Source organism: Scyliorhinus torazame, chromosome 8, assembly GCF_047496885.1.
Source record: "Scyliorhinus torazame isolate Kashiwa2021f chromosome 8, sScyTor2.1, whole genome shotgun sequence".
NCBI classification, from domain to species: Eukaryota; Metazoa; Chordata; class Chondrichthyes; order Carcharhiniformes; family Scyliorhinidae; genus Scyliorhinus; species Scyliorhinus torazame.
The window spans coordinates 271,814,626-271,958,804 of NC_092714.1; the positions used below are offsets into that span (position 1 = coordinate 271,814,626).

Consider the following 144,179-nt stretch of genomic DNA (forward strand, 5'->3'; position numbering starts at 1 on the left):
TGAGGGAGTGCTGCACTGTCAGAGGAGCAGTACTGAGGGAGTGCCGCACTGTCAGAGGGTCAGTACTGAGGGAGTGCTGCACTGTCAGAGGGTCAGTACTGAGGGAGTGCCGCACTGTCAGAGGGTCAGTACTGAGGGAGTGCCGCACTGTCAGAGGGTCAGTACTGAGGGAGCGCCGCACTGTCTGAGGGTCGGTACTGAGGGAGTGCTGCACTGTCAGAGGGTCAGTACTGAGGGAGTGCTGCACTGTCAGAGGGTCAGTACTGAGGGAGTGCCGCACTGTCAGAGGGTCAGTACTGAGGGAGTGCTGCACTGTCAGAGGAGCAGTACTGAGGGAGTGCCGCACTGTCAGAGAGTCAGTACTGAGGGAGTGCTGCACTGTCAGAGGGTCAGTACTGAGGGAGTGCTGCACTGTCAGAGGGTCAGTACTGAGGGAGTGCCGCACTGTCAGAGGGTCAGTACTGAGGGAGCGCTGCACTGTCGGAGGGTTAGTACTGAGGGAGTGCTGCACTGTCAGAGGGTCAGTACTGAGGGAGTGCTGCACTGTCGGAGGGTTAGTACTGAGGGAGTGCTGCACTGTCAGAGGGTCAGTACTGAGGGAGTGCTGCACTGTCAGAGGGTCAGTACTGAGGGAGTGCTGCACTGTCAGAGGGTCAGTACTGAGGGAGTGCTGCACTGTCAGAGGGTCAGTACTGAGGGAGTGCTGCACTGTCACAGCGTCAGTACTGAGGGAGTGCTGCACTGTCAGAGGGTCAGTACTGAGGGAGTGCCACACTGTCAGAGGGTCAGTACTGAGGGAGTGCCGCACTGTCAGAGGGTCAGTACTGAGGGAGTGCCGCACTGTCAGAGGGTCAGTACTGAGGGAGTGCTGCACTGTCACAGCGTCAGTACTGAGGGAGTGCTGCACTGTCAGAGGGTCAGTACTGAGGGAGTGCTGCACTGTCAGAGGGTCAGTACTGAGGGAGTGCCGCCCTGTCAGAGGGTCAGTACTGAGGGAGTGCCGCCCTGTCAGAGGGTCAGTACTGAGGGAGTGCTGCACTGTCAGAGGGTCAGTACTGAGGGAGTGCCGCACTGTCAGAGGGTCAGTACTGAGGGAGTGCCGCACTGTCAGAGGGTCAGTACTGAGGGAGTGCCGCACTGTCAGAGGGTCAGTACTGAGGGAGTGCTGCACTGTCAGAGGGTCAGTACTGAGGGAGTGCCGCACTGTCAGAGGTCAGTACTGAGGGAGTGCTGCATTGTCAGAGGGTCAGTACTGAGGGGAGTGCTGCACTGTCAGAGGGTCAGTACTGAGGGAGTGCTGCACTGTCAGAGGGTCAGTACTGAGGGAGTGCCGCACTGTCGGAGGGTCAGTACTGAGGGAGCGCTGCACTGTCGGAGGGTTAGTACTGAGGGAGTGCTGCACTGTCAGAGGGTCAGTAATGAGGGAGTGCTGCACTGTCAGAGGGTCAGTACTGAGGGAGCGCTGCACTGTCGGAGGGTTAGTACTGAGGGAGTGCTGCACTGTCAGAGGGTCAGTACTGAGGGAGTGCTGCACTGTCAGAGGGTCAGTACTGAGGGAGTGCTGCACTGTCAGAGGGTCAGTACTGAGGGAGTGCCGCACTGTCAGAGGGTCAGTACTGAGGGAGTGCCGCACTGTCAGAGGGTCAGTACTGAGGGAGTGCTGCACTGTCAGAGGGTCAGTACTGAGGGAGTGCTGCACTGTCACAGCGTCAGTACTGAGGGAGTGCTGCACTGTCACAGCGTCAGTACTGAGGGAGTGCTGCACTGTCACAGCGTCAGTACTGAGGGAGTGCTGCACTGTCAGAGGGTCAGTACTGAGGGAGTGCTGCACTGTCAGAGGGTCAGTACTGAGGGAGTGCCGCACTGTCAGAGGGTCAGTACTGAGGGAGCGCCGCACTGTCAGAGGGTTAGTACTGAGGGAGTGCTGCACTGTCAGAGGGTCAGTACTGAGGGAGTGCTGCACTGTCAGAGGGTCAGTACTGAGGGAGCGCCGCACTGTCAGAGGGTCAGTACTGAGGGAGTGCTGCACTGTCAGAGGGTCAGTACTGAGGGAGCGCTGCACTGTCGGAGGGTTAGTACTGAGGGAGTGCTGCACTGTCAGAGGGTCAGTACTGAGGGAGTGCTGCACTGTCAGAGGGGTCAGTACTGAGGGAGTGCTGCACTGTCAGAGGGTCAGTACTGAGGGGAGTGCCGCACTGTCAGAGGGTCAGTACTGAGGGAGTGCCGCACTGTCAGAGGGTCAGTACTGAGGGAGTGCTGCACTGTCAGAGGGTCAGTACTGAGGGAGTGCTGCACTGTCACAGCGTCAGTACTGAGGGAGTGCTGCACTGTCACAGCGTCAGTACTGAGGGAGTGCTGCACTGTCACAGCGTCAGTACTGAGGGAGTGCTGCACTGTCAGAGGGGTCAGTACTGAGGGAGTGCTGCACTGTCAGAGGGTCAGTACTGAGGGAGTGCCGCACTGTCAGAGGGTCAGTACTGAGGGAGCGCCGCACTGTCAGAGGGTTAGTACTGAGGGAGTGCTGCACTGTCAGAGGGTCAGTACTGAGGGAGTGCTGCACTGTCAGAGGGTCAGTACTGAGGGAGCGCCGCACTGTCAGAGGGTCAGTACTGAGGGAGTGCTGCACTGTCAGAGTGTCAGTGCTGAGGGAGTGCCACACTGTCAGAGGGTCAGTACTGAGGAAGTGCCGCACTGTCAGAGGGTCACTACTGAGGGAGTGCTGCACTGTCAAGGTGTCAGTGCTGAGGGAGTGCTGCACTGTCAGAGAGTCAGTACTGAGGGTGAGCTGCACTGTTAGAGGGTCAGTACCGAGGGAGTGCTGCACTGTCAGAGGGTCAGTACTGAGGAAGAGGACCTATTATGCTATTTTGTAGAGGAGCAGTGACATTAGCACCATGTACTGGCCTCTATCTAGCCCTCAGTCAACATTATTGAAACAGGTTGACATCACACAGTGTAATTAGGGTGAATTGTGGAGGAGATTTCTGCTCTATTTCCTGGCCTCATGTGTGGAAATGATTCCTTCAGCCTTACAGTGAAACTAGTGGAGGCCCACTTTTATTCATGTCTCCTGACCTCCCACCCTAGCAACCACCTCTGCCCAACGTAACCTACTGAACCACGAGAATGCAACATGGTGCAGAATCGGAACTGGAGGAGGTGATTTAATCCCTGCTGCCTGTTCCACTCTTACAGTCTGTTCACGGTTTATTCCTGATCTCAGTCCATATACTTACCTTTGCACCGTATCCCTAAATGCATTCCATTCCCCAAAAATTATAAATCTGAGATTTAAAGGAAACAATTTGTCTTCCGTTTGTGGAAGAGAGTTCCACACTTCTCCTGCCATTTTGAGTGTAGAAATGTATTCAAATTGCACTCTGGAAAGATTTTGATTCAGTACTGAGGAAGTGCTGCACTGTCAGAGGGTCAGTACTGAGGGAGTGCCGCACTGTCAGAGGGTCAGTACTGTGGGAGTGCTGCACTGTCAAAGGGTCAGAGGGTCAGTACTGAGGAATGCTACACTGTCAAAGGGTCAGTACTGAGGGAGTGCTGCACTGTCAGAGGGTCAGTACTGAGGGAGTGCTGCACTGTCAGAGGGTCAGTAATGAGGGAGTGCTGCACTGTCAGAGGGTCAGTACTGAGGGTGTACTGGACTGTCAGAGGGTCAGTACTGAGGAATGCTGCACTGTCAGAGGGTCAGTACGGAGGGAGTGTGGCACTGTCAGAGGGTCAGTACTGAGGGAGTGCCGCACTGTCAGAGGGTCAGTACGGAGGGAGTGCTGCACTGTCAGAGGGTCAGTACTGAGGGAGTGCCGCACTGTCAGAGGGTCAGTACGGAGGGAGTGTGGCACTGTCAGAGGGAGTCTGAAAACCTTGACCACACCTCCGTTTGTCTTTATAAATTCCAGGGAATACAAAATCATTTGTGTATTATCCTAAGATGTTTGACCAGAGTACAATCAAAATGGTGATAATTAGGTCAGGCTTGGTTGATGATATCGATTTTTGTGACTGAGGTTGTGTGACTGGTGTTGACGTCCGGTGGTTCCTGGTGAACCAGTGTCTTGAGTTTAAAATTTTCAGCCTAGTTTTTAATCCCTCTTTGGCCTGTCCCGCCTTGCTTCTGTAATCTTCACCAGCCCCACGCCCTTCTAGGATGTCTGTGGGCATTTAATCCTGACTCCTCAGGCATCCCCAACTTTAATCCCACCACCATTTGTGGCCGTCTCTTCAATTCCGTCTGAGCTCTGGGATTTTCTTCCTACACCTCTTTGAATCTCTATCTCGCTTTCCCCCTCTAAGACACTCTTTCAAAGCTACCATTTTGATCAAGTTTCTGGTCATTTGTTCGAATATGTACATGTGTGACTCAGCATCATACTATGTTTTATAATGCTCCTAAAGCTCCTTGGGATGTTTTATTATGTTAAAGTTCTATAATAATCTTTATTATTGTCACAACTAGGCTCATATTAACACTGCAATGAAGTTACTGTGAAAATCCTCTAGTCACTGTTCGGGTACACTGAGGGAGAATTCAGAATGTCCAATTCACGTAACATGCTCAGCTTTCGGGACTTGTGGGAGGAAACCGGAGCACCCGGAGGAAACCCATGCAGACACGGGGAGAACATGCAGACTCCGCACAGACAGTGACCCAAGCCGGGAATCGAACCTGGGACCCTGGCGCTGTGAAGCAACAATGCTAACCCCTGTGCTACCGCGCATTATAAAAGCGGCATAGAAAATACCGGAAACACTCACGATTGTGAATGGGAAAAGCAGAACCATCTCTTGCTCTTAGCATTACTGGCAGGCAGTGGGGTAGCGGACGAGGGCTGTGTTGTCAAGTGGACACTGTGACTGTAGATGAACCCGATGGTCTTGTCTCATCCTTGCTTTGATATTGATATAAATTGATATTGTTAAAGGAGGAGAGGGAGGTGGAGAGGTTTAGGTAGGCAATTCCAGACCTTAGGGCCCAGGCAGCTGATGGAATGGTCACTCATAAGAAGCTTGCGATGCTGAAGAGGCCAGAATTGCAGGAGCACAAAGATGTCAGCTGGTTCTGAATATGTTACACCCTTTCCTGCATTCGGGGAAGTGTCTGGGATCTTGTGTCCTTTTATATCCTGCTGCCTTGTTTGATGCTTCTATATTTAATCCTCAACTTATTATCGCAGCACAGTATGAAAGCGTAAAGCATATATTGGTTACTTTGGAAAGTTAAAGTGCAGAGGCGTTCGGCTTCAACCTGATGTAGTTCTGAGTTTTCAGCAACGCAAGTGAGGCCCAACCTTCAGGAGGGTGTGAATTTCATGTTCATACAAGTCAGAAATGAAGGGAATGCGGGATTGTCTTTCACAGTGAGTGAGAACACGGCTTTTTGAATTGGCGGATTTGAAAATTAAACCCCATTGCAAATGAGGTGTAGCCTCGTGTCTCTGCAAATTTTAAAAAGGCTTGTATTTACATTGCGTCTTTTGCGACTTCAAAGACCCAAAGTGTTTTAGCGCCAATGAAGGACTTTTTGTTCAGTGTGTAAAGTCGTCATAGTCCCTTTCGGACTTTCGGCCCCTTTGAGGGGGGAGAGCTGACTGGTGGTGATTTAACCCGAGGGTCACCACATCTCAGGCGAGGGGCAAGGTTAAGAAGGTGAGCCCTTCATGGGAAACCTCAGCCAGTACAGGAGTTCAACTCCCGCTGCTGGCCTCACTCTGCATCACCGAACCAGCGGTCTAGCCAACTGAGCTAAACTGGTCCCTTGTTTGGAGGGGAGTGGGGGTGGGGGGGGGGAGGGTGTGGGGGTGGGGTGTGTGTGGAGGGGTGGGGGGTGTGTGTGGAGGGGTGGGGGGTGTGTGGAGGGGGGGGGGGGCGCGATGTTTGAAGGGCTTGGACGGGGGCCACCATGCTAGCTGGGTGGCGGGCTGGTTAACGGGAGTGTAGTGGGGGGTTGTCAGGAGGTAGGGGAGGGGGGTGGGGAGGTTGTTTGGGAGGGGGGGGGGGAAGGGTTGCTGACAAGGGTGTGGTTGATGTGGCGCAGCTGGAAAGGGAGTGATGATGATGGACATCGGAGGTTGGGCCGGGAGGGTCGCGTGACACGGGCCAGGGGCTGGCCCAAAAAGGGATATGGTTAATCGGCACGGGAGGGCGGCGTTTATTTATTTTTTTTAGAAATGTAGAGTAGCCAATTCTTATTTTTTTCAAATTAAAGGGGCAATTTAGCGTGGCCAATCCACCTAACCTGCACATCTTTGGGTTGTGGGGGTGAAACCCACGCAGAGACGGGGAGAATGTGCAAACTCCACACGGACAGTGACCCAGGGCTGGGATTGAACCCGGGTCCTCAGCGGCGTGAGGCAGCAGTGCTAACCAGTGCACCACTCTACCACCCCAACAAGAGATGCATTTAAAGATGGGGATCAGACAAGGTTGAGGAAAGGATGGGTAGGGCAGGTGTTCCACTCAGCACTGGACACGAAGACGGGGGAGGTGCTGGTGCTGGTGAATAAGCGGTTGGCATTCGAGGTGGGGAGCATTGTGGCAGATCCGATGGGGAAGTTTGTGATGGTGAGTGGGCAGCTGGAGGGGATGTCTGTGATCCTGGTTTATGCCCCAAATTGGGATGCTGTAGATTTCATGAAGCGGGTGCTGTGGGGGGGGGGCAGCACCTGCAGTGGGGTTGCTGGCGGATGAGGAGGTGTGTGAGCGGGTAAGGGCCGCCATCCAGGATATGTGGAGCTCAATGACACGGGGGAGGTCACGGCTGCTACGCTGTGGGAGGCACTCAAGGTGGTCGTCAGGGGGGAGTTTATTTCGATTCGGGCGCAGAATGAGAAGGTGGAACGGGCAGAGATGGCAAGGCTGGTGGAAGAGATTCTGAGGGTAGACAGGAGGTATTCGGAGGCCCCTGAGGCGGGGCTGCTGAAGGGGTGGCAGAGGCTCCAGATGGAGTTTGGATTAGTGTCCACCGGGAAGGGGGTGGGGCAGCTGCGAAGGGCGAGGGGGGCAGTGTAGGAGTATGGTGAGAAGGCGAGCAGGATGCTGGCCCACCTGTTGAGGAAATAGGAGGAGGCGAGGGAGATTGACAGAGTAAAGGACGAGATGGGAAGGGTGGTGTTGGACCCGATGGGTGTGAATGGGGCGGTGAAGGTGTTTTGCAGGAGGTTGTAATAATCGGAGCCCCTGGCCGGCGGCAGTGGGATTGGGGGGGGGGGGGGGGGGGTGGAATTCAACGGTTCCTGGATGGCATTTCTGGAGTGGAGGGAGGTGGGGCTTATGCTGCCGAATATAATGAACTACCACTGGGCGGCGAACATCGGGATGGTTCGGAAATGGGTAGTGGGGGAGGGGTAGGCATGGGGGTGATTGGAGACGGCTTCTTGTAGGGGAACGAGCTTACGGGGCATTGTTAACAGCGCCTCTGCCGTTCCCGACAGCCAGGTACTCAGTGAGCCCAGTGGCGGTGTCGGCCTTGAGGGTGGTGGGGGCAATGGAGGCAGCATTTGGGACTGGAGGGTGCCTTGGTGCGGTCATCGATCTGGGATAATGATAGGTTTGCACCGGGATGGCTGGATGCCTGGTTTCAGGGATGGCAGCAGGCAGGGATTGAGGGGCTCGGAAAATTGTTTGTTGGGGGCAGTTTCGCGAAATTGGAGGACCTGGAGGAAGAGTATGAGCTGCCCAGGGGGAATGGTTCCAGGTACCTGCAGGTCCGGGATTTCGTTAAGAGAACGGTGCCGTCCTTTCCCAGGTTACCGCCCTGGGGGTTGCAGACAAGGTGCTGTCGAAGGGGGAGATAGGGAAGGTGTCCGAGGTCTACAAGGAGCTGATGGATTGGGAGGAGGTCCTGGTGGGGGATATAACGTGTAAGTGGGAGGAGGAGCTGGGAGGGGAGGAGGAGGCCGGGACCTGGGCAGAGGCCCTGCGGAGGGTGAATGCGTCCTCGTGTGTGAGGTTAAGTCACATTCAGTTTAAAGCACTTCACAGGACTCACATGACGGTAGCGTGGATGAGTATGTTTTTTGAGGGGGCAGAGGATAGGTGTGAGCAGTGGGTGGGGGAGGGCCTGCGAATCACGTCGACATGTTCTGGGCCTGTCTGAAGCTAAAGGGGTTCTGGCACAGGATTGCTGACGTGATGTCTGAGGTGTTGGGGGTAAAGGCGGCCCCGAGTCCAGAGGTGGCGATATTCGGGGTCTTGGAAGACCCGGGAGTCCAGAGGGCGAGAGAGGCCGACGTTTTATCCTTTGCCTCCCTGATAACCCGGAGACTGATCTTACTCGGGTGGAGGGACTCGGAGCTGCCGAAAGCGGGGGTGTGAATGAGCGACCTGGAGGAATTCCTGAGGCTGGAGAAGGTCAAGTCCATCTTGAGGGGGTCGGTGGATGGGTTCGCTGGGAGGTGGAAGCGGTTCTTTAACTTCTTTAAGGAGGATTAAGGTGTCAGCAAAAGGGGAGGGGGGTTAAGGGGGTTAAAATGGGGAAGCCAGGACGGGGGGAGGGGGCGAGAGTACAGAGCGGGGGGCGGGGGGGGGGGGGGGGGGGGGGCGAGTGGGTGTTGGTTATTTATAATGTTGTACAATTTTGCTTCTGCTTTGGTTTGTTGTGGAAATGCCTGAATAATTAAAAATAAATAACTAAACACCTTGTTTACTCATCTGACTCCCCTCCCCTTTATTCAAGACCCATTCAGCCCCTTGTGAGGCAACCATATCGCACTGAGTTTGAGGAAACAAAACTGGAGAGTTGGAGTGGCAGAGAGTTGATTAAAAACATTGCAGAAAACATAATCGTCTACCCCCAATAATTCACAGCCTGCTAAAAATTGAAATGATCAGATAATGTAAATTAAGGGATGAGCCATGACTCTGGGTCAGGAGTTTTTCGGATATGCTCCCACTCCAGAGACTCGAGTACAAAATCCATGCTGACGTTCCCAGTGCAGTGCTGGGGGAGTGCTGCCCTGTGGGAGGTGCTGTCTTTTGGGTGGGACCGAAACTCCCATCAGCCATCTGGAGATTGACATTAATGTTCACAGGTCCGTATTTTGCAGAAGGGCAGTGGGGAGCTCTCTCTGGTGTCCTGTTCAATAAGTAACACCCCCACAGTCTACATCACAAAACAGGCTACCTTGTCATAATCATCTTCCTGTTTGCGAGATCTTGCTGTATGTGGATTGACTGCTGTGTTTCCTGCATCATAACAGCCATTACATTCCAAAAACCCTTCGCTGATTTTAAAGCCCTTTGGGATGTCCTGATGTTATGAAGGGCGCTATAGAAATGTAAGATTTTAATTTGATTTTGCAGGTACAAAGGGGCACTTCAGTGCCCAATTTAATGAGCAAGTTATTTGCAAATGGGAATAAACGGGCCTACACAAAATGCTGTTGCTGCTTTTATTTTTGGATTAGGTCCTATTCTCACAACTTCCTTCAGAGTCTTAATTTCCCCTTGATTTTGGCCACAGATCACCCAACTTCAACACATGTACCTGAGAATGGAATCTGAAGGAAAAACCCCTGACCAACTTCCACTTAATACATGGAATACCTCACCAACCTTTGACCCAACACTGATTGCCATATCATGCCTGCTCGAGAAACCGGTTTTGAGGTGGGGATTCCGTACCTTGTAAGACAAGAGTTACGAGAGAAATCAGCTACATCCCTTCCATCGCTTTGTGACAATGCCCATATTTTTATTAGCTTTCCTGCTCTTTTTTTTGCCATTTTTAAAGAAATTTAGAGTACCCAATTGTTATTTTCCAATTCCCAAACCGGAAGTAGGAAAAGGTGATTGTTGAAAATAGGGGCCAGTGAAGACACGGAAAGGAGCTTAAATAATAATAACAATCGTTATTGTCGCAAGTAGGCTTACATTAACGCTGCAATGAAGTTACTGTGAAAAGCCCCGAGTCGCCACATTTCGGCGCCTATTCAGGTATACGGAGGGAGAATTTGTCTATCCCAGTGGTGGTCCCCTCTCTTCGAATTTGGAAACAGTTTAGACAGTATTGGTACGGTAGCGCAGTGGTTAGCACTGTTGCTTCACAGCACCAGGGCCCCAGGTTCGATTCCCAGCTTGGGTCATAGTCTGTGCGGAGTCTGCACGTTCTCCCCGTGCCTGCGTGGGTTTACTCCGGGTGCTCTGGTTTCCTCCCACAAGTCCCGAAAGACGTGCTTGTTAGGTGAATTGGACATTCTGAATTCTCCCTCTGTACCCGAACAGGCGCCGGAGTGTGGCGACTAGGGGCTTTTCACAGTAACTTCATTGCAGTGTTAATGTAAGCCTGCTTGTGACACTAATAAAGATTATTATAGGGCAGCATGGTGGCGCAGTGGATTAGCCCTGCTGCCTCACGGCGCCGAGGTCCCAGGTTCGATCCCGGCTCTGGGTCACTGTCCGTGTGGAGTTTGCACATTCTCCCCGTGTTTGCGTGGGTTTCGCCCCTACAACCCAAAGATGTGCAGGCTAGGTGGATTGGCCATGCTAAATTGCCCCTTAATTGGAAAAAATGAATTGGGTACTCAATCTTTATTTTTTAAAATAAATTTAATTATTATTAAAGAACCTCAAATCTAAACAAAGGCAACAAGAACACAACCCCAACAAGAACAAGAATAGACAAGTAATACAAACAACACAACATGCCCATTGACAGAGCCATAAATCAAATTACACAGCGCACAACTGGGGCCTTTTAAGAGTCAGCACCTCCTGGCTTGTAAAAAAAAAAGTATTTTTCCTGAAATGTGATTCTAAGGTGATCTGGTTACACCATCCCGAACCTGACATCATTCTTGAATAGGACAACCTTCACTCCATTAAACGCGGCTCTTGTTTTACTAACTCCACACTCATGTCCTGATACAGTCTAATGGAGTGACCTTCCCACTTGAAATTGCAGTGCTCCGTTCCCCATCGCAGAACCCTCTCTTTTTCTTTAAAACTGTGGAATCTCACAATCACCGCACGTGATGGCTTCGGCCTAAGTGAGCGATGGGCCCGGTCTAATTCAAGCAGGAATGAGAATCCACTCTCACCCACCATTTTGAGGAACATGTACGAGAATATTCCGTGGGGGGTATGGCCCTCCAGCAACCCGGATGTTCTGCCTCTTGGACCTGTTTTCCTGCTCATTCAGCTTGGCTCTTAATGACTTATTCGTTTCAGCCACCAAAGTCAGATCGGACTCCAGCGTGGCAATCCGATCACTGTGGTCCGATAAAGCCGCCTCCATTTTAAAAAAAACGTATTTGAGTACAAACATGTATCAAAGCAGGATACAGCAAATAAACACCCCCGGGAAACATACTTCCCAACAATCAACTATACAGTCTGCACAGACTTTTCCTATTTTTCACCCCCCTCCCCCCCATCACCCACCCCCCACCTCCCTGCGACGAACAGCTCCTCAAACACGTTCACAAACATCCTCCATCTTTTCTCTAACTCCCCTGTAGAGCCCCTTAACTCATACTTTATCTTCTCAAACCGCAGGAAGTCATACAGGTCACCCAGCCATGCTGCTACCCCCGGTGGCGATACCAACCGCCACTCCAGCAAAATCCGCCGCCGTGCAATCAGAGAGGCGAAGGCCACGGCATCGGCCTTCCTCCTCTCCATGAGCTCCGGCTTCTCTGAAACCCCAAATATCGCCACCAAAGGGTCCGGGCCCACCTCCTCCTCCACTATCCTGGCTAAGACCGCCAACACTCCCGCCCAGAATCTTCCCAATTTTTCGCAACCCCAAAACATGTGCGCATGATTTGCTGGCCCCTGTCCACACCTCTCGCACTCATCTGCTACCCCCTGAAAGAACCCACTCATTCTCGCCCGAGTCATATGCACCCTGTGCACCACCTTAAACTGTATCAGGCTCACCCTTGCAAAAGAGGAGGTCCCGATTATCCTTCGCAGTGCCCCACTCCCCAATTGATCTCCATTCCCAACTCAGCTCCCCATTTCTCCTTGATCTTCACCACCCGCCCGCCTCCCTGCTCCCCAGTCACTTATAAATAAAGCCACTCCATACTCTTAATCGGGACTCCGTGAACTTTGACGACGTTACTAGTTTTTTCCAAAGCCACTCGAATGGGGGCCCAGACCTCTTCAATTGATCTTTTGAGATCCTCCAATATGATTTGTCGGTGTTTCTTTTGGATTTGGATTTATTTATTGTCACGTGTACCGAGGTACAGTGAAAAGTATTTTTCTGCGATCAGCTCAACAGATCATTTAGTACATGAAAATAAAAGAAAAGAAAAAGAAAAGAAAATACATAAAAGGGCAACACAAGGTCCACAATGTAAATACATAGAGAAGAGAAATGTTAGTGATAATGTTCTTGTTATAATTAAATTTTAAAAGATTAGTCCGATTATAGTCCCGTACCAGCCTCCCCGAACAGGCGCCGGAATGTGGTGACTAGGGGCTTTTCACAGTAACTTCATTTGAAGCCTACTTGTGACAATAAGCGATTTTCATTTCATTCATGTAAAAAGAGGTCGCCACGCTCCGGTGCCATCTTGAATTCTTTCACCAGAATACTAGTGAGCGGAGTGGATGGCGAGGAAGAAACCAACTCCGCCATCTTACTTCCCATTGAGCCCTGAGAGGCTTCAGACTCCGCTGACAAGTTGCAGCTCGAAACCTTCTCTGCTTTGTTTTTCTTGTGCTTCTCAGCAAAGAGAGAACTCTACCCCGATAACTGTCATGAGTTTCCAAGGAATAAATGACCTGCGGCGCCACGATAACAGGCAAAAAAGATCAATTCTCCAGTGGGAGCCATCTCGTGCGCGTCTTCCCCTTACATCGCCCCACCGAAGTCCACATCGTCAGCAGTCCTTGATTGCCTTTCCCACACCAACCATTCACGTTGCTTAACTTTCAATGATCGAACAATGAGTGGCATCATGGGGAAGCTCCCTGCTGTTCTTTGATCCTAACCTTTGCCCTCCTTTTTTTAAGACAGCAACTATTGATAATGATTCCGCTGATACCATTCACACCTCCTCTAGGCCCATCTTTTGCTTCTTTACTTGTCCCATTACCATCTTACTTTGCCTTGCACCATCATCCCTGATCTCTCTGGCTTTCCACTCTTATCACAACCTTCCCCTTCTCTGCCTCTATAATTACTTAAAAACCTGATACATCTCTTTGTTTATGTAAACATGCGGGCTGAGGTTTGGGGGCTGGTGGGAGGATGGGAGCGTTGTTACTGTTATGGGGATTGACATATCTGTGGCTGATTATTGTTTATTGTCGATGGGTGTAAATGCAGGAGAAAATGTGAAAAAGGAGAATAAAGATATTTTTTAAAAACAAAAAACTGATACATCTCTCACTTTCCCTGCACTGATACGATCCAAACACGAAATCATAAAATGATTGCAGTACAGAAGGTGACCATTCGATCCATCATGATAGCTCTCTGCAAGAACAACTCCTGCTGCCCCATTCCCCCGACCCGGTCTCTCCGGCCCTGCTAATGTGTTCTCTTTAGGTTATTTTGCCACTCACCATACATCAGTGACGTTTGACTTTCAACCCTTCTGCCAATGGAAACAATTCTCCCTCTTGTCTCTGCCCAGATCCCTCATGATATCGAAGATCTCTATCAAATCTCCTCTCAACCTGCTCTGCTCCAAGGAAAACAGCCGCAGCTCCTGCAATCTACCCACTTAACTGAAGTCCCTCATTCCTGGAACCATTCTCATAAACCTTTTCTGCATCCTCTCCAATGCCTTTACATCTTTCCGAGATGTAAATTTTCGAAATCAAAAGTTAATTTAAACTGTGTTGACTTCAGATTAGGTGGGGCTGGAATTCGATGCGCACCAGCCCAGAGTGTCGTACAACATAGAACATAGAACATAGAAAATACAGCACAGAACAGGCCCTTCGGCCCACGATGTTGTGCCGAACCTTTGTCCTAGATTAATCATAGATTATCATTGAATTTACAGTGCAGAAGGAGGCCATTCGGCCCCCTGAGTCTGCACCGGCTCTTGGAAAGAGCACCCTACCCAAACTCAACACCTCCACCCAACAACAAGGGCAATTTTGGACACTAAGGACAATTTATCATGGCCAATCCACCTACCCTGCACATCTTTGGACTGTGGGAGGAAACCGGAGCACCCGGAGGAAACCCACGCAGACACGGGGAGGACGTGCAGACTCCGCACAGACAGTGACCCAAGCTGGAATCGAACCTGGGACCCTGGAGCTGTGAAGCAATTGTGCTATCCACAATGCTACCGTGCTGCCCTTAAGAACAAATAAATCTACACTATATCATTTTACCGTAATCCATGTACCTATCCAATAGCTGCTTGAAGGTCCCTAATGCTTCCGACTCAACTACTTCCACAGGCAGTGCATTCCATGCCCCCACTACTCTCTGGGTAAAGAACCTACTTCTGATATCCCTCCTATATCTTCCACCTTTCACCTTAAATTTATGTCCCCTTGTAATGGTTTGTTCCACCCGGGGAAAAAGTCTCTGACTGTCTATCTATTCCCCTGATCATCTAATAAACCTCGATCAAGTCGCCCCTCATCCTTCTCCGTTCTAATGAGAAAAGGCCTAGCACCCTCAACCTTTCCTCGTAAGACCTACTCTCCATTCCAGGTAACATCCTGGTAAATCTTCTTTGCACCTTTTCCAAAGCTTCCACATCGTTCCTAAAATGAGGTGACCAGAACTGTACACAGTACTCCAAATGTGGCCGTACCAAAGTTTTGTACAGCTGCATCATCACCTCACGGCTCTTAAATTCAATCCCTCTGTTAATGAACGCGAGCACACCATAGGCCTTCTTCACAGCTCTATCCACTTGAGTGGCAACTTTCAAAGATGTATGAACATAGACCCCAAGATCTCTCTGCTCCGCCACATTGCCAAGAACTCTACCGTTAACCCTGTATTCCGCATTCATATTTGTCCTTCCAAAATGGACAACCTCACACTTTTCAGGGTTAAACTCCATCTGCCACTTCTCAGCCCAGCTCTGCATCCTATCTATGTCTCTTTGCAGCCGACAACAGCCCTCCTTACTATCCACAACTCCACCAATCTTCGTATCGTCTGCAAATTTACTGACCCACCCTTCAACTCCCTCATCCAAGTCATTAATGAAAATCACAAACAGCAGAGGACCCAGAACTGATCCCTGCGGTACGCCACTGGTAACTGGGATCCAGGCTGAATATTTGCCATCCACCACCACTCTCTGACTTCTATCGGTTAGCCAGTTTGTTATCCAACTGGCCAAATTTCCCACTATCCCATGCCTCCTTACTTTCTGCAGGTGCCTACCATGGGGAACCTTATCAAATGCCTTACTAAAATCCATGTACACTACATCCACTGCTTTACCTTCGTCCACATGCTTGGTCACTTCCTCAAAGAATTCAATAAGATTTGTAAGGCAAGACCTACCCCTCACAAATCCGTGCTGACTATCCCTAATCAAGCAGTGTCTTTCCAGATGCTCAGAAATCCTATCCTTCAGTACCCTTTCCATTACTTTACCTACCACCGAAGTAAGACTAACTGGCCTGTAATTCCCAGGGTTATCCCTAGTCCCTTTTTTGAACAGGGGCACGACATTCGCCACTCTCCAATCCCCTGGTACCACCCCTGTTGACAGTGAGGACGAAAAGATCATTGCCAACGGCTCTGCAATTTCATCTCTTGCTTCCCATAGAATCCTTGGATATATGCCGTCAGGCCCGGGGGACTTGTCTATTCTCAAGTTTTTCAAAATGCCCCAACACATCTTCCTTCCTAACAAGTATTTCCTCGAGCTTACCAGTCTGTTTCACACTGTCCTCTCCAACAATATCGCCCCTCTCATTTGTAAATACAGAAGAAAAGTACTCGTTCAAGACCTCTCCTATCTCTTCAGACTCAATACACAATCTCCCGCTACTGTCCTTGATCGGACCTACCCTCGCCCTAGTCATTCTCATATTTCTCACATATGTGTAAAAGGCCTTGGGGTTTTCCTTGATCCTACCCGCCAAAGATTGTTCATGCCCTCTCTTAGCTCTCCTAATCCCTTTCTTCAGTTCCCTCCTGGCTATCTTGTATCCCTCCAATGCCCTGTCTGAACCTTGTTTCCTCAGCCTTACATAAGTCTCCTTTTTCCTCTTAACAAGACATTCAACCTCTCTTGTCAACCATGGTTCCCTCACTCGACCATCTCTTCCCTGCCTGACAGGGACATACATATCAAGGACATGTAGTACCTGTTCCTTGAACAAGTTCCACATTTCACTTGTGTCCTGCCCTGACAGCCTATGTTCCCAACTTATGCACTTCAATTGTTGTCTGACAACATCGTATTTACCCTTCCACCAATTGTAAACCTTGCCCTGTTGCACGCACCTATCCCTCTCCATTACTAAAGTGAAAGTCACAGAATTGTGGTCACTATCTCCAAAATGCTCCCCCACTAACAAATCTATCACTTGCCCTGGTTCATTACCAAGCACTAAATCCAATATTGCCCCTCCTCTGGTCGGACAATCTACATACTGTGTTAGAAAAGCTTCCTGGACTCACTGCACAAACGCCACCCCATCCAAACTATTTGATCTAAAGAGTTTCCACTCAATATTTGGGAAGTTAAAGTCACCCATGACTACTACCCTGTGACTTCTGCACCTTTCCAAAATCTGTTTCCCAATCTGTTCCTCCACATCTCTGCTACTATTGGGGGGCCTATAGAAAACTCCTAACAAGGTGACTGCTCCTTTCCTATTTCTGACTTCAACCCATACTACCTCATTAGGGTGATACTCCTCGAACTGCCTTTCTGCAGCTGTTATACTATCTCTAATTAACAATGCCACCCCCCACCTCTTTTACCACCCTCCCTAATCTTATTGAAACATCTATAACCAGGGACCTCCAACAACCATTTCTGCCCCTCTTCTATCCAAGTTTCCGTGATGGCCACCACATCGTAGTCCCAAGTACCGATCCATGCCTTGAATTCACCCACCTTATTCCTGATGCTTCTTGCGTTGAAGTATACACACTTCAACCCATCTCCGTGCCTGCAAGTACTCTCCTTTGTCAGTGTTCCCTTCCCCACTGCCTCATTACACGCTTTGGCGTCCTGAATATCGGCTACCTTAGTTGCTGGACTACAAATCCGGTTCCCATTCCCCTGCCAAATTAGTTTAAAACCTCCCGAAGAGTACTAGAAAACCTCCCTCCCAGGATATTGGTGCCCCTCTGGTTCTGCAACCCGTCCTGCTTGTACAGGTCCCACCTTCCCCAGAATGCGCTCCAATTATCCAAATACCTGAAGCCCTCCCTCCTACACCATTCCTGCAGCCACGTGTTCAGCTGCACTCTCTCCCTATTCCTAGCCTCGCAATCACGTGGCACTGGCAACAAACCAGAGATGACAACTCTGTCTGTCCTGGCTTTTAACTTCCAGCCTAACTCCCTAAACTTGTTTATTACCTCCACACCCCTTTTCCTACCTATGTCGTTGGTACCAATGTGCTCCCCCTCCCCCTTAAGGATCCTGAAGACACGATCCGAGACATCCCTGACCCTGGCACCCGGGAGGCAACATACCTTCCGGGAGTCTCGTTCGCGACCACAGAATCTCCTATCTGTTCCCCTAACCATTGAATCTCCCAGAACTATTGCTTTTCTATTCTCCCCCCTTCCCTTCTGAGCCCCAGAGCCAGACTCAGTGCCAGAGACCTGGCCGCTAGGGCCTTCCCCCGGTAGGTCATCCCCCCCAACAGCATCCAAAACGGTATACTTGTTTTGAAGGGGAACGGCCACGAGGGATCCCTGCACTGTCTGCCTGTTTTTTTTTTCCCCCCTGACTGTAATCCAGCTATTCTTGTCCTGTACCTTGGGTGTGGTTACCTCCCTGTAACTCTTCTCAATCACCCCCTCTGCCTCCCGGATGATCCGAAGTTCATCCATCTTCAGCTCCAGTTCCCTAACACGGTCTTTGAGGAGCTGAAGTTGGGTGCACTTCCCGCAGGTATAGTCAGCGGGGACACCGGTGGTATCCCTCACCACCCACATCCTACAGGAGGAGCATGCAACTGGCCTAGCCTCCATCCCCTCTTACCTGAACGAATATAGCTGCCCTGTGGACTAACTAGATCTCCGCCCTCCGACTCTGCTCCCAGTCAGCTACACTTTCTGTAAACTCCTGGCTCTCTTCTCACTCTTTGCGGAAATGTCGGAAACAAAATGAAAGGAGCACCTTACTCCCTCCTCACCTAACTCCCTCGGTCACCAAACTCTTACTATAGCACTCAAAATGCACTCCCTGAAAACTGGCCTAATCCAATTAACTAATTCACAAGCTCCAGCTGCAAGTGCCTACAAGTAGAAGCTTGTTCAAAGCTGATTGAAAATTCACCTTCTTCTAAACCAAACAGCAACTTTTAAGTTAATTAACTAAATAAAAGACTAAACTTCAGATAAAAATGAATCCTTATACTCCCTCGGTCACCAAACTCTTACTATTGCACTCAAAATGCACCAAATTCAGCACTCCCTCGGTCACCAAACTCTCGCTATAGCACTCAAAATGCACCAAATTCGAGACTTCCGGGTGCGGCGATGACCAGCTGAGTCGCACGTTTCGGCAGCTCCCGGTGGAACGGACTTTTGGGCTCTTGATAGGAGCCCCAACGGCAATTTTAACGGCTAAAAACACCGTGCGGTAAACCAGAAGGGTGTTCCCCCTGGACACGGATGGAAAAAGGAGAGGAAAGTGGCCGGATTGCAGCGGATCCTTTGGAACAACGGCAAGGAAGGCAAGCAGAAACCAAGATGGCGTCGGAAGGTGGCAGTTTCATATGGGGCCCTGAACAACAAGAGTTCTTGAAACGCTGCGTGGAGGAGATAAAAAAGGAAATGAAGAAAGAGTTGTTGACCCCGATATTACAGGCGATTGAAGGGCTGAAAGAGGAACAAAAGACCCAGGAGCAGGAGCTTCGGGTCGTGAAGGCGAAAGCAGCAGAGAATGAGAACGATATACAGGGCCTGGTGGTGAAGTCGGAGATACAGGAGGCACACCAGAAACGATCTGTGGAGAGGTTGGAGGCACTGGAAAACAACGCAAGGAGGAACAACTTGAGGATTCTTGGCCTTCCTGAAGGTGTGGAGGGGGCGGACGTCGGGGCATATGTGAGCACGATGCTGCACTCGTTAATGGGAGCGGAGGCCCCGACGGGTCCGTTGGAGGTGGAGGGAGCATACCGAGTTATGGTGCGAGGATCGAGAGCAGGAGAAACTCCCAGAACCATAGTGGTGAGATTCCTCCGTTTTAAGGATAGAGAAATGGTCCTTAGATGGGCGAAGAAAACTCGGTGTAGTAAATGGGAGAACGCGGTGATCCGCGTTTATCAAGATTGGAGTGCGGAGGTGGCGAGAAGGAGGGCGAGCTTTAATCGGGCCAAAGCGGTACTTCACAAAAAGAAGATAAAATTTGGAATGCTGCAACCGGCAAGACTGTGGGTCACATATCAAGGGAGGCACCACTACTTTGAAACGGCGGATGAAGCGTGGACTTTTATTGTAGAAGAAAAATTGGAATGATTGGATTATGAAAATGAACGTTTGGACAAAGTGGTGGGGCGAATGGGGGGGGGCGAAGAGGGGTTTTATGTTTTAATCCTGCGGTATGGTAACTTTTCTTTCTCCCACAGGTGGTGATGGGGGGAGGTGGGGAGGGAGAGGAGATGGGGCGTTGGCCATGGGAGGCGGGGCCGAGGGAGAGGCGCGGGCTTGGTTCCCGCGCTATGATAATTATGGCGGGAATAGAGAAGCAGGAAGGAGGGGGCGTCGCACGGTGCGAGCCGTGATCACGGGGGGAAGCCGAGGTCAGCCAGAGTTTGCTGACTTCTGGGAGCAACATGGGGGGAGTAATTACGCTAGCGGGGGGTCTAGCAGGGGGGGGGAGGGGGGAATTACTGGGTTGCTGCTGCTGGGGAAAGGGGGGAGTGGGTACGGGAAAGGATGGGCGGGGGGGGCACCGTCTGGGAGAGATACAGCTGCGTGGGAACTGGGTGAGAAGCTGGAAAAAGATGATGGCTAACCGGCAAGGGGGGGGGGGTGGGAAGCCCCCCAACTCGGCTGATCACGTGGAACGTGAGGGGGCTTAACGGGCCGATAAAGAGGGCACGAGTACTCGCACACCTTAAGAAACTTAAAGCAGATGTGGTTATGCTACAGGAAACGCACCTGAAACTGATAGACCAGGTTAGGTTGCGCAAAGGATGGGTGGGGCAGGTGTTCCATTCGGGGCTGGATGCGAAAAACAGGGGGGTGGCTATATTAGTGGGGAAGCGGGTAATGTTCGAGGCGAAGACTATAGTGGCGGATAACGGGGGCAGATACGTGATGGTGAGTGGCAAATTACAGGGAGAGATGGTGGTTTTGGTAAACGTGTATGCCCCGAACTGGGACGATGCCAACTTTATGAGGCGAATGCTAGGACGCATCCCAGACCTAGAGACCGGAAAGCTGATAATGGGGGGAGACTTTAACACGGTGTTGGAACCAAGGCTGGATAGGTCGAAGTCCAGGACTGGTAGGAGGCCGGCAGCAGCCAAGGTGCTTAAGGATTTTATGGAGCAGATGGGAGGGGTGGACCCGTGGAGATTCAGTAGACCTAGGAGTAAGGAGTTCTCATTTTTCTCCTATGTCCATAAAGTCTATTCACGCATAGACTTTTTTGTGTTGGGTAGGGCATTGATCCCGAGGGTGAGGGGAACGGAATATACGGCTATAGCCATTTCGGATCATGCCCCACACTGGGTAGACTTGGAGATAGGGGAGGAAACAAGAGGGCGCCCACCCTGGAGAATGGACATGGGACTAATGGCGGATGAGGGGGTGTGCCTAAGGGTGAGGGGATGCATTGAAAAGTACTTGGAACTCAATGACAATGGGGAGGTTCAGGTGGAAGTGGTCTGGGAGGCGTTGAAGGCGGTGGTTAGGGGGGAGCTGATATCAATAAGGACACATAAAGGGAAGCAGGAGAGTAAGGAACGGGAGCGGTTGCTGCAAGAACTTTTGAGGGTGGATAGACAATATGCGGAAGCACCGGAGGAGGGACTGTACAGGGAAAGGCAAAGGCTGCATGTGGAATTTGACTTGCTGACTACAGGCACTGCAGAGGCACAATGGAGGAAGGCGCAGGGTGTACAGTATGAATATGGAGAGAAGGCGAGCAGATTGCTGGCACACCAATTGAGGAAAAGGGGAGCAGCGAGGGAAATAGGGGGGGTGAGGGACGAGGAAGGAGAGACGGAGCGGGGAGCGGAGAGAGTGAACGAAGTGTTCAAGACATTTTATAAAAAATTGTATGAAGCTCAACCCCCGGATGGGAGGGAGAGAATGATGGATTTTTTGGATCGGCTGGAAATTCCCAAGGTGGAAGAGCAGGAAAGGGTGGGACTGGGAGCACAGATCACGGTAGAAGAAGTGGTGAAAGGAATTAGGAACATGCAGACGGGAAAGGCCCCGGGACCGGACGGATTCCCAGTTGAATTTTACAGAAAATATTTGGACTTGCTCGCCCCGCTACTGACGAGGACCTTTAACGAGGCAAAGGAAAGGGGACAACTGCCCCCGACTATGTCAGAAGCAACGATATCGCTTCTCTTAAAGAAGGAAAAGGGTCCGCTACAATGCGGGTCCTACAGACCAATTTCCCTCCTCAATGTGGATGCCAAGGTCCTGGCCAAGGTAATGGCAATGAGAATAGAGGAATGTGTCCCGGGGGTGGTTCATGAGGACCAAACTGGGTTTGTGAAGGGGAGACAGCTGAACACGAATATACGGAGGCTGTTAGGGGTAATGATGATGGCCCCACCAGAGGGTGAAACGGAGATAGTAGTGGCGATGGATGCCGAGAAAGCATTTGATAGAGTGGAATGGGATTATCTGTGGGAGGTGTTGAGGAGATTTGGGTTTGGAGAGGGGTATGTTAGATGGGTGCAGCTGTTGTATAGGGCCCCAGTGGCGAGTGTGGTCACGAATGGACGGGGATCGGCATATTTTCGGCTCCATAGAGGGACAAGGCAGGGATGTCCTCTGTCCCCATTACTGTTTGCACTGGCGATTGAGCCCCTGGCGATAGCGCTGAGAGGTTCCAAGAGATGGAGGGGAATACTTAGGGGAGGCGAAGAACACCGGGTATCTTTATATGCGGATGATCTGCTACTATATGTGGCGGATCCAGCGGAGGGGATGCCAGAAATAATGCGGATACTTGGGGAGTTTGGGGATTTTTCAGGGTATAAATTGAACATGGGGAAGAGTGAGCTGTTTGTGGTGCATCCAGGGGAGCAGAGTAGAGAAATAGAAGACCTACCGTTGAGGAAGGTAACAAGAGACTTTCGTTACCTGGGGATCCAGATAGCTAAGAATTGGGGCACATTGCACAGGCTAAATTTGACGCGGTTGGTGGAACAGATGGAGGAAGATTTCAAGAGATGGGATATGGTAGCATTGTCAATGGCAGGGAGGGTGCAGGCGGTTAAGATGGTGGTCCTCCCGAGATTCCTCTTTGTGTTTCAGTGCCTCCCGGTGGTGATCACGAAGGCTTTTTTCAAAAGGATAGAAAAGAGTATCATGGGTTTTGTTTGGGCCGGGAAGACTCCGAGAGTGAGGAAGGGATTCTTACAGCGTAGTAGGGATAGGGGGGGGCTGGCACTACCGAGCCTAAGTGAGTATTATTGGGCCGCTAATATTTCAATGGTGAGTAAGTGGATGGGAGAGGAGGAAGGAGCGGCGTGGAAGAGATTAGAGAGGGCGTCCTGTAGGGGGACCAGCCTGCAGGCTATGGTGACAGCCCCATTGCCGTTCTCACCAAGGAACTATACCACGAGTCCGGTGGTGGTAGCTACACTGAAGATTTGGGGACAGTGGAGACGACATAGGGGAAAGACCGGAGCATTGGGGGGGTCCCCGATAAGAAACAACCATAGGTTTGCCCCGGGGGGAATGGATGGGGGATATGGAATGTGGCAAAGAGCAGGTATAACGCAATTGAAAGATCTATTTGTGGATGGGAAGTTCGCGAGTCTGGGAGCGCTGACTGAGAAATATGGGTTGCCCCAAGGGAATGCATTCAGGTACATGCAATTGAGGGCTTTTGCAAGGCAACAGGTGAGGGAATTCCCGCAGCTCCCGACACAAGAGGTGCAGGACAGAGTCATCTCGAAGAAATGGGTGGGGGACGGTAAGGTGTCGGATATATATAGGGAAATGAGGGATGAAGGGGAGACTATGGTGGACGAACTAAAAGGGAAATGGGAAGAAGAGCTAGGGGAGGAGATCGAGGAGGGGCTGTGGGCAGATGCCCTAAACAGGGTAAACTCGTCGTCCTCGTGCGCCAGGCTAAGCCTGATTCAGTTTAAGGTATTACACAGGGCACATATGACTGGAACACGGCTCAGTAAATTTTTCGGGGTGGAGGATAGGTGTGCGAGGTGCTCGAGAAGCCCAGCGAATCATACCCATATGTTTTGGTCATGCCCGGCACTACAGGGGTTTTGGATGGGGGTGACAAAGGTGCTTTCGAAAGTAGTAGGAGTCCGGGTCGAACCAAGCTGGGGGTTGGCTATATTTGGGGTTGCACAAGAGCCGGGAGTGCAGGAGGCGAGAGAGGCCGATGTTTTGGCCTTTGCGTCCCTAGTAGCCCGGCGCAGAATATTGCTAATGTGGAAAGAAGCCAAGCCCCCGGGGGTGGAGACCTGGATAAATGATATGGCGGGGTTCATAAAGTTAGAGCGGATTAAGTTCGTCCTAAGGGGGTCGGCTCAAGGGTTTACCAGGCGGTGGCAACCGTTCGTCGAATATCTTGCGGAAAGATAGATGGGGGAAAAAAGAAGGCAGCAGCAGCAGCCCAGGACTTGGGGGGGGGGGGTGGGGGGGGGGGTGGCCTGAGACAAGGCAGTTGCCAATTAGGGCTAGTTTTTATTTTTGTTATTTAATATTTATTTATTTGTTGTTGTTTTCTTTTGTTCTTGTTTAAATAAAAAAGGTCATTATTATCTGTATTGTTATAATGTTGTGTAAAGGATGCACAATGTACTGTGTTGGTTGACCAAAAATTTTCAATAAAATATTATTTAAAAAAAAAAAATGCACCAAATTCAGCACTCCCTCAGTCACCAAACTCTCGCTATAGCACTCAAAATGCACCAAATTCAGCACTCAGTGCAAACAAAGTCTGCACTGTCGGGGATCACTTTTATACTGTGAATCTAGCCTCTGAAAACTGGCCTAATCCAATTAACTAATTAACAAGCTCCAGCTGCAAGTGCCTACAAGTAGAAGCTTGTTTAAAGCTGATTGAAAATTCACCTTCTTCTAAACCAAACAGCAACTTTTAAGTTAATTAACTAAATAAAAGAAAGACTAAACTTTAGATAAAAATGAAGCCTTATACTCCCTCGGTCACCAAACTCTTACTATAGCACTCAAAATGCACCAAATTCAGCACTCAGTGCAAACAAAGTCTGCACTGTAGGGGATCACTTTTATACTGTGAATCTAGCCTCTGAAAACTGGCCTAATCCAATTAACTAATTAACAAGCTCCAGCTGCAAGTGCCTACAAGTAGAAGCTTGTTTAAAGCTGATTGAAAATTCTCCTTCTTCTAAACCAAACAGCAACTTTTAAGTTAATTAACTAAATAAAAGACCAAACTTTAGATAAAAATGAAGCCTTATACTCCCTCGGTCACCAAACTCTTGCTATAGCACTCAAAATGCACCAAATTCAGCACTCAGTGCAAACATAGGCTGTTAATTTCGATCAAGGAAAGCATCGCTCCTTATACTATTGACTGGGGAACCCGACTTTGTACCCTTTTGTTTAGAATCCCTACAGTGCAGGAGGAGGCCATTCGGCCCATCGAGTCTGCACCGACTCTCTGAAACAGCACCCTGCCTAGGACCTCTACGACACCCTATCCCCGTAACCCCACCTAACCTGCACATCTTTGGTTTTTGGGAGGAAACCGGAGCACCCGGAGGAAACCCACGCAGAGACAGGGGGAGAACGTGCAAACTCCGCACGGACAGTCACCCTAGGTCGGAATTGAACCTGGGTCCCTGGCGCTTTGAGGCGGCAGCGCTAACCACTGTGCCTGCTGTGTATGAAGCAGCCATTCACCACTACTCTCAGTTTCTTTTCAGATAACTTTGTAACCGTACCATCAACCTGGGACATTGGGGGAGCGCGGGGGGGGGGGGGGGGGGGGGGGGAATTTACTATCGGCGGAACGTTTGAGTTCCTCACTTCCTTTGCTCGACTTAAAGATATGTCTCCATTAAAGATCCGTGTATCAAAAATGAAAGCGACAAAATAAAACCCGTGACGGGGGTTCCCTGTCAGAGGGGCCAGAAGATCCAAAGGGCAAGAGTGGCCAGAAATTCCCCCCATTCCCTCTGTTTTCCTCTTTGCAGATGCTGTCAGTCCTGCTCCGGACGTCCACCAGTTTCGGTTTGTACTGCAGATTTCCAGAATCTGCAGTGTGTGGATATTTCTGGGGGGATATTTTACACTTACCTGAAGGAGCAGGTGGGGCTGCAGTCTAACAGAATCTCCAACAGTGCGGCAGTCCCTCAGCACTGCACCGAAAGGCCAGCCTCAATTATCTGCTCAACTCTCTGGAGCAGGGCTTGAATGTCAATCCTTCTAATTCGGAGGCGAGAGATACTGAGCCCAGGGCTGGCGCTGTCGGGTGAGAAGGTGCGGACCGTCACTTAATAGGCCTTTTGGTCTTTGCCTGTTGCTGGATTAAGAAAATTATTTTTTCCCCCCAAAAACAATCGGAGAGAACATGTCGTGTTTCCTGGCGTAATGGTCGGTTGACAGCACATCCCAAGGGGTAACTAACAATGGGCAAGGATTTCCAGCATTGCCCACATTCCCCCCCGCCAAAAAAAAAACACTTTGCGGAAAAAAAAAAGAAGTGTCTGGTTAGGTAATATGCACAGTTTTAATTTTACTCTGACAAAGGCAAATAGACATTATTATCCCTTTGTGACATTTAAGGGGAACACTGACTACAAGTTAAGTGCAGAAACAGCTTGAGAACAAACATATCAAACATGTGACAAACATATTGGAAAAAAATTGCAAATTAAGTATAAATGACTACTGTTGAACTCTAAACAAGTTGATCAATCCCCTTCATACCCCGAGGTTTTAAACCCACGGTCAAACAGATCGACTAGAAACTCTGCAATGGGAGAAACATTTTATTCTCAAGGAAATTGGATGAACAAATTAAGTCATCTTACCCAGGACTACTTCTGGACTGGACCACCTTCCAGAATATTCTTCATAGAATAATTACGACACAGGAAGAGACCATTTGGCCCATTGAGTCCAGGCTGGCTCTCTGAGAAGCAATCCAAGTCTAATTTCCCTGCTCTCTCCCGAACACGGTCAGCTTATTTCCCTCAAGTGTCCATTCAATTTTCTCTTGGGGCTGGTTTAGCACAGGGCTAAATCGCTGGCTTTGAAAGCAGACCGAGGCAGGCCAGCAGCACGGTTTGATTCCCGTAACAGCCTCCCTGAACAGGCGTCGGAATGTGGCGACTAGGGGCTTTTCACAGTAACTTCATTTGAAGCCTACTTGTGACAATAAGCGAATTTCATTTCATTTCTTGAAATTGTAGGCACTGAGTCCCAGCTCATTACCACTTGTTGAGTAAAACAATTTCTTTCTCCCTCTGCATCTCTTGCCAACATAATATTGGTGTCCCCCTAGCCCTCGTACTACCAGCTGACTGGAACTGCTTTTCTTTGTTAACCTGGCAAATGTAAATGTCGCCACAGTCCCAGGGGACCATGGGCTGCGTTAGATGTTTTAGTTGCTGTGATATGAAGAGTCTAAAGTTCTGTTCCTTTTTCACAAACACACATTTATTTCATTCCAACAGCCTTTGCACAAAACTCTAACTATACATCACCTGACAGAGGCCACCTGAGGCCCCTTTACATATCAGTGTCAATTAATGGATACTTAACATAAATGAGACAACTAATTGCAATGTCTCTTAACCCATTACTTAACAGTCTCCCCTTCCTTGGAGAAAAAAAATAATTAGGTGAAAACAAAATTTCAAGAAACTCAAAAATACACACATGGGGCGCGATTTTCCACTCCCACGCCGGTTGGGAGAATCGCCTGGGCCGCCAAAATTTCCGGGGACGCCGGTCCGACACCCTCCCGCGATTCTCCCAAGCGGCGGGAACGGCCCGGTCAAGCTTTGCGGGCCGCAGGCCGGAGAATCGCCGGAGACACCGAAAATGGCGATTCTCCGGCACCCCCGCTATTCTGAGGCCCGGATGGGCCGAGCGGCCAGGCCAAAACGGCGGGTTCCCCCCCGGCGCCGTCCACACCTGGTCGCTGCAGTCGTGAGCGGTACGTGAACGCTGGGGGGGGCGAGGGGGGATCCTGCACCGGGCTTTACCTGAAATGTGATCGGTGCCCACCGATTGTCGGGCCGTCCTCTCTGAAGGAGGACCTCCTTCCTTCCACGGCCCCGCAAGATCTGTCCCCCATCTTCTTGCGGGGCGGATTTGGACAGGACGGCAACCACGCATACGCGGGTTGACGCTGGCCAACCCGCGCATGCGCGGATGACGCCCGTTATGCGGCGCCGGCCTCGTCATCTATGCGGCGCCGCCTTTACGTGGGCGACAAGGCCTGGCACGTGTAGATGACGCGGCCCCGATCCTGGCCCATTGTCAGGGCCTGAATCGGTCGGGACCGGGGGCGTTCACGACGGCGCGGCCACTTCGGCGTGGGAGTGGAGAATCGCGCCCATGATTTCCCCTTTTTTTTGGACGAGAAAGAAAAAAAACAGTCACAGAAACAAGCGCCCTTCATTAACAATATCCAAAAGTTTCTGTGAACTCGCCCCTGTTTTCGTAAAACAGTCTGATAGTTGATAGCTCCTGTCGACCCATTTAATTTTTGTTATTTCCCCTCTGTCCAACATCTGCTTCAAACTTGCGATGTCTATCCGTAACCTCTTTTCATTGACACTTTTTGTAGAGTGCACATTTTCCCACAGGGATTTATTGTCAATGTGACAGTCAATAGGTATATTACCCAAACCCCCTAATTGCAAAATTTCTCAGCCTCCGAGGAGACGGATGTGCAAATTGCCTATGCAGTTTTAATACCACAAGCTTTTTATCAGCTAAAGTCCCATTTTCAACTGCCATTAACACATCCTTAACCACTCTACTTGAAATATTATTTGTCAGTAATGGAATACAATAGTGTCCCGACTGGTTAAAATGTTACCTGGACTCTTTGAATGCTGAAAATCGTAACAAGATTAAGGAATTTGAAAGTTCCACAAGTTTCAGGTTTGGGGATGATAATACTCTGAAGTCGCTGAAAAGAGTGAATCATTTCATTAGCACGGATGTTGTATCAAGTGAGATACCTTTGCTTCTGAGCAGACCGTCGATGAAGAAAGCTCACGTGAAACTGGATATGGAACAGGATAAGGCAACAGTTTTTGGAAAGACGGTGGACTTAAAATTTACAGAGTCGGGACACTATTGTATTCCATTACTGACGGAGGCTGAGAAATGTTGAGGAAGGAGCAGCGCTCCGAAAGCTAGTGACATCGAAACAAACCTGTTGGACTTTAACCTGGTGTTGTAAGACTTCTTACTGAGAAATTTTGGGATTAGGGAATTTGGGTAATATACCTATTGACTGTCACATTGACAATAAATCCCTGTGGGAAAATGTGCACTCTACAAAAAGTGTCAATGAAAAGAGGTTACGGATAGACATCGCAAGTTTGAAGCAGATGTTGGACAGAGGGGAAATAACAAAAATTAAATGGGTCGACAGGAGCTATCAACTGTCAGACTGTTTTACGGATCATGAACCAGCCGCCCAGCCAACTGAGCTAACCATCCCCCCCCCCCACCAATCATCATCTTCTGCACCTCTATCAAATCTCCCTTCAATCTCCTTTGCTCCAAGAAGATCAACTCCGGCTTCTCCAACCTAATCTTGCGGCTAAAATTCCTCATGCCTGGAACCATTCAGGTTAGTCTCCTCTGCACCCTGTCAGGGACCTTTGCAACCTTAGAAGCATCTGTCCAGCAGCACCTCTTTGTGACTGGGAATGGGGTGGCTTAGTTAGGTGCGATGTGATTTGTAGTGCTATGTGGAAACCATGCACTTTCACTGTGACACAACCATCACCTGTTTGGATTGGCTCCTGCTTATGGGCGAGGAACATCTCTCACCGCGTAAAGATGATTAATGGGAGATCTAATAGAAACTTACAAGATAATGAATGGCTTAGATAGGGTGGATGTAGGGAAGTTGTTTCCATTAGCAGGGGAGACTAGGACCCGGAGGCACAGCCTTAGAATAAAAGGGAGTCACTTTAGAACAGAGATGAGGAGAAATTTCTTCAGCCATAGAGTGGTGGGTCTGTGGAATTCATTGGCACAGAGGGCGTTGGAGGCCGGGACGTTGAGTGTCTTTAAGACAGAAGTTGATAATTCCTCGAGAAATCAAGAATTTAAGGGCTATGGAGAGAGAGCGGGTAAATGGAGTTGAAATCAGCCATGATTGAATGGTGGAGTGGACTCGATGGGCCGAATGGCCTTACTTCCGCTCCTATGTCTTATGGTCTTATGGTGCAACCCCAGGCAGCTCGCAACTGCAGGATGTGCAGAGAGGTAGGGAGTCTAATACGACCAGTGCTTATAGAATTTACAGTGCAGAAGGAGGCCATTCGGCCCATCGAGTCTGCACCGGCCCTTGGAAAGAGCGCCCTACTTGAGCCCACACCTCCACCCTATCCCCGTAACCCAACCTAACCTTTTTGGACACTAAGGGCAATTTATCATGGTCAATCCACCTAAGCTGCACATCTTTGGACTGTGGGAGGAAACCGGAGCACCCGGAGGAAACCCACGCACACACGGGGAGGATGTGCAGACTCCGCACAGACAGTCACCCAAGCCGGGAATCGAACCTGGGACCCTGGAGCTGTGAAGCAACTGTGCTACCCGCTGTGCTACCGTGCTGCCATAAAGGTTAACAAAAATACCCCACCCCACCCAATTTCCGTCCCAATTTCCCCCCCCCCCCCCACCCCCGGTGAACATCGAGCCTCGCTCCAATGCTGCGGGACATGGAAACATGGTTGACTGTGCAGAGCATTATGAACAAGGAGATTTTCCCTGGTTGGGTACCCACACATGCCTGGTGTTCCTGCAGAACGTTACTCGATAGTGATCGGGGTGCAAATCAATGTTCCCTTCAAAGCTTTGCTGTCGTGCGAGTTTTTATAATGCGTGGTCCCTTCAAATTTGTTGTCAGCCCTGCACATTTCCAGGGTTTGTCAGTGCACCCTGTCTGCGCTGACCCTCACTGCACCCTCGCAGCTCAGCGGGAGGGTGGCTGCAGATACTGTCTGATATTTCAGGTAATGTCTGAGATCCGGGTTCTGACAAAGGGTCATTAACCTTGAAAGGTGAACCCTACCTTCCTGTTCCCCCAGCGTGACCTGCTGGGTACTGGCAGCACTTCCCTTTGTTTCAGATTTGCAGCGTTTGTTTTTCTATTTTTGAGCAAAGATCGACCTTTGTACACCCATTCCATTTTCAAAACTTTACTTCCTCAATTCCAATGTGCATATCCTAAAAAGTGAGATTCTCATTCTGATTGTGGTGTCGGATCAGGCAAATGCACAGAACATTTCTTTATTCAGACACAGAATTAACCTTTCAAACAATGAATTCAGAGTCAGGGGTGTGATTAGGGATTGGCAGCCCCCCCAGGATCGGCCTGGAGACCCCAGCAATTAAAATATCAACCTCCAGGACACTGCTGCGGATGGAAAATCCAGGAGGGACATCTTTGAGGCTTTCAAAAAAAAAAAAGCTGTCTTAAACCTTCCTTCGAATGGTTTGGTTCGTGACCCCAAAGTAGCGAAATTGGGACAGAAAGCTCACTGGCTATCAAGAATTATCCAATCAGGTAAGGAAGAGTCTATCCACTGTCTGATTGGCGGGGCACTGTCAGGGTAGACGTGCCGGGGTGACCAATGGTGGGAGAGCGGGGTAAGGGGTGCGGGAATGCGGAGGAGGGAGGGGAAGGGTGGTTGGGGACGGGGGATTGCATGATGACGGCTCCGCCACTATCGTCTGACCGGATTTGCCAATCCCACCCGTCACAGCAGCGAGGGAGCTCAATCCGGTTTTCCTGCTGGGCGATTGTCGTGTAACGGTGCAGGGCGGGATGAACTGAGCCTCACCTTCGGGCACAGAGCCAAGCAGCACAAGGCAGGCTGCAACCAGCGACCTGAGCAATAGGCGGCTGCCACTGGCAGTTTTGATTGATTATGTGGAACACTTGCATAATTTGAGTTGAACACCGGGTGTCTGAGGAAGCACATTGTAGCAATTAGACTCCAACGTCCGATTAAACGTTCTAGAGGTCAGGGGGCAAAAGTAACCAGTTATTACCACTACCCCCCGGACTGTTCATTCAGACACAAATGGCGGTTATATCACTGGGAGACCATCAGTAAAGCTCCGTTATGAGACCGATCTGGGCTGACAGCACGTTACATCTTCTGGGGGTTCTCAAGAGTCATTTACGCCTCAGAGGGAGGCCATTTGGTCCATCACATCCATGCCAGCTCCCCGTGGAGCAAAGCGCTGTGACGTTTGGAAGGGGGAAGAAACATCTTTGTTTTCTTTAATTTCACAGTGGTATGTCTGTTTCTAATATGGGCAGCAAAGCCAAGTCTGTATTATCCTTGGCCTCACTCAATGCATTCTTTCGAGAAAATCCTGAAATGAGGGGAAGGAACACAGTGAATAAGAGAAGAAAGGCACAATGGTTAAATAGGGAACTGACTTTGGCAACTGGCATCGAAGGTTAGGCATAATAGACATGACAAATGCGGTAACGGCCCTACAGACAGATGCAAAAGTCGTGAGCATTGACTTGAGACGGTGCTGTCCAATCCATTAACCGCTACACACATCTGGCCAATTAGTAATCTTGATGCGGCTAATTGGGTTTCTAATTCGCAAATACAAAATGTCCATTTTGGACAAATGGTGTGAAATGATTCTAGCCAAGTGACTGGTGGGCAATGGGACAATGGGAAAATTCTTTGCTGGTGGACATAATTTTGGAGGGATTTCTGACGCCTTTCCGATGAATGAGGCTCACTGCCTCTCCCTGGTGTTTATATCAGAACTCAAAGGGCAGTCAGGGAATTGATGGAACCACTGCAGGATGACGTGGGGACAGTTATAAAGGCAAAGCTCGACAGAAGATACTTTCTGATCAGCTGTGAGAATGCCCGTTCTGTCCTTTGTCCCGTAGATTAGACTCGGGCCTGTGAAAACCTCACCTTTTCTCTCGGGGGGGGGGGGGGGCAACTTGGTAGCTCAAAGAATAGGAAAATAAAGAGGTGACAGGCAGCAGGCTTAAAGAAATGGCAGATATTTCACAAGATGCTGTGGGGAATGTTTTCAAAAGTTTACCGAGAAGTGGAATTGTGTGAGATACCTGGGAACCAGCGACCAATGAAGATAAGTCACCTTCCAACATACCCCGGGCAAACTGAAGATCGATGTTACTGGCTGAGTGTGCAGGAAAGCTAAGGCAGCAGGCTTAAAGCAGTGTCTATGAAGATACCCTTGACATCTTGAATATGTATGCACAGAGAGGGCCAGAGTCAAGCATTGAAGATTGTTAAAGATTGGGACGATACAGTAGATGGTGTGTTTGAGGTGATGGGGAACAATAGATGCAGGGGCCAACGAGGTAACCATGAAGGAAGTGAGATTGGATCTCTTGAACTTATCCCAGAGAATGTGGACGTGTAGAGGAGTATTCCAGAGCAAACAGGAATTTTATTTGTTTTACAGTACTTCAGGAAGCTGGCAGATGAAGCTACATCATTTGGCATGGTGTGAGTGAATCATTTTGGAGGATAATTAGGGGGTTGCGATTTTATGTGATTCAAGGGGGGGGGAGAAGAGAGCCAAAATGTTTCACAGGGCTCCACGTGTCCAGCGATCTCGATTTATTGGGTGACTCTTGGAGGTATGGGTTAGGAGGATGAGGGAATGTTTGTCCATGGATACGGAATGGGCCAAGGATTGGGAGAAGCATCTATGGATCTAATGGCCACTTCATTTCCTTGAAGCATAAATGTAAACATTAATCCACATTTATCCTAACTCTCCATGGTTTTCATTAAGCATGAGCTGCAACTCGGCACGGTTAAAATAAAAACACATTTCACCTGGAAAAAAGCAAACGGTAGAAGAGACAAATCTAATAAAACATCATCTCTTCTGCTCTGTTGTCTCGTTACACTATTATCCTCAAGAGTGCATAGCACAAATAAAAATGAGATGGCATTAACCATTGGATAACCAGTTCAGCTCCCCTTATTTTGGCACACTTACACATCTAGAACTCATTTACTGTACTATAAGTCAGGAATCGGCAAGTCAGGAATCGGTTTCTTCATGCAGTTACTTCATCACGTGGAAGGATTCTCAGTTTTGGCAGACACCAGTGTTCCGTTTGCCCGACCACAGGCTTATTTTCGGCTAGTGCCGTTGCCGGTCTATTCTTGGGTTGCCAGTGATGGGAATGGCATGGAGTCACCCGAACATCTGTGTCCCGGGCAGTGTCTCAGAACTGCCCCGCAGTGCTGGGGTCACATTGCAAGAGGCGGACGATGGACGGGTCCTTTTTTGCTCCGTTGATGAACTCTTCAAGAGAAAGTTTGCCTAAAAACCAATTGCAGATGGTTAAGAATGAGAATTGAATGGACTGGGAGGGGGGAAAACATAAGGCTTCCAATGAGGCTGACCGTTACTGAAGACCGTTACTGAAGACCACCCTCTCTAGAAACATATTTAACACAACATACATTTATGTAGTATTGTTAATGCAACAACATGTCCTGGGTGCTTTGCCGAAGCATTATAAAGCTGAAATGATGTCCCAGCCTGCTCCAGGAGAGCCCTATCTTGAGCCCCATTGAGATCAGGGAATTATAGAATCACAGGATAGTTGCAGCACAGAGGGAGGCCTTTCAGCCTGTTGTATGTGTGCTAGCCCTCTGAAGGAGCAGTTAATTGAAGACCACTCCACTGCCTCCTCCGCATAGCCCTGTAAGTTTGTCTCTCTCAGATAATAATCCAATTTACTCCTGAATGCCTTGATTGAATCTGTCTCCACCACACTCTCAGGCTGCGCATTCTGGATTCCAATCGCTTGTTGCGTAAAAATGTTTTTCCTCGTGTTGCTATTGCCCTTATCGTCAAACACCTTAAATCAACGCCCTCTGGTTCTCAATCCTTCCATCAATAGGAAACAGTTTCTCCCTCTCTACCCTGTCCAAGACCCCTCGTAATCTTGAACTCCTCGATCAAATCACCCCTCAACCCTGTCTTCAAGGAAAACAATCCCAACTTCTCCAATCAATCTTCATAACTGAAAGTTCCTCGTCCCTAGGTTCATTCTTGTGAATATGTTTTGCACTCTCTCTAATTCCTTCACATCCTCCCCAAAATGTGATGCTGGGCACAGTAACTCCAGTTGAGGAGGCTAAAGAAATGCTTCATAACAGTTTAGTATAACCTCTTTGTGCGAGGGCATCTATGTTTGTGGGGTGGTTTTCAGAGTTTTTGGAGCCGAGTACAAGGTCTACAATTCCTGGCATACCTGGGAGTTCCGGCAGGGAGACAGTCCGTGTATGCTCAGTTGCCAGATTCCCTTTTGACAGCCTACTCCGAGTAGGCTTGAAAACCTGGCCACAGGATCATGAAGGGGATAGATGTTAAAAGAATTTTGTGACTCACAGTGGTCACTGATGTCTGGGTGGGTTGCTGAGAAAACTGATGGCATCTGTCGCGATTATCTGTGCCATTAATTGTGCAAATTGTGTTGTGTTGAACCACAGTTTGCCTGTTAATTTTGTATGTTAGAGTATAAAATTGATAGTGGGTGTGATTTACTGGCCATGTCCCACCGGAATCTGGACAGGTTGCGGTCAGTAGGTCCTGATGAGGCCTGTTCCGGGATCCCCGATGGTCGTTACGCCTCATGAGATCGAACTAGATCCTGTGAGACATCGCGATCCGAATCCCACCCACAACGGGCGGGACCCAGTCTCGCACAATTTTTAAAAATAAATTTAGAGTACCCAATTCATTTTTTCCAATTAAGGGGCAATTTAGCGTGGCCAATCCACCTACCCTGCACATCATTGGGTTCTGGGGGTGAAACCCACGCAGACACGGGGAGAATGTGCAAATTCCACACGGACGGTGACCCAGAGCCGGGATCGAACCTGGGACCTCGGCGCCGTGAGGCAACAGTGCTAACCCACTGCGCCACCGTGCTAGCCAGCCAGCTTCGCACAGTTGAGTGAGTTTAAAAAAAAACTCATTTAACCGAGCTGACGCTGGGTCGACTGGCACCGATCGTCCTCACCCAGGAAACCCCAGCCGGACCAGGCGGAACGGCACTTGGGGGATCTCCAAGGCGATTGGAGGCCCCTGAGCGGTTGGTCTCTGGCCAGGCTGACACCTTGGCACTGCTGTTGCCACCTGGGCCCTTTGGCACTGCCAGCCCGGCACCCTGGCTGTACCACAATGGGCACTCTGACAGTGTCAACCGGGTGGAACCTTGGCACTGCCTGGGTGCCCAGGTGGCACTGCCATGCTGGCAGGGGCATTGCCAAGGTGCCAGGCTGGTGGTGCCAAGGCGGCACTTTTCCCACGCCGGGGATCGGGCCCAGGGGTGCTCTCTTATAGGTCAGTTGGGACGTTGGGGGTGGGGTCGGGGGTTGGGCCAGGGGCCGGGAGATGGGCGCCATTTCCGACACTGAGGAGCTCTGCTCACTCGACCTCCTCAGTGTCGGGAATGCGACTGAGTGGAGCTAGAGCCGAGAATCGAACTTGGGACCCTGGCTCTGTGAAGCAACAGTGCTAACCACTTGCTACTGTGCTGTCCACTCGGCAAGACCGTACGTTTTACCCGGCACGGTTGCTAGACCCTGACCGGACAATTTTTTTCCGCGTGGATCCTCCAGACATAGCCCCAAAATCGGAGAATCCAGCCCCAGGCCTCTAAGGGGAGGCGGTGGCGTTGTGGTATTGTCACTGGGCTAGTAATCCAGAGACTCAGAGTCATGCTGTGGGGACCTGGTTCAAATCCCGCCAGTGCAGATGGTGAAATTTGAATTCAATAAAAATCTGGAATTAAAAGTCTAAACAAAGTGACTATGTTTGTCGATTGTGATAAAAACCCATCTGGTTCACTAATATCCCTTCAGGAAAGGAAATCTGCCGTCCTTACCTGGTCTGGCCTACATGTGACTCCAGACCCACAGCAATGTGATTGACTCTTAAATGCCCTCAGGACTGGGCAATAAATGCTGGTTCAGCGACCCCCACATCCCAGGAGCAAATGAAAAAACGTTGCACATCCCCCTCTCTCAATCTATAGCCATTCAGATAATGATGTGCCTTCCTGTTTTTGCTACCAAAGTGGATAACATCACATTTAATCCAAATTGTACCAGGTCTGCCATGTACTTTCCCACACACTCAACTCGTCTAACTCACGCTGAATCATCTCTGTATCCTCACCACAGCTCACCCTCCCACCCAGCTTTGTGTCATCTGCAAATTTGGGGATATGATGGGGATGATGAACTGTTTTATTACTCAGTGTGATGCAGATGTTGCTGTGTGAAAAGGAGGAGGAAGCAGATTAAAGAGCAACTTTCAGAGGAGAACTAGATGTACATCTGTTCGAAAAGGCGACACTAACAGGGCTATGGGGAGGCAGCAGAGGAGTGGGATTAATTAGAAAGCTCTTTCAAAGCTCTTCTTCTGCACCTCGACTCACAAGCGTAACGAACAGTTGGTCGACTGTGTCTCCACTTACCATCCGCGTTGGTGTCCATCTGACGGAAGATTTTTTCTGTTCTTTTCTCCGGAGTTGCCTCATCTTCGGACAACTTCATCACCGACGAGACCATCTTGTAGATAGCCTGTCCGGGGAGAACAAAACCAAGACTGTCAGTTTCGAAGAGCCCCTCGGTTTGAAGGCTCTCGTCAGGCTGGGGTTGGTGCACACACCTTTTCAAACCGCTGAAAGGGCTGATAGCTTCATTACTTTAAACTCTGGAACTCGCTGCCTACGAGGGTGGCGGAAGGAGAGTTAATGAAAGATTTCAGAAGGGAATTGGATGCACACTTGCGCAAAATAAGCGCGCAGGGAATAGAACGGGGGAATGGGATTGATTGAATTGTTCGACAGAGAGCTGGAATGGGCCATATGGCTGCCTTCTGTGTCACAATGACTCTATAAAGGTGGTCCAGAAATCGGATCAAACAGTGCAGAATGTTTAGGTGTCGCAGGGCCCAACAAGCTCCGTGTCTCTCTCGTTCTGGTGAGAGGTTTCTGCCCAATTGGTTGAGGCACCCAAAGTAGTTTGGTGCCCACGATTGATGGTAGACCCAACCCAGTGCCCCACAAATCCTTAATCCAGCTCCGGGGGTAGAGATGCCCTGTCAACAGAAGACAAGACAGTGTTTGGAGAGGTGCATTCTCGGTTAGCTGACACCTGCCAGGTCTTAGCATGAGTAAACTATTGTAATAAACGTCACTTTTCAAAGCTGTTCTCAAGCTAAGTTCATCCTACACTGGGTAGAACTGTGCTATTTAGTGAGACCCTGTAAAGACACATCAGATAGTGGGATGTTGAGTAAAGGAAAGTCCACTTATTTCTGACTCTCAAGCTGTCCAACAATAAGTGATTTAAGTTATTGATTTTTGTTAAAATCATTAGGGCGCGATACAGCACAGCAAGGCCATTTGGCCCATGTGCTTGTGCTGGCCCTCTGACAGAGATAGCCGATCAGCATCCCTCCCTGCACAACCCTACAAATCTTTACCTTTTAAATATTTCTCCAAATCCATTAAAAAAGTTATTATTGGATTTTCTTTCATCACCCTTTCAGGCAGTGAGTCACAGATAGAAATATAGAATCCCGACAGTGCAGCAGGGGGCCATTCAGCCCATCGAGTCTGCACCAACCCTTCGAAAGACCACCCTACCTAGGCCCAATCCCCTGCCCTATTCACATAACCCTTCCACCCTGGGGACACAAAGGGGCAATTTATCGTGACCAATCCACCTAACCTGCACATCTTTGGACTGTGGGAGGAAACCGGAGCATCCGGCGGAAACCCACGCACACACGGGGAGAAAGTGCAAACTCCACACAGTCACCCAAGGTCGGAATCGACGCGGGTCCCTGGCACTGTGAGGCAGCACTGCTAGCCACAACTCACTGTGTAAAAATAAATCTCCCCTCTTGGTTTTTTGCCAATTATATAAAATCTGTGTCCTCTGTTTGCTGAGACGACCCCTGGGTAAAGGTTTTACATCAATATAACGAATCCAAGCAGTGATCCCGCCCCCTGCAATATTCCTGCTTGGTAATGTTTTAGGAAAAAGGGAGGAACTTTAGTCCGAGCAATTTCAAATGGGAGGCAGGATTGAAAAATAAACAAGGAACCGGCAAAGGGAGGAGAAGATCCAGAGAAGGAAATTTCCCTCCCTTTTACCGGGGAATCTCCTACCTGGACAATCTCCAGCATCTCAGACTTGCTGATATAGCCATTCCCGTCAACATCATACATATTAAACGCCCACTTCAACTTCTGCTCCAGGTCCCCTCTGGAGGTCACACTCAGTGCGATGATGAACTCGCGGAAGTCTATCGTGCCGTCTCCGTTGGTGTCAAAGGTACGAAAAACGTGCTCCGCAAACTTGGAGGCATCCCCGTAGGGAAAGAAGTTGCCGTAGAGTTTTTTGAACTCTTCCATTGTCAGATATCCGCTGGGGCAGTCCTTCACAAAGCCCTTGTACCATTCCTGAATCTCGTTTTCGGTGAACTCCGTGTTTTCCCGCAGGTCCTGCAGCATCTCGGGCCGCAGCTTGCTGCTCTGCTTCCCCATCCTCACGATCCCTCGGTGTGGCTGCAGCGGAGAGGGGAGAGAGCAGCAATATTGCCTTGTTAATACTGCTGCACAGAATCAGGTACGGCTGGGCTGGCCTTATTCTAGAAAAGAAAGAACTTGCTCCTTTTGTGACCTCAGGCTAGCCCAGTAGAGCGTAGCCGCTGCTGCGATTGGGGGAAACTTGGCAACCGGCGTGCGCACAGAAAGATCCCACAAACTGCAATGGCCAGACAGTAGCTTTTAGATTGGAGGTCAAAGGTCATGCGCGAGAAAATGCCCACGGGAATTCTTGCCTGCTATTTTGAAACCGAAAGTATTAATTAGTAATAAAAAAACTCTTATTCCCCACCCACTTTCTGACACCCTATTTCCCCCAAGTAGATTAGTGGATTGACGAAGTTCCTGCCTCGAGGAGAGGACAAAACTGGTGAAGAAAATGGAAGAGTTCAGTAACTCTACAATTCCTCTCTTCCAGCGACTCGATTGTTGGGAAGAGGCGCCAAGAACAGAACAGATTCCGTGGCTCCACGCACCATCACACTTTGTAAAACTGTTTCAAAGTAAACAATGAACAAGTGGGTAAGATGCGGTGGGAGAGGTGGGGAAAGAGATTAATGCAAATCAAATCAGTTATAAGTGGGAGTGTGATGGTCATCGCCAGACTATTATCCAGGGTGAAAATGTACCTGCGCTACTCGGATCAATCTGCTACCCAAGGAGTTCTTGTGATGCGGTGGGTGATGCCCCTGCCTCCCCACCCCAGGACTTGCTGGCCAAGGAATGTGCGTTTGTAAGGGGATCAGCAGTTATTGGGAGAAGGCAGGAGAATGGGGATGAGAAACATATCAGCCATGTTTGAATGGCGGAGCAGACTCGGTGGGTCGAGTGGCCTAATTCTGCTCCTGTGCCTTATGGCCTTATGGTAACGCAGTCAAACAGGTTGGGTGTCAAACTGCAAATCCTTGCGAACAAGATAACGGCTGGCGGTAAGAGTGGGAGAGACCCCAGGTCAGACAGGCTTGATGTGGAGTGGACTATCACAAGAAAAAGACTCAATCTGCTATCCATTCCAGGGCCAAATACCGAGTGTATCTCAAAATGTTTGACGAGCGGGGCTTGATCCCCAATCCCTCCCACTCTGGATCTGCTCCACAATCAATCTCACTCTGGGACTGCTCCACAATCACTCCCACTCTGGGACTGCTCCACAATCACTCCCGCTCTGGGACAGCTCCACAATCACTCCCGCTCTGGATCTGCTCCACAATCACTCCCGCTCTGGATCTGCTCCACAATCACCCCCGCTCTGGGACTGCTCCACAATCACTCTTGCTCTGGATCTGCTCCACAATCACTCCCACTCTGGGACTGCTCCACAAACACTCCCGCTCTCGATCTGCTCCACAATCACTCCCGCTCTGGATCTGCTCCACAATCACTCCCACTCTGGGACTGCTCCACAATCACTCCCGCTCTGGGACTGCTCCACAATCACTCCCACTCTGGGACTGCTCCACAATCACTCTCGCTCTGTGTCTGCTCCACAATCACTCCCACTCTGGGACTGCTCCACAATCACTCCCACTCTGGGACTGCTCCACAATCACTCCCGCTCTGGGACTGCTCCACAATCACTCCCGCTCTGGCACTGCTCCACAATCACTCCCGCTCTGGATCTGCTCCACAATCACTCCCACTCTGGATCTGCTCCACAATCACTCCCACTCTGGGACTGCTCCACAATCACTCCCGCTCTGGATCTGCTCCACAATCATTCCCGCTCTGGGACTGCTCCACAATCACTCCCGCTCTGGGACTGCTCCACAATCACTTCCACTCTGGATCTGCTCCACAATCACTCCCACTCTGGGACTGCTCCACAATCACTCCCGCTCTGGGTCTGCTCCACAATCACTCCCGCTCTGGATCTGCTCCACAATCACTCCCGCTCTGGATCTGCTCCACAATCACTCCCGCTCTGGGACTGCTCCACAATCACTCCCGCTCTGGGACTGCTCCACAATCACTCCCGCTCTGGGTCTGCTCCACAATCACTCCCGCTCTGGATCTGCTCCACAATCACTCCCGCTCTGGATCTGCTCCACAATTATTCCCGCTCTGGGACTGCTCCACAATCACTCCCGCTCTGGGACTGCTCCACAATCACTCCCGCTCTGGGACTGCTCCACAATCACTCCCGCTCTGGATCTGCTCCACAATCACTCCCGCTCTGGATCTGCTCCACAATTATTCCCACTCTGGGACTGCTCCACAATCACTCCCGCTATGGGACTGCTCCACAATCACTCCCGCTCTGGGACTGCTCCACAATCACTCCCGCTCTGGGACTGCTCCACAATCACTCCCGCTCTGGGACTGCTCCACAATCACTCCCACTCTGGGACTGCTCCACAATCACTCCCGCTCTCGGTCTGCTCCACAATCACTCCCGCTCTGGGACTGCTCCACAATCACTTCCACTCTGGATCTACTCCACAACCACTCCCACTCTGGGACTGCTCCACAATCACTCCCGTTCTGGATTAGCTCCACAATCACTCTCGCTCTGTGTCTGCTCCACAATCACTCCCACTCTGGGACTGTTCCACAATCACTCCCGCTCTGGGCCTACTCCACAATCACTCCCACTCTGGGACTGCTCCACAATCACTCTCGCTCTGTGTCTGCTCCACAATCACTCCCAGTCTGGGACTGCTCCACAATCACTCCCGCTCTGGGACTGCTCCACAATCACTCCCACTCTGGCACTGCTCCACAATCACTCCCGCTCTGGGACTGCTCCACAATCACTCCCGCTCTGGATCTGCTCCACAATCAATCCCACTCTGGATCTGCACCACAATCACTCCCGCTCTGGATCTGCTCCACAATCACTCCCACTCTGAGACTGCTCCACAATCACTCCCACTCTGGCACTGCTCCACAATCCCTCCCGCTCTGGATCTGCTCCACAATCACTCCCGCTCTGGGACTGCTCCACAATCACTCCCGCTCTGGATCTGCTCCACAATCACTCCCACTCTGGATCTGCTCCACAATCACTCCCACTCTGGGACTGCTCCACAATCACTCCCGCTCTGGGACTGCTCCACAATCACTTCCACTCTGGGACTGCTCCACAATCACTCCCACTCTGGGACTGCTCCACAATCACTCTCGCTCTGTGTCTGCTCCACAATCACTCCCACTCTGGGACTGCTCCACAATCACTCCCACTCTGGGACTGCTCCACAATCACTCCCGCTCTGGGACTGCTCCACAATCACTCCCGCTCTGGCACTGCTCCACAATCACTCCCGCTCTGGATCTGCTCCACAATCACTCCCACTCTGGATCTGCTCCACAATCACTCCCACTCTGGGACTGCTCCACAATCACTCCCGCTCTGGATCTGCTCCACAATCATTCCCGCTCTGGGACTGCTCCACAATCACTCCCGCTCTGGGACTGCTCCACAATCACTTCCACTCTGGATCTGCTCCACAATCACTCCCACTCTGGGACTGCTCCACAATCACTCCCGCTCTGGGTCTGCTCCACAATCACTCCCGCTCTGGATCTGCTCCACAATCACTCCCGCTCTGGATCTGCTCCACAATCACTCCCGCTCTGGGACTGCTCCACAATCACTCCCGCTCTGGGACTGCTCCACAATCACTCCCGCTCTGGGTCTGCTCCACAATCACTCCCGCTCTGGATCTGCTCCACAATCACTCCCGCTCTGGATCTGCTCCACAATTATTCCCGCTCTGGGACTGCTCCACAATCACTCCCGCTCTGGGACTGCTCCACAATCACTCCCGCTCTGGGACTGCTCCACAATCACTCCCGCTCTGGATCTGCTCCACAATCACTCCCGCTCTGGATCTGCTCCACAATTATTCCCGCTCTGGGACTGCTCCACAATCACTCCCGCTCTGGGACTGCTCCACAATCACTCCCGCTCTGGGACTGCTCCACAATCACTCCCGCTCTGGGACTGCTCCACAATCACTCCCGCTCTGGGACTGCTCCACAATCACTCCCACTCTGGGACTGCTCCACAATCACTCCCGCTCTCGGTCTGCTCCACAATCACTCCCGCTCTGGGACTGCTCCACAATCACTTCCACTCTGGATCTACTCCACAACCACTCCCACTCTGGGACTGCTCCACAATCACTCCCGTTCTGGATTAGCTCCACAATCACTCTCGCTCTGTGTCTGCTCCACAATCACTCCCACTCTGGGACTGTTCCACAATCACTCCCGCTCTGGGCCTACTCCACAATCACTCCCACTCTGGGACTGCTCCACAATCACTCTCGCTCTGTGTCTGCTCCACAATCACTCCCAGTCTGGGACTGCTCCACAATCACTCCCGCTCTGGGACTGCTCCACAATCACTCCCACTCTGGCACTGCTCCACAATCACTCCCGCTCTGGGACTGCTCCACAATCACTCCCGCTCTGGATCTGCTCCACAATCAATCCCACTCTGGATCTGCACCACAATCACTCCCGCTCTGGATCTGCTCCACAATCACTCCCACTCTGAGACTGCTCCACAATCACTCCCACTCTGGCACTGCTCCACAATCCCTCCCGCTCTGGATCTGCTCCACAATCACTCCCGCTCTGGGACTGCTCCACAATCACTCCCGCTCTGGATCTGCTCCACAATCACTCCCACTCTGGATCTGCTCCACAATCACTCCCACTCTGGGACTGCTCCACAATCACTCCCGCTCTGGGACTGCTCCACAATCACTTCCACTCTGGATCTGCTCCACAATCACTCCCACTCTGGGACTGCTCCACAATCACTCCCGCTCTGGGACTGCTCCACAATCACTCCCGCTCTGGATCTGCTCCACAATCACTCCCGCTCTGGATCTGCTCCACAATCACTCCCGCTCTGGATCTGCTCCACAATTATTCCCGCTCTGGGACAGCTCCACAATCACTCCCGCTCTGGGACTGCTCCACAATCACTCCCGCTCTGGATCTGCTCCACAATCACGCTCGCTCTGGGACTGCTCCACAATCACTCCCGCTCTGGGACTGCTCCACAATCACTCCCGCTCTGGACTGCTCCACAATCACTCCCACTCTGGATCTGCTCCACAATCACTCCCACTCTGGGACTGCTCCACAATCACTCCCGCTCTGGGACTGCTCCACAATCATTCCACTCTGGATCTGCTCCACAATCACTCCCACTCTGGGACTGCTCCACAATCACTCCCGCTCTGGGTCTGCTCCACAATCACTCCCGCTCTGGATCTGCTCCACAATCACTCCCGCTCTGGATCTGCTCCACAATCATTCCCGCTCTGGGACTGCTCCACAATCACTCCCGCTCTGGGACTGCTCCACAATCACCCCCGCTCTGGATCTGCTCCACAATCACGCTCGCTCTGGGACTGCTCCACAATCACTCCCGCTCTGGATCTGCTCCACAATCACTCTCGCTCTGGGACTGCTCCACAATCACTCCCGCTCTGGATGTGCTCCACAATCACTCCCGCTCTGGATCTGCTCCACAATCACTCCCACTCTGGGACTGCTCCACAATCACTCTCGCTCTGTGTCTGCTCCACAATCACTCCCACTCTGGATCTGCTCCACAATCACTCCCGCTCTGGGACTGCTCCACAATCACTCCCGCTCTGGGACTGCTCCACAATCACTCCCGCTCTGGATCTGCTCCACAATCACTCCCGCTCTGGATCTGCTCCACAATCACTCCCGCTTTGGATCTGCGCCACAATCACTCCCACTCTGGGACTGCTCCACAATCACTCCCGCTCTGGATCTGCTCCACAATCACTCCCACTCTGGGACTGCTCCACAATCACTCCCGCTCTGGATCTGCTCCACAATCACTCCCAATCTGGGGTTGTTTCCAAATCACTCGCAGCGCAGAGTTATGGAAAGACTAATGAGAAACAGGCCAAGGTGCCCATCGATCCTGCTCTGCCATTCCATTAGATTCTGTCTGATCTGCATCTCCGCTCCATTAACTCCAAATCCCTTCAAACCCGCCAGAAACAAAGTTCACAAGTTATCTTAAAAGTTCCAGTTAACCCTTCCGCATCCAGAACCTTTGGAGGTGGAGAAGGTCTCACTAACCTGAACGAACCTCCCCCAATTTTAAGAGTTTCCTACTGCAGGCATTGCCAAACTCGGGGGCACGACCCGCGGGTGGGTCGCGGGCGGGCAATGGGAGGGTCGCGGAGCCGTCCGTCGCGGCGCTCCCGATCGCGCAAATCTGCGCGTGACAGCCGCAGCAGCCGGCTGTTAATAACGCCAGCTGCAATCGGCCTTCAAAATGACCACGAACATGTAAAACAAATGCGGCCGCACTGTGCATGCGCGCACGATCATCGGGCGCACATGCGCTGTGCGGCCAATTTGTTTTTAATCGGTCGCAGCTTTTTGTTTTACAAGTCCGGGGGGGTTTATTCATTTAATTTTTATTTTTTTCATTTATTTTATTCATTTTATTATTATTTTTTTTTTACAAGTTCGGGGGGGGTTTTATTTGATAAAATTTTACAGGAAAAAAATGCAGAACGTTGGACAGATGGAGACTCCACTCTTTCCGACACCGGAAGGCTTCACCTTCATCCAACAGGTTCCATTGGAGGAGCGTGTACGAGGGCCAAAGGGACCCAAAACCATTTCCTCCATTTTTGTCAGCAGCAAACAGGGTAAGAGAAAATGGTGGCTCGCGAAGGTCGGCCGGCGTGGGTCGCGAAGGTTGTCCGGTTGGTACAAATGGGTCCCCGGACAAAAAATTTGAAGAAAACTGTCCTACTGGACTGGAGTTCTTCACCTGCCCAGGTGAAATCGATTCTCTCTATCTACCCTATCAAATCCATTGTAAACACCTTGATCAGGTCATCCCTTAACCTTTAAACACTGGGAAATAAAAGCCAAGTTTACAAACAAAGCTTCTAATCTCGCCCTCTAATTCCTGGTACAATTCTGGTGACACTGCACCTCTCCCCGCCTTATACATCTCTGCTTCATAATTAAAAATCGTATCATGTCAAATTGTGAAACTGAGAGCTGTAAAATCTGCTATCATTCGATCAGGTACAACAGAATAGTGGTTATGTTGTGTGGCGTGTAATCCACAACAATATGATTTCAAACTCCACAGTGGCAGGTTGAGACTTTGAATTCAGTTTGTGCAATTTTTTAATGAAAATCTGATTGTAATTAAGGTGAGGTGAAACTTGCAGAGTGTTTCAGTAAAACTCCAGCCGACCCGGAACACCTCCTGGGGAAAAGAAACCAGCCACCTTTACCCAGTCAGGCCTTAGCATGTGACTTCAACGTGCTTGGGTTTCAACTGACACCTGGGTTGCTGCAGTCAGGGAATCAGTGACATTAAAAGGCACGAGGGGTGGGCAGTAAATGTGCCCAGATTCTGAGGACAAATAGAGAAAAAAAAACACACTTTAAACAAATTAATTCATGGGATTTGGGTGTTGCCGGCAATTATCCCTAATTGCCCTTGCGGTTAGCGGTTTACTCAGCCATTTCGCAAGGCACATTGCTGTGGACCTGGAGTCACGTGTAGGCCAGACCGGGTAAAGACAGCAGATTTCCTTCCCCAAAGGGGCATTAGTGAAAAAGATGAGTTTTTACAACAAATCGACAATGGTTTCATGGTACTCGTTAAGTCTTCTAATTCCAGATTTTTTCCCCCATTGAATTCAAACTTCATTACGTGCCCTGGTGGGATTTGAACTCAAGTGTCCAGAGCTGGGTTCTGGATTACCAGTCCAGTGACAATACCACCGCACCGCCGCCTCTCCCTGGCTACAATTGAATTGGGGAGGGTCAGTCTGGATTCGAGAGATTCACACAGAAGAAATGATTCTAACACCACCAGAGATTCAAGCTGCAATGGATGGTGACCATCAATGTCGCCTGCTTCCTATCCCAGTTATTCCCTGTCCATATAACCCTTCTGGTAACACAGTGCAGAACCTGGAATCCTTAGCAGGCCATATGCTTACCAGTGGTCAGAACCTTTGAATTAACAGGCAACTCAGTAAATGATGGGATCAGGAAGTGCAAGTTCAGGCATGGGTTCAGCATCAATTGAAACGCGATTGGCACCCTCTCTTTGAAAAAGCAAACCGATCGGCCTCGCTCTCCCAGCTCTTTCCCCGGGGGCCTGAAAATATTTACCCTTCAACTATTTTGAAAGTTCCTCTTGAATCTGCATCCACCGCCCTTTCAGGCAGCACCTTCCAGATCACGACATCTCCCTGCGCAAAAAAATAAAACTCTCCTCATTTCCCATCTGACTCTTTTGCCAAATGTTTTATATCTGTGTCCTCGAACGATCATCCCCCCACCCACCCCCCGCCCCGTCACTGGAAGCAGCCTGCAGATTGAGTCCATGGTGTACACACATTACCTCTTCAGTTTTCCACCTTCATGTTTCCACTCTCTGTGCCCGAGTTAGATTCATTGAAAATGCTGCTGTTGACTTTAGCCGTTCTGAGCAGCTGCTTTGGTGATCCCCGGAAACGCTAGCCTTCCTCACAGGTTGATACAGTTTTCTGTCTCTGACTTTGCGCCGAGCACACAGCAGCAGCGAGCGTGGGGCAATCAGATCAATGCTGTGCTTCTGTGACCACATCCGAGCTGCCTATTTGTGGAGCTCTGCAGCCGCTCGACAGGAAACTAGGTACAGCTGCTCTGAGAAATCTAAAACATCCACAGACCCACAAGGTGAAGTTTCAGAAGCTCATTCACAGGCCATTGATAGCACCTGCAGACCTAAAATGCACCAGCCCATACTGAATCATAGCTACTCGCTCCCCACCTTGCTCAGACCATAAAGAGGACGTAGGAGCAGAAGTAGGCCATTGGGCCCATCGAGTCTGCTCCACCATTCAATGAGACCATGACTGATCTGATAGAATCCTCAACTCCACTGTCCCACCTTTGTCCCCATAGCCCTCGATTCCTTTACTGATTGAAAATCTGTCTACCTCAGCATTGAACATACTTACGACCCAGCCTCGACAGCTCTCTGCGGTAAAGAATTCCACAGATTCACTACCCTCGGAGCAGAAATTCCTCCTCATCTCTGCCTTAAATGGTTGACCCCTGTCCTAGACTTTCCCACACGGAGAATCAACCGCTCAGCATCGACCCTGTCAATCCCCCTGGGAATCCGATATGTCTCAATAAGGTCGCCTCTCATTCTTCTAAACTCCAATAAGCACAGGCCCAACCTACTCAACCTCTCCTCATAATAAAATCCCTCCCGACCCGGGATCAACCTCGTGAACCTTCTCTGGACTGCCTCCAATGTCTATATTTTCCTCAGATAAGGGAACCAAAACTGTTCACAGTATTCCAGATGTGATCTAACAAGTGCCTTGGATAGTTTTAGCAGGAATTTCCTAGTCCCTTTGAAATAAAGGCCAATATTCCATTTGCCTTCCCAATTACCTGCTGAACTTGCATGTTAGCTTGTGATTTATGCACAAGGACCCCCAGATCCCTCTGTGCTGCAGCTTTCTGCAGTCTCTCTCCATTTAAATAATATTCAGCTCCTTTATTCTTCCTACCAAAGTGCATAACTTCACATTTTCCTACATTATATTCCACCTGCCAAGTTTTTGTCCACTCATCTAACCCGTCGATATCCCTCTGTGAATCTGTGTCACCCTCACCATTTGCCTTCCCCCTTATTTTTGTGTCATCTGCAAACTTGGCAATAGTATGTTCACTTTCCTTGTCCAAGTCATTAATATATATTGTGACTAACTGTGGCCCCAGCACTGATCTCCGCTAGTTACAGGTCACCGCCCTGAAAATGCTCCTCCTATCCCAACTCTCTGTCTTCTCTCAGTTAGCCAATCTTCTATTGATGCTAATATATTTCCCCCAACAGCATGGGCTCTTATCTTATTAAGTAGACTTTCTTGCGGTACCTTTTTGAATGCTTTCTGGAAATCCAAGTATAGTACATCTAATGGTTTCCCTTTATCTATACGGCTCATTATCACCTCAAAGAATTTTAATAAAGATGTCAGGCATGATTTCCCCATCAGAAAGCTATGCTGACTCCACTTGATAATATCAAGCATTTCTAAATGCGTTGCTATTAGGTCTTTTATAATAGACTGTAACATTTTTGCAATGACGGATGTTACACTAACTGGCCTATAGCTACCTGCTTTTTTGCCTCCATTCCTATTCGAATAAGAGTGTTACATTCACAGTTTTCCAGTCCTCTGGGACTTTCCCCACAGTTCAAGTATTCTTGGAAGATTACTATCAGTGCATCCACTAACTCTGTAACTACTTCCTTCAATACCCTGGGATGCAACCCATCAGGTCCAAGGAATTCATCAGCCCCGTTAGTTTCCCGAATACATTTTCTCCAGTGATTGTTCTTGTATTTTTTTCCTCCCCCTTTTGCCTCTTGATTATTCTGTATTTTTGGAATGTTATTCATGTCTCCTACCATGAAGACTGATGCAAAGGGTGAAATTCTCCAATTTTGAGGCTATGTCTGGAGGAAGTAGCTAGTTTTCCAATGAAAAAGTCAGTGCCGCCCCCCCACCGATGCTCTGCCTGGTGGGAGGCTAGCATCGGCGCCGGGTAAAACTCCCGGCATAAACGGCCGGAGAATTGCTGGGTCCGTGGCCGCGCACGGTGACAACCTGCAGCGGTAGCGCCGCACAGAATGGCGCCGGCCACGCACGGACCTGGACGGCTAAATAGTGTCCCCCTGGACCCCCCCTCGCTATCCCCGGACCACCCCCCACCAGTCCCCCCAGCCCTCTCCGAAGCCCCCGCTGCCAGCAGCAGGCCCCCCCCCCCCCGACAGGAGCGGTGCTGGACACAGTCCGCAGCCGCCACGCTGGGTTGATGAAAATTCGGACCCCACGTGACCCGCGCGGTTGGGAACTCGGCCCATCGGGGGCGGAGCATGGGGGGAGGGCCTCAAAGCGACGCACTGACACCGTTGCAACGCCGTATGGAGGGGCGGAGAGTCCGAAAAACAGCGCTGGCCCCGATTCGGTCCGGGGATTCTTTGCCCGATCGCCGAATACCATTACAGCGTCGGGCAACGGAGAATTCCGCCCAAAGTTTTTGTTTAACTCCTCTGCCATTTCCTGGTTCCCCATTATTATTTCCCAGTCTCGTTCTCGAAGGGGCCTATGACTGCTTTGGCCCCTCTCTTCATTTTTATATATTTAAACAAAATCTTTCTGGCCATTTATATTACTTGCTAGTTTAACCTCATAATTTACCTTCTCCCTCTTCAATTTTTTCGGGTAATCTTTTGTTGGTTTAAAAAACTTTCCCAGTCCTTTGCTTACCACTAATCTTTGCCACATTGTATAACTTTTTATTTCAGTTTAATACTGTCCTTAACTTCCTTGGTTAATCATGATTGATTAAAGTCACCCATGATTAATGTACTACCCTTTTCTTTACACGCCCTCAGTATCTCCTGATTTCTTCTCCATCCGACAGTATAACTTCTGTTTTGGGGTCCTATAGCCTCTCCCACTGGTCTCTTCTTCCTCTTGTTATTTCTTAACCTCCACCCATATGGATTCTTCAACTTCCGATCCAAGATCATTTCTTGCTTTTGCACTTATTCCATTTCATATTAACGAAGCTACCCCACCGCCCCTTTCCTTCCTGCCTGTCCTTACAAAACGTCTGTAATGGCTATAAGATCATACCCATTAATCTTAATGTTTGCCATTAATTCATTTATTTTGTGCCGAATGTTATGTGCATTTAAGTATAGAACCATTAATTTCACCTTTTTACCCCCTTTACCCTATCATAGAATCATAGAATTTACAGTGCAGTAGGAGGCCATTCGGGCCATCGAGTCTGCACCGGCCCTTAGAAATAGCACCCTACCTGAGCTCACACCTCCGCCCTATCCCCGTGACCCCATAACCCAGTAACCCCACCCAACCTTCTTTTGGACATTAAGAGGGAATTTATCACGGCCAATCCACCTGACCTGCACATCTTTGGACTGTGGGAGGAAACCGGAGCACCCGGAGGAAACCCACGCACACACGGGGAGGATGTGCAGACTCCGCACAGACAGTGATCCGAATCCGGGACCCTGGCGCTGTGAAGCAACAGTGCTAACCACTGTGCTACCGTGCCGCCCTCTAATGGACCAGCACTCACGCCACGTGGAGCTAGTGGAATTCAACAGAGCCGGCATCGGATTTGCTGGAGTCGGGATTGGCACTAGGGAGCCTGACAAGCTGGAGCTGCCGATAAACACTGCGCTCCCCACACACTCACATTCCAGCCAAGAAGGTGCCATTGCGGAGAGTGGACCCGAGATTCGCGAGATGCAGAGGTGGAGATATTGCTGGATGTCGTGGAGCAGAGGCGGGACAACCTGCTCCCCGATTTGGGATGGTGGCTGCCACCCCCCTGCCTGGGCGCAGGTGGCAGAGGCTGTGAGCGCCGTGGGTCCCACCGCCAGGACCGAGCAGCAGTGCCGGAAGAAGCTGTACAACCTCTTTAGGACGGCCAGGGTGAGTCACCTCCACCACCATGCCCCTGGCACCACCCTGTCCCACACCGCTCCTACCCTACACCGTGCACCACCCCCAAGAGGGCGACAGCACCGTACCTGCCAGCAGCCCCCTCGCACCCCACCCTGCACATGTCAACATCCATACCGCCCGCCATGGCCAGGTGCCCTGCACACACGGGCCACCAGCTGCGGACCCCCTATGTTACCCGTGTCCGAGTGTCTCACACTGCGCATTATCTGTTCCCCCAGGAGAAGGCGGCCCACAATCGCAGGGTGTGGGAAAAGGGCGGAGGGGGGCCCACTGGAACTGCGGCCCCTTGGCGCCACGGACCTAGTCGGCGGGCTGGGAGAGCGGGCAGTCGCCAAGGCGGAGGTCGACATGGCACAACCATGTGAGCCCCCGATGCATTGTGATGTCCATATTGTACGTGAGTCACCACCCCCCCCCCCCCCCCCCCCCCCCCCAAAGCACGCCCACCCGCGCTGTAACCTTATGTCCTGCAGTTTCCCGTCCCGACGAGGCAGGACCGGCTGGTGTCCCCCACCCCTAGAATAGAATAGAATAGAACATTACAGCGCAGTACAGGCCCTTCGGCCCCCTATGTTGCGCCGACCTGTGAAACCACTCTAAAGCCCATCTACACTATTCCCTTATCGTCCATATGTCTATCCAATGACCATTTGAATACCCTTAGTGTTGGCGAGTCCACTACTGTTGCAGGAAGGGTGTTCCACGCCCTTACTACTCTCCGAGTAAAGAACCTACCTCTGACATCTGTCCTATATCTATCTCCCCTCAATTTAAAGCTATGTCCCCTCGTGCTAGACATCACCATCCGAGGAAAAAGGCTCTCACTGTCCACCCTATCTAATCCTCTGATCATCTTGTATACCTCAATTAAGTCACCTCTTAACCTTCTTCTCTCTAACGAAAACAGACTCAAATCCCTCAGCCTTTCCTCATAAGATCTTCCCTCCAGACCTGCGCAACCCCGCAGCCTACCGCGTGGTGCGGCAGGACCGTCCGGGGTCCCCCCCCCACCCCCCCCCCCCCCCCCGCAGCCTACCGGGTGGTGCGGCAGGACCGTCCGGGGTCCCCCCCCCCCCCTCCCCCAACCCCCCCAAGCCCGCAGCCTACCGGGTGGTGCGGCAGGACCGTCCCCCCCCCCCCCCCCCCAACCCCGCAGCACATGTCCAGAGATGACACTGGCTTCTTGTCACTGCTATCACTCTCCACCACCCTAGAGACACTAACCTCCGTTAGTGAAGAGACGCCCCGGAAACTCTCTGGTGCGCACCACACACACGCAGCGGTACAGCAGGTGGAGATAGGGACCCTCGAGGGGGTGGACAGTCAGAGGGCGGCCCGACCCCAGGAACTAGCTGCCGTCCAGACAGGTCTCGGGCCTCTAAAAACACCAGTCCCATCGATGTTGGAGATACAGTCGCAGAGCCAAGACTACATGACGGGTGTCAGGAACCATTCATCGCCTGCAGCTGCAGTTTTAAGGAGACCAACTGCCTGCAAGAACAGGAGGCTGAGCCGACCATGCGTGCCACCCAGGCCAACACCATGGTGGAGGCCTTGGGAAGAAGGTATTGGCCATGGGTCAGGATGCCCAAGGCCTGGGGCACTCTGTGCAGGCAGTGGGCGAGGCACAGGATAGGGCAGCCATGTCACAGGCAGCCATGTACCAGAGCAACATGGACATTGCAGCAGTGTTCCTGATCTTGCCCCAGTCACAACACGCCATGGCTGGAAGCATCAAGAGTATTGGCCTGTCACTGGCTGACCTGAACCAGACACAGAGAGACATGGCACTGTCCCTGTGCTCCATGGCCATGAGCATTGAGATGCTGGTCGAGGTGAGCACAGTTCACCAGGACAGGCAGTGCCAGGTGACGTCAGAGTCCTTGGAGCTCAGCCCAGCCTCACCCCCATCCCAAGGAGTGGCATGGGGCCATCAGGCACCCCGAGTAAGGAGGAGCCCCCCCTCCCACCTGTCCCTGGTGCATCCGATGGGTAGCCAGCAGAACAGGGTGGCACCACGCCACCTGTGACATCCAGAAGAGGGCCTGACTCATGCGAGGCTGGTCGCTCCAGAGGACGGCCGCCAAAGGGGATCTCGGTCACAGGGCGGGAATGGCTGCAGCCAGTATCCACTCTGATGCACCGCCTGGGGGACCGCCTAGACGGAAAGTTAGTCACCAGTTAAGTTGCCATGGGTGGGGCACATAGGGTAGTGTTAGGGGCTAGGGCACAGTTAATGTGTATATCACTGTCACCATTAAACACCCATTCACTGAACAGAGGTGGCTGTGGCATTGGACACTGAGAAGGTGTTTGGCCGGGTAGAATGGGGGTACTTGATGGCAGTTCTGGAGCGGTTTGGGATTGGACCAAGATTTGTGAATTGGTTAAAGCTACTATATAAGGAGCCGAGGGCGAGTGTCCGCACAAACATCAGCTCGAGATACTATTCTCTCCACCGTGGGACTAGGCAGGGATGTCCTATGTCCCCCCCGGCTGTTTGCACTCGCGATTGAGCCGTTGGTCATCACATTAAGAAGTTCGAGGGTATGGAAAGGAATAGTGCGGGGGCGGGGGCGGGGGGTGGATAGAGCATAGGGTGTCTTTTGTGAGGGCCACGAAGAATCCAGCACGAGTTTTAAGGATACAAAATAATAACATTTATTTACAATAACATATATATATATATAACAGCAGCAGCAACTTCCCTTGCTGCACACTCCTTCCTGCTGGTTCCTGAACTGGCCAGCTTTATTTATACTAGGAGTTTACTAATGGTTTCTCCGCCCCCCTCATTGGGGAAGCTCATACTCCCACAGGATTGTGGGATTGTCATTAGTCCCCAGCCAATGGTAAGCAGGCAGGTTATACTATGCTGATGACTTGCTGTTATACGTGTTGGAACCGAGTGTGTCGATAGGGGGAATATTGGAGCTGCTTCGAGTGTTTGGGTATTTCTCGGGGTACAAACTAAATCTAGACAAGAGTGAGTATTTTGTGGTATCTCGGCCGGGTGTGGGGGCAGGGGTGGGCGGGGGGGCTGCCATTCCGTAGGGCAGGGACTCATTTTAGATACCTGGGGGTGCAGGTTGCCCGGGAGTGGGGGGGGGGGGCTCCGCAGGTACAACATTTCTAGTTTGGTGGGGAGAGTGAAAGCTGATCTGGCAAGGTGGGATTGTCTCCCTCTGTCACTGGCAGGTCGGGTACAGGCGGTTAAAATGAACGTGTTGCCACGATTTCTGTTTATTTTTCAATGCCTGCCGATTTTCCTGCCAAAGGCTTTTTTCAGAGCGATTGAGGGAAGGATTACGTCGTTCATATGGGGAGGGAAGGTGGCCAGAGTTAGCAAGCTGCTGCTACAGAGGGGAAGGCAGGCAGAGGGTTTGGGTCTTCTGAACCTGATATACTACTACTGGGCGGCGAATGTGGAGAAAGTGCGGAGCTGGGCCAGAGGGGTTGATTCCCAGTGGGTCAGAATGGAGGAGAGTTTGTGCTGGGGGTCAGGATTGAAAGCACTAGCAATAGCGCCGCTCCCGATAGCCCCGGGGAAATACTCAGGGAGTCCGGTAATCATAGCTTCATTGAGAATTTGGAGGCAGTTTCACCAACATTTCGGGTTGGGGGCAGGGTCAAGGGAAATGCCGATTCGGGGGAACCACAGATTTGAGCCAGGGAGGTGGGATGGAAATTTTTGGAAATGGGAGGAGAAGGGGATTAAGACACTAAAAGATTTGTTTCTTGGGAGTCGGTTTGCAGGATTGAAGGAGCTGGAAGCGAATTATGGGCTGGAGAAGGGGGATATGTTTAGATACATGCAGGTTCGAGATTTTGTCAGAAAGGAGATACAGAACTTCCCGGAGGAGCCAGCCTCCACATTGCTGGAGGAGATGCTGACGACAGGGAGACTGGAGAAGGGGGTAGTGTCAACGGTTGACGGAGCTATTTTGGAAGAGGAGAAGGCACCACTGGAAGGGATCAAAGCAAAGTGGGAGGAAGAGCTGGGAGAGGATATGGAGGAGGGGTTCTGGTGTGAGGTGCTCCGGAGAGTGAACGCCTCCACCTCGTGCGTGAGGTTGGGGCTGATACAGCTGAAGGTGGTATGCAGAGCACACCTCACGAGGGCGAGGATGAGCCGATTCTTTGAAGGAGTAGATGATGTGTGTGAACATTGCGGGGGGGCCTCGCTAATCACGTTGATATGTTTTGGTCCTGTCCAAAGCTAGAGGATTACTGGAAGGAGGTTTTTAGGGTAATTTCTAAAGTGGTGCACGTGAATCTGGACCCGGGTCCCCAGGAGGCCATATTCGGGGTGTCGGACCGGCCAAGGTTGGAAACGGGGGCGGAGGCAGATGTTATAGCCTTCGCCTCGTTGATCGCCCGAAGGCGGATCCTGTTGGGATGGAGAGCAGCCTCTCCACCCTGTGCCCTGGCGTGGTGGGGGGACCTGTTGGAATTCTTGACTCTTGAGAAGGTTAAGTTTGAACTGAGGGGAAGGATGGAGGGGTTCTACAATTCATGGGCATTATTCATTCTGCACTTTCAAGAATTGGATAACACCAAACATTAGGCGGGGGGTGGTTGGGAGGGTTGGGGGGAGGGGGGCGGTGTGTGTTAATGGTGACTAGGGGTGATTCCTGATTCCTTTTTGTCATTTGTTTATGTGAACATGCGGGCTAATGTTTGGGATTTGGTGGGAGGATGGGATTGGTGTTATTGATACGGGAATTGACATATTTGTTACTGATTATTGTTTATTGTTGGTGGGCGTAAATTTGGGAGAAAATGCAAAAAAGGAGGAGAATAAAGAAATATTTAAGAAAAAACACCCATTCACTGATGTTCCGAACTGTCCGTAAGGTATGGGGATGGGCTAGGCTGGGTGCAGAGGGTGCGCCGGTCGGTTGGGGAGGGGGCCAGGGTGTGTGGGAGCCGGTGTGGTTCCATCACCCCACACTGATGTCACCACCCCCACCCCCCCCAGAAGGACTGTGGGCCAGTGTGATGGAATGGGCAGCACACATGCAGGGTGTGGTAGTCTGTGTAGAGGTATTACGGTACCTGGTAATGCTGGAACACCATTGGTAGGTATTGTATGTTTCCTATTGATCAACTGTATGGTAGCTCCGCCCTGCAAGGTGGGGTATAAGAGCCCGTGCCGCCCCAGCAGCCTTGATTCTGTACCTGAACTGCTGGGGGAAACATCTCGCTTATTAAAGCCTTCAGTTGGACTACAACCTCGCTTTAGTGGTCATTGATCGTGCATCGCAGGGTTCACCCAGGCAGACAGTGGAACGTGACACCGGGGCGGGAGTCAGACATTGCAGAGCACCAGAGCTCATTGCAGAGAGGGTTTACACCATCCTTCACCCCATGGAGCAGGCCCGCTGATGCTGCCAACCCCAGGGCCACCACCCTGCAGCACAGCTGGTGGGAGGGGCGAGGTGTTCGGAGGGCGAGGATACCGTGAGGGGAGGAGTGGGGGGTGCGTTGTGGGGGTGGAACGGGACGGTTCAGCTGCCGGTGGCTGGGCCCCCTAGTCCGTGAACCTGGAGGCGACCAAGTAGTCCCGTGCACGGCGGCCCTGGCGCACAGGTTGTGCAGCATCCTGGCCTGGCAGGGCCCCATGCCCTGTCCGTCTGGCCACCCTTCACACCCTCATCATCGGACAAGGCATGACGTTCCTCCCCCTCCTCCTCCAGCATGTTGCCCCTCTGCAGTGCAGTGTTGTGGAGGTCACAGCAGGTCACCACAATATGGCAGACCCTCCTAGGGCTGAACTGCAGCGTGAGGATGTTGGTGCATTGTTCAATGACGCTCCTCGTTGCCTGGGCGTCGTTGTAGTGGTTCCCCCATCGGTCTGAGGCCTCCGGACAGGTCATCAGCCACGACCGCAGCGGATAACCCCTGTCGCCTAAGAACCAATCCCGCGCTCATGGGTTCACCTTGAAGGTGTCAGGAACTGTTGAGTAAACCAAGACGAAAGCGTCGTGGACGCTGCCCGGGTATTGGGCGCAGACGTGCGTGAGGTGCAGCCAAGTGCGCATTGCTGCCCCCAGGGAGACATGTGGCCCGTCGATCACCCCCTGGACCTGGGGCATGCCACAATCGCAGCAAAACCCGCTGCCCGGGCAACCTGATGGACTTGGTCCAGATTGAAGATGACATACTGCGCTGCCTGTGCAAATAGAGCACCCGTCATGGCGTGGTGCACCTGCACACGGAGATCTGGGAGATTCCAGACAGGTGTCCACTCGGCACCTGGAAGGACTCTGTGGCAAAAACGTTCTGGGCGACCGTCACCTTGATGGTCACCAGGAGCGGGTGTCCTCCCCCATACTCCAATGGAGCCAGGTGCACCATGATCCGACACGGATCTCTGTTGAGCCCTCGTCATCGGCAGCACGCTCGTTCCGGAAGGCCTTCGTACGCCAGGCGCTGCCCATATACATGAGGTCTGACGCTCCTCCCCTTCACCTCCCAGATCTGTTGGGCGGCCGGGTCTCCATCCTCACCGGCTGGCCCCTGCTCCTCTGGGGCAGGCACCTGCCCAAGCAGCTCCTGCTTATGCAGCCTCAGTGCCTCCCCAGACTGCGACAGCCAGGCAAATACCAACCTCATCCCGCTGGAGAGCGAAATCTTTTTCTGCAGGGGGTATGGGACACGTCAGCCTGGTGAGTACCCCATGTCCAACCTGGTCCAATGGGCTACACTGCAGTCCCTCCTGTCTCCCTCCCTCCTTCCAATCCTGGCTCCAACGCCCCCAGCCATTCCTCAATAACACCCCACCCCTGCCCCGCTGCCCGTCCCTGCCAGCGTCACTCTTCTGCCCCCTTTGTGGGGTCTACTGTTGGTGCCCTCCTTGGGTGGACTGCATGCTACCCCGCCAGGGGGGTCACCTTGTGCCACTGGACCGAGCCATGCATCTGGGCAAGGACTGAGGCTGGGGCTGGGTGGGCAGGATGGTCACCCATTGGGACTGTAGCTGTAGTGTGCTGTGGGTCCTCTGTGCGACGCATGGGTTGTGCCAACCTGTCCGGGGGCAGGGTGGGTGAGGTGCAGTGGGCAGGCGGAGCATGGTGACAGCTGATGCTCCTGAGAGGGAGTGGGGGCTGGCTGGTAGTGCCACTCGTGGGGCACCAGCCCTAGCGGGGTGTGATGAACGGTTACTGTATTACTGTACCCTTATCATCATGTAAGGTGATGTCCCCTTTAAGACCAGGCTTGGAACCCTGGGGGACTCCGCCTCTGGCTCCGCCCACCTGGGAGTCTTATCTCAGGGGCCGCCTTGTGGGCAGCACCCAGTTAGCACCCGTCTCAGCACCAGACTAGTTCTTAGCTTATTAAAGCCTTCTTTACCGTTTACTCTCTAAGCGTCGTTATTGAGGGTACAACAATTTAATAAGCTAAACTACATCAGGATGGACGCAGGCCTAAAACCAGAGAAGCTCAATCTGGAAGCACGGACACCGGAGGCAAAATAAATTTTTAAATACTGGCTTCGATATTTCGAGGCCTACCTGGACTCCTCAGAGACTCCCATCCTGGAGCCACGCAAGCTGCGCCTACTCCACGCCCGGGTGTGTCACAGAATTTCTGCCACGCTCGAAAAGGCGACTACCTATGAAGAGGCGGTCAAGTTGCTCCACAAGCGGTTCGTCATACCCATCAACGAGGTACATGCCAGGCATCTGCTCTCTACCTGCTGGCAGCGCTCGGGGGAATCGAATTTGTTACCGGCCCGAAAATCAGGTTCTCAGGCCCGCAGGCCTCGCAATGCGGCTGCGCATCGACCCGACACGCCCCCTTCTGACGCGTCATCCGCCTCGTGCGAATCATGGGAGCGGCCATCTTGTCGGCGGCCATCTTCTCGACCCGACACGTGCGACCGACGGCGGCGGCCATTTTAAGAGTCCGACTCGGCTGAGGACTCGGACTATCCGCGAGTGGGTGCGATCACCCTCGACCGAACTCGGCCAAAACATCTGCAGAACTCAATGATGATGGTCCAAGTCAACGGGCGCGACACTTCATGCCTCTTCGACTCCGGGAGCACGGAGAGCTTTATTCATCCAGAAACGGTAAGGCGCTGCTCCTTGCGCACCCATCCCGCATCCCAAAAGATAGCCCTCGCATCCGGGTCCCACTCGGTACAAATCAAGGGGTACTGTATCGCGGATCTCTCGATCCAGGGCGCCGAATACACCCGTTTCAAACTGTATATCCTCCCTCACCTCTGCGCCCCCTACTGCTTGGACTGGATTTCCAGTGCAGCCACCGAAGCCTGACACTGAAGTTCGGTGGACCCTTGCCCCCCTCACGGTATGCAGCCTTGCGACACTGAAAGTCGCACCCCCCTCTCTATTCGCGAACCTCACGCCCGACTGTAAGCCCGTCGCCACCAGGAGCCGGCGCTACAGTGCCCAAGATATGACTTTTATCAAGTCAGAGGTCCAGCGTTTACTGGGAGAGGGGGTCATCGAGGCTAGCAACATCCCCTGGAGAGCACAAGTGGTGGTAGTCCGGTCCGTGGATAAGAAACGGATGGTCGTGGGTTATAGCCAGACCATAAACCGATTCACGCAGCTTGATTCGTACCCTCTTCCTCGCATCGTGGAAATGGTAAATCGGATCGCCCAATACCGAGTATTTTCCATGGTCGACCGCAAATCCGCCTCCCACCAGCTCCCCATCTGGCCGAAAGGCCGCCCCTACACTGCCTTCGAAGCAGCCGGCCGGCTCTTCACTTCCTTCCGGGTCCCCTTCGGCGTCACAAATGGGGTCTCCGTCTTCCAAAGGGCGATGGACTTCGACGGCAGGCAAGATACGGTTTCCCTCCGGGATCTGGCACCCGCTGGTTCCCCCACTACAGATGCCCCCTCCCTCGCAGCTCCCCTGCGGGATCCGGCACCCACTACAACACCACCGCCTCCCGGCCCCACTCCCCGTTGGTGGGCACCTACCGCGCGCGCCCCCTAGCACCCCCTCTCTACACACCCCGCCGCCGCTGTCACCGCTACCCCCAGCCCCAGCTATTTCCCTTGAGCCCCGATCCCCTACCCCGTCCCGGACCAAGGCTCTGACCACCGTGCTCCCGGACATACCCTCAACTAAGACGCCCGAGACGGCCGCACCACTGCCTGAGTTGAGGAGGTCGATGAGGACAATCAGGCCGCCGAGATGGATGGACTTATGATGGCACTTCACCCCCGCCGGACTTTTTTTAAAAACAGGGGGTGAATGTGATGAACGGTTACTGTACTACTGTACCCTTATCATCATGTAAGGTGATGTCCCCTTTAAGACAGGGTTTGGAACCCTGGGGAACTCTGCTTCTGGCTCCGCCCATCTGTGAGTCGTATATAAGGGGCCGCCTTGTGGGCGGCACCCAGTTAGCACCCGTCTCGGCACCAGGCTAGTTCTTAGCTTATTAAAGCCTTCTTTACCGTTTACTCTCTAAGCGTCATTATTGAGGGTCCAACACGGGGTCAGTGTGCCAGGCCACGGTGCATGCGACCTCTGTTCGGGGTGCGTCCTCACCCCCTCTCCTCGTGTCCCGCTGATTGGGCGGCTGGGTGTGGGGTTCCTGGGGACATGGCCTGGCGGGGTCGGGGGCATCCATACGGCCCGTCACTCTCTGCACATTCGCAGAACACGTCGGCAGGCGGTGGGGCGCGCAGCCAGGTGGCTGCCTTGCAGACCGTGGCAATGGCGTTCCATGCCTGGACATCCCGGTCCTGGGGGGCACCCTGACTGCACGGCTCCTTTACCCCGGCCCTGATGGATGCCCCACTCCAGCCAGTGGCACAACTGGCAGTCCACCGTCATGCCTTTGGTGACTTTACTTAACTCCACCCACTCCTTACGCGCCATGCCGCCCGGTTCTAAATACCACAAGTGAACCTTGCCATTGGCACTTCCCCCTGGTAGAGGCGGAGCCCCATCATTAGATTGGGAGCTTTCCTCTCTGTCATGGCCAAGAATTATCTCTCAATGCCACATAAACCGATTTTCAGGTTATTATCGCATTGCTGTTTATGGGATCTTGCTGTGTGGAAATTGGCTGTTTGTATTTCCCACATTCCAGCCACGGCGACACTACAAAGGTATTGCGTTGGCTGTCAGGTGCTTTGGGGAATTCTGAGGTTTGCAAATGCCCTTACTGCCTAAATGTAAGAGCTGCCCAGGTGAGGACTGGACGCAGTGGGCAAGGATCCTGTTTCATTGAGTGGCACTTTCCAATCCCACTCGCCGCTGCGATTGACGTGTCTCGTCAAACGTCAATGGACTTTTAGCTGGGCCGTCGACCCTCCTGCAGCAGGCCCCACCACCATGGGACCACAACATTCCAGCCACTGCAGCTGCCCACACACTCACTGTTAACCAGGCAGGGGCGGGGGGGGGTAACATCCCCCCCCACCCACTCTGTGTCAGTAATATTTGAGCCAAGGCTTGTCCTGTGAGTCAGTGGGACTTGGAGTATGACAGGAAAGGTGGTTAGCACTGTTGCTTCACAGCTCCAGGGCCCCGGGTTCGATTCCCGGCTTGGGTCACTGTCTGCGCGGAGTCTGCACGTTCTCCCCGTGCCTGCGTGGGTTTCCTCCGGGTGCTCCGGTTTCCTCCCACAAGTCCCGAAAGACGTGCTTGTTCGGTGAATTGGAAATTCTGGATTCTCCCTCTGTGTACCCGAACAGGCGCTGGAATGTGGCGACTAGGGGATTTTCGCAGTAACTTCATTGCAGTGTTAATGTAAGCCTACTTGGGACACTAATAAAGATTATTATTATTCAGAAGAATATTTGACTTTAACATATGGCCACCAGAAATCTGGTGGAAATAACTGGCTCTATCTTCTGACATATAAGGTAGGACAACTTTATATATCAGCAAAACTAGGTTTAAAATCAATGGACTTGAGGAAGAGAGAAAGATGTTGAAATTTCAGCTGATGATAGCTATATCCAGTTGTTCATATTTACACAGTTTGATGAACTAATATGAGATACATAATCACCTACTCTCTCGAACACAGCAGCTGGTTCCTCTCACCTCTCCACTATATTCATGCTCGACTAACTATGATAGCCCCACTCTCTGAGCAAAGTCTGTTGCTATACGTAGCTACATTATTAGCCACAGTAGACCTGTCCTTCAGTTGCGAACTGTGTGCGGGAGATATTCCAGGAGGCCTCATCGGGTGCTTCCAACTGTCCCTCCTCGTCTCTCCCTCCATCGGCTACCCAGTAAATACTAATTCTGCTGCTCCACCTTCGCACTGCGCCATCAGCGCAGTGAGACGTTCCACCACGTTTCACAGGACATATCAGCAAAGTAAAAACTGCTATCGAAATTAGAACAAGTGATCAGTTGCCGGGGGAGTTGTAAAGGAGAAGAGAGAGAGATTGAGGGGGGGGGGAATTCTGAAAGCCGTGGCTCAGGTTGCCAATGGTGAAAGGGAGGGCGGGAAGGAGGGAGGCGAGTTCGAACCAAAAATAGATGAGCTTACAGACCTCTAACCAGGAAGTGCTGCAAATGTCCACATCGGGGGTCTAAACCAAACAGCAGAGTTCCTCTTCCCCAAATTCACATCATAACCTGATTTAATTATTTTATACTTCCTTCTACCAGTGCAAAATGTCACTCAGGTTACAAAATAAATACAATCAAAGTCTTATGTGTAAGGTGCAGTTTAGTGAGAAAGCAACGGAAACTAGAAAGTTTCATTTTATAAAACAAGAAAGACATGTTTATATCTTTAAATGATCTTTCGCCTTCTCATCCTCCACGATTCTTGGTTAAGGTTTGCTTGAGTGGATTATTACAACTGAGACAAGAATCGATGTTCAACAAACACACGGGGTGTTGCTCACAGCAGTTAGGAGCTCAATCCCTGCCCGTGGCTATTGGTAACATTCTCACAGCTGAGTCAGGCGATCATGGATCAATTTCACTCAAGAGTTTTCAAGGCACTAAATCGAGGTTCACATTTCCAGACAAGTACTGAGGGATTAGGTCATTGCCCACGACAGGACAGTACTGAGGGAGTGCTGCACTGTCAGAGGGTCAGTACTGAGGGAGTGCTGCACTGTCAGAGGGTCAGTACTGGGGGAGTGCTGCACTGTCAGAGGGTCAGTACTGAGGGAGTGCCGCACTGTCAGAGGGTCAGTACTGAGGGAGTGCCGCACTGTCAGAGGGTCAGTACTGAGGGAGTGCCGCACTGTCAGAGGGTCAGTACTGAGGGAGTGCTGCACTGTCAGAGGGTCAGTACTGAGGGAGTGCTGCACTGTCAGAGGGTCAGTACTGAGGGAGTGCCGCACTGTCAGAGGGTCAGTACTGAGGGAGTGCCGCACTGTCAGAGGGTCAGTACTGAGGGAGTGCTGCACTGTCAGAGGGTCAGTACTGAGGGAGTGCTGCACTGTCAGAGGGTCAGTACTGAGGGAGTGCTGCACTGTCAGAGGGTCAGTACTGAGGGAGTGCCGCACTGTCAGAGGGTCAGTACTGAGGGAGTGCCGCACTGTCAGAGGGTCAGTACTGAGGGAGTGCTGCACTGTCAGAGGGTCAGTACTGAGGGAGTGCTGCACTGTCAGAGGGTCAGTACTGAGGGAGTGCCGCACTGTCAGAGGGTCAGTACTGAGGGAGTGCTGCACTGTCAGAGGGTCAGTACTGAGGGAGTGCTGCACTGTGGGAGGGTCAGTACTGAGGGAGTGCCGCACTGTCAGAGGGTCAGTACTGAGGGAGTGCAGCACTGTCAGAGGGTCAGTACTGAGGGAGTGCCGCACTGTCAGAGGGTCAGTACTGAGGGAGTGCTGCACTGTCAGAGGGTCAGTACTGAGGGAGTGCTGCACTGTCAGAGGGTCAGTACTGAGGGAGTGCCGCACTGTCAGAGGGTCAGTACTGAGGGAGTGCAGCACTGTCAGAGAGTGAGTACTGAGGGAGAGCCGCACTGTCAGAGGGTCAGTGCTGAGGGAGTGCTGCACTGTCAGAGGGTCAGTACTGAGGGAGTGCTGCACTGTCAGAGGGTCAGTACTGAGGGAGTGCTGCACTGCCAGAGGGTCAGTACTGAGGGAGTGCTGCACTGTCAGAGGGTCAGTACTGAGGGAGTGCTGCACTGTCAGAGGGTCAGTACTGAGGGACTGCTGCACTGTCAGAGGGTCAGTACTGAGGGAGTGCTGCACTGCCAGAGGGTCAGTACTGAGGGAGTGCTGCACTGTCAGAGGGTCAGTACTGAGGGAGAGCCGCACTGCCAGAGGGTCAGTACTGAGGGAGTGCTGCACTGTCAGAGGGTCAGTACTGAGGGAGTGCTGCACTGCCAGAGGGTCAGTACTGAGGGAGTGCTGCACTGTCAGAGGGTCAGTACTGAGGGAGAGCCGCACTGCCAGAGGGTCAGTACTGAGGGAGTGCTGCACTGTCAGACGGTCAGTACTGAGGGAGAGCTGCACTGTCAGAGGGTCAGTACTGTGGGAGAGCTGCACTGTCAGAGGGTCAATACTGAGGGAGCGCTGCACTGTCAGAGGGTCAGTACTGAGGGAGTGCCGCTCTGTCAGAGGGTCAGTACTGAGGGAGTGCCACACTGTCAGACGGTCAGTACTGAGGGAGAGCTGCACTGTCAGAGTGTCAGTACTGAGGGAGTGCTGCACTGCCAGAGGGTCAGTACTGAGGGAGTGCCGCACTGTCGGAGGGTCAGTACTAAGGGAGTACTGCACTGTCAGAGGGTCAGTACTGAGGGAGTCCTGCACTGCCAGAGGATCAGTACTGAGGGAGCGCTGCACTGCCAGAGGGTCAGTACTGAGGGAGCGCCGCACTGTCAGAGGGTCAGTACTGAGGGAGTGCTGCACTGTCAGAGGGTGAGTACTGAGGGAGCGCCGCACTATCAGAGGATCAGTACTGAGGGAGTGCTGCACTGTCAGAGGGTCAGTACTGAGGGAGCGCCGCACTATCAGAGGATCAGTACTGAGGGAGTGCTGCACTGTCAGAGGGTCAGTACTGAGGGAGTGCCGCTCTGTCAGAGGGTCAGTACTGAGGGAGTGCTGCACTGTCAGAGGGTCAGTACTGAGGGAGTGCTGCATTGTCGAGGGGGGCAGTCCTGGGGGAGTGCTGCAGTAACAGAGCAGCACTGTTACTGGGGCTGTTTAGCACAGGGCTAAATCGCTGGCTTTGAAAGCAGACCAAGGCAGGCCAGCAGCACGGTTCGATTCCCGTAACAGCCTCCCTGAACAGACGCCGGAATGTGGCGACTAGGGGCTTTTCACAGTAACTTCATTTTGAAGCCTACTTGTGACAATAAGCGATTTTCATTTTTCATTTCAATGGTGTATGAGTGCTTGGTGGGGCAGGATTGATGGAGTTCTGCCCTGTCAGAGATGCTGTTTTTCGGATGAGTTGGTAAGCTGAGGACCCACCTGCCCTCTCAGGCGGATCTCAGATATTACTCAGCATCACCACAGATTATGAAATTACTAACTGCACTATTATCAGCATTAACATTCGCAGCTTCACAGATACTGAAACAGCCCATGTTCATATACAGCATGAACCGGTCAACATCCAGGATTGGGCTGACCAATGGGATGCAATATTAGTGCCACACAAGCCCAGGCTACGGTCACCTTTCAAATTTAATTTAAATATCTTAGGGATGGGGGTGGCAGATTATCTTTTCTAACAAATATATGAAAGAAGAATCATCAAACCCTAGCTAAATAAACAAGAAAATAGGCCCCTGCATTTACATAGCACCTTCACAACCCTAGGATGTCTCAACGATATCCCTTCCCAGCCAATGAAGGATTTTTGAAGTGCTGTTATGTAGGAAATGTGGCAGCCAGTTTGTACACAAAGTCGGAAGTAGAGCAAAACCGATACACAAACAGAGTTCAGTAGTTCCTGTTTTGTGAGTGAGGTGATAGCTGAGATCAAAACCCCCATGAGCCTTAGTGAGGAAATCTCAAATTACACCATGCTGCACCATCTGCTAATATACATCACCGCAAATACAAATAACGCAAACAAGATAACAGCAGGGCGAATCTATCCTGACCAATTTCTGTCCATCAGTCAAATGATGGAAGGTGTCGTCGGCAGTAGGGTCAAGCGACAATTACACAGCAATAACCTGCTCACTGAATCTCAGTCTGGGTTCCGCCAGGGTCACTCAGCCCCTGAACTCATTACAGCCTTGGTCCGAACACGGGGTGAGCTGGGGTGGGTTGAGATAACAGCGACTGCCCTTGACAATAAGACAGAATTTGACCAAATGTGGCATTAAGTAGACCTAGCAAAATTGGAGTCAAAGGAAATCAGGGGGGGGGGGGGGGGGGAACTTCTCCATTTGTTGCAGTCATCTCTAGCACAATGGAAAGTGGTTGTTGGAGGTCAGTCACCTCAGTCCCAGGACATCACTGCAGGAGTTCCTCAGCGTAGTGCCCGAAACACAACCATCTTCAGCTGCTTCATCAAAGGCTTTTCCTCCATCATAAAGTCTAGTGGGGGTGTTTGCTGATGTTTGCAAAGTATTTATTAACATTCCCAACTCCTCAGATACTGGAGCAGCCCACACTCATACATGGCAAGACCCGGTCAACATCCAGGACTGCGCTGACAAGTGGGAAGCAATATTAGTGGCACACAAGCCCAGGCAATGATCATCTCCATCAGGGGAGAATCTAATCATCTGCTCCTGACATTCAACAGTTTTACCATCACTGAATCCTCACTATGAATATCCTGAGGGTTACCATTGACCAGAAACTGAACCGGACCCAGCCACGTAAATACTGTGGCTACAAGAGCAGGTCAGAGGCTGGGAATCCTGTGGTGGGTAAGTCACCTCCTGGCTCCCTGATTTCTTCACACATCTCCTTTACTGAGTAGTACTACACTCTGTGTTTCACCCAATGCCTGTGTCTATTTATTTACATTGTGTATTTATGTGTTTTTTTCCATGTACAGAATGGTCTGTCTGGATTCTACGCAAAACAATACTTCTCACTGTACCTCGGGACACGCGACAATAAACAAACACAATCCAATCCAATCCCAAAGCCTGTCCACCAGCTACAAGTCAGGAGTGTGATGGAATACTCTCCACTTGCCTGGACGAGTGCAGCTCCAATAACGCTCAAGAAGCTCGACACCATCCAGGACAACGCAGTCCGCTTGATCACATCCCATCTGCAAACATCCACTCCCTCCATCACCGATGCACAGTCGCAGCCATCTTCAAGATGCATTACAGCAGCTCACCAAGGTTCCTTAGACAACACCTTCCAAACCCACGACCACTACCATCTAGAAGGACAAGAGCAGCAGATACCTGGGAACCCCACCACCTGGAGGTTCCCCTCCGAGTCACTCATCACCTTGACTGGGAAATGTATCGCCGTTCCTTCACTGTCACTGGGTCACAATTCTGGAACTCTCTCCCTAACAGCACAGTGGGTGTACCAGAGAGGGCAGTGGAGCAGAGGTATTGTCCTTGGATGACTAATGCAGAGACCCAGGGTGATGCTCTGTGGACCAGGGCAGATGGTGAAGTTTGAATTCAGTAAAAATCTGTAATTCAAAGTCTAATGATGACCAGGAAACCATTGTCGCTTGTCGTAAAAACCCATCTGGTTCACTCATGTCCTTTAGGGAAGGAAATCTGCCGTCCTTACCTGGTCTGGCCTACAAGTGACTCCAGATACACAGCAATCTGGTTGACTCTTAAACGCCCTCGGGTTTGACAATAAATGCTGACCCAGCGACGCTCACAACCCATGAACGAATAAAATGAAAACCACACAGCACCGCAATGCTCAACCACCACCTTCTGCAGGGCAATTAGGGATGGGGGTTAAAAATGCTGGATTCACCACTGAGCACCCTCGCCCACGAGAGAATTTACAATAAAGATCACTGAAAGCAGATCTTGCTGCCAAAGCATGATTACCCCACGTTGTGACACACCAGAACAACAGGGATGGTGTCATACCCAGAAACACACGATGCTTTGGAGCAACTCACTGAGATACATCGCACCACAGCCCAACAGCCCTCGACAGGCAGAGACCTGCTGCAAGGCGCAGACAGATTTATGATCGACGCTACAAGCAACTGCATTTCAAAGAGCTTTTATTTCTACAAAGTATTTTTTTTTTTACTGCTTGTTACCAGAGGACACAGATCCAGCACTCTAGAAGCTGAGCATCAAATTGTGGCTGACATTCCCAGGGCAGAACTATATAAAAAAATTAAATTAGAGTACTCAAACATTTTTTCCAGTTAAGGGGCAATTTAGCGTGCCCAATCTACGTACACTGCTCATCTTTGGGTTGTGGGGGCGAAACCCGCGCAGGCACGGGGAGAATGTGCAAACTCCACACGGACAGTGACCCAGAGCCGGGATCAAACCTGGGACCTCGGCGCCGTGAGACTGCAATGCTACCACTGTGGCACTGTGCTGCACCCAGGGCAGTACAGAGGGAGTTCTGCACTGTCAGGGAGTCAGTACTGAGGGAGTGCTGCACTGTCAGAGGGTCAGTACTGAGGGAGTGCCGCACTGTCAGGGGGTCAGTACTGAGGGAGTGCTGCACTGTCAGAGGGTCAGGACTGAGGGAGTGCTGCACTGTCAGAGGGTTAGTACTGAGGGAGTGCTGCACTGTCAGAGGGTCAGTACTGAGGGAGTGCTGCACTGTCAGAGGGTCAGTACTGAGGGAGTGCTGCAGTGTCAGAGGGTCAGTACTGAGGGAGTGCTGCACTGTCAGAGGGTCAGTACTGAGGGAGTGCTGCAGTGTCAGAGGGTCAGTACTGAGGGAGTGCTGCACTGTCAGAGTGTCAGTACTGAGGTAGTGCTGCACTGTCAGAGTGTCAGTACTGAGGGAGCGCTGCACTGTCAGAGGGTCAGTACTGAGGGAGTGCTGCACTGTCAGAGGGTCAGTACTGAGGGAGTGCCGCACTGTGAGAGGGTCAGTACTGAGGGAGTGCTGCACTGTCAGACGGTCAGTACTGAGTTAGCTCCGCACTGTCAGAGGGTCAGTACTGAGGGAGTGCTGCACTGTCAGAGGGTCAGTACTGAGGGTGTGCTGCACTGTCAGAGGGTCAGAACTGAGGGAGCGCTGCACTGTCAGAGGGTCAGTAGTGAGGGAGTGCCGCACTGTCAGAGGGTCAGAACTTAGGGAGTGCTGCACTGTCAGAGGGCTAGTACTGAGGGAGCGCTGCACTGGCAGAGGGTCAGTACTGAGGGAGTGCAGCACTGTCAGAGGGTCAGTACTAAGGGAGTGCTGCACTGTCAGAGGGTCAGTACAGAGGGAGTGCTGCACTGTCAGAGGGTCAGTACTGAGGGTGTGCTGCACTGTCAGAGGGTCAGTACTGAGGGAATGCTGCACCGTCAGAGGGTCAGTACTGAGTGAGTGCTGCACTGTCAGAGGGTCAGTACTGAGGGAGTGCTGCACTGTCAGAAGGTCAGTACTGAGGGAGTGCTGCACTGTCAGAGGGTCAGTACTGAGGGAGTGCTGCACTGTCAGCGGGTCAGTATTGAGGGAACGCCGCACTGTCAGAGGGTCAGTACTGAAGGAGTGCTGCACTGTCAGTGGGTCAGTACTGAGGGAGTGCTGCACTGTCAGAGGGTCAGTTCTGAGGGAGTGCCGCACTGTCAGAGGGTCAGTACTGAGGGAGTGCTGCACTGTCAGAGGGTCAGTACTGAGGGAGTGCTGCACTGTCAGATGGTCAGTACTGAGGGAGTGCTGCGCTGTCAGAGGGTCGGTACTGAGGGAGTGCTGCACTGTCAGTGGGTCAGTACTGAGGGTGTGCTGCACTGTCAGGGGGTCAGTACTGAGGGAGTGCTGCACTGTCAGAGGGTCAGTACTGAGGGAGTGCTGCACTGTCAGGGGGTCAGTACTGAGGGAGTGCTGCACTGTCAGAACGTCGGTACCGAGGGAGTGCTGCACTGTCAGTGGGTCAGTACTGAGGGTGTGCTGCACTGTCAGAGAGTCAGTACTGAGGGAGCGCTGCACTGTCAGAGGGTCAGTACTGAGGGAGTGCTGCACTGTCAGAGGGTCAGTACTGAGGGAGTGCTGCACTGTCAGAGAGTCAGTACTGAGGGAGCCCTGCACTGCCAGAGAGTCAGTACTGAGGGAGAGCTGCACTGTCAGAGGGTCAGTACTGAGGGAGTGCTGCGCTGCCAGAGTGTCAGTACTGAGGGAGAGCTGCACTGTCAGAGGGTCAGTACTGAGGGAGTGCTGCACTGTCAGAGGGTCAGTACTGAGGGAGTGCTGCACTGTCAGAGGGTCAGTACTGAGGGAGTGCTGCACTGTCAGAGAGTCAGTACTGAGGGAGCCCTGCACTGCCAGAGAGTCAGTACTGAGGGAGAGCTGCACTGTCAGAGGGTCAGTACTGAGGGAGTGCTGCGCTGCCAGAGTGTCAGTACTGAGGGAGAGCTGCACTGTCAGAGGGTCAGTACTGAGGGAGTGCTGCACTGTCAGAGGGACAGTACTGAGGGAGAGCTGCACTGTCAGAGGGTCAGTACTGAAGGAGAGCTGCACTGTCAGAGGGTCAGTACTGAGGGAGCGCTGCCCTATCAGAGGGTCAGTACCGAGGGAGTGCTGCACTGTCAGAGGGTCAGTACTGAGTTAGCCCCGCACTGTCAGAGGGTTAGTACTGAGGGAGTGCTGCACTGTCAGAGGGTCAGTACTGAGGGAGTGCTGCACTGTCAGAGGGTCAGTACTGAGGGAATGCTGCAGTGTCAGAGGGTCAGTACTGAGGGAGTGCTACACTGTCAGAGCGTCAGTACTGAGGTAGTGCTGCACTGTCAGAATGTCAGTACTGAGGGAGCGCTGCACTGTCAGAGGGTAAGTACTGAGGGTGTGCTGCACTGTCAGAGGATCAGTACTGAGGGAGTGCTGCACTGTCAGAGGGTCAGTACTGAGGGAGTGCTGCACTGTCAGAGGGTCAGTACTGAGGGAGTGCTGCACTGTCAGAGGGTCAGTACTGAGGGAGTGCTGCACTGTCAGAGGGTCAGTATTGAGGGAGCGCCGCACTGTCAGAGGGTCAGTACTGAAGGAGTGCTGCACTGTCAGTGGGTCAGTACTGAGGGAGTGCTGCACTGTCAGAGGGTCAGTACTGAGGGAGTGCCGCACTGTCAGAGGGTCAGTACTGAGGGAATGCTGCACTGTCAGATGGTCAGTACTGAGTGGGTGCCGCACTGTCAGATGGTCAGTACTGAGGGAGTGCCGCACTGTCAGAGGGTCAGTACTGAGGGAGTGCTGCACTGTCAGAGGGTCAGTACTGAGGGAGTGCTGCACTGTCAGAGGGTCAGTATTGAGGGAGCGCCGCACTGTCAGAGGGTCAGTACTGAAGGAGTGCTGCACTGTCAGTGGGTCAGTACTGAGGGAGTGCTGCACTGTCAGAGGGTCAGTACTGAGGGAGTGCCGCACTGTCAGAGGGTCAGTACTGAGGGAATGCTGCACTGTCAGATGGTCAGTACTGAGGGAGTGCTGCACTGTCAGAGGGTCAGTACTGAGTGAGCGCCGCACTGTCAGAGGGTCAGTACTGAGGGAGTGCTGCACTGTCAGAGGGTCAGTACTGAGGGGGTGCCGCACTGTCAGAGGGTCAGTACTGAGGGAGTGTCGCACTGTCAGAGGGTCAGTACTGAGGGAGTGCTGCACTGTCAGAGGGTCAGTACTGAGGGGGTGCCGCACTGTCAGAGGGTCAGTACTGAGGGAGTGCCGCACTGTCAGAGGGTCAGTACTGAGGGAGTGCTGCACTGTCAGAGGGTCAGTACTGAGGGAGTGCTGCACTGTCAGAGGGTCAGTACTGAGGGAGTGCTGCACTGTCAGAGGGTCAGTACTGAGGGAGTGCCGCACTGTCAGAGGGTCAGTACTGAGGGAGTGCTGCACTGTTGGGTTCTCTCAGGGAGTTAAATGTTTGGGAAGCAGGTGGAAAAATGGAGTTGAAGGCGGTGATGAAACCTGATGGCGTTGAATAATGGAGCCAGCTCGATGTGCCGCCTCGCGACTCCTGCGCCCATTCGTAGAATTAGACCGAGGCTCGCGATTGTCTTGTGTTGATGTAAAAGATCCCAGATCATTATTTGAAGGAGGGATGGAGATTCGCCCCTGGTATGTTCCTCAATATTTATCCCTCAAGTAATATGTCTGAAAGTAGTGATCTGGCATGTTTCTATTGTGGGCTGTGGAATCTTGCTGTGCACAAGTTGGCTGCTGTGTTTCCTACATCACAACATTCACTGCACTTCAAAAGCATGGCAATTGCTTTGAGACATTCTGCTGCTTTGAAAAGTGCTACAGAACCTGTCAGGGATTAACATATAACCCAGCGACAGATTCCTCTCCCGGAGCGAGTAATGAACCGGTTGGAAAATTACACAATTTGGAGATTTTAACAGTTAGTTTCATCTGACAGAGTACCTGCTTTTCTGAGAATAGCCATAACCTTCCATAATTTGAACTGAGGGTTGGTTGCTGGTCCGGTGGGGAACTATCTGGCTTCTACTTAACGTTTACCGTGACGGAACGCACAGAGGAGAAAGGCTCCGCTGACCTCGGCCCCTGAGACTGTGCTCCTGCCGAGGAGTCCATCATTTCTCATCAGTGTGAAATGAAATGAAAATCATTTATTGTCACAAGTAGGCTTCAAATGAAGTCCCTGTGAAAAGCCCCTAGTCGCCACATTCCGGCGCCTGCTCGGGGAGGCTGGTACGGGAAACAGAGGAGCTCCACGAGCACCTCCGAATGTGCTTCCTGCTGCCTTCTGGCACTAGCTCGGTGTCGGAGGAATTCTGACCCTTGCGGGGGATGGAGGCGGAGAGGGAGTGGGGGCAAGCGGCTGGGAATTTGGTCAATTTAATATCCAGCGTTCCCTCCTCACTTATGGAGCTGCCTTGGTCTGATTCACATCAATAAACACTCAGCGACAAGTTGACAGTGTCAATCTGGCTGCTTACTGACGATGGGTTTGCAGCTGCAGATAAATTAGACACTGGCAAAATGGATTTGGTTAGATGAGCAATTTTAATAGACTGCTGAGAATATAAACCAAACCCACACGAACAACCCAGCAGCATCTGCGAGATAAAGATGTGGTTCAGCTCATGCGATTTTCACCAGAATCTCAAGTCTCTGTTTTCATTTCTCTGGCAGTGAAGCCCCAGTATTTTCATTTTAATTATTGCAATAATGCTAACCCGGGTGTGAAGGAGACACCAAAGGGGAAAGACCCTGTTAAACTGGGAAATATGCTGTTTAAATTGAGACCTCAGTGAGAGGAGAGAGAACTTTGCTTGTGAGCTGCCCAGAGAGAATCTCCCACCAACGTTCGGTTGACATTGGGGTCCCAGTGAAGGGAGAGGCACACAGCCTGATTTGCTGCAATGCAGGTGTCTGGTGCCGAGAGAGCTCCTGTGCATTTTAAATAAATTAAATGCAGCTCTCTTCCGATACCTGTACAGTCTACCCTCTCGGGGATAAACCCACCTGTTTAATCTCCTGAAGACCTCCGTAAGTAAATGCTGATTCCCTCAGCAACATCCGCCCTCGCATCTCCATTTACCAAACGCACTACCCAGCCCAGCGAGGAAATACTGCTTTCACCCCCAGAGTAACCTTGTTTCCAATCAGAAATCAATGCAACTCCTTTTTGAAGCAGACAAATGAACGATGTTACTGGTTTCATTGTGAGTCAGTCCCACATATACTTTGATGCGCAGGGAGCCTATTTTTATGTTTCTGGAAGTTGCACAGTGTCCCTCTGGTATTCTCCCACCCGCTTTCCTTTCACTGAGTAAGAGTGAATCAGAAGTTTGTGGGTTCAAGTCCCACTTGAGAGACTGGAGCACAATCCAGGCCGACACTCCCAGTGCAGTACAGAGGGGCGGCTGCACTGTCAGAGGTGCTGTCTTTTGAATGAGACGTTAAACTGAAGCCCCTGTTGCCTTCTCAACTAAAAGATTTAATTGTATGATTCAAAGAAGAACAGAGGAGTCCTTCCCAGTCAACTAGGGTTGATACTTATCCCCCACCCAGAACCACCAAATCAGATGATCTTGTCTTGATCACATTGCTGTTTATGGGAGATTCTGTTTGCAAATTGGCTGTTAACGTTCCTGCACTGATAGCATTTTGGAAGCATTTCATTGGCCGTGAATTTCTTTGGAGATCCTGAAGCAAGTTCTTTCATATACACCCTTCTGCGCTGCGTGTTTCTCACTCATCGGCCCGGAGTTTCCTGCATAGGCACATCCTGGAAATTAGATCCACAAATCTATCCAATCATACATAGAACGTAGAACATAGAAAATACAGCACAGAACAGGCCCGTCGGCCCACGATGTTGTGCCGAACCTTTGTCCTAGATTAATCATAGATTATCATTGAATTTACAGTGCAGAAGGAGGCCATTCGGCCCCCTGAGTCTGCACCGGCTCTTGGAAAGAGCACCCTACCCAAACTCAACACCTCCACCCAACACCAAGGGCAATTTTGGACACTAAGGGCAATTTATCATTGGCCAATCCACCTACCCTGCACATCTTTGGACTGTGGGAGGAAACCAGAGCACCCGGAGGAAACCCACGCAGACACGGGGAGGACGTGCAGACTCCGCACAGACAGTGACCCAAGCCGGAATCGAACCTGGGACCCTGGAGCTGTGAAGCAATTGTACTATCCACAATGCTACCGTGCTGCCCTTAAGAACAAATAAATCTACACTATATCATTTTACCGTAATCCATGTACCTATCCAATAGCTGCTTGAAGGTCCCTAATGTTTCCGACTCAACTACTTCCACAGGCAGTGCGTTCCATGCCCCCACTACTCTCTGGGTAAAGAACCTACCTCTGATATCCCTCCTATATCTTCCACCTTTCACCTTAAATTTATGTCCCCTTGTAATGGTTTGTTCCACCCGGGGAAAAAGTCTCTGACTGTCTACTCTATCTATTCCCCTGATCATCTTATAAACCTCTATCAAGTCGCCCCTCATCCTTCTCCGTTCTAATGAGAAAAGGCCTAGCACCCTCAACCTTTCCTCGTAAGACCTACTCTCCATTCCAGGTAACATCCTGGTAAATCTGCTTTGCACCTTTTCCAAAGCTTCCACATCGTTCCTAAAATGAGGTGACCAGAACTGTACACAGTACTCCAAATGTGGCCTTACCAAAGTTTTGTACAGCTGCATCATCACCTCACGGCTCTTAAATTCAATCCCTCTGTTAATGAACGCGAGCACACCATAGGCCTTCTTCACAGCTCTATCCACTTGAGTGCCAACTTTCAAAGATGTATGAACATAGACCCCAAGATCTCTCTGCTCCTCCACATTGCCAAGAACTCTACCGTTAACCCTGTATTCCGCATTCATATTTGTCCTTCCAAAATGGACAACCTCACACTTTTCAGGGTTAAACTCCATCTGCCACTTCTCAGCCCAGCTCTGCATCCTATCTATGTCTCTTTGCAGCCGACAACAGCCCTCCTTACTATCCACAACTCCACCAATCGTCGTATCGTCTGCAAATTTACTGACCCACCCTTCAACTCCCTCATCCAAGTCATTAATGAAAATCACAAACAGCAGAGGACCCAGAACTGATCCCTGCGGTACGCCACTGGTAACTGGGATCCAGGCTGAATATTTGCCATCCACCACCACTCTCTGACTTCTATCGGTTAGCCAGTTCGTTATTCAACTGGCCAAATTTCCCACTATCCCATGCCTCCTTACTTTCTGCAGAAGCCTACCATGGGGAACCTTATCAAATGCCTTACTAAAATCCATGTACACTACATCCACTGCTTTACCTTCATCCACATGCTTGGTCACCTCCTCAAAGAATTCAATAAGATTTGTAAGGCAACATCTACCCCTCACAAATCCGTGCTGACTATCCCTAATCAAGCAGTGTCTTTCCAGATGCTCAGAAATCCTATCCTTCAGTACCCTTTCCATTACTTTGCCTACCACCAAAGTAAGACTAACTGGCCTGTAATTCCCAGGGTTATCCCTCGTCCCTTTTTTGAACATGGGCACGACATTCGCCACTCTCCAATCCCCTGTTGACAATGAGGACGAAAAGATCATTGCCAACGGCTCTGCAATTTCATCTCTTGCTTCCCATAGAATCCTTGGATATATCCCGTCAGGCCTGGGGGATTTGTCTATCCTCAAGTTTTTCAAAATGCCCAACACATCTTCCTTCCGAACAAGTATTTCCTTGAGCTTACCAGTCTGTTTCACACTGTCCTCTCCAACAATATCGCCCCTCTCATTTGTAAATACAGAAGAAAAGTACTCGTTCAAGACCTCTCCTATCTCTTCAGACTCAATACACAATCTCCCGCTACTGTCCTTGATCGGGCCTACCCTCGCTCTAGTCATTCTCATATTTCTCACATATGTGTAAAAGGCCTTGTGGTTTTCCTTGATCCTACCCGCCAAAGATTGTTCATGCCCTCTCTTAGCTCTCCTAATCCCTTTCTTCAGTTCCCTCCTGGCTATCTTGTATCCCTCCAATGCCCTGTCTGAACCTTGTTTCCTCAGCCTTACATAAGTCTCCTTTTTCCTCTAAACAAGACATTCAACCTCTCTTGTCAACCATGGTTCCCTCACTCGACCATCTCTTCCCTGCCTGACAGGGACATACATATCAAGGACACGTAGTACCTGTTCCTTGAACAAGTTGCACATTTCACTTGTGTCCTTCCTTGACAGCCTATGTTCCCAACTTATGCACTTCAATTCTTGTCTGACAACATCGTATTTACCATTCCCCCATTTGTAAACCTTGCCCTGTTGCACGCACCTATCCCTCTCCATTATTAAAGTGAAAGTCACAGAATTGTGGTCACTATCTCCAAAATGCTCCCCCACTAACAAATCTATCACTTGCCCTGGTTCATTACCAAGTACTAAATCCAATATTGCCCCTCCTCTGGTCGGACAATCTACATACTGTGTTAGAAAAGCTTCCTGGACACACTGCACAAACACCACCCCATCCAAACTATTTGATCTAAAGAGTTTCCACTCAATATTTGGGAAGTTAAAGTCACCCATGACTACTACCCTGTGACTTCTGCACCTTTCCAAAATCTGTTTCCCAATCTGTTCCTCCACATCTCTGCTACTATTAGGGGGCTTATAGAAAACTCCTAACAAGGTGACTGCTCCTTTCCTATTTCTGACTTCAACCCATACTACCTCATTGGGGTGATACTCCTCGAACTGCCTTTCTGCAGCTGTTATGCTATCTCTAATTAACAATGCCATCCCCCCCCACCTCTTTTACCACCCTCCCTAATCTTATTGAAACATCTATAACCAGGGACCTCCAACAACCATTTCTGCCCCTCTTCTATCCAAGTTTCCGTGATGGCCACCACATCATAGTCCCAAGTACCGATCCATGCCTTAAGTTCACCCACCTTATTCCTGATGCTTCTTGCGTTGAAGTATACACACTTCAACCCATCTCCGTGCCTGCAAGTACTCTCCTTTGTCAGTGTTCCCTTCCCCACTGCCTCATTACACGCTTTGGCGTCCTGAATATCGGCTACCTTAGTTGCTGGACTAGAAAACCTCCCTCCCAGGATATTGGTGCCCCTCTGGTTCAGATGCAACCCGTCCTGCTTGTACAGGTCCCACCTTCCCCAGAATGCGCTCCAATGCATGACAATAAACAAATCCAATCCAATCCAATCCAATTATCCAAATACCTGAAGCCCTCCCTCTTACACCATTCCTGCAGCCACGTGTTCAGCTACACTCTCTCGCTATTCCTAGCCTCGCTATCACGTGGCACCGGCAACAAACCAGTGATGACAACTCTGTCTGTCCTGGCTTTTAACTTCCAGTCTAACTCCCTAAACTTGTTTATTACCTCCACACCCCTTTTCCTACCTATGTCGTTGGTACCAATGTGCACCACGACTTCTGGCTGCTCCCCATCCCCCTTAAGGATCCTGAAGACACGATCCGAGACATCCCTGACCCTGGCACCCGGGAGGCAACATACCTTCCGGGAGTCTCGCTCGCGACCACAGAATCTCCTATCTATTCCACTGACCATTGAATCTCCTCCAACTATTGCTTTTCTATTCTCCCCCCTACCCTTCTGAGCCCCAGAGCCAGACTCAGTGCCAGAGACCTGGCCGCTAGGGCCTTCCCCCGGTAGGTCATCCCCCCCCAACAGCATCCAAAACGGTATACTTGTTTTGAAGGGGAACGGCCACGAGGGATCCCTGCACTGTCTGCCTGTTTGTTTTTTTCCCCCTGACTGTATTCCCCAGCTATTCTTGTCCTGTACCTTGGGTGTGGTTACCTCCCTGTAACTCTTCTCAATCACCCCCTCTGCCTCCCGGATGATCCGAAGTTCATCCATCTTCAGCTCCAGTTCCCTAACACGGTCTTTGAGGAGCTGAAGTTGGGTGCACTTCCCGCAGGTATAGTCAGCGGGAACACCGGTGGTATCCCTCACCACCCACATCCTACAGGAGGAGCATGCAACTGCCCTAGCCACCATCCCCTCTGACCTGACAGACTATAGCTGCCCTGTGGACTAACTAGATCTCCGCCCTCCGACTCTGTTCCCAGTCAGCTACACTTTCTGTAAACTCCTGGCTCTCTTCTCACTCTTTGCGGAAATGTCGGAAACAAAATGAAAGGAGCACCTTACTCCCTCCTCACCTAACACCCTCGGTCACCAAACTCTTACTATAGCACTCAAAATGCACCAAATTCAGCACACCCTCGGTCACCAAACTCTTACTATAGCACTCAAAATGCACCAAATTCAGCACTCCCTCGGTCACCAAACGCTTACTATAGCACTCAAAATGCACCAAATTCAGCACTCAGTGCAAACAAAGTCTGCACTGTAGGGGATCACTTTTATACTGTGAATCTAGCCTCTGAAAACTGGCCTAATCCAATTAACTAATTAACAAGCTCCAGCTGCAAGTGCCTACAAGTAGAAGCTTGTTTAAAGCTGATTGAAAATTCACCTTCTTCTGAACCAAACAGCAACTTTTAAGTTAATTAACTAAATAAAAGAAAGACTAAACTTTAGATAAAAATGAAGCCTTATACTCCCTCGGTCACCAAACTCTTACTATAGCACTCAAAATGCACCAAATTCAGCACTCAGTGCAATCCCTTGAGATTGTTTGTGATTCTCATTGCAATACGTCTGAGCTTAACCTGGTGGCAACCATTCTAGCCCAGCAAAAGCACTCACCTCGTATTTTATATTTCGTCTTAAGTAAAAGTCCGATCCCATCCTCCTTCCTAAACCTGAAAGTTCATCCCTGACAGAATCACAGGATTGTTACGGTGCAGAAGGGGGCCATTTGACCCATCGTGTCTGCATCGGCTCTCCAATCGAGCACCGTGACTTTCTGCCATACCCCTGCCTGTCCCCTGTCCCCCTGCACAGTGTTTCTATTCAAGTCACCATCTAATGTCCTTTCGAATGTCTCGATTAAACCTGCCCCCACCACACTGCCAGGCGGATATTCAGGACCCGAACCACTCATAGAAACATAGACTATGAGTGCTGCTCGGCTAAATGAGAGTGCTTTTGGAGTTGGGTGAAAACAAGGAGTTCAAAAGTAATTTGTAAGGGGTAAATAGTAACTATACTTAATTTAAGGGCTAATTTCAAGCTAAATAAGTTGGGTGTTGTTTAGTTGCATTGCTGAAACAAGAGTCAGCCGAGTCACTCTCAACTGAAGCTGGTTAATCGAACAACTGGCTTAATCCAGTTTCTAAAGCATTGTCTTTGGGGCCCTGTGCTGCTTAAACAAGAGTGCTTTTGGAGTTGGATGAAAATGGGGAGCGGGTGAAGCTAAAAAGACTGAATGCGGAGCTCAGTCCCAGTCCGGGCAGGAGTGGAGAACAGCACAGCTTCGTAAACTCTGAGACGGAGCTCGAGAACTGATTTGTTTTTAGACAAAGTGCTCTTGAGTACGAGCAGTGGGAGAAAACACAGCCAGAGTGAGATACAGAGTGAGTATCAGGAATTTGGAGCTGAGTGGGAATTTGGTGCAGAGCAGAAAGAGGCCCTTTTTCTCCTTGCTTTGTAACTTTTAAAATCATCAGAGAGTGGTCTTGCCGGGCTGCCATGATGTGGAGAGGCCGGTGTTGGACTGGGGTGAGCACAGTAAGAAGTCTTGCAACACGCTCCGAAAGCTAGTGACATCGAAACAAACCTGTTGGACTTTAACCTGGTGTTGTAAGACTTCTTACCGGGCTGCAGCAGTAGAGGTTATATGGGAGAGAGCTGATTGATAAGTAGTGGGTAAGGCTGGGTAAGTCTTTACTACTTTCATCACATAGTTTGAAAATAACTTTTGTGGTTTGTAAGGGCTAAATTCGGTAGAAATGAGGACCAGGAAAGAAGGGCTCTAGACAATTGGATATAATCTGATATCAAAGCATCCTCCAAAGGTTTAATTTAAAGAGATACGTCATGGCAGGAGAGCTCAAAGCTGTGGTTGCTCTTTGATACCCAGGACCAGTCTGTATGCAGGAGGTGTCTCCAGCTGCAGCCCCTGGAAGCCGGGTTTCGGAGCCGGAGTGGCAGGTGGGGACATCGCGAAGCATCGGCGAGGCGTTTTGAGTATCGTGGATAGCGGGAGAGGTGGTCACGCCGCAAGCTCAGTCTCTACAGGCAGGAAGGGAATGGGTGTCCACCAGGCAGAACAAGGGGACTAGGCAGGCAGTGCAGGAATCTCCCGTGGCCATTCCCTTGCAAATTGGATACCCCTGCTTTGGATACTGTTGAGGGGAATGACCTCTCGGGGAAAGCAGCAACAGCCAAGTTCATTCAATACGGTCGGTTCTGTTGCAGAGGGGAGGAGCAAAAAGTGTGGAATGCAATAGTTATAGGGGATTCAGTTGTAAGGGGAATAGATAAGCGTTTCTATGGTGGCAAATGAGACCCCAGATGGGATGTTGCCTCCCTGGTGCTAGGGTCAAGGATGTCTCGGAGCGGTTACCGGACATTCTGGAGGGGGAGGGTGAACAGCCAGTGGTTGAAGTAAACATCAAACCAATGACATAGGTTTAAAAAAAAGAGATGAGGTCCTGAAAGCAGAATACAGGGAGTTAGGAAGAAAGTTGAGAAGTGGGACCTGAAAAGGTAGTGATTTTAGGATTACTACCAGCGCTCGGTGCTTGTCAGAGTAGAAACAGCCGCCGATATCAGATGAATACGTGGCTGAAGAAATGGTGTGAGGGGGAGGGTTTCAGATTCCTGGGACATTGGAACTGGTTCTGGGGGAGGTTGGACCTGTACAAACTGGACAGGTTACACCTGGGCAGGACTGGGACTGATGTCCTCGGTGCATTCGCTAGAGTGATTGGGGAGGGTTCAAACCAAAATAACAACGTGGAATTTGTATGGGTAGAACTGAGAAACACCAAGGAGCAAAGAATTTTGTAGGGTTTGTATAGAATCCTAGAATTTACAGTGCAGAAGGAGGCCATTCGGCCCATCGAGTCTGCACCGGCCCTTGGAAAGAGCACACTACTTAAGCCCAAGCCTCCACCCTATCCCCGTAACCCCACCTCCCCTTTTTTGGACACTAAGGGCAATTGATCATGGCCAATCCACCTAACCTGCACATCTTTGGACTGTGGGTGGAAACCGGAGCACCGGGAGGAAACCCCCGCAAACGCGGGGAGAACGTGCAGACTCTGCACAGAGTGTCACCCGAGGCCCGAATTGAACTTGGGTCCCTGGAGCTGTGAGGCAGCAGTGCCAACGTGCCTCCCATTCTATGATTCCTGGAGTGAATATGGGAAGGTCTTTTGGACCAATACGTTGAAGAACCAACCAGAGAATAGGCTGTCCGACTGGGTATTGTGTAATGAGAAAGGAATCTTTAGCAATTCAGTGAGACCCCTTCGATAAGAGCGACTATAATATGATAGAATTTTTCATCCAGATGGAGTGTGATTCTGAGACTTGGGTCCTGAATCTTAATAAAGGAAGCTACGATGATATGATGCACGAGTGTGCTATGATGGATTGGGAAATGTTATTTAAAGGCAATGGCAAACATTCAAGGAGCACACGGGTGAACTGCAACAATTGGTTAATCCTCCCTGGCAAAAAAAGTAAAATGAGAAAGGTGGCCAATCCATGGCTTACAAGAGAAATTAGAGATAGAATTCGATCCAAGGGAGAAGCGTACACATTGGCCAAGAAAACAACAGGCCTGTGATTGGGAGCAGTTTAAAATTCAGCAGAGGACAAAGGAATTGATTAAGAAGGGGAAAATAGAGTAAGCTTGCAAGGAACATAAAAGCTGACTCCCAAGTTTCTATTGGTATACAAAGAGAAAAAGATTGGTAAGACAAGTGTAGATTCCTTACAGTCAGAAACAGGGGAATTTTGTAATGGGGAACAAGGAAATGACTGAGCAAATAAATACATACTTTGGTTCTGGCTTCACGGAGGTGGACACAAATAACATACCAGAAATGTTGGGGAACATTGTTTAGTGAGATGGAGGAACTGAAGGAGATCAATATTAGTTGAGAAATGGTGTTGGGGAAATTGATGGAGTTGAAGGCTGATAAATCCCCAGGGCCTGAGAATCTACATCCCAGAGAACTTAAGGAAGTGGCTCTGGAAATAGTGGATGCATTGGAGGTCATCTTCCGGGATTCTATGGACTCTGGAACAGTTCCTGAAGATTGGGGGGTAGCTAATGCAGCCCCACTATTTAAAAAGGGAGGGAGCGAGATAACCAGGAATTATAGCCCAGTAAGTCTGAAGTAGGTGGCGGGGAGAATTCTACCATCCATTATCAAAGATTTTACCGCAGAGCACTTGAAAAACAGTGGCCAGATTGCACAGTCAGCATTAATTTACAAAAGCGAACCATGCTGAACAAATCTACTGGAATTCTTCGAGGATGTAACTAGGAGAGTTAATGAGGGGGAGACAGTGGATGTGGTTTATTTGGACTTTCAGGAAGGCTTTCGACAAAGTCGCACATAAGAGATTAGTGTGTAAAATTAAAGGGCATCGGATTAGGGGAAATGTATTGAGATGGATAGAAAACCAGTTGGCAGACAGGAAACTAAAGAGTAGCAATTAATGGGTCTTTTTTCCAAATGACAGGCAGTGATGAGTGGGGTATCACCGGGATCGGTGCTGGGACCCTAAATATTCACAAAATATATTAATGATTGAGATGAGGGAATGAACTGTAATATCTCCAAATTTGCAGATGACACAAAGCTGGTGGGAGGGTGAGCTGTGAGGAGGATGCAGCGATGCTTCAGTGTGATCTGGACAAGCTGAGTGAGTGGGCAAATTAATTGGATAGAAGAGGTTATCCACATGGGTAGCAAAAACGGGAAGGCAGATTATTATCTGAATGGCCATAAATCAGGAGAGGGGAATGTGCAACGAGGCCTGGGTGTCCTCGTACACCAGTCACTGAGGGTAAGCGTGCAGGTACAGCAGGCGGGATAGAAGGCCTTCATTGCGAGAGGATTCGAGTACAGGAGCAGGGATGTGTTGCTGCAATTATACAGGGTCTTGGTGAGGCCACACCTGGAATACTGTGTGCAGTTTTGGTCTCCTTATCTGAGGAAGGATATTCTTGCTATAGACAGAGAGCAGAGGTTTACCAGACTGATTCCTGGGATGGCTGGATTGACGAATGACGAGAGATTGAGTCAGTGAGGATTACATTCGCTGGGGTTCAGAAGAATTAGGGGGGAACACATGGAAACCTATAAAATTCTAACATGCAGGAAGGATGTTCAAAGGTGGGTGCGTCCAGAACCAAGGGTCGCAGTCTGAGGATACGGGGCAGACCATTTTGGACAGAGATAAGGAGAAATTTCTTCACCCAGAGAGTGGTCGGCCTGTGGAATTCGTTACCACAGGAAGTAGTTGAGGCCAAAACATTGTATGTTTTCAAGAAGCAGTTAAATATAGCACTTGGGGTGAAGGGTATCAAGGGTATGGAGGGAGGGGGGGATCAGACTAAGTTGAATGATCAGTCAAGATCATAATGAATGGCGGAGCAGGTTTTGAAGGGCTTTTTGTGCCGCCTCCTGCTCCTATTTTCTATGTTTCTATGAAACTAGGAGCAGGAGGAGTCCTTCGGTCTGTTGAGCCTAATCCACCATTCAATATGACCATTGCTGATCCTCGAACTCAATGTCATATTCCCGCATTCTCCCCATACCCCTTGGTGCCATTAAAATCTAAAACATTATCGATCTCTTTCTTGATTACATTCAATATCTCGGCCTCCACAGCCTTCTGTGGTAGAGAATTCCCCAGTTTCACTACCCTTTGGGTGAAGAAATGTTTCCTCGTCTCAGTCCCAAATGGTGTACCCCATATCCTGAGACTGTGTCCCCTGGATTCCCCAACCAGGGAAAACATCCTGCCTGCCATTGAGCCTGACCACCCCTGTTAGAATTGGATACGTTTCAATCAGAGCTCCTCTCATCCTTCTAAACCCGAGTCAATACAGGCCCAGTCAATCCAATCTCTTGTCTTAGGACAGTCCCGCCAACTCCTATCAGTTTGGTGCTGGTGTACCTCTGTTGCACTACCCTACCTCTGTGACAATTATATCTTTCTTAGGGAGGAAGACCAAAACTGCAGACAATATTCCAGGTATGGGGAGTCGGTGGAGTTGTGGTATTGTCACTGGACTAGTAAACCAGAGACCAGAGTAATGCTGTGGGGATCCAGATTCAAATCCCATCACCGCAGGTGGTAAAATTTGAATCCAATAAAAATCTGGAATTGAAAAGTCTAACGATGACCATGAAACCATTGTCGGTTGTCGGAAAACCCACCTGGTTCACTGTGCCCTTTAGGGAAGGAAATCTGGTGTCCTTACCTGATCTGGCCGACAGGTGACTCCAGACCCACAGCAATGTGGTTGAGTCTTAACTGCCCCCTGGAGGGCAATTAGGGATGGGCAATAAATGCTGGCACAGCCTGTGACGCCCCGTCCCATGAACAAAGTTTTGAAAATGGTGCGGTCTCAACAAGACCCTGTATAACTGCAATAAGACGCGCTACTTCTGAACTCAAATCTTCTTGCAATGAAGGCCAACATACGACCTGCCTCTCCACTTTCACTGACTGGTGTATCAGGACACCCAGGCCCCTTTGTACATCCACACTTCCCAATATATCACCATTTAAATATAGTCTTCCTTTCTGTTTTTACCCCCAAAATGTATAACTTTACAATTAGCCACGTTTTACTGTCTCTGCCATGTTATTCACCCACTCGCTCAATTTAGAGCCTAAATAAGGCGTAGCAGCAGAAGTAGGCCATTCGGCCCATCGAGTCTGCTCCACCATTCAGTGGGATCATGGGTGATCTGATATAATCCTCAACTTCACTTTCCGGCCTTATCCCCATGACCCTTGATTCCCTCATTGATTAAAAATCTGTCTGTCTGAAAATATTTAATGACCCAGTATCTACAGCTCTCTGCAGTAAATCACCTGAAAGCCTCCTTGTATCCTCTCCACATCTCTCAATTCCACCCAGTTTTGTGTCATCAGCAAACCTGGAAATGTTACATTTGATTCCCCCATCCAGATCATTTATATATACCGTCAACAGCTGGAGCCCAAGCACTGATCCCTGGGGAACCCCATTAGTCACTGCCTGCTGCTCGGACAAAGACCCATTTATTCCCACTCTCTGTTTCCTGTCGATCAATTCTCCATCCACGCCAATACATTTATCATAGCATTTACAGTGCAGAAGGAGGCCATTCGGCCCATCAAGTCTGCACCGGCTCTTGGAAAGAGCATCCTACCCAAGGTCAACACCTCCACCCTATCCCCATAACCCAGTAACCCCACCCAACACTAAGGGCAATTTTGGACACTAAGGGCAATTTATCATAGCCAATCCACCTAACCTGCGTATCTTTGGGCTGTGGGAGGAAACCGGAGCACCCGGAGGAATCCCACGCACACACGGGGAGGATGTGCAGACTCCGCACAGACAGTGACCCAAGCCGGAATCGAACCTGGGACCCTGGAGCTGTGAAGCAATTGTGCTATCCACAATGCTACCGTGCTGCCCCTAATTTCCCCCATCTCAACTATTTTAATTTTGCTTTCTCACACATCACATTTGATTATTTTGTAATGAGTTTAAATCTGTGTCCTCTCGTTCTGATCCATTTACAAGTGGGGACAGTTTCTCCCCATCTACCCTGTCCAGTCCCAAGGTGATTTTGAACATCTTTATCAAATCTCCTCTCAGCCTTCTTCTCTCCAAGGAGAATAGACCCAACCTCTCCAATCTATCCTCATCACTGAAGTTTTTCATCCCAAAAGCCATTGTTGTAAACTAAAACTATCTTAATACTAAAGCTAAATCACATCACTGACCCGAAAACGAAACCATAAACTCCGAACACTGACCCTAAACCTAAATCTAAACCTCATCACCGATCCAAATCCTACAATTTATTGAGTACAATTTCAGCAGCTGGAACATTGGGATTTGATCCCATAAACCTCTGGATTAATAAAGTCGCCACAGTCCCAGATGACCATAGGCTGTTTTCCCCTTTGAGGATCACCACTCCTCGGGCGAGGGGCAAGGTTGAGAAGGCAGGGCCTTCGTGAATAACCTCAGCCGGTGTGGGGATTGAACCCCCGCTGTTGGCCTTGCTCTGCATCACGAACCAGCCATCTGGCTAACTGAGCTAAACAGGTCCCCTTCCTACTCTGTAAGCACCTAATAAAACTTTATATACTGTTGAATGTAGGTTGGAACTGATCCCAGGCACACTCAAAAGCTGTGCCCCCAAAACATTAACCCCACGAAGCTGTGTACACACCGTAATCACTGGGGGGAGAAAAACATCACTGTTGTATCTCTACAATATCAGATTTGTATCTCTACAATATCAGATTATGATGAGGGCAGATCCACTGGCTGTTTCTCTAACTCCGGCCATTCTTTCCACTCCAACACTTGCACAGACATCCTCCACACACTGACTCTCTCTGACACTCACTCATCCCTCCCCTCACACTGATTCATTCACTCATTCCTCCCCATGTCCCACTCCTTCTCAGCTGGGTTCACCAGGCTCACCCCTCCCCACACACCCCACCCCAACCCCTCGCACAATCACCGACTGTGGACACACAGCCCTGGTACCAGGACCCCCCCACCCACCCACCCCCCGCCACACACACACACACACACACTGCCCTGGGTTAACCGTGCACACATTTTGATTGCTGTATTCATGCTCAAACATTCCACTGCACTCACTGATTTATTTGCTCAGTTTGACCCCCTCATTCTCTCACTCTCTTGTCCACCGCTGGCCCTGCTGTGAATTCATCTCCAACACTGCCTTTCGCACACTCGACCCTGTGCACGCTAATTCACTCTCTCCCTCCCTCTGCTCACAAGCACGTACACACTTTTCAAACATCACTCCACTCCTCCCAATGCTCACACTCTGCCCCATGGCCAGCCACTCCCTTGCACTCCCATTCCCATCTCTAACACTTTTTGCACACTTGTTTTCACGCTCCATCACTTCTCGCCTCTGTTCCCTTTTGTCTCCGCCGCCTGCCTCTGTCTGAAGTGCGGATTGGGAGCGGGATTTGAGGGCAGTCTGGGACTCACCGAGCGCTGGATTGCGGGCACCCTCTCCCTGTGCCGCTGCCGCTTCACCCCCTCAATCTGCTGCCAGACTGGCGGCGGGCAGCCCCGGGCAGAGTGGCTGAGACCGGGGCACGGAGCTGAGTGGAGTCAGGAGGAAGGGGCAGTGCCAGCTCTCAGACTGTAATACTGTGCCGGGACTGAGGGCGCTGTCAGCGCAGGGACACCCACAGGGACACACACTGACACAGAGAGCCACCCACAGGGACACACACTGACACACACACTGACACAGAGAGCCACCCACAGGGACACACACTGACACAGAGAGCCACCCACAGGGACACACACTGACACACACACTGACACAGAGAGCCACCCACAGGGACACCCACAGGGACACACACTGACACAGAGAGCCACCCACAGGGACACACAATGACACACACACTGACACAGAGAGCCACCCACAGGGACACCCACAGGGACACACACTGACACAGAGAGCCACCCACAGGGACACACAATGACACACACACTGACACAGAGAGCCACCCACAGGGACACCCACAGGGACACACACTGACACAGAGAGCCACCCACAGGGACACACAATGACACACACACTGACACAGAGAGCCACCCACAGGGACACCCACAGGGACACACACTGACACAGAGAGCCACCCACAGGGACACACAATGACACACACACTGACACAGAGAGCCACCCACAGGGACACCCACAGGGACACACACTGACACAGAGAGCCACCCACAGGGACACACAATGACACACACACTGACACAGAGAGCCACCCACAGGGACACCCACAGAGACACACACTGACACAGAGAGCCACCCACAGGGACACCCACAGGGACACACACTGACACAGAGAGCCACCCACAGGGACACACAATGACACACACACTGACACAGAGAGCCACCCACAGGGACACCCACAGGGACACACACTGACACAGAGAGCCACCCACAGGGACACACAATGACACACACACTGACACAGAGAGCCACCCACAGGGACACCCACAGGGACACACACTGACACAGAGAGCCACCCACAGGGACACACAATGACACACACACTGACACAGAGAGCCACCCACAGGGACACCCACAGAGACACACACTGACACAGAGAGCCACCCACAGGGACACCCACAGGGACACACACTGACACAGAGAGCCACCCACAGGGACACACAATGACACACACACTGACACAGAGAGCCACCCACAGGGACACCCACAGGGACACACACTGACACAGAGAGCCACCCACAGGGACACACAATGACACACACACTGACACAGAGAGCCACCCACAGGGACACCCACAGGGACACACACTGACACAGAGAGCCACCCACAGGGACACACAATGACACACACACTGACACAGAGAGCCACCCACAGGGACACCCACAGGGACACACACTGACACAGATTGCCACCCACAGGGACACACACTGACACAGAGAGCCACCCACAGGGACACACACTGACACACACACTGACACAGAGAGCCACCCACAGGGACACACACTGACACAGATTGCCACCCACAGGGACACCCACAGGGACACACACTGACACAGAGAGCCACCCACAGGGACACACACTGACACACACACTGACACAGAGAGCCACCCACAGGGACACCCACAGGGACACACACTGACACAGATTGCCACCCACAGGGACACCCACAGAGACACACACTGACACAGATTGCCACCCACAGGGACACCCACAGAGACACACACTGACACAGAGAGCCACCCACAGGGACACCCACAGGGACACACACTGACACAGAGAGCCACCCACAGGGACACACAATGACACACACACTGACACAGAGAGCCACCCACAGGGACACCCACAGGGACACACACTGACACAGAGAGCCACCCACAGGGACACACAATGACACACACACTGACACAGAGAGCCACCCACAGGGACACCCACAGGGACACACACTGACACAGATTGCCACCCACAGGGACACACACTGACACAGAGAGCCACCCACAGGGACACACACTGACACACACACTGACACAGAGAGCCACCCACAGGGACACACACTGACACAGATTGCCACCCACAGGGACACCCACAGGGACACACACTGACACAGAGAGCCACCCACAGGGACACACACTGACACACACACTGACACAGAGAGCCACCCACAGGGACACCCACAGGGACACACACTGACACAGATTGCCACCCACAGGGACACCCACAGAGACACACACTGACACAGAGAGCCACCCACAGGGGGGGGACACTGACACACACACTGACACAGAGAGCCACCCACAGGGACACCCACAGGGACACACACTGACACAGAGAGCCACCCACAGGGGGGGACACTGACACACACACTGACACAGAGAGCCACCCACAGGGACACCCACAGGGACACACACTGACACAGAGAGCCACCCACAGGGACACACACTGACACACACACTGACACAGAGAGCCACCCACAGGGACACGCACTCACACACACACTGACACAGAGAGCCACCCACAGGGACACACACTGACACAGAGAGCCACCCACAGGGACACACACGGACACAGAGCCACCCACAGGGACACACACAGGGACACACACTGACACAGAGAGCCACCCACAGGGACACACACTCACACACACACTGACACAGAGAGCCACCCACAGGGACACACACTCACACACACACTCACACAGAGAGCCACCCACAGGGACACCCACAGGGACACACACTGACACAGAGAGCCACCCACAGGGACACACACACACACTGACACAGAGAGCCACCCACAGGGACACACAATCACTGACACAGAGAGCCACCCACAGGGACACACACTCACACACACACTGACACAGAGAGCCACCCACAGGGACACACACTCACACACACACTGACCCGAAGAGCCACCCACAGGGACACACACTCACACACACACTGACACAGAGAGCCACCCACAGGGACACACACTCACACACACACTGACACAGAGAGCCACCCACAGGGACACACACTGACACAGAGAGCCACCCACAGGGACACACACTCACACACACACTGACACAGAGAGCCACCCACAGGGACACACACTCACACACACACTGACACAGAGAGCCACCCACAGGGACACACACTCACGCACACACTGACACAGAGAGCCACCCACAGGGACACCCACTCACTGACACAGCGAGCCACCCACAGGGACACACACTGACACAGAGAGCCACCCACAGGGACACACACTGACACAGAGCCACCCACAGGGACACACACAGGGACACACACTGACACAGAGAGCCACCCACAGGGACACACACTCACACGCACACTGACACAGAGAGCCACCCACAGGGACACACACTCACACATACACTCACACAGAGAGCCACCCACAGGGACACCCACAGGGACACACACTGACACAGAGAGCCACCCACAGGGACACACACACACTGACACAGAGAGCCACCCACAGGGACACACACTCACACACACACTGACACAGAGAGCCACCCACAGGGACACACACTGACAGGAGAGCCACCCACAGGGACACACACTCACACACACACTGACACAGAGAGCCACCCACAGGGACACACACTCACACACACACTGACACAGAGAGCCACCCACAGGGACACACACTCACACACACACTGACACAGAGAGCCACCCACAGGGACACACACTCACACACACACTGACACAGAGAGCCACCCACAGGGACACACACTGACACAGAGAGCCACCCACAGGGACACACACTCACACACACACTGACACAGAGAGCCACCAACAGGGACACACTCACACACACACTGACACAGAGAGCCACCCACATGGACACACACTCACGCACACACTGACACAGAGAGCCACCCACAGGGACACCCACTCACTGACACAGCGAGCCACCCACAGGGACACACACTCACACACACACTGACACAGAGAGCCACACACAGGGACACACACTCACTGACACAGAGAGCCACCCACATGGACACACACTGACACAGAGAGCCACCCACAGGGACACACATTGACAGAGAGAGCCCCCACAGGGACACACACTCACACACACACTGACACAGAGAGCCACCCACAGGGACACACACAGACACAGCGAGCCACCCACAGGGACACACACTGACACAGAGAGTCACCCACAGGGACATATACTCACACACACATACGCAGAGAGAGCCACCCACAGGGACACACACTGACACAGCGAGCCACCCACAGGGACACACACTAACACAGAGAGCCACCCACAGGGAGTCACACTGACACAGAGAGCCACCCACAGGGACACACACACAGTGACACAGAGAGCCACCCACAGGGACACACACTGACAGAGAGAGCCACCCACAGGGACAGACACTGACACATAGAGCCACCCACAGGGACACACACTCACACACACACTGACACAGAGAGCCACCCACAGGGACACACACACACTGACACAGATAGCCACCCACAGTGACACACACTCACACACACACTGACACAGAGAGCCACCCACAGGGACACACACTCACACGTACACTGACACAGAGAGCCACCCACAGGGACACACACTCACACACACACTGACACAGAGAGCCACCCACAGGGACACACACTCACACACACACTGACACAGAGAGCCACCCACAGGGACACACACTGACACAGAGAGCCACCCACAGGGACACACACTCACACACACACTGACACAGAGAGCCACCCACAGGGACACACACTCACACACACACTGACACAGAGAGCCACCCACAGGGACACACACTCACGCACACACTGACACAGAGAGCCACCCACAGGGACACCCACTCACTGACACAGCGAGCCACCCACAGGGACACACACTGACACAGAGAGCCACCCACAGGGACACACACTGACACAGAGCCACCCACAGGGACACACACAGGGACACACACTGACACAGAGAGCCACCCACAGGGACACACACTCACACACACACTGACACAGAGAGCCACCCACAGGGACACACACTCACACACACACTGACACAGAGAGCCACCCACAGGGACACACACTGACACAGAGAGCCACCCACAGGGACACACACTCACACACACACTGACACAGAGAGCCACCCACAGGGACACACACTCACACACACACTGACACAGAGAGCCACCCACAGGGACACACACTCACGCACACACTGACACAGAGAGCCACCCACAGGGACACCCACTCACTGACACAGCGAGCCACCCACAGGGACACACACTGACACAGAGAGCCACCCACAGGGACACACACTGACACAGAGCCACCCACAGGGACACACACAGGGACACACACTGACACAGAGAGCCACCCACAGGGACACACACTCACACGCACACTGACACAGAGAGCCACCCACAGGGACACACACTCACACACACACTCACACAGAGAGCCCCCCCAGGGACACCCACAGGGACACACACTGACACAGAGAGCCACCCACAGGGACACACACACACTGACACAGAGAGCCACCCACAGGGACACACACTCACACACACACTGACACAGAGAGCCACCCACAGGGACACACACTGACAGGAGAGCCACCCACAGGGACACACACTCACACACACACTCACACAGAGAGCCACCCACAGGGACACACACTCACACACACACTGACACAGAGAGCCACCCACAGGGACACGCACTCACACACACACTGACACAGAGAGCCACCCACAGGGACACACACTCACACACACACTGACACAGAGAGCCACCCACAGGGACACACACTGACACAGAGAGCCACCCACAGGGACACACACTCACACACACACTGACACAGAGAACCACCCACAGGGACACACTCACACACACACTGACACAGAGAGCCACCCACATGGACACACACTCACGCACACACTGACACAGAGAGCCACCCACAGGGACACCCACTCACTGACACAGTGAGCCACCCACAGGGACACACACTCACACACACACTGACACAGAGAGCCACACACAGGGACACACACTCACTGACACAGAGAGCCACCCACATGGACACACACTGACACAGAGAGCCACCCACAGGGACACACATTGACAGAGAGAGACCCCACAGGGACACACACTCACACACACACTGACACAGAGAGCCACCCACAGGGACACACACAGACACAGCGAGCCACCCACAGGCACACACACTGACACAGAGAGTCACCCACAGGGACATATACTCACACACACATACGCACAGAGAGCCACCCACAGGGACACACACTGACACAGCGAGCCACCCACAGGGACACACACTAACACAGAGAGCCACCCACAGGGAGTCACACTGACACAGAGAGCCACCCACAGGGACACACACACAGTGACACAGAGAGCCACCCACAGGGACACACACTGACAGAGAGAGCCACCCACAGGGACAGACACTGACACATAGAGCCACCCACAGGGACACACACTCACACACACACTGACACAGAGAGCCACCCACAGGGACACACACACACTGACACAGATAGCCACCCACAGGGACACACACTCACACACACACTGACACAGAGAGCCACCCACAGGGACACACACTCACACACACACTGACACAGAGAGCCACCCACAGGGACACACACCCACATACACAACGAGCCACCCACAGGGACACCTACCCACAAGGGTGACCCACCCACACACACACAGTAACACCCAACCACACACACGCACACACAGCCACCCACATGGACACACAACCACATACGCACAGTGACACACACCCACACACACAGTCACACGTCCGCACACATGCAGAGAGCTACCCACAGGGATAATCACACACACACATTGACACACACACAGTGACAAAGAGAGGCACCCACAGTGACACGCACCAAAACACACTCTGTGACCAACCCCCCCCCCCCCAAACACACACAGCCACCCACAGGGACACACATGCACACACACATTGACAAAGAGAGGCACCCACAGGGACACCCACCCCCACAGACAAACAGAGACACACACACACACACACAGTGTGAGCAACCCACCCACACACGCAGTGACACCCACCCACATACATAGAGACACCCACCCACACACACACCGCCACCCACAGGGACACACAGTAACACACACAGAGTGACACAGAGAGCCACCCACAGGGACACACACTCATACATCCAGTGACTCACAGAGCCACCCACAGGGACACACAGTGACACACATACAGTGACACAGAGAGCCACCCACAGGGACACACAGTGACACACACACAGTGACAGACACACAGTGACACACAGAGCTGCCCACAGGTACACACAGTGACACACTCACAGTGACACAGAGAGCCACCCACAGGGACACACAGTGACACACACACAGTGACACACACACAGTGACACGCAGAGCCACCCACAGGGACTCACAGTGACACACACACAGTGTCACAGAGAGCCACCCACAGGGATATACAGTGACACACACACAGTGACACACACAGTGACACACAGAGCCTCCCACAGGGACACACAGTGACACACACAGTGACACAGTGAGCCACCCACAGGGACACAGTGACATCACACACAGTGACACACAGAGCCACGCACAGGGACACACAGTGACACTAGAGAGCCACCCACAGGGACACAGTGACACACACACAATGACACAGAGAGCCACCCACAGGGACACACAGTGACACAGAGAGCAACCCACAGGGACACAGTGACACACACACTGCGACACACACAGTGACACGCACACAGTGACACACACAGTGACACAGAGAGCCACCCACAGGGACACACAGTGGCACATAGCAACTCACTCTCACTCATACACACTCACACACAGTGGCAGACACACAGTGACACACACACAGTGACACGCAGAGCCACCCACAGGGACTCACAGTGACACACACACAATGTCACAGAGAGCCACCCACAGGGATATACAGTGACACACACACAGTGACACACACAGTGACACACAGAGCCTCCCACAGGGACACACAGTGACACACACAGTGACACAGTGAGCCACCCACAGGGACACAGTGACATCACACACAGTGACACACAGAGCCACGCACAGGGACACACAGTGACACTAGAGAGCCACCCACAGGGACACAGTGACACACACAATGACACAGAGAGCCACCCACAGGGACACACAGTGACACAGAGAGCAACCCACAGGGACACAGTGACACACACACTGCGACACACACAGTGACACGCACACATTGACACACACAGTGACACAGAGAGCCACCCACAGGGACACACAGTGGCACATAGCAACTCACTCTCACTCATACACACTCACACACAGTGGCAGACACACAGTGACACACACATAGTGACACACACTCACACACACTGTGACACACAGTGCCAACCACAGGGACACACCCACACACAGAGTGACAGAGTCACCCACAGTGACACACAGCCACACACACACACACACAGTGACACCCCCCACACACACACACAGCCACCCAAAGTGACACCCACCCACACACACATCCACACACACACAGTGACATCCACCCACACAGCCACACACATTGTCACACATCAACACCCACACAGTGACACTGACCCCCCCCCCACACACAGCCACCCACAGGGACACCCACCCACACATACGGCTCACACCCACACACAAAGGGACACCCACCCACACACAGCGAGCCACCCACAGGGACACCCACGCAAACACACACAGTGTCACCCCCCACACACACACAGTGACACACACCCACACACACACAATGACAGACCCCACACACACACAGAATCACCCACAGTGACACACACCCACATACACACAGTGACACCCACCCAAACACACACAGAGCCACCTTCAGGAACACCCAACCACACATATGGCCACACACACAGGGACACCTACCCACGTACACAGTGAACCACCCACAGGGACATACACCTACATACACATAGTGACACACTCTGAGTGCCACACACAGGAACACCCACCCACAAGGGACACCACCTACACACACACAGTAACACCCACCCACACACACACAGCCACCCACATGGACACACAACCACATACACACAGTGACACCCACCCACACACACTCAGTGACACCCACCCACACATGCAGAGTGCCACCCACAGGGACATCCACACGCACACATTGACACACACACACTGACAAAGAGAGGCACCCACAGTGACACACACCTAAACACACACAGTGCCACGCACAGGGACACCCACCCACACACACACATTGACACAGAGAGGCACCCACAGGGACACCCACCCACACACACACAGGGACACACACTCAGACACACACAGGGACACCCACCCACACACACACAGCCACCCACAGGGACCCCCCCACACACACACACAGCCACCCACAGGGACACCCACACACACACTCACAGTGACACACACACAGTGACACAGAGAGTCATCCACAGGCGGACACACCCACACACAGTGACACCCACACACACACACACACACACACACAAACAGCCACCCACAGGGACACCCACCCACACATATAGCCACACACATCAGTGTCACACACCCAAAACACACACAGAGTGACATACACCCACACACACACAGTGACACACACCCACATACACAGACAGCCACACTCACACACACACAGCCACCCACAGGGACCCCCCCACACACACACACAGCCACCCACAGGGACACCCACACACACACTCACAGTGACACACACACAGTGACACAGAGAGTCACCCACAGGCGGACACACCCACACACAGTGACACCCACACACACACACACACAAACAGCCACCCACAGGGACACCCACCCACACATATAGCCACACACATCAGTGTCACACACCCAAAACACACACAGAGTGACATACACCCACACACACACAGTGACACACACCCACATACACAGAGAGCCACTCACCTGGACACACAACCACATACACACGGTGACACCCACCCACACACACACAGTGACACCCACCCACACATGCAGCGAGCCACCCACAGGGACACCCACACGCACACATTGACACACACACACTGACAAAGAGAGGCACCCACAGTGACACACACCAAAACACACACAGTGACCCCCCACACACACAGCCACCCACAGGGACACCCACCCACACATACACATTGACACAGAGAAGCACCACGGGGACACCCACACCCACACAACGAGTGACACCCACAGGGGGACACATTCACACAGAGTGCCACCCACAGGGACACACACAGGGACACACCCACACACACAGAGTAACACCCAGAGGAACACACACCAACAGACAGATTGACACCCACAGGGACACCCCCTCCCCCCACAGACACAGGTTGATACCCACAGGGACACACACCGGCACACACACAGTGACACCCATAAGGACACCCATCCACACACAGATTGACACCCACAGGGACACCCACCCACACACAGTGACACCCACACACACACACTGTGACACACACCCATACACAAACAGAGCCACCCACAGGGACACCCACCCCCACACACATAGTGACACACACACAGTGACACAGAGAGGCACCCACAGGGGGACACATCCACACACACTGACACCCACCCACACAGAAACAGTGACAACCCCACACACTCACAACCACCCACAGGGACACACACCCACACACAAAGAGTGACACCAACAGGGACACCCACCCACACACACACTGTGACACACACAGTGACACAGAGAGCCACCCACAGGGACACACAGTGGCTCACACTCACTCACACACACTCACACACACAGTGGCAGACACACAGTGACACACACACAGTGACACACACTCACACACACAGTGACACACAGTGTCAACCACAGGGACACACCCACACACAGAGTGACTCAGAGTCACCCACAGTGACAAACATCCACACACACACAGCCACCCAAAGTGACACCCACGCACACACACATCCACACACACACAGTGACATCCACCCCCACACACACAGAGCCACCCACATTGTCACACATCAACACACACACAGTGACACTGACCTCCCCACACACAGCGAGCCACCCACAGGGACACCCACCCACACACACACAGTGTCACAACCCCCCCCCCCCACACACACAGTGACACCCACCCACACACACACAGTGACAGACCTCACACACACACAGAACCACCCACAGTGACACGCACCCACATACACACAGTGACACCCACCCACACACACACACACACAGAGCCACCCACAGGAACACACAACCACACGTATGGCCACACACACAGGGACACCTATCCACATACACAGTGAACCACCCACAGGGACATACACCAACACGCACATAGTGACACTCTCTGAGTGCCACCCACAGGGACACCCACCCACAAGGGACACCCACCCACACGCACACAGTAACACCCACCCACACACACACAGCCACCCACATGGACACACAGCCACATACACACAGCGACACCCACCCACATACAAACAGTGACACCCACCCACACACACTCAGTGCCGCACACCCACGCCTGCAGATAGCCACCCACAGGGACACCCACACGCACACATTGACAAAGAGAGGCACCCACAGTGACACACACAAAAACACACACAGTGACCCCCACCCACACACAGTGCCACACACAGGGACACCCACCCACACACACACATTGACACAGAGAGGCACCCACAGGGACACCCACCCACACACACACAGGGACACACACTCACACACCCACACACAGGGACACCCACCCACACACACACAGCAACCCACAAGGACACCCACCCACACACACACAGTGACACCCACCCACACACACAGTGACACCCACCCACACACACCCACACACACACCCACAGCAACCCACAGGGACCCCCCCACACACACACAGCCACCCACAGGGACCCCCACCCCCACACACATAGTGACACACACACAGTGACTCAGAGAGGCACCCACAGGGGGGCACACCCACACACACTGACACCCACCCACACACAAACAGTGACACCCCCCATACACTCACAACCACCCACAGGGACACCCACCCACACACAAAGAGTGACACCAACAGGGACACCCAACCACACACACAGTGTGACACCCACAGGGACTCACACACACACACACACACACACACAGAGCGACACCAACAGGGACACCCACCCACCCACACAGAATGACACAGGAGCGACACCCACAGGGACCCCCACCCACCCACAAACACAGAGTTACACCGACAGGGACGGGACCCCCACCCACCCACACACACACAGTTACACCCACAGGGACCCCTATCCACCCACACAGAGTGACACCCACCCACACAGAGTGACACAGGAGCGACACCCACATGGACACCCCCCCACACTGAGTGACACCCTACCACACATATTGGCACCCTCTGCCACAGTGACACACACATCCACAACGACACACAGTGACACATGCAGACAGATTGACACACACACAAAGAGTGACACACGCATAATGATACACATACCAAATCACCTGTGGGTGACATATATACTGACACACACACCGCGATACACACACAGAATAACACACACACAGAGTGACACACACACAGTGGTACATAAACACAGTGACAGGCACAGGCTGACACATACACATAGAGACATACACACAGAGTGACACACAAAATAGCACATACACAGTGGCCCACACATACTAACAGACAGAGTGACACACACAGTGGTACATACACAGACTGACACACACAGTGACACACACACATAGAAACACACACACATAGTGACAAGCACAGAGTGACGCGCACAGAGCGACGCGCACACACATGATGCACATACATATAGTGACACGTGCACACAGTGACACACTCGCACAGTGACACATGCGCACAGTGACACGCCACATAGTGACAGAGTGACACACGCGCACAGTGACACACAGAGTGACACACACACACAGTGACACACGCACACAGAGTGACACAAACAAAATGACACCCGCAGAGTGACACATGCACAGGCAGAGTGACACCCGCAGAGTGACACCCGTACACGCAGAGTGACACCCGCAGAGTGACACATGCACAGGCAGAGTGACACCCGCAGAGTGACACCCGTACACGCAGAGTGACACCCGCAGAGTGACACCCGTACACGCAGAGTGACACCCGCAGAGTGACACACGCACACGCAGCGCGGCACCCGCAGAGTGATACCTGCACACGCAGAGTGATACACGCAGAGTCACACCCACAGAGTGACACGCGCACACGCAGCGTGACACGCGCACATGCCACGTGACACCTGCACACGCAGTGACACACGCACATGCAAACGCAGTGACGCGCACACGCAGAATGACTCACGCGCATGCAGAGTGACTCGCGCGCACACAGAGTGACTTGCGCGCACGCAGAGTGACTCGCGCGCACGCAGAGTGACACGCGCGCACACAGAGCGCCACGCACATGCAGAGCAACATGCACACGCAGAGCGACACACACACACGCAGAGCGGCACACGCACACGCTGAGCGGCACATGCTGAGCGGCACACGCACACGCTGAGCGGCACATGCTGAGCAGCACACGCACAGTGACATAGAAAATAGGTGCAGGAGTCGACCATTCGGTCCTTCGAGCCTGCACCGCCATTCAATATGATCCTGGCTGATCATGCAAATTCAGTATCCCACTCCCGCTTTCTCTCCATAACCCTTGATTCATTTAGCCACAAGGGCCACATCCAGCTCCCTCTTGAATATATCCAGCGAATCGGCTCCAACAGCTTTCTGTTGGAGCCACAAGTCCACAACTCTCTGAAAAAAGAAGTTCTTCCTCCTCTCAGTCCTGAATGGTTTACCCCTTATTCTTAAGCTGTGACGCCTAGTTCTACACGTCCCTAACATTGGAAACGTTCTTTCCGCATCTAGCCTGTCCAGTCCCATCCCATCAGGATTTTATATGTTTCTATGAGATTCCCTCTCATTCTTCTAAACTCCAGTGAGTACAAGCCCAGTCGATCCAGTCTTTCTTCATATGTCAGTCCTGCCATCCCAGGAATCAGTCTGGTGAACCTTCGCTGGACACCCTCAATAGCAAGAATGTCCTTCCTCAAACTAGGAGACTAAAACTGCCACAATACTCAAGACATGGCCTTACCCAGGCCCTGTATAACTGCAGCAAGACATCCCGACTCCTCTCGCTGTGGAGGCCAGCGTGCCATTAGCTTTCCTCACCGCCTGCTGTACCCGCACGCCAACCTTCAGCGACTGTTCCACCATCACACCCAGGTCTTGTTACACTTCCCCTTTTCCTAAATTGCCACCATTCAGATAATAATTTGCCTTCCTGTTTTTTGCCACCAAAGTTGATAACCTCACATTTACCCACATTATATTGCATTTGCCAAGTATTTGCCCACTCAGCCAGTCACAGAGTCACACACACACTGACACAGTGACACGCACACAGAGTGACACCCGCGCACACGCACACAGAGACACACAGACAAACAGAGCCGGACACACACACACAGAGGGACACACCCACTCAGAGGGACACACACACTCAGAGGGACACACACACACGCGCACACAGACACATAGAGTGACATACACACACAGAATGACACATGCAGAGTGACACACACACACGCAGTGACACACACACACACGCAGTGCCACACACACACGCAGTGACACACGCAGTGACACACACAGTCACACATCAAGTGATACACACACAGTGCCACACACAGTGCCACACACACACAGGGTGAGACACACACAGAATGACACACACACAGTGAGACACACACAGTGTGACACACACAGTGACACAGACAGACAGCGAGTGACACAGACACAGAGAGTGACACACACACACAGTGCCACACACACAGGGTGACACACACACACACGCAGTGCCACACACATGCAGTGACACACACACACGCAGTACCACACACACGCGCAGTGACACACACAGTCACACATCAAGTGACACACACACAGTGCCACACACAGGGTGACACACACACAGAGTGAGACACACACAGAATGACACACACACAGTGAGACACACACAGTGTGACACACACAGTGACACAGACACACAGCGAGTGACACAGACACAGAGAGTGACACACACGCAGGGTGACACACACACAGTGACACAGATGCACACAGAGTGACACACACAGTTATAACATTCCAAAATTCCCTGGACACAGAAAGGTTCCAGTGGATTGGGGAAATGCTCACACCGCACAGGTTAATACACAAGGTGAGATCACATGGGATTTGGGGTAATTTATTAGTTTGGTAGAGGACTGGCTGACGGACAGAAGTCAGAGAGTTGGGATAAATGGATCTTTTTCTGGATGGCAAAATGTGACTAGTGGGGGTGCCACAGGGTTCAGTCCTTGGGCCCCAACTATTTACAATCTTGGATACAGGGATCGAAGGTTCTGTAGCCAAATTTGCAGACGACGTAAAAATAGGTGGGACAGTAAGCTGCAATGAGGAAATAGGAACCTTACAAATGGATATCGATAGTATAGGAGGGTGGGCCAAAATGTGGCAGATGGAGTTTAACGTGGATACGTGTGAGGTCACGCATTTTGGTCAGAAAAATGGGAAGGCAACTTATTATCTAAATGGGGAGAGACTTTGGGGTGATCCGTTGCAGGGGGATCTGGGGGTCCTCATGCATGAGTCAGAAAACGAGCATGCAGGTACAGCAGGTAATAAAGAAAGCGAATGGAATGGTGGTAATTATACCTAAAGGAATAGAGTATAACGGTAAGGAAGTGTTGTTGCAACTGTACCAGGCATTGGTGGGACCGCACCTGGCGTATTGGGCACAGTTTTAGTCCCTTTATTTGGGGAAAGATGTTGTGATGGGGGGCGGATCATCCGTTTCGCCGGCAGCGCACTCACGCCCGTGGATTTCCGATGGCGTGGGGGTACCCACAGTGGGAAACCCCATTGGCCGGCTGGAGGGATGGAGTATCCCGCTGGGGTGGGGGCCACCCAGGGTACGGCGGGTCGGAGAATCCCACCCGAGGGGTTTGTGGTATGCAGGGATTGAGCAGTTTAGGTCGATACTCCCCAGAGTTTAGAAGAATGAGAGGAGATGAAATTGAGGTATACAAGATGCTAAAAGGTACAGATAAAGTAGACCAAAAGATAAAGGAAGCATTTGTAAGGCCTAAAAGGCATAGGACAGATGAAATCCTTGAAGAATATAAAGAAAGTAGGAAGGAACTTAAGCAAAGAGTTAGGAGAGCTTAAAGGGGTCACGGAAAGTCATTGGCAAACAGGATTAAGGAAAATCCCTGGCTTTTTATGCGTATATAAAGAGCAAGAGGATAGCCAGGCAGAGGGTTGGTTAACTCAAGGACAGGGGAGGGAATCTATGCGTGGAGCCAGAGGAAATGGGTGAGGAGCGAAATGAGTACTTTGCATCAGTATTCACTAAAGAGAAGGACTTGGTGGATGATGAGTCTGGGGAAGGGTGTGTAGATAGTTTGGGTCACATTGAGATCCAAAAAGGGGGAGGTATTGGGGGTCTTGAAAAACATTAAGATAGACAAGTCCCCAGGGCCTGATGGGATAGACCCCAGAATACTGAGAGAGGCAAGGGAGGAAATTGCTGGGGCCTTGGGAGAAATCTTTGTGTCCTCACTGGCTGCAGGGGAGGTCCCAGAGGATTGGAGAATAGCCAATGTAGTTCCTTTGTTTAAGAAGGGGAGCAATGATAATCCAGGTAATTACAGGCCGGTGAGCCTTACGTCAGTGGTAGGGAAATTATTGGAGAGGATTCTTCAAGACAGGATTTACTCCCATTTGGAAGTAAATTAGCGAGAGGCAACATGGTTTTATGAAGGGGAGGTCGTGTCTCACTAACTTGATCGAGTTTTTGAGGAAGTGATGAAGGTAGGGTAGTGGATATTGTCTACTTGGACTTCAGTGAGGCCTTTGAAAAGGTCCCTCAAGGCAGACTGGTACAGAAGGTGAAGTCACACCGGAGGTGAGCTGGCTAGTTGGATACAGAACTGGCTAGGTCATAGAAGACAGGGTAGCAGCGGAAGGGTGCTTTTCTGATTGGAGGGCTGTGACTAGTGGTGTTCCGCAAGGATCTGTGCTGGGTCCTTTGCTGTTTTTAATATATATAAATGATATTGAGGAAAATGTAACTGGTCTGATTCGTAAGTTTGCGGACGACACAAAAGTTGTTGGAATTGCGGATAACGATGAGGATTGTCGAGGATATAGCAGGATATCGATCAGTTGGAGACTTGGGCGGAGAGATGGCAGATGGAGTTTAATCCAGTCAAATGTGAGATAATGCATTTTGGAAGGTCTAATACAGGGTAAAATATACAGTAAATTGCGGAATCTTCAAGACTATTGGCAGGCAGAGAGATCTGGGTGTACAGGTCTATAGGCCACTAAGTGGCAACGCAGGTGGAGAAGGTAGGCATGCTTGCCTCCATCGGCCATGGTATTGAGTATAAGAATTGGCAAGTCATGTTGCAGCTGTATAAAACCTTAGTTAGGCCACACTTGGAGTATAGTGTTCAATTCTGGTTGCCACACTACCAGAAGGATGTGAAGGCTTTGGAGAGGGTGCAGAAGAGATTTACCAGGATGTTGCCTGGAATGGAGGGCATTAGCTATGACGAGAAGTTGGATAAACTCGATTTGTTCTCACTGGAACGAAGGAGGTTGAGGGGTGACCTGATAGAAGTCTACAAGATTATGAGGTGCATGGACAGAGTGGATAGTCAGAAGCTTTTACCCAGGGTGGAAGAGTCACTTACTAGGGGTCATAGGTTTAAGATGCGAGTGACAAATGTTGAATTCTTTACCCGTCAGTCTGGCCTCAATAAAACTCGAGATGGATTTGTAGGCAGAGTATTATTTATTTTTACCCAACTTGCAAGTCTGACTCGCTTCACAAAAACCCAGAACACAAGCTGCCTCCTGGGTCTTCAGAATCGAGTGCTATTAGAGACAAAGGAATCTCTACATTACTGTAACTATTATATTTAAACTAACCATCTTATATCACATTCGTCACGAGGGGCAAAGTTTAGCGGAGATGTGCGAGGGATGTTTTTTACACAGAGGGTGGTGTGTGCCAGGAACTCGCTCCCGGAGGAAGCGAGTGGAAGCAGGTACGATAGTGACGTTTAAGGGGCTTCTTGATAAATACACAAATAGGATGGGAATAGAGGGATACATGAATAGGATGGGAATAGAGGGATACATGAATAGGATGGGAATAGAGGGATACATGAATAGGATGGGAATAGAGGGATACATGAATAGGATGGGAATAGAGGGATACGGACCCCGGAAGTGTAGAAGATTGTAGTTTAGTCGGGCAGCATGGTCGGCACGGGCTTGGAGGGTCGAAGGGCCTGTTCCTGTGCTGTACATTTCTTTGTTTTCTGTTCTAGATATGGAGCAGATGCTTCCTCTTCTGGATCATTCTAGAACAAGAGGTCATAGTCTCGGGATAAGAGGGAGCAAATTTAAAACATAGATGAGGAGAAGCTACTTCTCCCAAAGGGTTGTGATTGTGTGGAATTTGCTACCCCAGAGTGCAGTGGATGCTGGGACAGTGAGGAAATTTGAGGAGGAGTTAGACAGATTTTAATTGGTAATGGGTTGAAGGGTTATGGAGAATGGGCAGGACGGTGGAGTTACGGCCAGGATGAGAGCAGCCATGATCGAATGACGGAGCAGATACAATGGGCCAAATGGCCTCATTCTGCTCCGATATCTTCAGATTCAGATGCACACAGTGGCACAGACTCACACAGAGTGCCACACACACAGTGACACACAGTGACACTGACACAGAGTGCCACGCACGCAGTGACACACAGTGACACTGACACAGAGTGCCACGCACGCAGTGACACACAGTGACACTGACACAGAGTGCCACGCACGCAGTGACACACAGTGACACTCACACAGAGTGCCACGCACACAGTGACACTGACACAGAGTGCTACGCACGCAGTGACACACAGTGACACTGACACAGAGTGCCACGCACACAGTGACACTGACACAGAGTGCCACGCACGCAGTGACACACAGTGACACTGACACAGAGTGCTACGCACGCAGTGACACACAGTGACACTGACACAGAGTGCCACGCACACAGTGACACTGACACAGAGTGCCACGCACGCAGTGACACACAGTGACACTCACACAGAGTGCCACGCACACAGTGACACTGACACAGAGTGCTACGCACGCAGTGACACACAGTGACACTGACACAGAGTGCCACGCACACAGTGACACTGACACAGAGTGCCACGCACGCAGTGACACACAGTGACACTGACACAGAGTGCCACGCACGCAGTGACACACAGTGACACTGACACAGAGTGCCACGCACACAGTGATACACAGTGACACTGACACAGAGTGCCACGCACACAGTGACACACAGTGGCACTGACACAGAGTGCCACGCACGCAGTGACACACAGTGGCACAGACTCACACAGAGTGCCACGCACGCAGTGACACACAGTGGCACAGACTCACACAGAGTGCCACGCACACAGTGACACACAGTGACACTGACACAGAGTGCCACGCACACAGTGACACAGAGTGACACTGACACAGAGTGCCACGCACACAGTGACACAGAGTGACACTGACACAGAGTGCCACGCACGCAGTGACACACAGTGACACTGACACAGAGTGCCACGCACGCAGTGACACACAGTGACACTGACACAGAGTGCCACGCACACAGTGACACACAGTGACACTGACACAGAGTGCCACGCATGCAGTGACACACAGTGACACTGACACAGAGTGCCACGCACGCAGTGACACACAGTGACACTCACACAGAGTGCCACGCACACAGTGACACACAGTGACACTGACACAGAGTGCCACGCACGCAGTGACACACAGTGACACTCACACAGAGTGCCACGCACACAGTGACACTGACACAGAGTGCCACGCACACAGTGACACTGACACAGAGTGCCACGCACGCAGTGACACACAGTGACACTGACACAGAGTGCCACGCACACAGTGACACACAGTGACACTGACACAGAGTGCCACGCACGCAGTGACACACAGTGACACTGACACAGAGTGCCACGCACGCAGTGACACACAGTGGCACAGACTCACACAGAGTGCCACGCACACAGTGACACACAGTGACACTCACACAGAGTGAGACAGCCAGGAGGTGGTGCAGTTGTCTACAGCACTGCTGGCCGGTCTGGACGGTGTTGTTCATGCTGCTCACGGCCTCTGCCACCCGTGCTCGGGCACGGCGAACCGCGGCGGCTGGCAGTCTCCGTCCCGGGCCGGGGTAAAGGGTCGCCCCACCTCCTCAACGGCATCCAGCACAGTCTCAAGCTCGGCAACTGTAAAAAGGGAACCGCACTCCTCATTGCCATCTTGTTGGCTGGGGTGAGTGTGTGTGGGGAGTGTAATGAGTGTGTGCGGCTGGGATGAGTGTGTGTGGGGAGTGCAGTGTGTGTGTGCGGCTGGGATGAGTGTGTGTGGGGAGTGTAATGTGTGTGTGCGGCTGGGATGAGTGTGTGTGGGGAGTGCAATGTGTGTGTGCGGCTGGGATGAGTGTGTGTGGGGAGTGTAATGAGTGTGTGCGGCTGAGATGAGTGTGTGTGGGGAGTGTAATGTGTGTGTGTGGCTGGGGTGAGTGTGTGTGGGGAGTGTAATGTGTGTGCGGCTGGGATGAGTGTGTGTGGGGAGTGCAGTGTGTGCGGCTGGGACGAGTGTGTGTGTGTAATGTGTATGTGCGGCTGGAATGAGTGTGTGTGGGGAGTGTAATGTGTGTGTGCGGCTGGGATGAGTGTGTGTGGGGGGTGTAATGTGTGTGTGCGGCTGGGATGAGTGTGTGTGGGGAGTGTAATGTGTGTGTGCGGCTGGGATGGTGTGTGTGGGGAGTGCAGTGTGTATGTGCGGCTGGGATGAGTGTGTGCGGGGAGTGCAGTGTGTGTGTGCGGCTGGGATGAGTGTGTGCGGGGAGTGCATTGTGTGTGTGCGGCTGGGATGTGTGTGTGTGGGGAGTGAAGTGTGTATGTGCGGCTGGGATGAGTGTGTGTGGGGTGTGTAATGTGTGTGCGGCTGGGATGAGTGTGTGCGGGGAGTGTAATGTGTGTGTGCGGCTGGGATGAGTGTGTGTGGGGAGTGCAGTGTGTATGTGCGGCTGGGATGAGTGTGTGCGGGGTGTGTAATGTGTGTGTGCGGCTGGGATGAGTGTGTGTGGGGAGTGCAGTGTGTATGTGCGGCTGGGGTGAGTGTGTGTGGGGAGTGTAATGTGTGTGTGCGGCTGGGATGAGTGTGTGTGGGGAGTGTAATGTGTGTGCGGCTGGGATGAGTGTGTGTGTGTAATGTGTATGTGCGGCTGGAATGAGTGTGTGTGGGGAGTGTAATGTGTGTGTGTGGCTGGGATGAGTGTGTGTGGGGAGTGTAATGTGTGTGTGCGGCTGGGATGAGTGTGTGTGGGGAGTGTAATGTGTGTGTGCGGCTGGGATGAGTGTGTGTGGGGAGTGTTATGTGTGTGTGCGGCTGGGATGAGTGTGTGTGGGGAGTGTAATGTGTGTGTGCGGCTGGGATGAGTGTGTGTGGGGAGTGTAATGTGTGTGTGCGGCTGGGATGAATGTGTGTGGGGAGTGTAATGTGTGTGTGCGGCTGGGATGAGTGTGTGTGGGGAGTGTAATGTGTATGTGCGGCTGGGATGAGTGTGTGTGGGGAGTGTAATGTGTGTGTGCGGCTGGATGAGTGTGTGTGGGGAGTGTAATGTGTGTGTGCGGCTGGGATGAGTGTGTGTGGGGAGTGTAATGTGTGTGTGCGGCTGGGATGAGTGTGTGTGGGGAGTGTAATGTGTATGTGCGGCTGGGATGAGTGTGTGTGGGGAGTGTAATGTGTGTGTGCGGCTGGATGAGTGTGTGTGGGGAGTGTAATGTGTGTGTGCGGCTGGGATGAGTGTGTGTGGGGAGTGTAATGTGTGTGTGCGGCTGGGATGAGTGTGGGTGGGGAGTGTAATGTGTGTGTGTGGCTGGGATGAGTGTGTGTGGGGAGTGTAATGTGTGTGTGTGGCTGGGATGAGTGTGGGTGGGGAGTGTAATGTGTGTGTGCGGCTGGGATGAGTGTGTGTGGGGAGTGTAATGTGTGTGTGCGGCTGGGATGAGTGTGTGTGGGGAGTGTAATGTGTGTGTGCGGCTGGGATGAGAGTGTGTGGGGAGTGCAGTGTGTGTGTGCGGCTGAGATGAGTGTGGGTGGCGAGTGTAATGTGTGTGTGCGGCTGGGATGAGTGTGGGTGGGGAGTGTAATGTGTGTGTGTGTGGCTGGGATGAGTGTGTGTGGGGAGTGTAATGTGTGTGTGCGGCTGGGATGAGTGTGTGTGGGGAGTGTAATGTGTGTGTGCGGCTGGGATGAGAGTGTGTGGGGAGTGCAGTGTGTGTGTGCGGCTGAGATGAGTGTGGGTGGCGAGTGTAATGTGTGTGTGCGGCTGGGATGAGTGTGTCTGGGGAGTGTAATGTGTGTGTGCGGCTGGGATGAGAGTGTGTGGGGAGTGCAGTGTGTGTGTGCGGCTGAGATGAGTGTGGGTGGCGAGTGTAATGTGTGTGTGCGGCTGGGATGAGTGTGGGTGGGGAGTGTAATGTGTGTGTGTGTGGCTGGGATGAGTGTGTGTGGGGAGTGTAATGTGTGTGTGCGGCTGGGATGAGTGTGTGTGGGGAGTGTAATGTGTGTGTGCGGCTGGGATGAGTGTGTGCGGGGAGTGTAATGTGTGTGTGCGGCTGGGATGAGTGTGGGTGGGGAGTGTAATGTGTGTGTGTGTGGCTGGGATGAGTGTGTGTGGGGAGTGTAATGTGTGTGTGCGGCTGGGATGAGTGTGTGTGGGGAGTGTAATGTGTGTGCGCGGCTGGGATGAGTGTGTGCGGGGAGTGTAATGTGTGTGTGCGGCTGGGATGAGTGTGTGTGGGGAGTGGAATGTGTGTGTGCGGCTGGGATGAGTGTGTGCGGGGAGTGTAATGTGTGTGTGCGGCTGGGATGAGTGTGGGTGGGGAGTGTAATGTGTGTGTGCGGCTGGGATGAGTGTGGGTGGGGAGTGTAATGTGTGTGTGCGGCTGGGATGAGTGTGGGTGGGGAGTGTAATGTGTGTGTGTGTGGCTGGGATGAGTGTGTGTGGGGAGTGTAATGTGTGTGTGCGGCTGGGATGAGTGTGTGTGGGGAGTGCAATGTGTGTGTGCGGCTGGGATGAGTGTGTGTGGGGAGTGTAATGAGTGTGTGCGGCTGAGATGAGTGTGTGTGGGGAGTGTAATGTGTGTGTGTGGCTGGGGTGAGTGTGTGTGGGGAGTGTAATGTGTGTGCGGCTGGGATGAGTGTGTGTGGGGAGTGCAGTGTGTGCGGCTGGGACGAGTGTGTGTGTGTAATGTGTATGTGCGGCTGGAATGAGTGTGTGTGGGGAGTGTAATGTGTGTGTGCGGCTGGGATGAGTGTGTGTGGGGGGTGTAATGTGTGTGTGCGGCTGGGATGAGTGTGTGTGGGGAGTGTAATGTGTGTGTGCGGCTGGGATGGTGTGTGTGGGGAGTGCAGTGTGTATGTGCGGCTGGGATGAGTGTGTGCGGGGAGTGCAGTGTGTGTGTGCGGCTGGGATGAGTGTGTGCGGGGAGTGCATTGTGTGTGTGCGGCTGGGATGTGTGTGTGTGGGGAGTGCAGTGTGTATGTGCGGCTGGGATGAGTGTGTGCGGGGTGTGTAATGTGTGTGTGCGGCTGGGATGAGTGTGTGTGGGCAGTGCAGTGTGTATGTGCAGCTGGGATGAGTGTGTGTGGGGAGTGCAGTGTGTATGTGCGTCTGGGATGAGTGTGTGTGGGGAGTGTAATGTGTGTGTGCGGCTGGGATGAGTGTGTGTGGGGAGTGCAGTGTGTGTGTGCGGCTGGGATGAGTGTGTGTGGGGAGTGTAATGTGTGTGTGTGGCTGGGATGAGTGTGTGTGGGGAGTTTAATGTGGGTGTGCGGCTGGGATGAGTGTGTGTGGGGAGTGTAATGCGTGTGTGCGGCTGGGGTGAGAGTGTGTGGGGAGTGTAATGTGTGTGTGTGGCTGGGATGAGTATGTGTGGCGAGTGTAATGTGTGTGTGTGGCTGGGGTGAGTGTGTGTGGGGAGTGTAATGTGTGTGTGCGGCTGGGATGTTTGTGTGTGGGTAGTGTAATGTGTGTGTGCGGCTGGGATGAGTGTGTGTGGGGAGTGCAGTGTGTGTGTGCGGCTGGGATGAGTGTGTGTGGGGAGTGCAGTGTGTATGTGCGGCTGGGATGAGTGTGTGTGGGGAGAGCAGTGTGTATGTGCGGCTGGGATGAGTGTGTGTGGGGAGTGTAATGTGTATTTGCGGCTGGGATGAGTGTGTGTGGGGAGTGCAGTGTGTATGTGCGGCTGGGATGAGTGTGTGTGGGGAGTGTAATGTGTGTGTGCGGCTGGGATGAGTGTGTGTGGGGAGTGTAATGTGTGTGTGCGGCTGGGATGAGTGTGTGTGGGGAGTGTAATGTGTGTGTGCGGCTGGGATGAGTGTGTGTGGGGAGTGCAGTGTGTATGTGTGGCTGGGATGAGTGTGTGTGGGGAGTGTAATGTGTGTGTGCGGCTGGGATGAGAGTGTGTAGGGAGTGTAATGTGTGTGTGCGGCTGGGATGAGTGTGTGTGGGGAGTGTAATGTGTGTGCGGCTGGGATGGTGTGTGTGGGGAGTGTAATGTGTGTGTGCGGCTGGGATGAGTGTGTGTGGGGAGTGTAATGTGTGTGCGGCTGGGATGGTGTGTGCGGGGAGTGTAATGTGTGTGTGTGGCTAGGATGAGAGTGTGTGGGGAGTGTAATGTGTGTGTGCGTCTGGGATGAGTGTGTGTGGGGAGTGTAATGTGTGTGTGTGGCTGGGATGAGTGTGTGTGGGGAGTGTAATGTGTGTGTGCGTCTGGGATGAGTGTGTGTGGGGAGTGTAATGTGTGTGTGCGGCTGGGATGAGTGTGTGTGGGGAGTGCAGTGTGTGTGTGCGGCTGGGATGAGTGTGTGTGGGGAGTGTAATGTGTGTGTGCGGCTGGGATGAGTGTGTGTGGGGAGTGTAATGTGTGTGTGCGTCTGGGATGAGTGTGTGTGGGGAGTGTAATGTGTGTGTGCGGCTGGGATGAGTGTGTGTGGGGAGTGCAGTGTGTGTGTGCGGCTGGGATGAGTGTGTGTGGGGAGTGTAATGTGTGTGTGTGGCTGGGATGAGTGTGTGTGGGGAGTGCAGTGTGTGTGTGCGGCTTGGATGAGTGTGTGTGGGGAGTGCAGTGTGTGTGTGCGGCTGGGATGAGTGTGTGTGGGGAGTGCAGTGTGTGTGTGCGGCTGGGATGAGTGTGTGTGGGGAGTGCAGTGTGTGTGTGCGGCTGGGATGAGTGTGTGCGGGGAGTTGAATGTGTATGTGCGGCTGGGATGAGTGTGTGTGGGGAGTGTAATGCGTGTGTGCGGCTGGGATGAGTGTGTGTGGGGAGTGTAATGTGTGTGTGTGGCTGGGATGAGTGTGTGTGGGGAGTGTAATGCGTGTGTGCGGCTGGGATGAGTGTGTGTGTGGAGTGTAATGTGTGTGTGCGGCTGGGATGAGTGTGTGTGGGGAGTGTAATGTGTGTGTGTGGCTGGGATGAGTGTGTGCGGGGAGTGTAATGTGTGTGTGCGGCTGGGATGAGTGTGTGTGTGGAGTGTAATGTGTGTGTGTGGCTGGGATGAGTGTGTGCGGGGAGTGTAATGTGTGTGTGCGGCTGGGATGAGTGTGTGTGTGGAGTGTAATGTGTGTGTGTGGCTGGGATGAGTGTGTGCGGGGAGTGTAATGTGTGTGTGCGGCTGGGATGAGTGTGTGTGTGGAGTGTAATGTGTGTGTGTGGCTGGGATGAGTGTGTGCGGGGAGTGTAATGTGTGTGTGCGGCTGGGATGAGTGTGTGTGTGGAGTGTAATGTGTGTGTGTGGCTGGGATGAGTGTGTGCGGGGAGTGTAATGTGTGTGTGCGGCTGGGATGAGTGTGTGCGGGGAGTGCAGTGTGTATGTGCGGCTGGGATGAGTGTGTGTGGGGAGTGTAATGTGTGTGTGCGGCTGGGATGAGTGTGTGCGGGGAGTGCAGTGTGTATGTGCGGCTGGGATGAGTGTGTGTGGGGAGTGTAATGCGTGTGTGCTGCTGGGATGAGTGTGTGTGGGGAGTGTAATGTGTGTGTGCGGCTGGGATGAGTGTGTGTGGGGAGTGTAATGTGTGTGTGCGGCTGGGATGAGTGTGTGTGGGGAGTGTAATGTGTGTGTGCGGCTGGGATGAGTGTGTGTGGGGAGTGTAATGTGTGTGTGCGGCTGGGATGAGTGTGTGTGGGGAGTGTAATGTGTGTGTGTGGCTGGGATGAGTGTGTGCGGGGAGTGCAGTGTGTATGTGCGGCTGGATGAGTGTGTGTGGGGAGTGTAATGTGTGTGTGCGGCTGGGATGAGTGTGTGTGGGGAGTGTAATGTGTGTGTGCCGCTGGGATGAGTGGGTGCGGGGAGTGTAATGTGTGTGTGTGGCTGGGATGAGTGTGTGCGGGGAGTGTAATGTGTGTGTGCCGCTGGGATGAGTGTGTGCGGGGAGTGTAATATGTGTGTGCGGCTGGGATGAGTGTGTGTGGGGAGTGTAATGTGTGTGTGTGGCTGGGATGAGTGTGTGCGGGGAGTGTAATGTGTGTGTGCGGCTGGGGTGAGTGGGTGTGGGGAGTGTAATGTGTGTGTGCGGCTGGGATGAGTGTGTGCGGGGAGTGTAATGTGTGTGTGGCTGGGATGAGTGTGTGTGGGGAGTGTAATGTGTGGGTGCGGCTGGGATGAGTGTGTGCGGGGAGTGTAATGTGTGTGTGTGGCTGGGATGAGTGTGTGCGGGGAGTGTAATGTGTGTGTGGCTGGGATGAGTGTGTGTGGGGAGTGTAATGTGTGGGTGCGGCTGGGATGAGTGTGTGCGGGGAGTGTAATGTGTGTGTGCGGCTGGGATGAGTGTGTGTGGGGAGTGCAGTGTGAATGTGCGGCTGGGATGAGTGTGTGTGGGGAGTGTAATGTGTGTGTGGCTGGGATGAGTGTGTGCTGGGAGTGTAATGTGTGTGTGCGGCTGGGATGAGTGTGTGCGGGGAGTGTAATGTGTGTGTGTGGCTGGGATGAGTGTGTGTGGGGAGTGCAGTGTGTATGTGCGGCTGGGATGAGTGTGTGTGGGGAGTGCAGTGTGTCTGTGCGGCTGGGATGAGTGTGTGCGGGGAGTGTAATGTGTGTGCGGCTGTGATGAGTGTGTGCGGGGAGTGTAATGTGTGTGTGTGGCTGGGATGAGTGCGTGTGGGGAGGGTAATGTGTTTGTGCGGCTGGGGTGAGTGTGTGTTGGGAGTGCAGTGTCTATGTGCGGCTGGGATGAGTGTGTGCGGGGAGTGTAATGTGTGTGTGCGGCTGGGATGAGTGTGTGCGGGGAGTGTAATGTGTGTGTGTGGCTGGGATGAGTGTGTCTGGGGAGTGTAATGTGTGTGTGCGGCTGGGATGAGTCTGTGTGGGGAGTGTAATGTGGGTGTGCGGCTGGGATGAGTGTGTGTGGGGAGTGCAGTGTGTGTGTTGGTGGGATGAGTGTGTGTGGTGAGTTCAGTGTGTGTGTGCCCCTGGGATGAGTGTGTGTGGGGAGTGTAATGTGTGTGTGCGGCTGGGATGAGTGAGTGTGGGGAGTTTAATGTGGGTGTGCGGCTGGGATGAGTGTGAGTGGGGAGTGTAATGTGTGTGTGTGGCTGGGATGAGTGTGTGTGGGGAGTGTAATATGTGTGTGTGGCTGTGACGAGTGTGTGTGGGGAGTGTAATGTGTGTGTGCGGCTGGGATGAGTGTGTGTGGGGAGTGCAGTGTGTGTGTGCGGCTGGGATGAGTGAGTGTGGGGAGTGCAGTGTGTGTGTGCGGCTGGGATGAGTGTGAGTGGGGAGTGTAATGTGTGTGTGTGGCTGGGATGAGTGTGTGTGGGGAGTGTAATATGTGTGTGTGGCTGGGACGAGTGTGTGTGGGGAGTGTAATGTGTGTGTGCGGCTGGGATGTTTGTGTGTGGGGAGTGTAATGTCTGTGTGCGGCTGGGATGAGTGTGTGTGGGGAGTGCAGTGTGTGTGTGTGGCTGGATGAGTGTGTGCGGGGAGTTTAATGTGTATGTGCAGCTGGGATGAGCGTGTGTGGGGAGTGTAATGTGTGTGCGGCTGGGATGAGTGTGTGTGGGGAGTGTAATGTGTGTGTGCGGCTGGGATGGTGTGTGCGGGGAGTGCAGTGTGTATGTGTGGCTGGGATGAGTGTGTGTGGGGTGTGTAATGTGTATGTGCAGCTGGGATGGTGTGTGCGGGGAGTGCAGTGTGCATGTGTGGCTGGGATGAGTGTGTGTGGGGAGTGCAGTGTGTGTGTGCGGCTTGGATGAGTGTGTGCGGGGAGTGCCGTGTGTGTGTGCGGCTGGGATGAGTGTGTGCGGGGAGTTTAATGTGTATGTGCGGCTGGGATAAGTGTGTGTGGGGAGTGCAGTGTGTGTGTGAGGATGGGATGAGTGTGTGGGGAGTGTAATGTGTGTGTGCGGCTGGGATGAGTGTGTGTGGGGAGTGTAATGTGTGTGTGCGGCTGGGATGAGTCTGTGTGGGGAGTGCAGTGTGTATGTGCGGCTGGGATGAGTGTGTGTGTGGAGTGTAATGTGTGTGTGCGGCTGGGATGAATATGTGTGGGGAGTGCAGTGTGTATGTGCGGCTGGGATGAGTGTGTGTGGGGAGTGCAGTGTGTATGTGCTGCTGGGATGAGTGTGTGCGGGGAGTTTAATGTGTGTGTGCGGCTGGGATGAGTGTGTGTGGGAAGTGCAGTGTGTATGTGCGGCTGGGATGAGTGTGTGTGGGGAGTGTAATGTGTGTGTGCGGCTGGGATGAGTGTGTGTGGGAAGTGCAGTGTGTATGTGCGGCTGGGAGGAGTGTGTGCGGGGAGTGTAATGTGTGTGTGTGGCTGGGATGAGTGTGTCTGGGGAGTGTAATGTGTGTGTGCGGCTGGGATGAGTGTGTGTGGGGAGTGTAATGTGTGTGTGCGGCTGGGATGAGTGTGTGTGGGGAGTGTAATGTGTATGTGCGGCTGGGATGAATATGTGTGGGGAGTGCAGTGTGTGTGTGTGGCTGGGATGAGTGTGTGTGGGGAGTGTAATGTGTGTGTGTGGCTGGGATGAGTGTGTGTGGGGAGTGTAATGTGTATGTGCGGCTGGGATGAGTGTGTGTGGGGAGTGTAATGTGTGTGTGTGGCTGGGATGAGTGTGTGTCGGGAGTGTAATGTGTGTGTGCGGCTGGGATGAGTGTGTGTGGGAAGTGCAGTGTGTATGTGCGGCTGGGAGGAGTGTGTGCGGGGAGTGTAATGTGTGTGTGTGGCTGGGATGAGTGTGTCTGGGGAGTGTAATGTGTGTGTGCGGCTGGGATGAGTGTGTGTGGGGAGTGTAATGTGGGTGTGCGGCTGGGATGAGTGTGTGTGGGGGGTGCAGTGTGTGTGTTGCTGGGATGAGTGTGTGTGGTGAGTTCAGTGTGTGTGTGCGGCTGGGATGAGTGTGTGTGGGGAGTGCAGTGTGTGTGTGCGGCTGGGATGAGTGTGTGTGGGGAGTGCAGTGTGAATGTGCGGCTTGGATGAGTGTGTGTGGGGAGTGTAATGTGTGTGTGGCTGGGATGAGTGTGTGCTGGGAGTGCAGTGTGTATGTGCGGCTGGGATGAGTGTGTGCGGGGAGTGTAATGTGTGTGTGCGGCTGGGATGAGTGTGTGCGGGGAGTGCAATGTGTGTGTGTGGCTGGGCTGAGTGTGTGCGGGGAGTGTAATGTGTGTGTGCGGCTGGGATGAGTGTGTGTCGGGAGTGTAATGTGTGTGTGCGGCTGGGATGAATGTGTGTGGGGAGTGTAATGTGTGTGTGCGGCTGGGATGAGTGTGTGTCGGGAGTGTAATGTGTGTGTGCGGCTGGGATGAGTGTGTGTGGGAAGTGCAGTGTGTATGTGCGGCTGGGAGGAGTGTGTGTGGGGAATCCAGTGTGTATGTGCGGCTGGGATGAGTGTGTGTGGGGAGTGTAATGTGTGTGTGTGGCTGGGATGAGTGTGTGTGGGGAGTGCAGTGTGTATGTACGGCTGGGATGAGTGTGTGTGGGGAGTGTAATGTGTGTGTGTGGCTGGGATGAGTGTGTGTGGGGAGTGCAGTGTGTGTGTGCGGCTGGGATGAGTGTGTGTGGGGAGTGCAGTGTGTATGTGCGTCTGGGATGAGTGTGTGTGGGGAGTGTAATGTGTGTGTGCGGCTGGGATGAGTGTGTGTGGGGAGTGCAGTGTGTGTGTGCGGCTGGGATGAGTGAGTGTGGGGAGTGTAATGTGTGTGCGGCTGGGATGGTGTGTGTGGGGAGTGTAATGTGTGTGTGCGGCTGGGAAGAGTGTGTGTGGGGAATGTAATGTGTGTGTGCGGCTGGGATGAGTGTGTGTGGGGAGTGCAGTGTGTGTGTGCGGCTGGGATGAGTGAGTGTGGGGAGTTTAATGTGGGTGTGCGGCTGGGATGAGTGTGCGTGGGGAGTGTAATGCGTGTGTGCGGCTGGAGTGAGAGTGTGTGGGGAGTGTAATGTGTGTGTGTGGCTGGGATGAGTGTGTGTGGGGAGTGTAATATGTTTGTGTGGCTGGGACGAGTGTGTGTGGGGAGTGTAATGTGTGTGTGCGGCTGGGATGTTTGTGTGTGGGGAGTGTAATGTCTGTGTGCGGCTGGGATGAGTGTGTGTGGGGAGTGCAGTGTGTGTGTGCGGCTGGGATGAGTGTGTGCGGGGAGTTTAATGTGTATGTGCAGCTGGGATGAGCGTGTGTGGGGAGTGTAATGTGTGTGCGGCTGGGATGAGTGTGTGTGGGGAGTGTAATGTGTGTGTGCGGCTGGGATGGTGTGTGCGGGGAGTGCAGTGTGTATGTGTGGCTGGGATGAGTGTGTGTGGGGTGTGTAATGTGTATGTGCAGCTGGGATGGTGTGTGCGGGGAGTGCAGTGTGCATGCGTGGCTGGGATGAGTGTGTGTGGGGAGTGCAGTGTGTGTGTGCGGCTTGGATGAGTGTGTGTGGGGAGTGCCGTGTGTGTGTGCGGCTGGGATGAGTGTGTGTGGGGAGTGTAATGTGTGTGTGCGGCTGGGATGAGTGTGTGTGGGGAGTGCAATGTGTGTGTGCGGCTGGGATGAGTTTGTGTGGGGAGTGGAATGTGTGTGTGCGGCTGGGATGAGTGTGTGCGGGGAGTGTAATGTGTGTGTGCGGCTGGGATGAGTGTGGGTGGGGAGTGTAATGTGTGTGTGCGGCTGGGATGAGTGTGGGTGGGGAGTGTAATGTGTGTGTGCGGCTGGGATGAGTGTGGGTGGGGAGTGTAATGTGTGTGTGTGTGGCTGGGATGAGTGTGTGTGGGGAGTGTAATGTGTGTGTGCGGCTGGGATGAGAGTGTGTAGGGAGTGTCATGTGTGTGTGCGGCTGGGATGAGTGTGTGTGGGGAGTGTAATGTGTGTGCGGCTGGGATGGTGTGTGTGGGGAGTGTAATGTGTGTGTGCGGCTGGGATGAGAGTGTGTAGGGAGTGTAATGTGTGTGTGCGGCTGGGATGAGTGTGTGTGGGGAGTGTAATGTGTGTGCGGCTGGGATGGTGTGTGTGGGGAGTGTAATGTGTGTGTGCGGCTGGGATGAGTGTGTGTGGGGAGTGTAATGTGTGTGCGGCTGGGATGGTGTGTGCGGGGAGTGTAATGTGTGTGTGTGGCTAGGATGAGAGTGTGTGGGGAGTGTAATGTGTGTGTGCGTCTGGGATGAGTGTGTGTGGGGAGTGAAATGTGTGTGTGTGGCTGGGATGAGTGTGTGTGGGGAGTGTAATGTGTGTGTGCGTCTGGGATGAGTGTGTGTGGGGAGTGTAATGTGTGTGTGCGGCTGGGATGAGTGTGTGTGGGGAGTGCAGTGTGTGTGTGCGGCTGGGATGAGTGTGTGTGGGGAGTGTAATGTGTGTGTGCGGCTGGGATGAGTGTGTGTGGGGAGTGTAATGTGTGTGTGCGTCTGGGATGAGTGTGTGTGGGGAGTGTAATGTGTGTGTGCGGCTGGGATGAGTGTGTGTGGGGAGTGCAGTGTGTGTGTGCGGCTGGGATGAGTGTGTGTGGGGAGTGTAATGTGTGTGTGTGGCTGGGATGAGTGTGTGTGGGGAGTGCAGTGTGTGTGTGCGGCTTGGATGAGTGTGTGTGGGGAGTGCAGTGTGTGTGTGCGGCTGGGATGAGTGTGTGTGGGGAGTGCAGTGTGTGTGTGCGGCTTGGATGAGTGTGTGTGGGGAGTGCCGTGTGTGTGTGCGGCTGGGATGAGTGTGTGCGGGGAGTTGAATGTGTATGTGCGGCTGGGATGAGTGTGTGTGGGGAGTGTAATGTGTGTGTGCGGCTGGGATGAGTGTGTGTGGGGAGTGTAATGTGTGTGTGCGGCTGGGATGTGTGTGTGTGGGGAGTGTAATGCGTGTGTGCGGCTGGGATGAGTGTGTGTGGGGAGTGTAATGTGTGTGTGTGGCTGGGATGAGTGTGTGTGGGGAGTGTAATGCGTGTGTGCGGCTGGGATGAGTGTGTGTGTGGAGTGTAATGTGTGTGTGTGGCTGGGATGAGTGTGTGCGGGGAGTGCAGTGTGTATGTGCGGCTGGGATGAGTGTGTGTGGGGAGTGTAATGTGTGTGTGCGGCTGGGATGAGTGTGTGTGGGGAGTGTAATGTGTGTGTGCGGCTGGGATGAGTGTGTGTGTGGAGTGTAATGTGTGTGTGCTGCTGGGATGAGTGTGTGTGGGGAGTGTAATGTGTGTGTGCGGCTGGGATGAGTGTGTGTGGGGAGTGCAGTGTGTATGTGCGGCTGGGATGAGTGTGTGTGGGGAGTGTAATGTGTGTGTGTGGCTGGGATGAGTGTGTGTGGGGAGTGTAATGTGTGTGCGGCTGGGATGAGTGTGTGTGGGGAGTGCAGTGTGTGTGTGCGGCTGGGATGAGTGTGTGTGGGGAGTGTAATGTGTATGTGCGGCTGGGATGAGTGTGTGTGGGGAGTGCAGTGTGTATGTGCGGCTGGGATGAGTGTGTGTGGGGAGTGTAATGTGTGTGTGTGGCTGGGATGAGTGTGTGTGGGGAGTGTAATGTGTGTGCGGCTGGGATGAGTGTGTGTGGGGAGTGCAGTGTGTGTGTGCGGCTGGGATGAGTGTGTGTGGGGAGTGTAATGTGTGTGCGGCTGGGATGGTGCGTGTGGGGAGTGTAATGTGTGTGTGGCTGGGATGAGTGTGTGTGGGGAGTGTAATGTGTGTGTGCGGCTGGGATGAGTGTGTGTGGGGAGTGTAATGTGTGTGTGCGGCTGGGATGAGTGTGTGTGGGGAGTGTAATGTGTGTGCGGCTGGGATGGTGTGTGCGGGGAGTGTAATGTGTGTGTGTGGCTGGGATGAGTGTGTGTGGGGAGTGCAGTGTGTATGTGCGTCTGGGATGAGTGTGTGTGGGGAGTGCAGTGTGTGTGTGCGGCTGGGATGAGTGTGTGTGGGGAGTGCAGTGTGTGTGCGGCTTGGATGAGTGTGTGTGGGGAGTGCCGTGTGTGTGTGCGGCTGGGATGAGTGTGTGCGGGGAGTGTAATGTGTGTGTGAGGCTGGGATGAGTGTGTGTGGGGAGTGTAATGTGTGTGTGCGGCTGGGATGAGTGTGTGTGGGGAGTGTAATGCGTGTGTGCGGCTGGGATGAGTCTGTGTGGGGAGTGCAGTGTGTATGTGCGGCTGGGATGAGTGTGTGTGTGGAGTGTAATGTGTGTGTGCTGCTGGGATGAGTGTGTGTGGGGAGTGTAATGTGTGTGTGCGGCTGGGATGAGTGTGTGTGGGGAGTGTAATGTGTATGTGCGGCTGGGATGAGTGTGTGTGGGGAGTGCAGTGTGAATGTGCGGCTGGGATGAGTGTGTGTGGGGAGTGTAATGTGTGTGTGGCTGGGATGAGTGTGTGCTGGGAGTGTAATGTGTGTGTGCGGCTGGGATGAGTGTGTGCGGGGAGTGTAATGTGTGTGTGTGGCTGGGATGAGTGTGTGTGGGGAGTGCAGTGTGTATGTGCGGCTGGGATGAGTGTGTGTGGGGAGTGCAGTGTGTCTGTGCGGCTGGGATGAGTGTGTGCGGGGAGTGTAATGTGCGTGCGGCTGTGATGAGTGTGTGCGGGGAGTGTAATGTGTGTGTGTGGCTGGGATGAGTGTGTGTGGGGAGGGTAATGTGTTTGTGCGGCTGGGGTGAGTGTGTGTTGGGAGTGCAGTGTCTATGTGCGGCTGGGATGAGTGTGTGCGGGGAGTGTAATGTGTGTGTGCGGCTGGGATGAGTGTGTGCGGGGAGTGTAATGTGTGTGTGTGGCTGGGATGAGTGTGTCTGGGGAGTGTAATGTGTGTGTGCGGCTGGGATGAGTCTGTGTGGGGAGTGTAATGTGGGTGTGCGGCTGGGATGAGTGTGTGTGGGGAGTGCAGTGTGTGTGTTGGTGGGATGAGTGTGTGTGGTGAGTTCAGTGTGTGTGTGCCCCTGGGATGAGTGTGTGTGGGGAGTGCAGTGTGTGTGTGTGGCTGGGATGAGTGTGTGTGGGGAGTGCAGTGTGAATGTGCGGCTGGGATGAGTGTGTGTGGGGAGTGTAATGTGTGTGTGGCTGGGATGAGTGTGTGCTGGGAGTGCAGTGTGTATGTGCGGCTGGGATGAGTGTGTGCGGGGAGTGTAATGTGTGTGTGCGGCTGGGATGAGTGTGTGTCGGGAGTGTAATGTGTGTGTGCGGCTGGGATGAGTGTGTGTGGGAAGTGCAGTGTGTATGTGCGGCTGGGAGGAGTGTGTGTGGGGAATCCAGTGTGTATGTGCGGCTGGGATGAGTGTGTGTGGCGAGTGTAATGTGTGTGTGTGGCTGGGATGAGTGTGTGTGGGGAGTGTAATGTGTGTGTGTGGCTGGGATGAGTGTGTGTGGGGAGTGCAGTGTGTGTGTGCGGCTGGGATGAGTGTGTGTGGGGAGTGCAGTGTGTATGTGCGTCTGGGATGAGTGTGTGTGGGGAGTGTAATGTGTGTGTGCGGCTGGGATGAGTGTGTGTGGGGAGTGTAATGTGTGTGTGGCTGGGATGAGTGTGTGCTGGGAGTGCAGTGTGTATGTGCGGCTGGGATGAGTGTGTGCGGGGAGTGTAATGTGTGTGTGCGGCTGGGATGAGTGTGTGTCGGGAGTGTAATGTGTGTGTGCGGCTGGGATGAGTGTGTGTGGGAAGTGCAGTGTGTATGTGCGGCTGGGAGGAGTGTGTGTGGGGAGTGTAATGTGTGTGTGTGGCTGGGATGAGTGTGTGTGGGGAGTGTAATGTGTGTGTGTGGCTGGGATGAGTGTGTGTGGGGAGTGCAGTGTGTGTGTGCGGCTGGGATGAGTGTGTGTGGGGAGTGCAGTGTGTATGTGCGTCTGGGATGAGTGTGTGTGGGGAGTGTAATGTGTGTGTGCGGCTGGGATGAGTGAGTGTGGGGAGTTTAATGTGGGTGTGCGGCTGGGATGAGTGTGAGTGGGGAGTGTAATGTGTGTGTGTGGCTGGGATGAGTGTGTGTGGGGAGTGTAATATGTGTGTGTGGCTGTGACGAGTGTGTGTGGGGAGTGTAATGTGTGTGTGCGGCTGGGATGAGTGTGTGTGGGGAGTGCAGTGTGTGTGTGCGGCTGGGATGAGTGAGTGTGGGGAGTGCAGTGTGTGTGTGCGGCTGGGATGAGTGTGAGTGGGGAGTGTAATGTGTGTGTGTGGCTGGGATGAGTGTGTGTGGGGAGTGTAATATGTGTGTGTGGCTGGGACGAGTGTGTGTGGGGAGTGTAATGTGTGTGTGCGGCTGGGATGTTTGTGTGTGGGGAGTGTAATGTCTGTGTGCGGCTGGGATGAGTGTGTGTGGGGAGTGCAGTGTGTGTGTGCGGCTGGATGAGTGTGTGCGGGGAGTTTAATGTGTATGTGCAGCTGGGATGAGCGTGTGTGGGGAGTGTAATGTGTGTGCGGCTGGGATGAGTGTGTGTGGGGAGTGTAATGTGTGTGTGCGGCTGGGATGGTGTGTGCGGGGAGTGTAATGTGTGTGTGCGGCTGGGATGAGTGTGTGTGGGGTTTGTAATGTGTATGTGCAGCTGGGATGGTGTGTGCGGGGAGTGCAGTGTGCATGTGTGGCTGGGATGAGTGTGTGTGGGGAGTGCAGTGTGTGTGTGCGGCTTGGATGAGTGTGTGCGGGGAGTGCCGTGTGTGTGTGCGGCTGGGATGAGTGTGTGCGGGGAGTTTAATGTGTATGTGCGGCTGGGATAAGTGTGTGTGGGGAGTGTACTGTGTGTGAGCGGCTGGGATGAGTGTCTGTGGGGAGTGTAATGTGTGTGTGCGGCTGGGATGAGTGTGTGCGGGGAGTGCAGTGTGTATGTGCGGCTGGGATGAGTGTGTGTGGGGAGTGTAATGTGTGTGTGCGGCTGGGGTGAGTGTGTGTGGGGAGTGCAGTGTGTATGTGCGGCTGGGATGAGTGTGTGTGGGGAGTGTAATGTGTGTGTGCGGCTGGGGTGAGTGTGTGTGGGGAGTGTAATGTGTATGTGCGGCTGGGATGAGTATGTGTGGGGAGTGCAGTGTGTATGTGCGGCTGGGATGAGTGTGTGTGGGGAGTGTAATGTGTGTGTGTGGCTGGGATGAGTGTGTGTCGGGAGTGTAATGTGTGTGTGCGGCTGGGATGAGTGTGTGTGGGAAGTGCAGTGTGTATGTGCGGCTGGGAGGAGTGTGTGCGGGGAGTGTAATGTGTGTGTGTGGCTGGGATGAGTGTGTCTGGGGAGTGTAATGTGTGTGTGCGGCTGGGATGAGTGTGTGTGGGGAGTGTAATGTGGGTGTGCGGCTGGGATGAGTGTGTGTGGGGGGTGCAGTGTGTGTGTTGCTGGGATGAGTGTGTGTGGTGAGTTCAGTGTGTGTGTGCGGCTGGGATGAGTGTGTGTGGGGAGTGCAGTGTGTGTGTGCGGCTGGGATGAGTGTGTGTGGGGAGTGCAGTGTGAATGTGCGGCTTGGATGAGTGTGTGTGGGGAGTGTAATGTGTGTGTGGCTGGGATGAGTGTGTGCTGGGAGTGCAGTGTGTATGTGCGGCTGGGATGAGTGTGTGCGGGGAGTGTAATGTGTGTGTGCGGCTGGGATGAGTGTGTGCGGGGAGTGCAATGTGTGTGTGTGGCTGGGATGAGTGTGTGCGGGGAGTGCAGTGTGTATGTGCGGCTGGGATGGTGTGTGTGGGGAGTGTAATGTGTTTGTGCGGCTGGGATGAGTGTGTGTGGGGAGTGTAATGTGTGTGTGCGGCTGGGATGAGTGTGTGTCGGGAGTGTAATGTGTGTGTGCGGCTGGGATGAGTGTGTGTGGGAAGTGCAGTGTGTATGTGCGGCTGGGAGGAGTGTGTGTGGGGAATCCAGTGTGTATGTGCGGCTGGGATGAGTGTGTGTGGGGAGTGTAATGTGTGTGTGTGGCTGGGATGAGTGTGTGTGGGGAGTGCAGTGTGTATGTACGGCTGGGATGAGTGTGTGTGGGGAGTGTAATGTGTGTGTGTGGCTGGGATGAGTGTGTGTGGGGAGTGCAGTGTGTGTGTGCGGCTGGGATGAGTGTGTGTGGGGAGTGCAGTGTGTATGTGCGTCTGGGATGAGTGTGTGTGGGGAGTGTAATGTGTGTGTGCGGCTGGGATGAGTGTGTGTGGGGAGTGTAATGTGTGTGTGCGGCTGGGATGGTGTGTGCGGGGAGTGCAGTGTGTATGTGTGGCTGGGATGAGTGTGTGTGGGGTGTGTAATGTGTATGTGCAGCTGGGATGGTGTGTGCGGGGAGTGCAGTGTGCATGTGTGGCTGGGATGAGTGTGTGTGGGGAGTGCAGTGTGTGTGTGCGGCTTGGATGAGTGTGTGTGGGGAGTGCCGTGTGTGTGTGCGGCTGGGATGAGTGTGTGTGGGGAGTGTAATGTGTGTGTGCGGCTGGGATGAGTGTGTGTGGGGAGTGCAATGTGTGTGTGCGGCTGGGATGAGTGTGTGTGGGGAGTGGAATGTGTGTGTGCGGCTGGGATGAGTGTGTGCGGGGAGTGTAATGTGTGTGTGCGGCTGGGATGAGTGTGGGTGGGGAGTGTAATGTGTGTGTGCGGCTGGGATGAGTGTGGGTGGGGAGTGTAATGTGTGTGTGCGGCTGGGATGAGTGTGGGTGGGGAGTGTAATGTGTGTGTGTGTGGCTGGGATGAGTGTGTGTGGGGAGTGTAATGTGTGTGTGCGGCTGGGATGAGAGTGTGTAGGGAGTGTAATGTGTGTGTGCGGCTGGGATGAGTGTGTGTGGGGAGTGTAATGTGTGTGCGGCTGGGATGGTGTGTGTGGGGAGTGTAATGTGTGTGTGCGGCTGGGATGAGAGTGTGTAGGGAGTGTAATGTGTGTGTGCGGCTGGGATGAGTGTGTGTGGGGAGTGTAATGTGTGTGCGGCTGGGATGGTGTGTGTGGGGAGTGTAATGTGTGTGTGCGGCTGGGATGAGTGTGTGTGGGGAGTGTAATGTGTGTGCGGCTGGGATGGTGTGTGCGGGGAGTGTAATGTGTGTGTGTGGCTAGGATGAGAGTGTGTGGGGAGTGTAATGTGTGTGTGCGTCTGGGATGAGTGTGTGTGGGGAGTGTAATGTGTGTGTGTGGCTGGGATGAGTGTGTGTGGGGAGTGTAATGTGTGTGTGCGTCTGGGATGAGTGTGTGTGGGGAGTGTAATGTGTGTGTGCGGCTGGGATGAGTGTGTGTGGGGAGTGCAGTGTGTGTGTGCGGCTGGGATGAGTGTGTGTGGGGAGTGTAATGTGTGTGTGCGGCTGGGATGAGTGTGTGTGGGGAGTGTAATGTGTGTGTGCGTCTGGGATGAGTGTGTGTGGGGAGTGTAATGTGTGTGTGCGGCTGGGATGAGTGTGTGTGGGGAGTGCAGTGTGTGTGTGCGGCTGGGATGAGTGTGTGTGGGGAGTGTAATGTGTGTGTGTGGCTGGGATGAGTGTGTGTGGGGAGTGCAGTGTGTGTGTGCGGCTTGGATGAGTGTGTGTGGGGAGTGCAGTGTGTGTGTGCGGCTGGGATGAGTGTGTGTGGGGAGTGCAGTGTGTGTGTGCGGCTTGGATGAGTGTGTGTGGGGAGTGCCGTGTGTGTGTGCGGCTGGGATGAGTGTGTGCGGGGAGTTGAATGTGTATGTGCGGCTGGGATGAGTGTGTGTGGGGAGTGTAATGCGTGTGTGCGGCTGGGATGAGTGTGTGTGGGGAGTGTAATGTGTGTGTGTGGCTGGGATGAGTGTGTGTGGGGAGTGTAATGCGTGTGTGCGGCTGGGATGAGTGTGTGTGTGGAGTGTAATGTGTGTGTGTGGCTGGGATGAGTGTGTGCGGGGAGTGCAGTGTGTATGTGCGGCTGGGATGAGTGTGTGTGGGGAGTGTAATGTGTGTGTGCGGCTGGGATGAGTGTGTGTGGGGAGTGTAATGCGTGTGTGCGGCTGGGATGAGTCTGTGTGGGGAGTGCAGTGTGTATGTGCGGCTGGGATGAGTGTGTGTGTGGAGTGTAATGTGTGTGTGCTGCTGGGATGAGTGTGTGTGGGAAGTGTAATGTGTGTGTGCGGCTGGGATGAGTGTGTGTGGGGAGTGCAGTGTGTATGTGCGGCTGGGATGAGTGTGTGTGGGGAGTGTAATGTGTGTGTGTGGCTGGGATGAGTGTGTGTGGGGAGTGTAATGTGTGTGCGGCTGGGATGAGTGTGTGTGGGGAGTGCAGTGTGTGTGTGCGGCTGGGATGAGTGTGTGTGGGGAGTGTAATGTGTATGTGCGGCTGGGATGAGTGTGTGTGGGGAGTGCAGTGTGTATGTGCGGCTGGGATGAGTGTGTGTGGGGAGTGTAATGTGTGTGTGTGGCTGGGATGAGTGTGTGTGGGGAGTGTAATGTGTGTGCGGCTGGGATGAGTGTGTGTGGGGAGTGCAGTGTGTGTGTGCGGCTGGGATGAGTGTGTGTGGGGAGTGTAATGTGTGTGCGGCTGGGATGGTGCGTGTGGGGAGTGTAATGTGTGTGTGCGGCTGGGATGAGTGTGTGTGGGGAGTGTAATGTGTGTGCGGCTGGGATGGTGTGTGCGGGGAGTGTAATGTGTGTGTGTGGCTGGGGTGAGTGTGTGTGGGAAGTGTAATGTGTGTGTGCGTCTGGGATGAGTGTGTGTGGGGAGTGTAATGTGTGTGTGCGGCTGGGATGAGTGTGTGTGGGGAGTGCAGTGTGTGTGTGCGGCTGGGATGAGTGTGTGTGGGGAGTGCAGTGTGTATGTGCGTCTGGGATGAGTGTGTGTGGGGAGTGCAGTGTGTGTGTGCGGCTGGGATGAGTGTGTGTGGGGAGTGCAGTGTGTGTGCGGCTTGGATGAGTGTGTGTGGGGAGTGCCGTGTGTGTGTGCGGCTGGGATGAGTGTGTGTGGGGAGTGTACTGTGTGTGAGCGGCTGGGATGAGTGTGTGTGGGGAGTGTAATGTGTGTGTGCGGCTGGGATGAGAGTGTGTGGGGAGTGTAATGTGTATGTGCGGCTGGGATGAGAGTGTGCGGGGAGTGTAATGTGTGTGTGCGGCTGGGATGAGTGTGTGTGGGGAGTGTAATGTGTGTGTGCGGCTGGGATGAGAGTGTGTGGGGAGTGTACTGTGTGTGTGCGGCTGGGATGAGTGTGTGTGGGGAGTGTACTGTGTGTGAGCGGCTGGGATGAGTGCGTGTGGGGAGTGTAATGTGTGTGTGCGGCTGGGATGAGTCTGTGTGGGGAGTGCAGTGTGTATGTGCGGCTGGGATGAGTGTGTGTGTGGAGTGTAATGTGTGTGTGCTGCTGGGATGAGTGTGTGTGGGGAGTGTAATGTGTGTGTGCGGCTGGGATGAGTGTGTGTGGGGAGTGTAATGTGTATGTGCGGCTGGGATGAGTGTGTGTGGGGAGTGCAGTGTGAATGTGCGGCTGGGATGAGTGTGTGTGGGGAGTGTAATGTGTGTGTGGCTGGGATGAGTGTGTGCTGGGAGTGTAATGTGTGTGTGCGGCTGGGATGAGTGTGTGCGGGGAGTGTAATGTGTGTGTGTGGCTGGGATGAGTGTGTGTGGGGAGTGCAGTGTGTATGTGCGGCTGGGATGAGTGTGTGTGGGGAGTGCAGTGTGTCTGTGCGGCTGGGATGAGTGTGTGCGGGGAGTGTAATGTGTGTGCGGCTGTGATGAGTGTGTGCGGGGAGTGTAATGTGTGTGTGTGGCTGGGATGAGTGTGTGTGGGGAGGGTAATGTGTTTGTGCGGCTGGGGTGAGTGTGTGTGGGGAGTGCAGTGTCTATGTGCGGCTGGGATGAGTGTGTGCGGGGAGTGTAATGTGTGTGTGCGGCTGGGATGAGTGTGTGCGGGGAGTGTAATGTGTGTGTGTGGCTGGGATGAGTGTGTCTGGGGAGTGTAATGTGTGTGTGCGGCTGGGATGAGTCTGTGTGGGGAGTGTAATGTGGGTGTGCGGCTGGGATGAGTGTGTGTGGGGAGTGCAGTGTGTGTGTTGGTGGGATGAGTGTGTGTGGTGAGTTCAGTGTGTGTGTGCCCCTGGGATGAGTGTGTGTGGGGAGTGCAGTGTGTGTGTGCGGCTGGGATGAGTGTGTGTGGGGAGTGCAGTGTGAATGTGCGGCTGGGATGAGTGTGTGTGGGGAGTGTAATGTGTGTGTGGCTGGGATGAGTGTGTGCTGGGAGTGCAGTGTGTATGTGCGGCTGGGATGAGTGTGTGCGGGGAGTGTAATGTGTGTGTGCGGCTGGGATGAGTGTGTGTCGGGAGTGTAATGTGTGTGTGCGGCTGGGATGAGTGTGTGTGGGAAGTGCAGTGTGTATGTGCGGCTGGGAGGAGTGTGTGTGGGGAGTGTAATGTGTGTGTGCGGCTGGGATGAGTGTGTGTGGGGAGTGTAATGTGTGTGTGTGGCTGGGATGAGTGTGTGTGGGGAGTGTAATGTGTGTGTGTGGCTGGGATGAGTGTGTGTGGGAATTGCAGTGTGTATGTGCGGCTGGGATGAGTGTGTGCGGGGAGTGTAATGTGTGTGTGCGGCTGGGATGAGTGTGTGTGGGGAGTGTAATGTGTGTGTGTGGCTGGGATGAGTGTGTGTGGGGAGTGTAATGTGTGTGTGTGGCTGGGATGAGTGTGTGTGGGGAGTGCAGTGTGTGTGTGCGGCTGGGATGAGTGTGTGTGGTGAGTGCAGTGTGTATGTGCGTCTGGGATGAGTGTGTGTGGGGAGTGTAATGTGTGTGTGCGGCTGGGATGAGTGTGTGTGGGGAGTGTAATGTGTGTGTGCGGCTGGGATGAGTGAGTGTGGGGAGTTTAATGTGGGTGTGCGGCTGGGATGAGTGTGAGTGGGGAGTGTAATGTGTGTGTGTGGCTGGGATGAGTGTGTGTGGGGAGTGTAATATGTGTGTGTGGCTGTGACGAGTGTGTGTGGGGAGTGTAATGTGTGTGTGCGGCTGGGATGAGTGTGTGTGGGGAGTGCAGTGTGTGTGTGCGGCTGGGATGAGTGAGTGTGGGGAGTGCAGTGTGTGTGTGCGGCTGGGATGAGTGTGAGTGGGGAGTGTAATGTGTGTGTGTGGCTGGGATGAGTGTGTGTGGGGAGTGTAATATGTGTGTGTGGCTGGGACGAGTGTGTGTGGGGAGTGTAATGTGTGTGTGCGGCTGGGATGTTTGTGTGTGGGGAGTGTAATGTCTGTGTGCGGCTGGGATGAGTGTGTGTGGGGAGTGCAGTGTGTGTGTGTGGCTGGATGAGTGTGTGTGGGGAGTGCCGTGTGTGTGTGCTGCTGGGATGGTGTGTGCGGGGAGTGCAGTGTGTATGTGTGGCTGGGATGAGTGTGTGTGGGGTGTGTAATGTGTATGTGCAGCTGGGATGGTGTGTGCGGGGAGTGCAGTGTGCATGTGTGGCTGGGATGAGTGTGTGTGGGGAGTGCAGTGTGTGTGTGCGGCTTGGATGAGTGTGTGCAGGGAGTGCAGTGTGTGTGTGCGGCTGGGATGAGTGTGTGTGGGGAGTGTACTGTGTGTGAGCGGCTGGGATGAGTGTGTGTGGGGAGTGTAATGTGTATGTGCGGCTGGGATGAGTATGTGTGGGGAGTGCAGTGTGTATGTGCGGCTGGGATGAGTGTGTGTGTGGAGTGTAATGTGTGTGTGCTGCTGGGATGAGTGTGTGTGGGGAGTGTAATGTGTGTGTGCGGCTGGGATGAGTGTGTGTGGGGAGTGTAATGTGTGTGTGCGGCTGGGATGAGTGTGTGTGGGGAGTGTAATGTGTATGTGCGGCTGGGATGAGTATGTGTGGGGAGTGCAGTGTGTATGTGCGGCTGGGATGAGTGTGTGTCGGGAGTGTAATGTGTGTGTGCGGCTGGGATGAGTGTGTGTGGGGAGTGCAGTGTGTGTGTGCGGCTGGGATGAGTGTGTGTGGGGAATGTAATGTGTGTGTGCGGCTGGGATCAGTGTGTGTGGGGAGTGTAATGTGTGTGTGTGGCTGGGATGAGTGTGTCTGGGGAGTGTAATGTGTGTGTGCGGCTGGGATGAGTGTGTGTGGGGAGTGTAATGTGGGTGTGCGGCTGGGATGAGTGTGTGTGGGGGGTGCAGTGTGTGTGTTGCTGGGATGAGTGTGTGTGGTGAGTTCAGTGTGTGTGTGCGGCTGGGATGAGTGTGTGTGGGGAGTGCAGTGTGTGTGTGCGGCTGGGATGAGTGTGTGTGGGGAGTGCAGTGTGAATGTGCGGCTTGGATGAGTGTGTGTGGGGAGTGTAATGTGTGTGTGGCTGGGATGAGTGTGTGCTGGGAGTGCAGTGTGTATGTGCGGCTGGGATGAGTGTGTGCGGGGAGTGTAATGTGTGTGTGCGGCTGGGATGAGTGTGTGCGGGGAGTGCAATGTGTGTGTGTGGCTGGGATGAGTGTGTGCGGGGAGTGCAGTGTGTATGTGCGGCTGGGATGGTGTGTGTGGGGAGTGTAATGTGTTTGTGCGGCTGGGATGAGTGTGTGTGGGGAGTGTAATGTGTGTGTGCGGCTGGGATGAGTGTGTGTCGGGAGTGTAATGTGTGTGTGCGGCTGGGATGAGTGTGTGTGGGAAGTGCAGTGTGTATGTGCGGCTGGGAGGAGTGTGTGTGGGGAATCCAGTGTGTATGTGCGGCTGGGATGAGTGTGTGTGGGGAGTGTAATGTGTGTGTGTGGCTGGGATGAGTGTGTGTGGGGAGTGCAGTGTGTATGTACGGCTGGGATGAGTGTGTGTGGGGAGTGTAATGTGTGTGTGTGGCTGGGATGAGTGTGTGTGGGGAGTGCAGTGTGTGTGTGCGGCTGGGATGAGTGTGTGTGGGGAGTGCAGTGTGTATGTGCGTCTGGGATGAGTGTGTGTGGGGAGTGTAATGTGTGTGTGCGGCTGGGATGAGTGTGTGTGGGGAGTGCAGTGTGTGTGTGCGGCTGGGATGAGTGTGTGTGGGGAGTGTAATGTGTGTGCGGCTGGGATGGTGTGTGTGGGGAGTGTAATGTGTGTGTGCGGCTGGGAAGAGTGTGTGTTGGGAATGTACTGTGTGTGTGCGGCTGGGATGAGTGTGTGTGGGGAGTGCAGTGTGTGTGTGCGGCTGGGATGAGTGAGTGTGGGGAGTTTAATGTGGGTGTGCGGCTGGGATGAGTGTGCGTGGGGAGTGTAATGCGTGTGTGCGGCTGGAGTGAGAGTGTGTGGGGAGTGTAATGTGTGTGTGTGGCTGGGATGAGTGTGTGTGGGGAGTGTAATGTGTGTGTGCGGCTCGGATGTTTGTGTGTGGGGAGTGTAATGTCTGTGTGCGGCTGGGATGAGTGTGTGTGGGGAGTGCAGTGTGTGTGTGCGGCTGGGATGAGTGTGTGCGGGGAGTTTAATGTGTATGTGCAGCTGGGATGAGCGTGTGTGGGGAGTGTAATGTGTGTGCGGCTGGGATGAGTGTGTGTGGGGAGTGTAATGTGTGTGTGCGGCTGGGATGGTGTGTGCGGGGAGTGCAGTGTGTATGTGTGGCTGGGATGAGTGTGTGTGGGGAGTGTAATGTGTATGTGCGGCTGGGATGAGTGTGTGTGGGGAGTGCAGTGTGTATGTGTGGCTGGGATGAGTGTGTGTGGGGAGTGTAATGTGTGTGTGTGGCTGGGATGAGTGTGTGTCGGGAGTGTAATGTGTGTGTGCGGCTGGGATGAGTGTGTGTGGGAAGTGCAGTGTGTATGTGCGGCTGGGAGGAGTGTGTGTGGGGAATGCAGTGTGTATGTGCGGCTGGGATGAGTGTGTGTGGGGAGTGTAATGTGTGTGTGTGTGGCTGGGATGAGTGTGTGTGGGGAGTGTAATGTGTGTGTGCGGCTGGGATGAGTGTGTGTGGGGAGTGCAGTGTGTATGTGCGGCTGGGATGAGTGTGTGTGGGGAGTGTAATGTGTGTGTGCGGCTGGGATGAGTGTGTGTGGGGAGTTTAATGTGTGTGTGTGACTGGGATGAGTGTGTGCAGGGAGTGCAATGTGTATGTGCGGCTGGGATGGTGTGTGTGGGGAGTGAAGTGTGTGTGTGCGGCTGGGATGAGTGTGTGCGGGGAGTGCAGTGTGTGTGTGCGGCTGGGATGAGTGTGTGTGGGGAGTGCAGTGTGAATGTGCGGCTGGGATGAGTGTGTGTGGGGAGTGTAATGTGTGTGTGGCTGGGATGAGTGTGTGCTGGGAGTGTAATGTGTGTGTGCGGCTGGGATGAGTGTGTGTGGGAAGTGCAGTGTGTATGTGCGGCTGGGAGGAGTGTGTGTGGGGAATCCAGTGTGTATGTGCGGCTGGGATGAGTGTGTGTGGGGAGTGTAATGTGTGTGTGTGGCTGGGATGAGTGTGTGTGGGAAGTGTAATGTGTGTGTGCGGCTGGGATGAGTGTGTGTGGGGAGTGCAGTGTGTATGTGCGGCTGGGATGAGTGTGTGTGGGGAGTGTAATGTGTGTGTGCGGCTGGGATGAGTGTGTGTGGGGAGTTTAATGTGTGTGTGTGGCTGGGATGAGTGTGTGCAGGGAGTGCAATGTGTATGTGCGGCTGGGATGGTGTGTGTGGGGAGTGAAGTGTGTGTGTGCGGCTGGGATGAGTGTGTGCGGGGAGTGCAGTGTGTGTGTGCGGCTGGGATGAGTGTGTGTGGGGAGTGCAGTGTGAATGTGCGGCTGGGATGAGTGTGTGTGGGGAGTGTAATGTGTGTGTGGCTGGGATGAGTGTGTGCTGGGAGTGTAATGTGTGTGTGCGGCTGGGATGAGTGTGTGCGGGGAGTGTAATGTGTGTGTGTGGCTGGGATGAGTGTGTGTGGGGAGTGCAGTGTGTATGTGCGGCTGGGATGAGTGTGTGTGGGGAGTGCAGTGTGTCTGTGCGGCTGGGATGAGTGTGTGCGGGGAGTGTAATGTGTGTGCGGCTGTGATGAGTGTGTGCGGGGAGTGTAATGTGTGTGTGGCTGGGATGAGTGTGTGTGGGGAGGGTAATGTGTTTGTGCGGCTGGGGTGAGTTTGTGTGGGGAGTGCAGTGTGTATGTGCGGCTGGGATGAGTGTGTGCGGGGCGTGTAATGTGTGTGTGCGGCTGGGATGAGTGTGTGCGGGGAGTGTAATGTGTGTTTGTGGCTGGGATGAGTGTGTCTGGGGAGTGTAATGTGTGTGTGCGGCTGGGATGAGTGTGTGTGGGGAGTGTAATGTGGGTGTGCGGCTGGGATGAGTGTGTGTGGGGAGTGCAGTGTGTGTGTTGCTGGGATGAGTGTGTGTGGTGAGTTCAGTGTGTGTGTGCGGCTGGGATGAGTGTGTGTGGGGAGTGCAGTGTGTGTGTGCGGCTGGGATGAGTGTGTGTGGGGAGTGCAGTGTGAATGTGCGGCTGGGATGAGTGTGTGTGGGGAGTGTAATGTGTGTGTGGCTGGGATGAGTGTGTGCTGGGAGTGCAGTGTGTATGTGCGGCTGGGATGAGTGTGTGCGGGGAGTGTAATGTGTGTGTGCGGCTGGGATGAGTGTGTGCGGGGAGTGCAATATGTGTGTGTGGCTGGGATGAGTGTGTGCGGGGAGTGCAGTGTGTATGTGCGGCTGGGATGGTGTGTGTGGGGAGTGTAATGTGTTTGTGCGGCTGGGATGAATGTGTGTGGGGAGTGTAATGTGTGTGTGCGGCTGGGATGAGTGTGTGTCGGGAGTGTAATGTGTGTGTGCGGCTGGGATGAGTGTGTGTGGGAAGTGCAGTGTGTATGTACGGCTGGGAGGAGTGTGTGTGGGGAATCCAGTGTGTATGTGCGGCTGGGATGAGTGTGTGTGGGGAGTGTAATGTGTGTGTGTGGCTGGGATGAGTGTGTGTGGGGAGTGCAGTGTGTATGTGCAGATGGGATGAGTGTGTGTGGGGAGTGTAATGCCTGTGTGCGGCTGGGATGAGTGTGTGTGGGGAGTGCAGTGTGTATGTGCGGCTGGGATGAGTGTGTGTGGGGAGTGTAATGTGTGTGTGCGGCTGGGATGAGTGTGTGTGGGGAGTTTAATGTGTGTGTGCGGCTGGGATGAGTGTGTGTGGGGAGTGTAATGTGTGTGTGTGGCTGGGATGAGTGTGTGTGGGGACTGCAGTGTGTGTGTGCGGCTGGGATGAGTGTGTGCGGGGAGTGCAGTGTGTGTGTGTGGCTGGGATGAGTGTGTGCGGGGAGTGCAGTGTGTGTGTGCGGCTGGGATGAGTGTGTGCGGGGAGTGCAGTGTGTGTGTGAGGCTGGGATGAGTTTGTGTGGGGAGTGCAGTGTGTATGTGTGGCTGGGATGAGTGTGTGTGGGGAGTGTAATGTGTGTGTGCGGCTGGGATGAGTGTGTGCGGGGAGTGCAGTGTGTATGTGTGGCTGGGATGGTGTGTGCGGGGAGTGCAGTGTGTGTGTGGCTGGGGTTAGTGTGTGCGGGGAGTGCAGTGTTTGTGTGCGTCTGGGATGAGTGTGCGCGTGGAATGCAGTGTGTATGTGTGGCTGGGATGAGTGTGTGTGGGGAGTGTAATGTGTGTGCGGCTGGGATGAGTGTGTGCGGGGAGTGTAATGTGTGTGTGCGGCTGGGATGAATGTGTGTGGGGAGTGCAGTGTGTATGTGTGGCTGGGATGAGTGTGTGTGGGGAGTGTAATGTGTGTGTGTGGCTGGGATGAGTGTGTGTGGGGAGTGCAGTGTGTGTGTGCGGCTGGGATGAGTGTGAGTGGGGAGTGCAGTGTGTATGTGCGGCTGGGGTGAGTGTGTGTGGGGAGTGTAATGTGTGTGTGCGGCTGGGATGAGTGTGTGTGGGGAGTGTAATGTGTGTGTGTCGCTGGGATGAGTGTGTGTGGGGACTGCAGTGTGTGTGTGCGGCTGGGATGAGTGTGTGCGGGGAGTGCAGTGTGTGTGTGTGGCTGGGATGAGTGTGTGCGGGGAGTGCAGTGTGTATGTGCGGCTGGGATGAGTGTGTGTGGGGAGTGTAATGTGTGTGTGGCTGGGATGAGTGTGTGCGGGGAGTGCAGTGTGTATGTACGGCTGGGATGAGTGTGTGCGGGGAGTGTAATGTGTGTGTGCGGCTGGGATGAGTGTGTGTGGGGAGTGTAATGTGTGTGTGCGGCTGGGATGAGTGTGTGCGGGGAGTGTAATGTGTGTGTGCGGCTGGGATGAGTGTGTGCGGGGAGTGCAGTGTGTATGTGTGGCTGGGATGGTGTGTGCGGGGAGTGCAGTGTGTGTGTGGCTGGGGTTAGTGTGTGCGGGGAGTGCAGTGTTTGTGTGCGTCTGGGATGAGTGTGCGCGGGGAATGCAGTGTGTATGTGTGGCTGGGATGAGTGTGTGTGGGGAGTGTAATGTGTGTGCGGCTGGGATGAGTGTGTGCGGGGAGTGTAATGTGTGTGTGCGGCTGGGATGAATGTGTGTGGGGAGTGCAGTCTGTATGTGTGGCTAGGATGGTGTGTGCGGGGAGTGTAATGTGTGTGTGTGGCTGGGATGAGTGTGTGTGGGGAGTGTAATGTGTGTGTGTGGCTGGGGTGAGTGTGTGCGGGGAGTGCAGTCTGTATGTGTGGCTGGGATGAGAGTGTGTGGGGAGTGTAATGTGTGTGTGCGGCTGGGATGAGTGTGTGTGGGGAGTGTAATGTGTGTGTGCGGCTGGGATGAGTGTGTGTGGGGAGTGTAATGTGTATGTGCGGCTGGGATGAGTGTGTGGGCAGTGTAATGTGTTTGTGCGGCTGGGATCAGTGTGTGTGGGAAGTGTAATCAGTGTGTGCGGCTGGGATGAGTGTGCGTGGGGAGTGCAGTCTGTATGTGCGGCTGGGATGAGTGTGTGTGGGGAGTGCAGTGTGTATGTGCGGCTGGGATGAGTGTGTGTGGGGAGTGTAATGTGTGTGTGCGGCTGGGATGAGTGTGTGTGGGGAGTGTAATTTGTGTGTGCGGCTGGGATGAGTGTGTGTGGGGAGTGCAATGTGAGTGTGCGGCTGGGATGAGTGTGTGTGGGGAGTGTAATGTGTGTGTGCGGCTGGGATGAGTGTGTGTGGGGAGTGTAATGTGTCTGTGCAGCTGGGATGAGTGTGCGTGGGGAGTGTAATGTGGGTGTGCGGCTGGGATGAGTGTGTGTGGGGAGTGCAGTGTGTGCGCGGCTGGGATGAGTGTGTGTGGGGAGTGTAATGTGTGTGCGCGGCTGGGGTGAGTGTGTGCGGCTGGGATGAGTGTGTGTGGGGAGTGCAGTGTGTATGTGCGGCTGGGATGAGTGTGTGTGGGGAGTGTAATGTGTGTGTGTGGCTGGGATGAGTGTGTGCGGGGAGTGCAGTGTGTGTGGCTGGGGTTAGTGTGTGCGGGGAGTGCAGTGTGTGTGTGCGTCTGGGATGAGTGTGCGCGGGGAGTGCAGTGTGTATGTGTGGCTGGGGTGAGTGTGTGTGGGGAGTGTAATGTGTGTGTGCGGCTGGGATGAGTGTGCGCGGGGAGTGCAGTGTGTATGTGTGGCTGGGATGAGTGTGTGTGGGGAGTGTAATGTGTGTGTGCGGCTGGGATGAGTGTCTGCGGGGAGTGTAATGTGTGTGTGCGGCTGGGATGGGTGTGTGTGGGGAGTGTAATGTGTGTGTGTGACTGGGATGAGTGTGTGTGGGGAGTGTAGTGTGTATGTGCAGCTGTGATGAGTGTGTGTGGGGATTGTAATGTGTGTCTGCGGCTGGAATGAGTGTGTGTGGGGAGTGCAGTCTGTGTGTGCGGCTGGGATGACTGTGTGGGGAGTGTAATGTGTTTGTGCGGCTGGGATCAGTGTGTGTGGGGAGTGTAATGTGTTTGTGCGGCTGGGATCAGTGTGTGTGGGGAGAGCAGTGTGTATGTGCGGCTGGGATGAGTGTGTGTGGGGAGTGTAATGTGTATGTGCGGCTGGGATGAGTGTGTGTGGGGAGTGTAATGTGTGTGTGCGGCTGGGATGAGTGTGTGTGGGGAGTGTAATGTGTATGTGCGGCTGGGATGAGTGTGTGTGGGGAGTGTAATGTGTGTGTGTGGCTGGGATGAGTGTGTGGGGATTGTTATGTGTGTGTGCGGCTGGGATGAGTGTCCGTGGGGAGTGCAGTGTGTATGTGCGGCTGGGATGAGTGTGTGTGGGGAGTGCAGTGTGTATGTGCGGCTGGGATGAGTGTGTGTGGGGAGTGTAATGTGTGTGTGCGGCTGGGATGAGTGTGTGTGGGGAGTGTAATGTGTGTGTGCGGCTGGGATGAGAGTGTGTGGGGAGTGCAATGTGTGTGTGCGGCTGGGATGAGTGTGTGTGGGGAGTGTAATGTGTGTGTGCGGCTGGGATGAGTGTGTGTGGGGAGTGTAATGTGTGTGTGCGGCTGGGATGAGTGTGTGTGGGGAGTGTAATGTGTGTGTGCGGCTGGGATGAGTGTGTGTGGGGAGTGCAGTGTGTGTGTGCGGCTGGGATGAGTGTGTGTGGGGAGTGTAATGTGTGTGTGCGGCTGGGATGAGTGTGTGCAGGGAGTGCAGTGTGTGTGTGCGGCTGGGATGGTGTGTGCGGGGAGTGCAATGTGTGTGTGCGGATTGGATGAGTATGTGTGGGGAGTGCAGTGTGTGTGTGCGGCTGGGATGAGTGTGTGTGGGGAGTGGAATGTGTGTGTGCGGCTGGGATGAGTGTGTGTGGGGAGTGTAATTTGTGTGCGCGGCTGGGGTGAGTGTGTGTGGGGTGTGTAATGTGTGTGTGCGGCTGGGGTGAGTGTGTGTGGGGAGTGTAATGTGTGTGTGCGGCTGGGATGAGTGTGTGTGGGGAGTGTAATGTGTGTGTGTGGCTGGGGTGAGTGTGTGTGGCGAGTGTAATGTGTGTGCGCGGCTGGGATGAGTGTGTGTGGCGAGTGTAATGTGTGTGCGCGGCTGGGGTGAGTGTGTGTGGCGAGTGTAATGTGTGTGCGCGGCTGGGGTGAGTGTGTGTGGGGAGTGTAATGTGTGTGTGCGGCTGGGATGAGTGTGTGTGGGGAGTGTAATGTGTGTGTGCGGCTGGGGTGAGTGTGTGTGGGGAGTGTAATGTGTGTGTGCGGCTGGGGTGAGTGTGTGTGGGGAGTGTAATGTGTGTGTGCGGCTTGTCAGCCTCCTGAGTGTTAATTGTGAAATTGGCGAATCCCGCACCGTTCCTTGTTGGAATCGATTGTGCTCCATGTCGCTCCGGTGCTAATCCCTTATCGGCCGCTGAACCGGTCCAGGTGCGGCACCAGTTTTGCTGTCGTAGAATTCAGAGAATCCTGCCCCGTCATCAACGTCTCAGAAACGGAGGATTCCACCACCAACTTTCACTTCTCTTTTACAAAACATGGAGGAGCAGAGTCACCGGGACGCTAATTAGTTTTAACAACAAGAAAAAAAACCATTTATTAGATATGAAAAGTTGTATTATGATACAATACTCCTTAACAAATTACACACTTTAAGATTAACACAAAGCATATCTTTTTTTTTTGATAAATATTTTATTGAAAGTTTTTGGTCAACCACCACAGTACATTGTGCATCCTTTACACAACATTATAACAATACAGATAATAATGACCTATTTTATATAAACAAAAAACAAAAAATAAATAAATATTAAATAACAAAAATGAAAACTAGCCCTAATTGGCAACTGCCTTGTCACAAGCTACACCCCCCCCCCCCCCACCCCCCATCTCTCCCTCCCCCCCCCCCCCCCCAAATCCTGGGCTGCTGCTGCTGCCTTCTTTTTTTCCCCCCATCTATCTATCCGCAAGATATTCGACGAACGGTTGCTACCGCCTGGTGAACCCTTGAGCCGACCCCCTTAGGACGAACTTAATCCGCTCTAGCTTTATGAACCCCGCCATGTCATTTATCCAGGTCTCCACCCCCGGGGGCTTGGCTTCTTTCCACATTAACAATATCCTGCGCCGGGCTACTAGGGACGCAAAGGCCAAAACATCGGCCTCTCTCGCCTCCTGCACTCCCGGCTCTTGTGCAACCCCAAATATAGCCAACCCCCAGCTTGGTTCGACCCGGACTCCTACTACTTTTGAAAGCGCCTTTGTCACCCCCATCCAAAACCCCTGTAGTGCCGGGCATGACCAAAACATATGGGTATGATTCGCTGGGCTTCTCGAGCACCTCGCACACCTATCCTCCACCCCAAAAAATTTACTGATCCGTGTTCCAGTCATATGTGCCCTGTGTAATACCTTAAACTGAATCAGGCTTAGCCTGGCACACGAGGACGACGAGTTTACCCTGCTTAGGGCATCTGCCCACAGCCCCTCCTCGATCTCCTCCCCTAGCTCTTCTTCCCATTTCCCTTTTAGTTCATCCACCATATTCTCCCCTTCGTCCCTCATTTCCCTATATATATCTGACACCTTACCATCCCCCACCCATTTCTTTGAGATCACTCTGTCCTGCACCTCTTGTGTCGGGAGCTGCGGAAATTCCCTCACCTGTTGCCTCGCAAAAGCCCTCAATTGCATATACCTGAATGCATTCCCTTGGGGCAACCCGTATTTCTCGGTCAGCGCTCCCAGACTCGCGAACTTCCCATCCACAAATAGATCTTTCAGTTGCGTTATTCCTGCTCTTTGCCACATTCCATATCCCCCATCCATTCCCCCCGGGGCAAACCTATGGTTGTTTCTTATCGGGGACCCCCCCAATGCTCCAGTCTTTCCCCTATGTCGTCTCCACTGTCCCCAAATCTTCAGTGTAGCTACCACCACCGGGCTTGTGGTGTAGTTCCTCGGTGAGAACGGCAATGGGGCTGTCACCATAGCCTGCAGGCTAGTCCCCCTACAGGACGCCCTCTCTAATCTCTTCCACGCCGCTCCCTCCTCCTCTCCCATCCACTTACTCACCATTGAAATATTAGCGGCCCAATAGTACTCACTTAGGCTCGGTAGTGCCAGCCTCCCCCTATCCCTACTGCGCTGTAAGAATCCCTTCCTCACTCTCGGAGTCTTCCCGGCCCAAACAAAACCCATGATGCTCTTTTCTATCCTTTTAAAAAAAACCTTCGTGATCACCACCGGGAGGCACTGAAACACAAAGAGGAATCTTGGGAGGACCACCATCTTAACCGCCTGCACCCTCCCTGCCATTGACAGGGCTACCATGTCCCATCTCTTGAAATCATCCTCCATCTGTTCCACCAACCGCGTTAAATTTAGCCTGTGCAATGTGCCCCAATTCTTAGCTATCTGGATCCCCAGGTAACGAAAGTCTCTTGTTACCTTCCTCAACGGTAGGTCCTCTATTTCTCTACTCTGCTCCCCTGGATGCACCACAAACAGCTCACTCTTCCCCATGTTCAATTTATACCCTGAGAAATCCCCAAACTCCCCAAGTATCCGCATTATTTCTGGCATCCCCTCCACCGGATCCGCCACATATAGTAGCAAATCATCCGCATACAAAGATACCCGGTGTTCTTCTCCTCCCCTAAGTACTCCCCTCCATCTCTTGGAACCCCTCAGCGCTATCGCCAGGGTCTCAATTGCCAGTGCAAACAGTAATGGGGACAGAGGACATCCCTGCCTTGTCCCTCTATGGAGCCAAAAATATGCCGATCCCCGTCCATTCGTGACCACACTCGCCACTGGGGCCCTGTACAATAGCTGCACCCATCTAACATACCCCTCTCCAAAACCAAATCTCCTCAACACCTCCCACAAATAATCCCATTCGACTCTATCGAATGCTTTCTAGGCATCCATCGCCACTACTATCTCCGTTTCACCCTCTGGTGGGGCCATCATCATTACCCCTAATAGCCTCCGTATATTCGTGTTCAGCTGTCTCCCCTTCACAAACCCAGTTTGGTCCTCGTGAACCACCCCCGGGACACATTCCTCTATTCTCATTGCCATTACCTTGGCCAGGACCTTGGCATCCACATTTAGGAGGGAAATTGGTCTGTAGGACCCGCATTGTAGCGGGTCCTTTTCCTTCTTTAAGAGAAGCGATATCGTTGCTTCAGACATAGTCGGGGGCAGTTGTCCCCTTTCCTTTGCCTCATTAAAGGTCCTCGTCAGTACCGGGGCGAGCAAGTCCAAATATTTTCTGTAGAATTCAACTGGGAATCCGTCCGGTCCAGGGGCCTTTCCCGTCTGCATATTCCTAATTCCTTTCACCACTTCTTCTACCTCGATCTGTGCTCCCAGTCCCACCCTTTCCTGCTCTTTCACCTTGGGAATTTCCAGCCGATCCGAAAAGTCCATCATTCTCTCCCTCCCATCTGGGGGTTGAGCTTCATATAATTTTTTATAAAATGTCTTGAACACTTCATTCACTCTCTCCGCTCCCCGCTCCATCTCTCCTTCCTCGTCCCTCACTCCCCCTATTTCCCTCGCTGCTCCCCTTTTCCTCAATTGGTGTGCCAGCAATCTGCTCGCCTTCTCCCCATATTCATACTGTACACCCTGCGCCTTCCTCCATTGTGCCTCTGCAGTGCCTGTAGTCAGCAAGTCAAATTCCACATGCAGCCTTTGCCTTTCCCTGTACAATCCCTCCTCCGGTGCTTCCGCATATTGTCTGTCCACCCTCAAAAGTTCTTGCAGCAACCGCTCCCGTTCCTTACTCTCCTGCTTCCCTTTATGTGCCCTTATTGATATCAGTTCCCCCCTAACCACCGCCTTCAACGCCTCCCAGACCACTCCCACCTGGACCTCCCATTGTCATTGAGTTCCAAGTACTTTTCAATACATCCCCTCACCCTTAGACACACCCCCTCATCCGCCATTAGTCCCATGTCCATTCTCCAGGGTGGGCGCCCTCCTGCTTCCTCCCCCATCTCCAAGTCCACCCAGTGTGGGGCATGATCCGAAATGGCTATAGCCGTATATTCCGTTCCCCTCACCTTCGGGATCAGTGCCCTACCCAGCACAAAAAAGTCTATGCGCGAATAGACTTTATGGACATAGGAGAAAAACGAGAACTCCTTACTCCTAGGTCTACTGAATCTCCACGGGTCCACACCTCCCATCTGCTCCATAAAATCTTTAAGCACCTTGGCTGCTGCCGGCCTCCTACCAGTCCTGGACTTCGACCTATCCAGCCCTGGTTCCAACACCGTGTTAAAGTCTCCCCCCATTATCAGCTTTCCCGTCTCTAGGTCCGGAATGCGTCCTAGCATTCGCCTCATAAAATTGGCATCATCCCAGTTCGGGGCATACACGTTTACCAAAACCACCATCTCTCCCTGTAGTTTACCACTCACCATCACGTATCTGCCCCCGTTATCCGCCACTATAGTCTTTGCCTCGAACATTA

The 144,179-nt window shown here is 52.7% G+C and overlaps 1 protein-coding gene and 1 long non-coding RNA gene across 3 annotated transcripts; one reads left to right on the plus strand and one right to left on the minus strand.

The window, feature by feature from the left end:
* Positions 1–26,008: 26,008 nt before the first annotated feature.
* On the minus strand, positions 26,009–88,524 carry LOC140428653 (neurocalcin-delta-like). 2 transcript variants are annotated; one of them, XM_072515337.1, is made up of 4 exons: positions 88,376–88,524; positions 38,730–39,128; positions 37,026–37,131; positions 26,009–33,853 (listed from the first exon to the last, which is right to left on the minus strand). In XM_072515337.1, exons 2-4 carry the CDS (start codon positions 39,105–39,107, stop codon positions 33,756–33,758), a joined length of 582 nt encoding a protein of 193 aa, XP_072371438.1. In that variant the 5' UTR covers positions 39,108–39,128; positions 88,376–88,524; the 3' UTR covers positions 26,009–33,755. The 2 variants fall into 2 exon arrangements, with proteins under 2 accessions (XP_072371438.1, XP_072371439.1); XM_072515338.1 differs by lacking the exon at positions 88,376–88,524 and adding an exon at positions 47,554–47,709.
* LOC140428655 (uncharacterized) lies at positions 30,931–68,935 on the plus strand. Its single transcript, XR_011948825.1, has 3 exons — positions 30,931–31,067; positions 38,820–38,895; positions 67,661–68,935. It is a non-coding gene; the product is annotated as an uncharacterized lncRNA (long non-coding RNA).
* Positions 88,525–144,179: the final 55,655 nt, after the last annotated feature.

Excerpts from the sequence above, each read along its gene's own strand:
- LOC140428653 (XM_072515337.1), bottom strand. The coding sequence starts at position 39,107 with ATGGGGAAGCAGAGCAGCAAGCTGCGGCCCGAGATGCTGCAGGACCTG. Across the intron at positions 37,132-38,729 it reads AGATGCTGGAGATTGTCCAG|GCTATCTACAAGATGGTCTC; the intron begins GTAGGAGATTCC and ends CTCCCCGGACAG. Across the intron at positions 33,854-37,025 it reads GATGGACACCAACGCGGATG|GCAAACTTTCTCTTGAAGAG; the intron begins GTAAGTGGAGAC and ends ATTGGTTTTTAG.